Source organism: Polypterus senegalus, chromosome 13 (assembly GCF_016835505.1).
Source record: "Polypterus senegalus isolate Bchr_013 chromosome 13, ASM1683550v1, whole genome shotgun sequence".
NCBI lineage: Eukaryota > Metazoa > Chordata > Cladistia > Polypteriformes > Polypteridae > Polypterus > Polypterus senegalus.
Genome location: NC_053166.1, coordinates 81,127,371 through 81,271,549, shown reverse-complemented (window position 1 = coordinate 81,271,549; position 144,179 = coordinate 81,127,371). Strand labels below are relative to the sequence as shown.

The 144,179-nt window shown below is 39.6% G+C and overlaps 1 protein-coding gene across 1 annotated transcript; it reads left to right on the top strand.

The window, feature by feature from the left end:
- The first annotated feature begins 103,956 nt into the window (after positions 1-103,956).
- Positions 103,957-143,493, top strand: si:dkey-8e10.3 (serine/threonine-protein kinase SBK1). The gene is made up of 5 exons (XM_039775173.1): positions 103,957-104,126; positions 127,200-127,298; positions 128,382-128,584; positions 130,815-131,017; positions 140,281-143,493. Exons 3-5 carry the CDS (start codon positions 128,422-128,424, stop codon positions 140,863-140,865), a joined length of 951 nt encoding a protein of 316 aa, XP_039631107.1. The 5' UTR covers positions 103,957-104,126; positions 127,200-127,298; positions 128,382-128,421; the 3' UTR covers positions 140,866-143,493.
- The last annotated feature ends 686 nt before the right edge of the window (positions 143,494-144,179 follow it).

Below are 144,179 nucleotides of genomic sequence, written 5' to 3'. Positions count from 1 at the left end.
GATGATCAAAAACATTTTGTGTGACAAACATGCAAAAGAATAAGAAAACAGGAAGGGGGCAAATAGTTTTTCACACCACTGTATATATGTATATATATATATATATATATATATATATATATATATATATATACTAGGGGGCTCTGCCCCCTGCTCGCTTCGATTACCCACCCCCAGGGTTTGGTTATCCGGATATACAATTTAAAGATTTACAATTGGACCTACAAGGTTTTCAATTCCACTTGGCTGATTATTATTTTCCTTATTTTCAGAATTTGCACATAGCTTCCTCTCCAAGTCGTTGACGTGCTATCTAGAATGTATAAAATTTTCAAGAGCTGGGAGCACATGAAGTGTGTCTGCCAAAAGCATTCCACCAACTGGGAGTTTAGATGTCCGTGATCTTGTTTTAAATTGGTTGTAAGTAGGGTGTGACGTGCAAAAGTGATCGTCTCATTGGTCTTGCTTCCCAAGGTTGTAAAGTCTAGTCTCGCGGGACGTCAAAGTGACTTTCCGAGAAGATCAAGTCTCGACCCAAAACTTTTTTTATTATTTTATATATATATATATATATATATATATATATATATATATATATATATATATATATATATGTGTATATATATATATATACATATATATATGTGTATATATATATATATGTGTATATATATATATATATATATATATATATATATATATATATATACATACACATATATATATACACACACACTAGCTGTGTAGGCCCATCCTGTAAACAGCCAGTGCTCCTAGAAACCATGGATTCTTTCACTTCAATCAATCAATCGCATTGTTGTGCATTACCAGTTAAGCAAAGTTCTCTTTCCTCGGCAGTTTCGTTTTGCCGATGTGCTCGCCCTCCTTGTCTATCAGCAGCTAAGCGAGTTGTGTATTAATGGCTAAGCAAGTTTCTCTTTTCTCGGTGGTTTCACTTTGGTGACAGGGTCACTTTCTTTGAGCTTCATGCTGTAGCCTCTTACTTCTGGGCCGGACAGACACACACACACACACACACACTTCCACACATAGACGTTATATATATAAGATTATATATATATATATATATATATATATATATATATATATATATATATTTGTATTCAGTTATTTAGCAAGTTTTGTGGTCCAGAGACATTCAAACCAGTCATATATGTGATCTGCAAACCTTCAAGTTCTGGTAGTCACTGATTTCCTACTTTCCATCATCCAAGTTGGTCTTCTGTCCACTCTTTTGGCTCTAGCTGTGATTCCTTTGTCTCATCTCTGAGCTCTTCTGCACTCATTAATGATGATCATCTTATTTTGTCACACCAGATGACTGCACACATCAAAACACCCTTTTATTCTTATTATAAGTAGTAGAGAATAAACATAGCATGGAAGGCTCTAAACAGGAAAAGACATCCTAATAGTTAAGGGGATATTAAAGAAGATGGAAAAAAAACCAACAAAAGACCAGAAGAAGAGTTCACAACAGGAGTTTTCAATTCAATGACACAGCCTTTGTCAGTGGTGTCTCTTAAATGGCCATTCTTGTTGTCTAGCACCATTGGCCACCTGTATTTTGTGTTGTGTGCAGTCACACAATTACAGGGTTTAAAAGGTTAATTTCTAGAAAATTATATTTAAGAAGATACATATGTTTATATTTTCAGGCAACATGGTGGCACAGTCCTTTTTAAAAAGTGGAATAGTATTTTTTGTGATCAGTCCCAAGTTTTCCTTATGTTTTCTTGGGCTTTTATTTTCCCTTCCTACTCACAATCCAAAGGCATGCTGTTAAGAGGAGACACAAGACTGGCCAAATGTGTCGTGTGGGTGATCACAACCCTGCACTGTCTAGTCTGGAGTTGCTTCAATCTTCGTGCCCAGTTCAACTCTTAGGCTGCTCATGTCCTATTATTGTACTAAAAAATGAATCACTGTATAGTTCTGAGTTAGTAGCAGAAAAACCTTCCTTGTACTTTTTAATGAGTGCTTGGAAATCCAAAGTTTGCTCTCTTCTACTGATACAATAATGCTGAAAGCAAAAACTAAACTTTAAGAAAACATTTTAACAGAAATTGGGGTGACTAACACTTTTCACAGTACTGCAAGAAAATGCCAAAACGTTACTGTTTCAGTACCACCACCTCATTAGCAAGAAACTGAGAAGGGAAGTCAACACAAATGGGTTCATTACTGAAATTTCATATTTGCAAGACATCTAGGCACATGTCAGAATTTATTCTAATATACAGAGAAACAGCTAGAAGTCTACAAAATGAAAAAAAAAGTTATAAAACTTGAAAATCAGCCAGAAACCTGGACATTAGTTACTTTGCTACTCACGACAAAATAAAAGGAATCAGAATCAAGTCCATCCTTCCCTTTCCTTCCTGTAAATTACAGATAAGCCAAGTCCCGAGACTTTTTTATTGAAAGTGGACAAGCTGTTGTAAATAAAAAAAAGGCATTGCTATCCTTAGGCAAGATACCACGGTGAGAGGAAGTGAATGGAGGTCACCATCTGGTGACTCATTTTGCTCTTGTTTCAGTGCCCTCTAGACTACAGTCCAGTGGACAGGCAATGCTGCTAAGGTATGGACGTTAAGATGCTGTATTAGTGATTATACAATTCCAAAGAGAAAACAAAGTGTTTAACTAAAAATAAATCTAGAATACATCCATCTATCTTTTATCCAACCTGCTATATCCTAACTACAGGGTCACAGGGGTCTGCTGGAGCCAATCCCAGCCAACACAGGGTGCAAGGCAGGAAACAAACCCCGGGCAGGGCATCAGCCCGCCTCAGGGCACACACACACTCACATAACAAGCACACACTAGGGACAATTTTTTTAGAATAGCCAATGCACCTAACCTGCATGTCTTTGGACTGTGGAAAGGATTAAAGTGGCAAATACTCTATAAATACATTGTTAATTTAAAAGGCTTAGCTAGAATTTAAAATATACTGTAACAGGAGTCAAGTTTTATCAACTGAAACTACTGAATACCTTCTTTTATAAGTCTACAGGTACTTGTGCTTTCCTTGGGAACACTGAAGCCTTCAGAATGAACACTGGTTATTAAACGTGAAAGTCTTGAAGAGAAAATTGTTTAACTCAGCGGCTCATCATTGGACACTACTCGAATAAGGAATCGAGAATGCCGTCACTGGTGTTAACCCTTTCCCTTTCAGCTTTGTTTGTGCCTTCTTTGGCCTACCCTCGGTGTGAAAATTTTCAGTGTTCATCAACTATATGGTCACCATTAACATTACTGAGGACTACTGGACAGCATTACTACCACTGCAGTGTATTCTACAGTTAAAGCAGTCAACAGCTAAGATGCCAGGGCTGTTTTCCACCCTGTGCCCAATGCTGTAGGGGTAGGCTCCAGCCCCCATTAGCCCAACCTGGATAATGCAGGTTTGAGTATAGATGTATAATTTGCATCTCCATTACTCGAAGTGCCCCTCAGACTGTCTCAGTTTTAAGGCGTTTTTGAGATGGTAGCAGTAACTACACTGTATAGCATTTCCAAACCTGAGGCTAAAGTGCCCTACTGCAGTAACTCACTCAGCAGCACATCTGTTATGAAAGGCTTGAACTGATTTACAGGCAGCAATGATTACAATGTAAAAGAATAAAACACAAATCCATACCTGCCTCACTTAATGACATCTGCTGTTTGTGACCCGTGGTATATTTAGCCACAAGCCAGTAATTTATTGTATTTCCAATACTAAGAATGACTTGATTTTACATATCACTAATGACATCTACTTAAAAAAATAACTGGTGAAAAAGAAAACACAAATTTGTTTTCATTTTTTAACACTATGTTGTGTTACTGCTTTATTGTTATTTAGGTGTTGTCATTATGTATTTTATTCATGGATGCTGCCATTTCCTGTTCCTAGATTTAACGGGCAATGCCATTCTGTGTGTCTCATCGCTATGATGCACATGCAGTGTTGACCCTTGACATTGTGGCCACCATGATAGATATACACTGAGCAGCCACAACATTAAAACCACTGAATAACATTGATGATCTTGTTACAGTGCTGTCAGGAGGTGGGATATATCAGGCAACAAGTGAACAGTCAGTTCTTGAAGATCACAAAAAATGGGCAAGCATAAGGATCTAAGCGACTCAAACAAGGGCCAAATTCTAATGGCTATCTAGCTGGGGCAGATCATCTCCAAAATGGCGGGTCTTGTGGGGTGTTCCTGGTATGCAGTGGTTAATACTTGCAAAAAGTGGTCAAAGGAAGAACAATCAGTGAACTGGTAACAGGGTCTTGGGAACCCAAGGCTCATTGATGCACATGGAGAGCCAAGGCTAGTTCGTCTGGTCCAATCTTGCAGGAAAGCTACAGTAGCACAAATTGCTGAAAACCTTAATTCTGACCACTAGATAAAGGTTGCTGTGTATGGGGTTGCACAGCCACAGGCCAGTCAAGAGTGCCCATGCCAATCGCTGTCCACCACTGAATGAACCTACAATGGGCATGCGAGCATAAAAACTGGACCATAAAGCAATGGAAGGAGGAAACCTGGTCTGATGAATCACATTTTCTTTTAGAACATGTGAACAGTCGGTTGCATGTGTGTCTTTTATCTGTGGAAGAGATGACAACAGGGTGCACTATGGGAAGAAGGTAAGCTGGCAGAGCCAGTGTGATCCTCTGGGCAATGTTCTGCTGGAAAAACTTGGGTCCTGGCATTCTTTTGGATGGTACTTTGACTCGTACTACCTACCTAAAGACTGTTGCATTCCACGTATATTCCATCTTGGCAATGGTATTCTCTGATGGCAGTGACCTCTTTCAGTAGGATAATCAAGTGGTTACATACTTTCAGGATGGTCCATAAGGTTACCTCATTTGAAACATTTAAGTCACTGACATTTACGCCAGTGCCACCTGTTCAAAAAGTAACTTTCTAGTAGCTGCTTCCATTTCTTCAATGGTTAAATCTCTGGAGTGGACTTTGCAGTTTCTTTACTAAGGTATAGCCTTAGTACTTTGTACTTTTTTGGATGTTTGCTTTCCTAGCTTCCACTGCTGAATTTTTTGCACTCTTCTTTCTACTTTTACTGTTTTTATGTTATTCTTTCCAGTCTGACATTGCATTCTAATTATGCATTCAATATAAAGGTTCTTCAGAAGATGTTGTTCATTGTGCTATAATCAAGCAGGCATTTTGCTGACTTTTATCAAGTATTGTAACCTTCGAAGATGAGGATCTAAAAATAAATTACAGTTATGTGCCACATAATGACCATCTGCACATATGTCTGCTCTTTAATTAAGGTTATAACAGAGTTCAGAAATTCTCAATTAGAGAACGGCGCATAGTGGATATAACCAGATGTAGTGAATACAACAGTTTCCTGCACACAATTCATGTATCTCATATCTCTCAAAGTGAATTTCCCCATAAGAAATAATGGAAACTGAGATGATTCGTTCCACAACCCAAAACTATTCATATAAAAATGATTAATTCAAAATATAAAGTAAAAATACATAAAACAAATTAACCTGCACATAATCATGGCTGGTGTGAGTTTCTAAACTCTTGTGGGATTCCACCCAATGGGACGACACGCGGAAGAGTGTCCCAAAGCAATCGCAGTCTCCCAGTGCTGTAGCAGTTCGCCGTACAAGGACATCCAAAAAGATCGCAGACATGCTATAAGCACCTGCCGTCGATGGGTGATACAAGGAACATTATAAAGATCCCGCTACAATAAATAACAGCGCTGTTTCTGTTTCAAGCTGAATAAAGCTGGTGGTGTTAAAGTACTGAGACTCCGCTTCGTGTTTTGGGGCGCAAGATGGGGACTCGCACTTCACAGCACACACGTGCACGCGCACACACACACACACAGTCACAATCCTGTAGTAAACAGTATACGCTCGTACGGATGTTGACTATATGAGTGAGGCACACAGACTCAGACGGAGAATAGGAGACGATTGCCTGAGAGAGAGAGAGACACGTGAGAGAGAGAGAGAGAGATAAGGAGAGAGAGATGCGAGCGAGCGAGAGAGATAAGGAGAGAGACACCAGCGAGAGAGATAAGGGGAGAGAGAGAGAGAGACAGACAGACAGACAGACAGACAGACAGACATGCGCGAGAGAAAAAAGAACCATCAGCTCAGTTGTGATCACATGACACTCAGCAGACAAAGTATATCCATACTTCTCGTATTGCAAGACATCGCTCGTTTATCAAGTCAATGTCTTGCAAAACACTCATAAACAAAGTTACTCATAAACTGAGGTTCCACTGTATATTATATATTATATATATATAATATATATCTATACTAATAAAAGGCAAAGCCCTCACTCATTCACTCACTCACTAACTCACTCATCACTAATTCTCCAACTTCCTGTGTAGGTAGAAGGCTGAAATTTAGCAGGCTTATTCCTTACAGCTTACTTACAAAAGTTAAGCAGGTTTCATTTCGACATTCTACACATAACGGTCATAACGGTTGATAACGGTCGACAACGTCCGCCATGTTGAACTTTCTTATTTATTGCCCCATCTTCATGAAATTTGGTAGGCTTCCCTCGCTAACCAAAACTGATGTAATGTACTTATTTCGATGGTATGACGCCACTGTCGGCCGCCATATTGAACTTTCCAACGTCACAAATTTTCCAACTTCCCGTGTAGGTAGAAGGCTGAAATTTGGCAGGCTCATTCCTTACAGCTTACTTACAAAAGTTAAGCAGGTTTCATTTCGAAATTCTACGCATAACGGTCATAACGGTCCACAACGTCCGCCATTTTGAACTTTCTTATTTATGGCCCCATCTTCACGAAATTTGGTAGGCGGCCTCCCTGCACTAACTGAAACCAATTGTGAAAGTTGACCCGGACACAGACAGGCGGACATGTTGTTCTCAACCACCACACGTTTATTTACAATATTTACAGTATTTATAATGGTCACTAAGACCCCAAATTAGTGCACAAAAACCCCACAGTCACAGTCCTGGCCACAATGCCTTTCTTTGGGCCGCCTCCACAGCTCTCCTGAGCTTCGTCCTTCCTCCTCCCGACTCCAGCCTCGAATGAAGGAGACGGCCCCTTTTATATATGACCCGGATGAGCCCCAGGTGTTCCCGGCATTCTTCCTCTAGCCACGCCCCAGCGTGGCGGAAGTGCTGGCTGTGCCGGCTGTCCTCCCGGCAGCTCTCCGGGCGTCGTCCCTAATTCTTCCCAAGGTGACCACGGGCCCCTACAGGGTGGAGCTTGCATGCCCTGTACCCGTGGCCCCCAAGCAACCAGGAAGGTGACCCCCACGTGATCCAGGGTGGGCGCAGACCCACATCCGGTCCCTCATGGCGTCCCGGCCGGGTCATGGCCCCTGGCATCCCTGACACAATGTACGTACTTATTTGGTGGTATGACGCCACTGTCAGCCACCATACTGAACTTTCCAATGTCACTAATTCTCCAACTTCCCATGTAAGTAGAAGGCTGAAATTTGGCAGGCTCATTCCTTACAGCTTACTTACAAAAGTTAAGCAGGTTTCATTTTGAAATTCTACACGAAACGGTCATAACGGTTGACAATGTCCGCCATGTTGAACATTCTTATTTATGGCTCCATCTTCACGAAATTTGGTAGGTGGCTTCCCAGCGCTAACCAAAACCGATGTACGTACTTATTTACTTATTAACGTACTTACTTATTATTCTTATTTCCGGCGCCGCATCCGAGTGGCAGCCTTTCCAGCAGCTCCGTATATGACTTTATCTTTTTACCTTTTTATCTCTATTTTTCTCTGTTTCCCTGATCACTTCTACCACTTTCTTTTATGTGGAATTGCTCCCTGGACACTTTTTACTTTTTTACTATTTGACATGGATTTTTACACTCCAAGAATCGCCTATTCAAGTAGTCAGCTTAAAGCACTGAGAAGAAATGCTTATGGCGGTGTGGTTCCTTATTTACCTGGCGAGGTAAGAAGACGATATCGGGCAGCGAGCCGGCGCAAAGATAAAAGATAAGATTAAATCAAGACAACTTGAGAGAAAATGGCGTTATAAACCGTCGGTGCCTTCTGTGATCCTGGGAAATGTAAACTCACTACCAAATAAGATCGACGAACTGGCTGTGCTGGTGATAAATGTCAGAACCTACAGAGAATGCAGCTTGCTGTGTTTTAGTGAAACGTGGCTAACGTCTATCATCCCAGATGCTACGTGGAGCTACCCGGGTTTAGCACAGTTAGAGCGGACAGAGACGCAAGTACCTGTGGAAAGAAGAAAGGAGGAGGACTCACTCTCTATGTCAATACAAAGTGGTGCAACTCAGGACATGTAAACGTTAAAATTTCCACTTGCTGCAAGGACATCGAACTGTTGGCCGTAAGTCTGCATCCCTATTACTTGCCCAGAGAGTTTGGACACGTGATTGCTGTTATTGTTTACATCCCCCCTCAAGCGAACGCGGAGATGGCGAGTGACATCATCCATTCCGCAGTTGCTAAGTTACAAACACAGCACCCTGAGGCTCTTGTGCAAGAAGAGGCTGTTGAATGCACAACTGATTACATCAACTTCTGTATGGACATTGTACTTCCAGTAAGAACAGTATGCTGCTATGCTAACAACAAGCCATGGGTTACAAGTGACATCAAGGGCCTTTTGAACCAGAAGAAAAGGGCTTATAAAGGTGGTAAGCATGAGCTCAAGTGCGTGCAGAAGGAACTCCGAGTCCAGCTCAGGGCGGCGGAAGAGCAGTACAGGAGAAAGCTGGAGCAGAAGTTGCAGAACAACAGCATGAAGGAAGTGTGGGATGGGATGAAGATTATCACTGGCTGCAGCTCGAAGCGGGTGCCGCCATCGAGACAGACGTGGAGAGAGCAAACCAAATGAACAACTTAATAGGTTTGATCACAGTAACCCACTCTCACCTCGGAGTACTGCATCCTCCAACCATCCTTCTGCTGATACCAGCATAGGTGAGACATCCCCGCCCACAATTACAGCAGCCCAGGTGAGCAGAGAGCTGAAAAGACTTTGTGCCAGCAAAGCAGCGGGTCCAGATGGTGTATCGCCACAATTGCTGAAGGCCTGTGCGTTGGAACTGGGGAGTCCTCTACAGCGCATCTTCAACCTGAGCCTGGAACAGGGGAGAGTCCCAAGGCTTTGGAAAACATCTTGTATCACTCCTGTCCCAAAGGTATCACGTCCTAGTGAGCTGAATGACTTCCGGCCTGTTGCTCTGACGTCACATCTGATGAAGACCATGGAGCGGCTGCTGCTTCACCACCTGAGGCCACAGGTCCGCCACGCCCTCGACCCTCTGCAGTTCGCATACCAGGAGAAGGTGGGAGCGGAGGATGCCATCATCTATATGCTTCATCGATCCCTCTTCCACCTGGACAGAGGCAGTGGTGCTGTAAGAATTATGTTTTGGACTTCTCTAGCACCTTCAACACCATCCAACCTCTGCTCCTTAGAGACAAGCTGACTGAGATGGGAGTAGACTCACACCTGGTGGCATGGATCGTGGACTATCTTACAGACAGACCTCAATATGTGCGTCTTGGGAACTGCAGGTCTGACATATTGTGCAGCAATACAGGGGTGCCGCAGGCGACTGTACTTTCTCCGGTCCTGTTCAATCTATGTACATCAGACTTCCAATATGACTCGGAGTCCTGCCACGTGCAAAAGTTCGCTGATGACACTGCTATTGTGGGCTGCATCAGGAGTGGGCAGGAGGAGGAGTACAGAAAGTTAATCAAAGACTTTGTTAAATGGTGCGACTCAAACCACTTACACCTTAACACCAGCAAGACCAAGGAGCTGGTGGTGGATTTTAGGAGGCCTAGGCCCCTCATGGACCCTGTGATCATCAGAGGTGACTGTGTGCAGAGGGTGCAGACCTTTAAATATCTGGGAGTGCAGCTGGATGACAAATTGGACTGGACTGCCAATACTGATGCTCTATGTAAGAAAGGTCAAAGCAGACTATACTTTCTGAGAAGGTTGGCATCCTTCAACATCTGCAGTAAGATGCTGCAGATGTTCTACCAGACGGTTGTGGCGAGTGCCCTCTTCGACGCTGTGGTGTGCTGGGGTGGCAGCATAAAGATGAAAGACGCCTCACTACTGGACAAACTTGTTAAGAAGGCAGGCTCCATTGTAGGATTAAAGTTGGACAGTTTAACATCTGTGGCAGAGCGGCGGGCACTAAGCAAATTCCTGTCAATCATGAAGAATCCACTGCATCCACTTAACAGTGTCATTTCCAGACAGAGGAGTAGCTTCAGTGACAGACTTTTGTCACTGTCCTGCTCCACTGACAGACTGAGGAGATCGTTCCTCCCCCACACTATGCGACTCTTCAATTCCACCCAGGGGAGTAAATGCTAACATTAATTTTATTTAAATTTTTTTTATTACTATTTAATTTAATATTGTTTCTTTGTATCAGTATACTGCTGCTGGATTATGTGAATTTCCCCTTGGGATTAATAAAGTATCTATCTATCTATTTCAGTGGTATGACGCCACTGTCAGCTGCCATATTGAACTTTCCAATGTCACTAATTCTCCACCTTCCCGTGTAGGTAGAAGGCTGAAATTTGGCAGGCTCATTCCTTACAGCTTACTTACAAAAGTTAAGCAGGTTTCATTTTGAAATTCTACGCGTAACGGTCAAAACGGTCAACAACGTCCGCCATGTTGAACTTTCTTATTTATGGCCCCATCTTCACGAAATTTGGTAGGCGGCTTCCCTGCACTAACCGAAACCGATGTACGTACTTATTTCAGTGGTATGACGCCATTGACGGTCGCCAAATTGAAAATTCCAACGGTCTTTGTTACTTATGGGCCCATCTTCAAGAAATTTGGTATGCGGATTCCCAACGCTAACTGAATACTACTTATGTACATATATACGTCCATAGCCTGCAGCTCGGTCGCAGTGTGAGGTGGCGTTGGGTCCCCCATCCCAACGCCTCCCACGTTGTTGGCTGCCTGCCTATATGAGGCCGTTGCTCCGATCTCTTCATTCCCTTCCTTGCTTTGCCACGGGATTCTAAAATGCTAAAAACTGCTGCCTTTTTATTTAATCCACGGCTTCCCTGCTGTTTTATTGTTCGTTTATTACGATTATAGTTATTGTGTTGTTATTTTAGACTTACTTTACATTGTTCAGGTACCCATTTCCTTTATCGTTCCAACCGTACCCCCATTAACATGTCTATCGAGGTGGTCACCATCGATCAAAGAACTGTCACTTACCAAGTGGTTTTCATGCCCAGAGATGCCGCCTGCCTTTTCCATTCTCTGTGTTACATATTGCACAGCCATATCAGGCTCACTCTTGATATCCGGAGGAACATTGTGTCTTATGCATTGAATGACTGGGACAGGTTCAAGGTGTGGACTGATGACGGTACAGGAGATAATTATACTACACAGGAGCAATGCTTAAGCCCTTCACCTATGGTTCTGAATGTCAGTTGATGGCTGCCGCCGAATTGTTCGGTTGTCGCTTTCAAGTGTACAGAAATGGCCAAATATTTTATACCTTTGGAGAACCGCCAATGCCTCCTAAACATCTTAGATTGACAGGTGATGATTTCAGTAGGGGACACTTTGATGTTTATGAATGTTTAAACTCTCAAAAGCTGGATGTGAAGTTATCGATGAAACCGGTTGTGTGCTTACAACGCTTGACAGATGCCGAATGTCACTTCAACACAAGTCCTGCAAATACTAACGTAATTGAAACGTAATTGAAACAAACCATGAAACTCAAACCGATTATGACAGCAGCAATCCAAGCTGTGAGATTTGAAACAAGATTACTCTTCACATGGCCAACTGTACGTTGAATGCTCAAGAGTAAGCTCAGTGCACAGCTTGGTCATATTACAACCAGAGGGCCAAACTGACAATGTGGTATACAAAGAGATCCTTAACCAATCATTATTGGTATATTTTCCCTCAGTTTAAAAAGGTTTAATTTTCTTTTTAATAAAAATTTTAAGGCAGTACTTCACCGCTGCGAAGCGCGGGTATTTTGCTAGTATTATATATATATAGTGCATCCGGAAAGTATTCACAGCGCATCACTTTTTCCACATTTTGTTATGTTACAGCCTTATTCCAAAATGGATTAAATTCATTTTTCTCCTCAGAATTCTACACACAACACCCCATAATGACAACATGAAAAAAGTTTACTGGAGGTTTTTGCAAATTTATTAAAAATTTATTAAAAATAAAAATACTGAAAAAAGGTAAAGGTTTGTGCAATAATCTTGTACAAACTGGAGGTGCACGATGGCAACCATTATACTGTTGCAACTAGAGGTGTCACCCATTGTTCATGTGTCTCAATATAAAAACAACCTCAAGCAAAAGATCACAGAATACTAGTGCCCATAAAAACCAAAAGTGAAAAAAAAAAAAAATAGCCAGTTGTCACACACATGCGCATGGGAGGCAGCTAAAGGGCTTGAGTAAGGGCCGTTCCGAAGCATGCCGGGATGTGGCAGAGCACACTGACTCTTTTTCTCCCTTTCCTGTAGACCATTCACAGGAGATCCCACCTGGCTCTTTTGACGTCACTTCCGGGACCGAGCCTATGGAAGAAGACCTTGCCGGCCCCGGCCCCTGTGATGTCACGTTCGGACTCGAACCAATGGCTGAAGACCATGAGCCCAATCCATATGATCTCACTTCCTGTCTTCCCCTTTAAAAACCTGCACCTTTTTCCTAGTCCCTCAGTTCTGTTTTGAACTCGGTTTTGTGCACATCAGTGCTGCATTTGCTGATCATTACTTTTGCAGACAGGATACCAGATTATATGGGTGGCTGCCCCAAACCTTTATATGACTCTTGTATTTATGACACAGTATTCAAATTAAAAGGAAAAAATTGAGACAGAATTGAATTTTCCACAAACTCAATCCCCTAAATGGCCACCATAACACGAATAATCAACCAAAGCAAAAAGCACAATACAATAAAAATGGGGTGTAATCATAAAAGAGCCTTTGCACGTGGTTAGTGCCCATCGAGGGTTGCTTTCTGCCTAGATGAGTTTTTACTCTTGTTATCTCTAATTGGGTAAAACAGACTCAAAAATGAATCTATTGAAAAACATAACTGCAGCAGTGAAATAAACAACTCAAACAGAAAGGTAATAAACACTTGTTATTTGCAGCTATTAAATACAGAATAAAAATCATCTTGTGTTATTTATTTCTGAAAATGGCATAACCAATACTTCTAGAACACACTGCCCAAAAGAATAATTTAAATTTAATATCTATTATAATAAAAAAAATCCTGGTATCTATTATAATAAAAAAAATCCTGGGACGAGACAAGATTTTTTAGCCTGGGATGAGACGTGACTTTTTCAGAAAGATACTTTCATGTCCCACGAGACACGACTTTGTGCCAAGAGATTTAAACATGCCAGATGTCGGAAATAAAAGACAAAGGAGTAGATGACTAGGTAGAACATTGTAAAGAATTCAAAAACATTGGCGCGATACACATGCAGAGCAGGTTATAGAAAATGAAAGTACCAAAATCCGAAAATCTCAAAAAAATGATAGTAAAGGTCACAAACAAATGGAAATTATTACTCGGTGAAATAACGAAACAGTGAAAGTGAAATCCACATATGTGAGCAGCAGAGACGCAAAATGGCTGGGGCATTGTGCAAGCCGGGGGGGTTGGCAAGCGAAGCGAGCATGGGGCAAAGCCCCCTAGTAACAATCAAAAAAATAAAAAGTAAAAATACTTTAATTATTTCAAAAAATGTGTTACAAAGTTAACCGTATGCAAAAGATCAAAACCCTAAATACCAAAGTTCAAGTCTAAATCAGAATAATCTCAAAAAGAAAAAGAGTGATGTGCAAATGCACTGAATCCCATTACAGTGGTCAAGTCAAGTTGGGGAGCATGCACTAGTACAGTGCGTTGCCGCACCCACTATATGACAGAACAACTCGGGATCCCGGTTGGCAATCCCCAAGGCAGACATGCGGTCCAGTCCCACCCTCCGGAAGCCAGGTGTTACATGGGCGACCCCTTGGCCTGTTCCAGCCACTCAGGTCCCCAACAATGAGGATCTTACGAGCCGGATCACCCTCTGGGAAACGCACCACATGGCCACAGTGCCGTAACTGATGCTCCCTCACAATGCAGGTAATGTGCCTCATTCAGGACTCCATGAGCAACCACTCATTCAACTCAAAGTCAACCCAATGGTACCCATGGATTTTCCGGAGAGACACAGTACCAAAGGAGTCCAGTCTTCGTCTCAGGTCACTGGATAGCGTCCATGTCTCGCAACCATGTAGCAAGACAGGAAGCACCAGGACTCCAAAGACTTGGACCTCTGTCCTTTTGCATAGATATTGGGAGTGCCACACACCCCTTTCCAGCGACCTCATGACCCCCATGCTCTCCCAATCCGTCTACTGACTTCATAGGAGAGTCACCAGAGACATGAATGTCACTGCCAAAGTAAGCCTCTCGACAAGGTCAACACTCTCTTTCCCTAACATGTATTGAGTCCCCTTACTTATGCAAACACTAACTTTTAAGTTTCTCTTCTTCAGTTAAATCTCTATAGAAAATAGTTTACTTTGACTTTGGAAGTGTATTGTTACAGCATAATAGTTCACATGAAAATACTGAATGGATAAATACGTGTACAAATCTTTTGGCGTTGTTACGGTGTATAAAATCTACAAATTATTCGCTATATTTTTATAATTATATTTTGCTCAGTCCCAATAAGATGAATTCAGATGTAGGACACTTGCATAGGCATTATAATAAAAACGGGATATCGGGCATATACTCTTTCCTTACACCTCACTTTTATAACAGTTTTTTCATAGCATAGTGCTAAAATGGTTTTACAGCCTGGGAAAGGAAGACTGAGCCGATACCTCAGGATATTGATTACTTTATGGATAGACATCTGGGACAACAATTTGGTTTACAGTCTGGGAAAAGACAGATTAAAGTGTTTAAGCAAAATTCATCCTTCATAATGACAGCCAGCCAATCAAGTACATGCAACAATCATGTATTGTGAAACCTCAGCATGACGCTTTATAACAAATATACCTCATTTGAGACCGACGTCAGAAGAAGAGGAAGAGCGACATCAGGGAAGAAAACTAAGACACGTATGACCAGTTTTCATCCGATCATCAGTTAACAGCATTTTCACGAACATCAATTGCTAAATCAAATGCCGCCCTGGGACATTCATCTTTGTCATCTCTACTTTTTTTGTAAGCTTTTTCTAAAGACTACTGTATATATATATCTCCAGACTTTTCTATCAGTCTTATTTTCTATTATTCTTTGTTCCTGTGGTATTATTATTGTTCCTGTAATAAATACCGTGCTGCTTTTAAATATCTATGCTTTGTCTTAATGTCCATAGAGTGACTGAAGTAATAAGTTAGATTTCTTTGCGCACCTGGTGCAGCTGGAGATTTGCCATTACCTCTTTGCTGCAAGGTTTATTAAGGCTGCGAGTTAGAGCTCCACTCAATAGTAAGGAACAGTACGTAAAGTAATGTATTCTTTGCTGATAAATGGCCTATAGTCAAGAGTGCTGAGCCTTTGTATGTTTCAATGTATTCTTGTAGACCAAAAGTAATATTTAGGTCAGAGATATCATTAAAACATCGCATGTTGTTTGTGCCGATAATAAGTAAGTCTCTTGAAGTGCTGAGTGACAGGCTGTGTTATTCCTAAAGCACTTGTGTGGTTTAAAGTGCTAAAGGTTAATCAGCGCGCGTGTGTCATTCATGGGGCACTGTTGTGGTTAGGGTCTGTGTGTATGCGTATAGCTATGTATGTGTGTGTTCATCTTAAAGCGCAACAGTTGACCGACCGGAAAACGAACTTGGTGAGAACACTTACCCTTGAGAAAACATGTTAAGGAAAAGAATAGGGAAATACTACAATAATACAATTGTGTAGTACGTTCTATAACCATTCAAGGAGATTGGATACTTTTGCATGCGACTGTAAAAGTCTAATAAATGCAAACTTGACGAAAAGGGAGCCGTTGTGGCACAACAGAGTGGATGTCAGCGGGTGTCTTTAAAAAGCCCTGTGGTTACTGTGGCCCTAATGACTGCTGCACCTTGTAAATTAAGTAGAGTCCATTTTTAGGTAATCAAAGAAAATGTCAAAGAAAGTAAGAAAAAAAAAACCTAAATAAAATCTGAAAGAAAAAAAGTGGGTAAAATGACAAACACAAAAAAACCATAAACCAGGCTGTTAAAATAAGAACTCTGAAACACAATTACAACTGAGTCTCTACTTCAGGCATCATGGTAGTGCCTGATTATGAATGCAGTACTTGGGAAGAAAAGCAATGGCACAAAAGACTAGCCTTTAACATGGTGGACACAAGATATCTAACTGTAATACTTTCATCTTGACAGACAGCAGTCAAATTCCAAATGATGTCTGAGTCATGCACTCCCTGTTGATGTCACTTTTCTACAAATAGTTTTCAAATATAAAAAAATAAGAACTTAGTTGTTATTTCTTGTGTTGGTCCAATGCACCAAATCTTTACCCCTGCCTTCAGTTCACTTCTGTTAGATGTAACACTTCGCATTTGGATCCACTGATGACAGATTTGGTTGAGCAAGCTGTTCTGCAGACACTCCACTGCCTTAAGGCTTATCAGAATGATGTAAAGACTCCTCTGTATTACTCGCCCAACAGATGGGGTTCGGCTTCAGACTGTATTGGCATGACTTGAGAGGTGTTAGTTTGTATTGAGACTTTTGCCAGTCTCACACTGAAGTATTTGCCAGTTCTGTTAAAACAAGAACCAAGACACAGAGTTCATTTTAAACAGAAAAAAAAAAACATTTTGCCTTCTCTGGCTTTGGTCATACATTTTCAGCATTATAGAAAAGCCATCTTACGCTGCAAGGCCGTGATTACAAAGTCATATGGTCAGCCTAATTATTTCAAGTGTGAAAGTTCTTGTTCAGTATCCAAGGAAACGTAATACTTGAGTCTATTTGTATTGGGTGTTTCAAGGGCCAGCTTAGCAATGATCATAGCTGATTTCACTCAGCAGCCAAGATTACTCAACTCAGATATTATTTATAGTCTACTGGAAAGTGGCATGCATAAAAAAAAGCATCATGCATGTGCAATAATAACATTCTTTTCATTTTAACATTTTGTGTAATGCTCTAACATAGAGTAAAAAGGAATCAAAGCTACATTACACTCAACTAGAAAATTTAGCATAGAATAAAAATAGACTCGGAATGTTATTTGTTTGTTTTTTTTATAATGTGTAGTACTGTGTTATCCATATTAAAACTAGTGAGAATCAACAATGCCGACTCTGAAATATCTATATATATATATATAATTCTCTAAGGCAAGACAACCATGGAAAGCACGCCGGAAGGGGCGTGGATTCACTAAGCCGACAAGTGAGACACCTATGGCGCACGCAGGAAGGAGCCACGCCCACCAACTCCAAGACCATTGGATACGACGACAACTCACAGAGCCACGCCCACCAACTTGGACGTGACGACACAGAAAAACCGGCGTCATTTATATTCGTCTATCGTAGAGGTCACATGCAGCTCCGACTCACATTGACTGTTAATAGAGGCATGTTTCTCGCGGAGGTGAATCACCATATGCGGCGTGTAAAACTGTTTGCGAGGGGTATCCCATGGGATCCTTAAAACGTACCTTTACAACTGAGGTTAAAACACAATGAAGTGAGCAGTCTTTAAAAAACAAGTTTTCGGTTACGCCTCGCACTCGTGCACTATAGCAAACTGTTTTACACGCTACATACAGCAATTCGCATCCGCAACAAACATGCGTCTTCTTAGATACTCCTGCACTTTGTACACACCCCCCTCCCACCGTGGTCGGGTGTCTTGGTGGATTATATATAGAAAGGCAGCCAAAACCGCACAGAGCAATGAAAAGTCTATGTGAGTCACAGGTGCATCTGGACTGTACAAAGACGACAACGACTCGAGTGTCGAGTTGGAGGTGGGCACATGAGCAGGCAGTGTATACTGAACGAGAAATCAGCAGACTAGCATGACGGAGGGAGCGGAGTGGATGTCCTTCTCCTCTCCTCCCGTTCCACCCTGAGCGCCGCACGGACGATTGTGTGTTGGTTCTTTCCGTGCATTGGTAAAAACCCAATGAAAGAAGCAGTCTTTAAAAACCAATAAGCCCTGTGCCTCTGTTTCATTACCGTCTCACCTGCTTCACCAATGCAGGCCCCGCAACAGGCGATCCGGCTGCGTCATTCCTATGACCTGCCGGGCAGCCAACCAGGTAACCAAAGTCTTTGGGTTCAGGGGGGAGTATGGTTACAAAGCTGAAACTTAAAACGGAAGGGCACCACCAGGTGTGGAGCCTTTCGCTTCATTTGATTCAACACAGGAAACCTCACCCGGCCCGTACATGGACAGGATTGACAGATTGATAGCTCTTTCTCGATTCTGTGGGTGGTGGTGCATGGCAGTTCTTAGTTGGTGGAGCGATTTGGCTGGTTATTTCCGAAAACGAACGAGACTCCCGCCTGCTAAATAATTACACGACCCAACAGCGGTCGGCGTCCAAATTCTTAGAGGGACAAGTGGCTTTCAGCCACGTGAGATTGAGCATTAACAGGTCTGTGATGTACTTGTATGTCCAGTACTGCACGCGCTACACTGAATGGATCAACGTGTCTACCTGGCGTGGGTAAGCCGTTGAACCCCATTCGTGATGGAGACCGTGGCTTCAATTGTTCCCTACGAACGAGAAATTCCCAGTACGTGCGGGTCATACGCTCACACTGATTACGTCCCTGCCCTTTGTAAGGGTGACTTGGTGGATTATATATAAAAAAAAGCAGCCGGAACCACAAAGAACAATGAAAAATCAACGTGGAAACCGACTGAGGTGGTGTTTGGAAAATTAACAGTCAACGTGACTCACAGGTGTGTGTGGACTGTACACAGACGAAAGCGACTCAGGTAGGGAGTTGGGGGCAGGCACATAAGCGGGCAGTGCGTACTGAACGAGCGCCGTTCAACCCCGTCCTTCCCTTTGGAAGGAGAAAGCGCGACGGCGCCCCTCCGGTTTTCAGTCACGGACAATTATATGTTGGTTCGTAGCGTGCATTGTTGCAATGTTACTTTTCTTGGTGGTTTATTAAATTACGGATTTTTCAAATGTTTATTTTTTCATCTGTGCTTAAAAATCATTTAAAAAGCGGCCTGATTATGCGCGGGTTGGCTAGTGAAGTGGTAAATTGTTAATGCTAACTAGTTTAATGTTTATTTTTCTTTAAATGGGGAGTTTATGTCAATAAGCGTTTTACAAAGATGTCATAATACAAGATACCTGTTCTCAGTATAATATGTAATTGGCCTGACACAGTCATATTAGGAAAAACAGATTTTGTCTATGAATACTAAGGGGCTCTGCCCCTGCTCACTTCGCTCGCCAACCCGGTGCGGACCCTATGTGCTAGTAATTTCCCGGATCTGCCACTTGCGATGACTTGTGCTGTGCTTTTGGATAAACACGAATATCAACTCTGTCTTTGATATCTCCGTCTTTCGAAACTATTATCTCTGACAATTCGTCACTTTTTTTTATTATATATGCAAGCGTGATATTTCGGATTCATATAGAAATCCAAGAAAACTTCTTTGTTCGTTTTTCAGATAAATTTCGTGTAAAGTAAAATACTTTTGGATATATGGATTTGTATCCATTATTGGCTGTAGAATTTCTAATACATCCGATCGTTTAACTCTTTCGATTCTATGTTGCATTGCTTCTCTGTGATCATAAATATACATTGACCGAATTGTGGTTTTTTGAAAATAAACTTGTAGTCGCTTTAAATGTTGCGAGACCACAGATTCTTATGGTCCTGAATCGTGTAAATCAATGTTTCGGGCACTGAATAATGTGAATGCTAACAGATTATTGTAGATTTGGATATTTTGCGTGTAGTGTTTGTGGATTTCACTTTCACCAAATAACAAATCTTTTATTTTTTGTGGATAACCCTCTTCATTGGGAAGAAACACTATGTTTCCCTTATGACAACATGAATTAGACGATCTACAAGTCTCCGACTTAAACTTTAAAGCCTAACAATATCTACATACTTCTGTCATATTACCTGTGTCCATATATTCAATATCTTTTCGCTGTTCTGTTATTTCACCGAGTAATAATTTTGTTTGTTATCGCTAATGCAATCTTTACTAAGTTTTCTGAAACTTTCAAATTTTAGTACTTTCATAACCTCTAACCTGCTCTGCATGTATATCGCGCCAACATTTTTGAACCTCTTTAAAACATTCTACTTTGTCTTCTACTCTTTGTCTTTTCTTCTTCTACTGTTTGTCTTTTATTTTCGCCCCCACTTGGACCTGTTTGGTTTTCAGTTCATCTCTTGGCACAAAGTCTCGTCTCGCTGGACTTGAAATTATCTCTCTGAAAAAGTTTTGCCTCGTCTCTCTGAAAAAGTCTTGTCTCATCCCAAGAATATTTTATATATTAGAGAGACACAAAACATACACTAAGATAATGCAGAATTTTGCACTTATGTGATGAGGTCTGACATCTGATGCAAACACAATTAACTTCTGTCTTGCCTTTCCTCCAGCACTGTACAACTTCAATGTGACTAAGAATCCCAAGAACAGAGACTTCTGTTTCAGTTGGGTGGATGCTTTTTGTTTTTATTATTTTTATATTCATCACCAAATTGTCTGTCTGTCCGTTAATGACAAACATGTTCCCTGATTTTTCAGGTTTGCAAGGCAGAAATTTCAAGGTAAGGTAGTTATTAGTGATGAACAAATCCAACTAGATTTGCTTGGTCTCAAGTTCATCAAAGTCACGAAAATGTTTTCAAACCTTGCCAAACTCAGTAAAATGCACTGAAGTTATTGAGGATGGGGGGACTGAACTACTTGTGAGTGGATTATAATGGTGCAACGGTCTTTAAAGTGTCGCTGATGGCTATGGAAAAGTCTGCCAACTATTGTGGTCAAATATATGATGTGAGCTGTGAGGTAACAGTGCTAACCGCTTTGTCACAGTGCCTCAAACTACAAAAGACGCAGATTAAATGAATACCACAAACAAAATGACAACAAAAATCCACAAACTAACAACAAGTAAATAAAATATAGATCATTGCACTCACAGAGTTTCAGTCTCGGGGCACACATTGGTCGTGGAAAGAAGTGCGTGTGTTGGACTTGATTGTTCCTTTGTTTGAAGTCGTGGCTCTGGGCACAGCGGGAACATCTTTTTTGCTTCCCATGTATCTGTGCAGATGCTTTGCATCTTCTTTTGCTATCAAGAAGAAAGAAACGCCTTGTAAATCGTAGTAAATCTTTTGTTAATACTATTTGAGGCTAAGGATCTACACTGCTATTTGGAAGGTTGGCCAGTTCAAATCCCATTACTGCAAGAAGAGATCCTACTTCTTTGTACCTTTTGAGCAAGGCCCATAACATGAAATGTGTTCCTGTGGCTCTGTTCAATGGCTGACCCTGCGCTCTAGTCATGCAAAAAGACAGTTTTCCCTCGGGATTAAAACAGTGTACCAAATACCAAAACAAAAAAATCAAAATATAAATTTCACAGCGTCTCCTGTGTTTTCTGACGAGTGGAGGGAGAGGGCCCCTTTAAGACTGTTTTTGCTGCTGAGTACATGGCAGATCTGAATGCATAATAAGCCATGTGGTGCTGCTGCCAGAGCACAAGGATCAGTGTTATATATCTGGTGGCCGTACACTTGTAACACTGCAAACTATTTAACTTTTTTTATGCATGCGGAATGGAAATCTGGTACTGCTTCAACCTTTGAGGCTCTGGGACCCATTAATAGCATTTAAATGTTCAATGAATGCAGCAATCGAAGAGTGCGGTTAAAGACAAGAGTTTGGGAGCATGCACTGATATGGCCGAGTGATGACTCTGAGGCTAGGGATCTGCGCCGGCAATCAGAATGTTGTCAGTTTGAATCCTGTAAATGCCAGAAGTGATTCCACTCGTTGGACTCTTGAGCAAGATTCTTAATCTGTAATTGCTCCATCCAGCGTATGACATGAACCTGCATCCAACCCTGCATGCAGGTCCTCCAACTTGTGGGGAAAACGTATGGGTTGGTGGCAGGATTGGCACTCCAGCTACCATAAAAAACCTCACACTGTTTGCCCCATTCCATTAGAACTAGTGTGGTGCTGAGGTGTCACCCGCTGCACGGCTGCGCTTGGGTCCTAATATGGGATGATGAGGTGGTTCGTCATGTGGTGGGTGTGGCAACGTGCTGTATAACAGACAAGAAAAAATTACTGAAATGACAAATCAATCTGGCACATATTTGCCCAAGTCTGATTCTGCTCAGGTCTATATGTAATAATTCTCTGAACTCCAGGTTATCGTCCTTCACTCCCAGCTTACTCTCAGCTGCAAACTTAACCAAGTTGCTAGTTATATTTATCTATCTCTCTCATACAAATTAAAAGGAACTGCAGCACCTTCACTGATTCCTACTTTTAGCTCACCTAACTTAGAACATATTTCCAGCAACATACCTAGTACAATGCAATCTGCTTCCCAGTAAACACAGAAATAGACAACAGGAGAACCAACACAAGTTACCAACACCTGAACTGGTGAATTTCAAAATGTTCTGAAAGACACTCTCAAGAATAGACATATGTGAAGTAAGGCACTTTAGTAACTGTGGGCATCTGGCAGACGATTATAGTATTAAAGAGTTTGACTATACAGAAGCATTAATCACAAGAAACAAATAGCTTTAAACCAAAAGATTCTTTTACAGATAGTCCAACTCCTGTAACTAAAAAGCACCAGATTAAAAAAATGAGCAGTTGATCAAACCTATCTGAAAGGAACGACACAGTGTGACAGTTATTTTAACAAAATTCAAAAGCAAACTGTAGGAATAATGGTTCTCATGAAGTTAAGTCATTTTGAGTAACTCAGCCAGTTTTACACACTCCTTTCCAGAGCGGGCTCCTGCCTTGCACTTGATGTTGCTGGAACAGCCTCCAGCTCCTGATGACCCTGTAATATAATAATAAAATAGACTTGTTCATAAAGTTTTCCAACACATGTTTGTGAAGTACCTTATATTTTCCACTGCTACCACAGTACAATAATATTGTGCTTTCCATATATGTTTGCCTTTTGGTAAAACCATTAACTACTTTTAGAGACGTGCCTATTTGTCTTTACAAATGCATTCACGTGTTAAAAAAGTTTTTTTCAGCAGACATGTCATGTATATTTATTTCTATATTGGTAGTCCTATTATTTACTTACATGTGGTACCTACAGATATATATACAAGTTTCCATGCTGATATGCATTTTATTGTGCATTTTCTTTTACAGGAGTTTTTAGACATCTGTAACTCTTTCTCATTGGGTCAGAGATTTTCTCACCAGATTTCTGGGCAACGTTTGTTGAATCTCTCACACCTGTCCAAAGTCTGGATGTGTATATTTAAGGCTACCCTTTAATAACATTTTGCTTTTCATTAAAGGTAAAATACAGTAAAAGACTAACTACAATGAGAATTGCATTGCCAAATAATTTGATGTCTTCAATTTATTCAATTTGTTTTAGCATACCATGCATTTTTAACCTACTGTATAAAATATGCTCGACATATACAAGAGGTTCTTGGAAACGTAATACATTTTTTTTTAAGCGAGTGGTATTTTGAATTAACTAATTATAACTGTGGTCTCCCTGCTTCTCAGCAAGCTTTTACCACTAGACTGGCAGCTGATGATTATCTTCAGAGAAAGGGTTTTTGGCTAAATGCAGAGACAATTATTCACCTCGTCCTTACCCATTATATGACCTGCAAATCTTGCTGAACGCCTAGCTGTACTGAGAATTTACAGTTCTGCTGCTGAGAATGATCTTGCTACTTGGCCAGCGCCGGACACCCATGGGTATTCTAAGCACTCTGCACCCATGTGACGATGTGGGTTCTGGCTCCACACTCCCTTTGCTGTTGGAAGCACATGAACCCAACACCGTCGATAATGTTGCCGAGTGAGCTAGTCAGTGAAGGCAAATAAACAATTGAGCAAGGGGTGGTGCAAAAAGTGCAATAGTGCTTTTATTAAAAGCAGTCAACAAATCAAAAACAGTGTTCCAATAAATAGTGCAGTTTCAAAGTTCTTCATTAAATAAATAATCCATAAAAAGAACGTGGAGGTTAAACCAATAAATAGAAAAAACACATCCTTAAAACGAGAGGTTAAAATGTTTCTTTGGGAGCAGTCTTTAAAACAACAAACAAATCCGGTGCATCGTTTATTAGCGTCTCACCTGCTTATCCCGTATGGGCCAAGCAGCAGGCAAGACGCTCTCTGCAGCTGCCCTCCTGAAACACACGCACGAGACTGGAGACCTCCCGATCCCTGGCTTCGGTATGGCACTCATCCCAGTCTCGGAGAACTTGGTTTCCCACAACGGCCAGGTCGCTCACGTTGGGATTCCCACCACCAAGTCTCCCGACTTCCGCTGCCTTTCAATGGCCTCACTGCGCCAGTCGCCTTCCTGGTCACTCCGCTACCTGATCGCTCAGCGGGAGCGACATCAACACAAACACGTGGGTGTCGGCCTAACACCCAGCTTCCACGCAGCTGTCCACGCGCGCTCATTCGCCGCCGTCCGCTCGCTCTTCGCGGCTCTCTCACCGACCTACTTCCTCTACTGCTCCCGATAACCTCCGTCCTCTCCTTTCCTTTCACTCTCCGATCGTTTCTCTTTCACCAAAACCGACTCGCTTCTTTTTAAAATGACGAGGGCCACAGCAGCTGCAGCATTAGCCACGGGACAATCATGAATGTGGGCAGTTCCTCACCTGTGCACTAGGTGAGAAACGCCCACCCTACGGATCGTCCGCTGCCCACAATGGCCCAACGTCCCTCGCTAAGCGCGAGCACATCGATTATTTATTAAAATGGCCTGTGCTCAGTGAGCTGTGGACCCTTAACACCACCACCCATCACACCTGTCTCACCATATTTCAACATTTCCATCCACTGGTAGTGAAATAAACTGTTAATCAAACACTAACTGCATATAGAGGTATGAATTTCAGATCTTTTACCAACTTCTGAGAACAAACACCACACGTCTCTGTTTTAATTTGGTGCAAATTGACAGGCGTACAGTTTTGTAAATGAAGCTGGAAGATTTCTCACACTAACAGCAGCATTAGCAGCAGCAGGGTTCCAAATTGTCAGGTTATAATTTTTGAAAACTTTCAGCAATTAACCTCACAAAAATGCCTTGGAGACACATTTTCTGAAGAACCCATATAAGCAAAACAAGTAAAGTATATTTCGTCCTTTACAAGAAAAAAAATATATTCCCTCCTTTAAAAAAAAACTGAATGAAATTCATAAAATAAATCCCTAATGTGGCTTATCTCTATCACTTAAAAATAAAGATGGATACTAAAAACAGGGGGCTTGCATGGTGGCACAGTGGTAGTGCTGCTGCTTCGCAGTAAGGAGACAACGGTTCACATCCCAGGTCCTCCCTTCATGGAGCTTGCATGTTCTCCGCGTGGTTTCGTCTGGGTGCTCGGGTTTTCCTCCCAAAATCCAGAGATTGGTGATCCTAAATTGGTCCTAGTGTGGGGTTAGGGTGGATGTCTCCCTACCTACCGACTCTTTCGATGCACTAACACAATGTCTTACTGGTATTTCTGAATGGATGAATAGTAATTTTCTCAAACTAAATAAAGAGAAAACTGAAATTTTAGTAATTGGCAATAATGGATTCAATGAGGTTATCAGAAATAAACTTGATGCACTAGGATTGAAAGTTAAGACGGAAGTAAAAAACTTAGGGGTAACCGTTGCCTGTAATCTGAATTTTAAATCGCATATTCATCAGACCACTAAGACAGCATTTTTCACTTAAGAAACATAGCTAAAGTTAGACCTCTTATATCATTGAAAGATGTGGAGAAATTAATTCACGCTTTTGTTTTCAGTCGACTAGATTAATGTAACGCACTCCTCTCAGGACGACCCAAAAAAGACATAAATCACTTGCAACGAGTGCAGAATGCAGCTGCTAGAATCCTAACTGGGAAAAGAAAATCCGAACACATTTCTCCAGTTTTGATGTCACTACACTGGTTGCCTGTGTCATTCAGGATTGACTTTAAAATACTGCTTATGGTTTATAAAGCCTTAAATAATCTCGCTCCATCTTATATATCGGAATGCCTGACGCGTTATATTCCAAATCGTAACCTTAGATCTTCAAATGAGTGTCTCCTTAGAATTCCAAAAGCTAAACTTAAAAGAAGTGGTGAGGCGGCCTTCTGCTGTTATGCACCCAAAATCTGGAATAGCCTGCCAATAGGAATTGCCAGGCAAATACAGTGAAGCACTTTAAAACACTGCTGAAAACACATTACTTTAACATGGCCTTTTTATAACTTCACTTTAACTTAATACTGATACTCTGTATGTTCAATTCTTCATAATAACTATTCACAGTGGCTCTAAAATCCGTACTGACCCCTACTCTCTCTTCTGTTTCTTTTTCCATTTTTTTGTGGTGGCCTGCGCCACCACCACCTACTCAAAGCATCATGATGCTCCAACATTGATGGACTGAAAGCCAGAAGTCTACGTGACCATCATCATCAGGTCCTTCCATGAAAACCCTAAATACAAAGAGGACTGTTTGACTTATGTTAGGTAGATTGCCCAGAGGGGACTGGGCGGTCTCTTGGTCTGGAACCCCTACAGATTTTATTTTTTCTCCAGCCTTGGAGTTTTTTTTTTTTCTGTCCACCCTGGCCATCGGACCTTACTCTTATTCTATGTTAATTAATGTTGACTTATGTTTATCTTTTATTGTGTCTTCTATTTTTCTATTCATTTTGTAAAGCACTTTGAGCTACATTTTTTTGTATGAATATGTGCTATATAAATAAATGTTGATTGATTGATGTGTGTGGGTTTGCCCTGTGAAGGACTGGCACTCTGTCCAAGGTTTGTTCCTTCCTTGTGCCCTATGCATGCTGGGACAGACTCCAACAGACCAAAACAACCCTGTTCAGAACTAAGAAAGTTAGAAATTGCGTGACTGATAGACTAAAAACAGGACTAGTCTGTTACATACACCAATGCTTATTGACCATTAAACACCAACTATACTAAATCAACCATTACACCCTCAGCAAATTCAATTCAGTGTATTGTAGTGTGACACTCCATCAATGGATACAAGAAATGAAAGAATTTGCCATTTCAGTAGTATAACAGCAAAAACTAAGCAGTTAAACAACATTTAAATACATACAATAAACATACAAGGAAAGGAGAAATTAATCTGGTAGATTAACTTAAACAAATCATGGCAAAACAAAGACCCATTAATATAATAAAATGACATATGGCCAGCTGGTGAAGAAAAAGAGGAACAGAAAAACTTAATAGCATTCCGGCAAAAAATAAATCTGTTTTACTCTAATCAGAAAAGTAGACATAAATGACCCGGAAAAAAACAAGACTTATTAATGTCAGTATTGTCACATGTACAGAATACAGTGCAACACTTATTTGTATGTCTGATCAACATGAAGAAGTTCTGAAATGTGGGGGGCCTGGTAAGAAGGAGACAGAAGTAGAGAGTTACATTATCTCACTAAAACAAATCCATACAGGCATCATAAACTCACTTAGACACCAAACACACACCTGACTTCCTGTATATGGGCATCAAAAATGTTCACTTACTGTGTATTAGGGCGCATTTTGCTGACCTGTTTGATCACGATGCACACACCGTTTTTCTTCTCCACACATACAGTACCTGCCAAAGATTAGCTGCCCAAATGCCATGGCATAAGCCACTGATATGGGGTTTACAAAGAATCACTACATGTTCATTGTTATTTATGTTCAGTGTCTTCCAAAATTATTTCTGCCCTTCAGTGCTTGTCCTGTTCTGTCACATTACAAACTGAAACTAAAATGGATTTTCAGTTGGATTTTATGTAACAGACTTAATGGCTCAAATTGTTTTAAGTGGAATAAAAATAAAATACCTTGTATATGTGTGTATATATATATATATAAAATTCTTTTCGCGTTTGAAACGGAAATTACGTATGACCACGCAGAATGGAAATTACATATGACCACAGAACATATTATAATACAGGAACTAATCACTTCGTTTGTGGATGACATTTTTATATCGTCTTTACGAATTGTTATTATTTGTGTGAGAGTTATTTTACTGATATTGAAAAGAAATAAATACAAACACGCCGATCTATCCCATAGAAGTGCATCACCCTCTCCCAGCCCTCCTATCTGGACTCCAGCACTGAGCCGTCTGCCACCAGGCACGCTTCTGACAGAGAAGTTTTATTTATTCGTCCACGTCACTGTCGCGGAAACTGCCACATAGTAACTTTTTTTTAATTGCCAGTACTTGATAGTAGAAGAGATGAGGAAAACAGCTTTGCGTCTTTCTACTTTTTAACTGCGCCGAGCTGTAAACAATGTGAAGACAAGACCGCCTTCAGCGGTGACGGGTCGTGAGAACAAAATGGACGCTGAAAGGTGTGGAATGTTGGGCTCCTCCACCGGGTCGAAAGCATCGCAGTTTCGGACGGCGTCCTCTCTTCGTGCCCCGTCGGCTCCTGGGAGAGTGGAAATCTTTGCGAATGAGTGTAATTGCCGCCATCGAAGCAAGACTCTCTTTGTAAATTGCGCTGCATGACTACTTACTGTCCCTTACACTTTATAATTATAGGCTCTGAAAAGGGTATCAAAGAGATCCATGTTTCTAGATTGTAGACGTTTTGCTGGAGATGTGTTTGTATTCTTTGCTAGGTGACTCTTTAATACTCTGTTCAGAGCTTGTAATTATGTAGTACAGTGTTTTAAGAAATAAGTATTTATTTATCTTCAGTTTCCAGTTATCCAGCACTGAAGAAGGGTAGATTCCCAAAATGGGTCAGCCTGATGGACAACAAGATAAATATTCATTGTTAGAAGCTTTAATTCTGGACACTATGGTTACTTCATACATTTGGACTGTTCCCTTTATAAATATGTGTGTTTGACCTGATCTGCTATATGTTTCTATAACATATCTAAAATGTTGGAAGCTGTGTGCTCAAATAAATTGTTGGAACGTTTGTGCTTGATTTTTAATGTTAAATAAAATATTTTTGAATGCTATAAACATTGATATGTAATACAGATTGGGTTAATTAAATATACTTATTTCATAATTGACCTTGCTGCTTCTTGATTGGTAGTCTGACTATAGAAGGCCAGGCATTAAATATTGCAGCTAGAAAGAGCTTAAGATGATTTACATACAAGTCTACAGTTAAGAAAATGATTGTAGATGCAACAAAACTGACAAATTACACTTCTGGAAGCAATTGAGGCCAAGAACATTTGGTGAAAATCTGTGAGAAACCATTTGAAATATTACATGCATGTTTAGTCAAAAAGATACAGCAGCTCTAGAAATTGTATACAGAGAAGTGCATCCACAGATTGAATGCCAGGTTCTGTTTCTGGGGAGAATTAAATCTGTTAATCTTGAAGATTTAAAGGTATGTTGGGACCAGATCTAGCCATTCAAAACTCTAATTGATAAAGAGGATCTTCATATATTGATAAAGAGAATTCTTTCATTTACATACTCAATCACGTACCCAAGAGATCAGCAGAAATTAAATTAAGACAAAAACCAGGAAGTACACAAAAAGAACTGAACAGAGCAAACTGCTGGATTTACAGTCACTTACTGCAAGTAAATCCCCTTCTAACTTTGGAGAAACTGTGAGGATAAGTTAAGCTATTACAGAAGTAAACAATCTTGATGGTCTAGTATGTAAAATTTGTCATGCCCTTAAGAAGAGTAAACTAAAAACAGAGCTCTTTCTGAACACGCAAGTAAAATACAGCCAGGTGACTTGAGCTTCAATTATACTTAGAATATGCCAGCTTGATGTCACTTATCACTGATGTCTACACAGCTCATGTATGTCTAGATGGTTACTTCTTAACTTTGGTGGAAAGCCATAAGCTGCTTACAGTCTAATTACTGTACAGTAGGTCCTTCAATTCAAGAACTTAAAGGTGTTACACACTCTGACCAGTCATATGGAGGACCAATCAACTGTGTATAGAACAAAGAATGTGCCTTGGGTATGCTGTCACTTCTGGAGTTGTCTTCTATAATCAATTATTGGCTATATTTTTTACTATGATATGTATGTTTATTCTTTTCATCACAGATGAGTGATGTGTTCTGAAAGATGACTGAATATGAATGACCTTAACATACTGGTTTCAGTTAATTGTATGGAGATGTTACTATTCTAGCATGTTCAGTATATACTACAGCCCTAAGTTTATATTATATATATGTGTGTGTGTCTTTACCAAAGGAAACCAACACAACAGTGAGTATCTCAACACCCCAATCCCTGAGATCCTATTTCTCTGTCCTTTTTTCTTTTCTATCTCTAACTCAGATCGGTCCTTAAGTCTAATGGCGTCCCATAATTCTCACCACTTCTCCCAAATGACTTTTCATGTTATCTACAAATGTAAAGCCAATAATAATACTAATTTCTGTTAATAGAACATGCAAAGAAGTCTGATCTTTGGCACCATATGTAATAGTCTACTAATGCAAAGTCTTTAAAAGGTGACCTATATCCATACATACATAAGTTTTTACCGAAGATTAACAATTCTTGTAAGACAACACTCTGGCTGCCTCAGTATTGGTATCTATATTGGGAATTTTGGCCCAAGTTTCACCCGGAATTGGACTAAAAAGAAAATCAGCAGTTATCGCCCATCCCTGCCTTATAGATCTGGGGTGAGGGTTGAATGGGTTAAGGAGTTAAGGCGTTGTGCAATGGTTTGTTACAACTTATTTTGGTGGTTAATATTTATCTTAACTTGTTTTTATAGAACTACAATAAGAAGTTGAATCATAAAATTCCTACGGTGGGCTGGCGCCCCGCCCGGGGTTTGTTTCCTGCCATGCGCCCCCTGTGTTGGCTGGGATATAGCGGGTCGGATAATGGATGGGTGGATTCGGAAAAGAATACACTGTGAAGAAACAAACATCTGTTTTATCCTTATTTCTGCAGTACAAAGAGAAATTAGCTGGGCTGAATGAGCAAAACAGAAAATACCAATCATGCTGTAAAATGAAAAACAAATTGGACTGTTTTATAAGTCTTAATCCTATCTATGTGATTATAAACACTGGGCTTTTCATTATACAGTATATCTGTTTAACAAAATGCCACATTATGGTTAAAGGAGCTTCCATAGCAACATGTTAAAAATGAAATTTCTATGCTAATGATCAGCAACCATAACTTCAGTTAATAATATCACAGTCATAATCATCATTTATTCCAACAGCTTTTGGTATCTGTGTGCTGTTGTCAGCAAGACATGCATGTACGCCACACAAACAGAACTGAATAAACCTCTAAACTGACTACTGCACAATATCCACTTCACTTAGAGATAATTAGCCTATGCATGCAGGGAAAGGGCACAAAATGCCTCTTACAGCAGCTCATTGAACAGAACTTGGCCACTCATGTCGGACGTTACAATCAGCTACTGTCTTGGCAAGCACAAATAACATCATTCAAAAATAAGCAAATGAATGCAGTTAGTATCTGAGGGGGAAAAAAATTAAAGATTAATCCCAAACCTCATAGCACAGTTTGCACGATCCACTGACAGTGCTTTCTAGCACCAGAGAAAAAAAAGAGCTGCATGCCTCTCCTTGTCCTAGTAGGTTGGCTTCAACAATCAATTTTAGCTGAAGTGATTTTCCTAAAATTGCATAAATAAAAACTCAGACCAACTGGCCAGTGCCTTATCTTCATAACGTGACTGCTGCCACTGTCCTGAGCCAGGCAGATTTACTCAAGGAAGCAGTCACGGTGGCACAGGGCACTATTGCCACCCAACTATACGTAACGTTGTTTGTATGCTGATTGGACCACTGGCTCTTGTGAAGTTTAAGCATTCTTCCTACTCTACTTCACGTTCTCCGCCCAAATCTGAAAGACTAATGAAGTTAATTATCGATTTAAAGTTGACCCCGTGTGTATGAACATACCCTGCAGTGGGCTGGAACCTTTAAACTTTATCTAGGTAGTTGCCTTGTACCAAAGTGCTGCTGGGAGAGGGTCTTAAACCCCTCCCCATCCTGGCCTTAAACTGGACTAAGTGGGTTTGATAAATGACCCACTTAGGGCTAATATTTATTTCATTCACACAGCTATATTGGTTTAAACCCAAATCAAGAAACAAATTGCTCAGATGAATGCCACTCAATGCCAAGTATTACCATTACTATGTTTTGAAACCACCGCTCCCATGGTATGATGGATGTGTTATGCAGAAATACTGCCAAAGTCTTTCTTCAGAGCAAGGCCAAGAGGATTTCCCAAATGAACGATCCACATGAAGATTCCAGAAAGAACCTTCATTTATTTAGATCTGTAACAGGCTCTGTGGTAAATAACCACGAATAGATGAACTTGTGAAATAACAGTGGGTACCTGATTTTTAAACACCTCTTACTACATACAATAACACGGGAAAGTCACATTTTCTTGATTTGTTAGTATCTTGCCAGGTTCCCTAATATACATAAAGATTTGTTTTCTTTTTTCATATATTATTAACCTTTTAAAATCCCAAAAACCCTTCTGAGCATGATAAGTTTCTTGGCAAAGAAATGGTTTTATGAGGAACCACATAACAAAGTGCCATAAAGAAATTATTTAAAAGACTGCAGGGTGGGCTATTTGTAGACAATGCCTGGAGTTTTCATAGTAAGGATCTTAGGTCTCATGGCATTGTTACATGAATCGCTGCCCCATTTTTAAAACACTGACAAACAATTCCTTGCAACTCATAAATATGTCTCGATGTAAGAAAATGATTGCAAAATTTTTAATTTTAAGAAAACTACACAAGAATTTGGTAGATTTGCTCAACAAGCTAAGTCTGATCAACGGTATTAATAGTTTTTCAGGTGGTGTTCTACTTCATAAGTGAGACTGGTACATTTCTAATATAACGTGTATCAATACCAGTCTGTAAATCATCAAATGGCAGGCCATAAGGATGCCACTGAAGTGTCAGGTCACGGTGTTACTCCCGACTCCATCGGTTGCACGTCCTGTACTTGTGGATTTTGGCTGAGGGGGGTCATCCATGCGGAGCCAACATGAAGCAGATCGGATTTGAAATGGGACTTTTATATCATAAAGCAACGATCCTACGAAAAGACAAACTCGACCCCGTTACTGACGGAAAAGGAACATTCGGATTCTCATCATTGAGCCGCAGTCACAATCCCAGAAGCTTGCATCCAAATAGTTTCCGGATATGTAGTTTTCTTTAATGTCAGCATGTGTAGTTTTCTTTAAAACAATGTGAAATCGTGTGCTTAGGATATGTAGTCCATCCTTCTTGATATCAGTGCCTAACAATACTGCTTGGTTGTAAATGAATGACAGACCTGGTGTGGTACAGCCGGGACAACAGAAACCAATCGGTATTCAGGTCCAGCCCATCTGTCATACAGTCCTCTAGACTAACCCCCCCTGACTGCCCCCATTTGTAACGATTTCCCTCTTGAGCCTTTGACATTAAATCGGTAGCGCGGGTCACCCATCATCTCTTGACAGCCGAGTGAGCTGAAGATCGGGACCTGCGGATACCTGACTACTTTGTGTAATCGCATTTAAAAAACGGAGAATTCCGTCAATATTGAGTTAGTTTGACGTGCAGTTGCGATTAGGACGTGTAATTTTAACTGTTTAACGGATATTGAAGGCTACATGGTTTCCCGTTTTATTTACACCACAGTGCAGCCTTTAGAATTTAACCGAAGGATAAGACGCCATTACGTATACTTAACTACAACTTTATACATTGTATAACTGCTGTTCTAGTTTCCTGCATCTTCCACATCTTCGTAAACTTATGCATGCACGTCGCTGTTTTTAACTGGTGCCTTTACAACGTCACCAAGTTAAAAGAAAGGGGCTGCGGTAGCATCATATTCCCCAAGGTCAATATCATTTGCTCGGAGTTCATGAAAATGAATGGAAGTTTAGCACCAAGAAAGGAGCTTACAAGAGCTCGCCTTTTTAAATTGCTTGGTTCCATTGCGAATGGAAAAAACAGCCTGATCTATAGAATCTCGTTAGCTCGAACATTACAGCACAAAATCCATGGTCTCAATTGAAGTCTTTTATCACAATGCACACAAACATAACCACAGAGCGAGTTAATAAACATTTCCCCCCCCCCTTGCCTTCTCATTGTTCGGTTCATCCACTACAGGGCAGCCCAATCTACTGATCGACTTTCTCCGTGCTACCTCCGCGGCGGCTCGCCGAGCGGCCCTCCTCCGTAGACTGGTGTGAAGAACGGTGCCAACGCCGTAGAGCAGTGCCCAGAACGCCCCCGCTGCCAGCCAGTATTCGGGGGGGACGTGATATTCCAACAACTTGGTCTCTTTGATTTTATACTTGTAAGTAATGTACGAGAAATATGACGAGGAACCCATTCTGAGCTTTAGGCTTACGGAGATGTAGGTCAGCTTAACGCTCTTCACTGCTTTATATTCTCCAGAGAACTATCTCGAGAGAAGCACCGAGACACGAGCCGTTCAACAAATCGCGTTTAATCACGGAAGTAGTGACGAGATCTTATTTCAGTGCATATTCCGTTATCAAGTTATTAATTCTACTGCATCGTCTTTAAAATCGTTGTCGGTGGTGGTGGTGGTGGTTTTAAAGCTCTGTCATCCCGGTCCTGGAGTGCTACTGTGGCAGCAGTTTTTCATTTGAACCTTTTTTAAATTACTGACAGTTTTAGCTGCTAATTAACTTCCTTTAACTTCCCTTTAATTGACTTCTTTTTTTAAAGATTCAGTCCTCTAAATTGATTCTGTTTTCATAAATGGCAGCCAAACTAACTAACTAAGCTAACTGGGGTTGGGGGGTTGGTGAAAACTCCAACCAATTTCACTCCAACCAGTTTCTTAATAAGAAGCTAAATTATCTTGTTAAATAACAGCATTATTTAATTCCCTGGCTCGTTGGTGTACACATTCTGCCACAGCATTTTTCTAAGATCAGTGTCAGCGGAGAAGGTGGGAGCGGAGGATGCCATCATCTATATGCTACACCGATCCCTCTCCCACCTGGACAGAGGCAGTGGTTCTGTTAGAATTATGTTTTTGGACTTCTCTAGCGCCCTTCAACACCATCCAACCTCTGCTCCTTAGGGACAAACTGACTGAGATGGGAGTAGATTCATACCTGGTGGCATGGATCGTGGACTATCTTACAGACAGACCTCAGTATGTGCATCTCGGGATGCAGGTCTGACATTGTGGTCAGCAAAACACAAGAGCACCGCAGGGGACTGAACTTTCTCCGGTCCTGTTCAGCCTATATACATCAGACTTCTAATACGACTCAGAGTCCTGCCACGTGCAAAAGTTCGCTGATGACACTGCTATTGTGGGCTGCATTAGGAGTGGCAGGAGGAGGAGTATAGGAATATAATCAAAGACTTTGTTAAATGGTGCGACTCAAACCACTTACACCTGAACACCAGCAAGACCAAGGAACTGGTAGTGGATTTTAGGAGGCCCAGGCCCCTCATGGCCCCCGTGATCATTAGAGGAGACTGTGTGCAGATGGTGCAGACCTATAAATATCTGGGAGTGCAGCTGGATGACAAATTGGACTGGACTGCCAATACTGATGCTCTGTGTAAGAAAGGTCAGAGCCGACTATACTTCCTTAGAAGGTTGGCGTCCTTCAACATCTGCAATAAGATGCTGCAGATGTTCTACCAGACGGTTGTGGCGAGTGCCCTCTTCTACGCGGTGGTGTGCTGGGGAGGCAGCATAAAGAAGAAGGACGCCTCACGCCTGGACAAACTGGTGAGGAAGGCAGGCTCTATTGTAGGAATGAAGCTGGTCAGTTTAACATCTGTGGCAGAGCGACGGGCGCTGAGCAAACTCCTGTCAATCATGAAGAATCCACTACATCCACTGAACAGTGTCATCTCCAGGCAGAGGAGCAGCTTCAGTGACAGACTGAGAAGATCGTTCCTCCCCACACTATGCGACTCTTCAATTCCACCCGGTTTAAACGCTAACATTATTCAAAGTTATTGTCTGTTTTTATATGCATTTTTATTACTCTTTAATCTAATATTTTTTTTTGCTGGATTATGTGAATTTCCCCTTGGGATTAATAAAGTATCTATCTATCTATCTATCTATCTATCTATCTATCTATCTATCTATCTATCTATCTATCTATCTATCTATCTATCTATCTATCTATCTATCTAAAATGTTTTATGGCCACAAGAAGATAAGCATCCCGAGACCTTCATCTTTCTTTTTTTTCAGTTATTATATGATGGACACAGATTGCTGGTCATGCGTTGGCTTGTTTTGTATCTCATTATTGTGTGGTTGCTAATTAAGAAAAAATAATTAAGGGGACTGAGTCAGTGGAAGAAAAATTAGACTTAGGCATCACATAGCCATTTATGGGTAATATAGCTCCTGCGCATAAAGTGTTTTGGTATACTTTCCATATTAAAAGGTAACAGTAACAGGGTGGTCTTAACATATGGACAGCTGTTTGTTATTCAAAGGAATGTTAACATAACTTTATGAATTTTCATGTAGATAGTTGTAAGGAAGCGCAAATAGAATTACAGGATGTCAGTAGTTAGACAGCAAACTCCACAAACAGTGTTTGTTAGTCCCATCGAAGAAAGGCCTGTAAATATTATTTTAGGTTAATTGGATAAATATATAGCAAGTTATATTGTTTATATTAAATGAGTAATTATTTGTAATTTGCTACTTTTCAGTTTCACTCTAACTTCATAAAATTGAAATAAAAGAATATATCTCCTGACCCTATGAACCTTTTGTGAAGTAGAGTTCGGCTGCTGTTTAGTTTCTGGTTCAAACACTTAAGGTGAGAACAGTACAGGCATGATGGACACTGGCTGGGGGGCCCACGAGGCTTCTGATGCCTATGTATGTTTCTGTTTTGCTATTAAAAGAGGGCCCCAGTGCACCACTTTGCACTTTGATGCTGTTAAAACAGCCCTGAACGGTAGTTAAATATTTTGGTTTGCAGTGCACACTGAAATATATAAGCATTTGTTTTAGAAATGTTATGAAGAGACCTCTGAGATGGTCAAGTAAACAAGTAGAATGTTCCAGAGGGATGGTTCTTGAAACTGGCTGATGTAACCTTCTTTCATTGACGTAGTAAGACTTACTATTCGGCATGTATATAGTTTTCATAATAGAATAAGAGCTTAATTGAGGGTATATTGATGAACAAGGATATAATGGAGAAAGGTTTATTTTAGGCCCCGTGACCCTGTTAGGATATAGTGGGTTGCATAATGGATGGAAGGATGGTCTTTTAGCCAAGTGTGATATGTAAGTATAATAATTCATTACATTTATAAAGCACTTTTATCACTACTCAAAGAACTACCACACAGGGAGGACCCATGGCAAGAGCCCTTTAATTCACCACTGTTAGGCAAATCCAGTTGTTTATAAAACAGACCTCTGCCCCTAATTTGATCATTTTGTAACAGACTGCTGTGATGAATGTTCCCTGCTGAAGTCAGAATTTAACACACAATGAACAACTTTTCTTCTGCCTGGCTTCTATCATACCCAGGATATATGCAGGACACAAAGAGGTTTTATCAAACTTGTCCTAGTAGAGGATACGTTTCTTTCTTTAATTAATACTAGGGGGCTATGCCCCCTGCTCACTTCACTCGCCAACCTCCCTGGCCTGCACTTTGCACCAGCCACTTCACGTCTCTGCCGCTCGCGTATGTGGATTTCACTTTCACCAAACAACAAATCTTTTAATTCTCGTGGATATGCCTCATCATTGGGAAGAAACACTACTTTTCCCTGATGACAACACAAATTAGACAATCTTCAAGTCTTTGACTTAAATTTTAAACCTGAACAATATATTCAATCTCTTTTCTCTTTTCTCTTTTAATATTTAATGTATTTTCTGTTGTGTTTGTAATTATGTACTGTCATTTTAATTGTGGTTCTATTCCTTGTTCTTTGTGGGTGGTGCCCCAGGAGGCGGGACTACACTGACATCACTACTTCTGTTTGGCCCTCCCTATGGCTTGATAAGTTGCCCAGAGGAGGGGAGTCAGCAGCAGACTTGGGGTAAATACTCTTCGAGAAAAGATGTCAGAACATACACAGAGTATCAAGTCTGAAGTTTTCTTTTGTTTTTAGTTTAATTTCTTTTTACTAATTTATGTTCAGACCACATTATGCACGTATACATATTGTAGCGGTCCGGTGCCACTAAGATTCACACTGTCAAGCTGACAGTGATTTATTTATTTTTTATAGAGGATCCCAGGGACGCCCCCAGTCTTGGTCCGCCAGCACATACTCACAAACAGAGACAAAATAAAGCATGCTGGGAACTAAGGACAATTAAAAATATAATGAAATTAAATAATGTAAATGAAAACAATAATACCAACCCTGTAATCCTACGGCGATATGACAATAAGCATATAAACACAAACACCACACAGCAAAGTCCATGGAATATCAAACCGGATGTAATGAGAAATGACAAGAGTAAGTCCCAAGATCTGTATGTTGAAAGGGAAGGAAAAAACAGTCCTAACCGGTAGACCCTGTAAGGGTGAAGACGGATGGATGGTTCAGGAGCGCTCCTTTTCTTGCGGGGAAGCCAATGAATCCAAAATCAGTCCTCAGCACACAGGTAGACAGACGATCCAGACCCCAACAATGAATACAATCCAGGACACAGCAATTAAATATGACTTAAGTAACAGAAGGCAGTCCGACAGGTAAACAAAACACAAAATACAACAAAAAACAGTTCTCTTTTCCCTTGGCCATCTGCCCTCCTTTTAAACTCGTCTGACCCCCTTTGACCCCAACAGTCCCTGCAGGGACTGCTGGGAGATGCAGTTCTAACGAATAGTAGCAATGCTACAATATATATGTATATATATAGCGAGAGAGAGAGAGGACTGGCTTTGCCACCAGCGAGGAATTTTGGTGTACATATATTGTGAAGACAGAAAAATACCAATGAGACACATGAAGGTTTGGGACCCAGTCCCATATACTGAAAGACGTGAGGATGCCATCTTGTAACAATTACAAAGACCTGCATGAGACATTTGTTTGTGTGATACAGAGGACTTTTATATGTGACGGACAGGAAACGGCAGAGATAAGTGACATTGACGTATAATTGATGAGCCAGAGGGGATAAAATGAGATTAAGGCAGAAGTGAGGTCATCTGCAGGGTGCCAGAAGTGAGATCATGAAATGGAGTCGTGTCTTCGGTACCCAGAAGAGGACTGTGGTTTGGAAGGATTTCGATGGGAGTTTCGTAAGGTACGTCTTCTAATTGTCGTTTTTCCTGCAGAACAAGAGAGAGAGAGAGAGGCATTAGCACTAGACATCAAATTCTCCTGATTGTTGTATTCACGCTGCATCGGGCCCGTTGGCTGCCCCTACACGTGCGTGTGTGACAATATATGTATATGTATGTATGTATGTATATACAAACCAAAATTCCTTGCTGATGACAAAGATCTATCTATCTATCTATCTATCTATCTATCTATCTATCTATCTATCTATCTATCTATCTATCTATCTATGCCAAGGATGCCAGGGCACGACCGGCGGGCGCCTTGAGGGACCGGAGGAGGGTCTACGCCCACCGTGGATCACGTGGGGGCGGTCTCACGGAAGGCGGTCTCATCTGTTACATCAACAGGAGGGACATGGAACCCATGGAGGGGGTGCCGAACAGGCAAGTGCCGGGGTGCCGGTCGGAGTGGGGAGCGCTGCCAGTGCATGGCACAAGGGGATGCCAGGGAAGGGTGTCCAGGCAGCGGCTCTGCCCCCGTCTTTCTGTTTGTTGCAGGACCGGACCCTGGACATGCAATAGGACCCTCTATGTTGGGAACCTGCCCTCATGCGACGGGCCGTCTGAAGAGAGGACTGTCCGCTGGCGAGGGGGTGCCGCCACGGCTGGCGGAGGCTGCAAAGGGGCGGGTGGCTCCGACCAAAGGGGCGCAAAAACCTCGGAGGGGGTGCCAAAGGAGTGGACCCTGGGGTGCTGGTAAGAGGGGGGAGTGCAACCTGTGCGAGGCACAGGAGGACACCAAGAGGTGGTGTCCAGGCGGCGTCTTCGCACCATCCGTGTTGGGAGAACAGGGCCTCCCAACAGGGAACGGGGGTAAGCTGCCCTTGCGGGATGTGTCACTCCTCCCGAGTGGTCTTCGCTGGCTGTGGGGCACTGTCAAGGATGCCAGGGACAACAACCCGGCCTGGATGCCTTGAGGGACCGGAGGAGGGTCTATGCCCACCATGGATCACGTGGGGGCCACCACCCTGGTTGCTTTAGGGGGCCACGGGTTGACGGCATGGATGCCCAACCCTCTAGGGGCCTGTGGTCACCGCCAGGGGGTGCCCCAGTGCCTTGGGAACCCTGGACCCCACTACTTCCGCCACACCAGGAAGTGCTGGGGGTAAGAGGAGCAAGAACACCCGGAGGACTTCCGGCTACACAGTTGGTGCTTCCACCACACAGGGGTGTGTCGGCGGAAGCTCCTCAGGAAGCACCTGGAGCCCATCCGGGCATGCATAAAAGGGGCCGCCTCCCTCCAGTCGATGGCAAGAATCAGGTGGAAGTGGATGGAGCTCGGAGGAAAGGAGTGAAGGCGGTCTGAGGACTGAGCAAGGCATCATTGTGCGGCCAGGACTTGAAGGGGTGATTGGTGCTGCGGCACTGGGTTTGTGCACTTGACTTTTGTAAAATAGTTGATAATAAACACGTGTGGTGAAACAACATGTCTGCCTGTCTGTGTCCGGGCTGTACCCCACACTATCTATCTATCTATCTATCTATCTATCTATCTATCTATCTATCTATCTATCTATCTATCTATCTATCTATCTATCTATCTATCTATCTATCTATCTATCTGTCTGTCTATCTATCTAATCTAATCTAGCATTTTAATCCTTTGCCTGAGCAGCTAATCATTATGATGTTACTACTTTTCTTTTCAGTGTGTCATATAGAGTGCAAAAATGTTGCACAAGAAACAAGAAAAGCCATCTGCAGCCTTGACTTTTACAACCCCAGAGAGTGTTTGCTTAATGCATGCATAAACAGAAAACAATGTAATAATATATGCCAGTTTATGTTTCAGTTGCATTTGAAAAGAGTTATAATTCTAAAGAAATGCACAAGAAAGCTGCTGTGCACCCTCATATTATTAGTTGTGCCTATTACAGGTTCATGAAAATTTTATTCTTATATACAATAGCAGCAGGCACCATATCTCAAGACAAAAGAAACAATTAGGAGGTTGACTGGCTGACATTTTGAAACCATTAGCAATATAAACTAATTGCTGAACACTTTTACTTAATTCCATTAATTAATTTTGCCGCTTACTAAAGTCTGTAGTGGAGTTGTGCTTTCTGCGTGAGATTGTTATTCTTTGGATATTACATACTGGTATATCAGAGAGCTAGAACCGTGTTCATGTGAAAATTTGTGATATTCATTCATCTTTCTTCCAGCTTAACGTCCATTTTCTGAGTTTAACCAGGATAATTATTCATGTATATCTGTTGTTATAAGCACAAATTATTAATAATACTAACATGCATGGTTAGCATCAATCAAAGGTGCAAAAATTTAATCTAAAAATCAAAGCTGCTAATCAACAGAAATCAAATTTATAGCACTTAAACAAACCAGGAAACTCCATTAATTGATTACTGTGTGATGATTCAGTTCTTAATGGGATTTAAGGGATTCCACAGCATGACACTCTCACATCTAAAAGATAAGGATGATCAACACTGGAACTTTCAAGAACTTCAATAATCCCTCAAAGCTGAAAGTTGTTAAGAAGCTACTTTATACTGGTTTCTGCCTATGTGTTGACTGGCCAGAAAAAAATCATTGCTTGTGTTGTTTCCTTGTACTCAGAAAGCATACGTTTAGGATGACTTCAGATTAGGAGACAAAAGAGAGCAGCATACTAATAATACTTCCTCTTTTTGTTTCTGCCTTATGGTTAACACAATTCTGACGATTTTCCTCTCTGCTGTTCAGTCCTAATACATCAGCTGCTTGAGGTTAGTCATTTATTATAAGACACATCCTGTGCAACAATCTTTTCAAAGTAATTAGCACATTCTCCACAAGACACAGGTTGGGAGGACTCTTGTAACTTGTCCAACCATCAATGAGGTCCTGGATAAAGGCAGTGCTAGCTGCATTCTTTCCACTCATTTGTGAGTTTATACATTTATATTACAGAATTTGATGTAAAAAATGGTCTCCATTTACATTGGTTGCTTATATTCTAATTTTGTATTGGAGACAGTAATACTTAATGCTTTTTCTTTTTAGCTTAACTTCATTCTTGAATCCGTGTTAAGTTCTGGTCTCAACTCTGTTATTTGGCTGTCTTCTGAATTTACCATACTATGAGGAAAGAGAATTATATGCACCTGGTGTGCTCCTGCGTTTTATGGAAATCTTTTTAGGACATAAAGAAGCAGTGTCCAGTAATTTTTTATACTTCAGTCTATTGTTAAAAAATATCCAATATATGATATGGCCTTGTACAAATGGTAGAATACTATATGCTTAATAATGAAATGAACGTTATCAGCATAACAACAAAATAATTGTCAGTCTGTGTATCCGTTCAACCAATAGTATTTTTTTTTCACTCAGTAAACCTGGACCAAGTCCACAAGGAAAACACGTGCAGCCCGAAATATAATCACAATCTGCCATTGGCTACATTTAAACACAGCTTCAGGCAAGCTAAAGTGGTTCTGTCCATCAGTGTGTATTGAGTCAAGACATGGAAGTCCCATTCTTTTATGTCTTTTATATAAATTATACTGTTATGTCTCAGCCAGGGTTCCTGCCTTGGCTGGGGTTCAAATTCATATTTTATATCTGTTTTGTTCATTTTTGACTCTTTTAATGTTTATTATTTGTATCTATCTTTGTTTTTTCTCTGCGTGTAATCCACCTTTGCTATGTTCCATGTGTTTTGTGAGTGGTCCCCCAAAAGGTAAAGCCACCTGCCTCTCACCACCAGGAACTGCCGTTCACCCAAGAAATCCCAAGGGTTTTCCACAGTTCCTGGAGGTTCATTGTGAATACACTAGGGAGTTGGTCTGTGTACTTGTGTTTACTGTGGTTTTTGTGAATTATTGGATCCCTCATTTTGTGACTTTCTGCTCCATTTTTTGACCTTGCTTTGGGAATCTGCATTAGGACTTGCCTTCGTGTTACAGGCAACTCCAATTTGCTTTTGTGGTCCATGGAGCTTTATTGTGATTGGAATTTTTTTTGTGAAGAATAGCATTTTTTATTTCTTAAAGTTTTGGTGTTTGCTCTGATTAAAGTTCAGGGGTCTGACAGTGATCTCTCTCTCAAGTGGGAAATAAGTGCTTTGGAACTCTATAGTGCTTGGGACTGCTAGCTCATGACAGATACTTCTGAAATTGCTGTTATTAACTCTTTGAGGGTTTCACTCAGAAATCAACATAAAATGTCTGTTGCTGCATGCTGTGGATGTCAGTTTGCCTAGAATGTGCGGCTTGCTTGCTGCCAGGCTGTCTTTGCTTGGCTGGGGCAGCAGCAGTGGTCACGGTCACAGTGCATTGCAATCTGCTTTCTAACTCTTATCATTGTTAAGTGTCAGTCTTCTCTGGCGAACATTGTCAGTACCACAGCTAGCTGGGGACCGATCAGCTGAAGCTGGAACCTCACATTCATTTTCGATCACTTGTATCAAAAACTAAGTCCGACAAGTCATAGTCCAGTTCAGAGATAATAGGCAAAACGTCGTCCACAGAGTATTTTGCTTTATGCATTTGCTTTGATCTCTCGAATTATATATATATATAGATGTTCAGTAGAAAGGGTGTAGCATCTTTTTCTAATAATCTGAGATAATGAACAAACATGGAAAATATTTTTTTTGGTTGAACCTGAAATTCAGGACAAAACCAGGAAACACTTCTTTACGCAAAGAGTTGTGAGAATTTGGAACAAAGTACCGAGACACGTAGAAAACTTTGACAACCTTTAAGGTTGAGATATTGGGATTGAGATATTGGATGAGATATTGGGAAAGCTTAGCTATGAGCTAAACAAACAAGCTTGATGGCCTCCTCTCAGGGCCTTTTGAACCTGAAGAAAAGGGCTTTTAAAGGCGGTGATCAGCATGAGCTCAAGCACGTGCAGAAGGAACTCCGAGTCCAGCTCAGGGCAGCAAAGGAGCAGTACAGGAGAAAGCTGGAGCAGAAGTTGCAGAATAACAGCATGTGGCAGAGAGACGGGCGCTGAGCAGGCTCCTGTCAATCTTGGAGAATCCACTGCATCCACTGAACAGGATCATCTCCAGACAGAGGAGCAGCTTCAGTGACAGACTGCTATCACTGTCCTGCTCAACTGACAGACTGAGGAGATCATTCCTCCACCACACTACGCGACTCTTTAGTTCCACCCAGGGGGGTGAACGTTAACATTATGCATTTCTAATCTTTTATGCCCAGGAGCAAGGTCATTCACATTGTTACATTTACTTAATTGGCTGATGCCTTTACTCATTTTCAATTAGAGCACAGACGGTCAAGTGACTTTGATTCTGGTCATGGAACAGTAGACCAATTATTTGTCCTTGTACAGATACAAACTTTTTGCATAGAATTTGTAAAGGGTTAATTTATATAGTTTGGAAAACATAAAATCCAACTACTAATCAGTTTTCTGCTTGTGTTGAAACATACCATACATGGCTGCAGCATTAAATGTTAATCCAGTTCTGGCATTTGATATTTCAGAATAAGTTTCATTTCATGAATGAATGTTTTGTTTTGAAAATAATTTCATATGCTGTGATCCTAAATATGTAAAGCATATAAAAGTTAAATCAATTATGTAAAAAACACACACGATTTTCCTCTTCTTAAAATGTTACAACAAAATCTTGTGTGTTTGTCAGTCTTACAACAGTAACACTGACAACTTCACAGACATTTTTTTTCTTGTATAAAACATTAAGCAATTCCGCACTTACAACAATATTATACTAAAATGTTCTGTTTTTAGAAAGAGTCATAGTAAAAACAATAATCTTGAATATATTTTGATATTAAATGTTAGAATATCTGGCAGAATCTAAGCAATCATTAATAACTGTTTCAACTGCACAATATAGTTACTGTATTTTCCAGAATTTTATTTTAAAAATTTAATTCTAATTAGACAAAATATATTTAGTTTGCAGAACTCATTAGTGAGTCTCTTGAGGATGAGTTTATAGGAAAGGTGATATATAAATAAACTGTATTATTATTATTATTATTATTATTATTATTATTATTATTATTATTATTATCCCATAACTAAAGTAACCTTTTTTACTTGAAAGTCAACTAACATGTATTTTGAATCAACAAATAAACAAATAAGATTTTCTTTTGAAGGTTTTTAATTACTTTTTCCTTTTGGTTATAAACACATTGTAAAGTAAGAATTTCCTTATGAGACACATTTAGATTTAATTTTTATCAAACACTTCTAGTATAGTAAATACAAATAAGTCACTTTGGTCTAGAAACAAAAGCTACTGCTAAGAAAGGGTCAGAATGGACTGGTGACACTCAAGGCCTAAATAACAAAGGTTATCAGCTGATCATTTGACCTTTTAATTAGACAATTTAGAAATGGTGCAGAGATGTCATGGAAAGGCTGAAAAATCAGTAACAGCTGATGTATATAAGGATGCTATGAAACAGAAATATACGCTTAGAAAGGATTTCACCTTAACAGTATTGTTTCACCCTATTAACGTTAGACAAAGGGTGGATCATCTGCTAACCTTGTTTGATTTTTTCCATGCTGTTACCAAAGTTGTATTAAAAAGATCTTTATATTTACTTGTGATGTTTATCCCAGAAATTTAGACTGTTTTGATAGAATGAACAAATAGATGTCCAATCTAGGATGGTGTGCTAGAGAGTTCACTGGAAAAGCACATTTTATCAAATTAATTTTGAGTCCAGATGCCTTTTTAAATTGTGCAAATACATTAGGACTAATTGTAAACATATTTATGGGTCATATATAAAGTACATTATCAGTGTATAGTGATTCTGTTCGATTGCCTCTCTGATAATCCACTTTATCTGTGATGTATGTTGAAAATGAATAGCTAATGGTTCAATGACTATTTCAAAAAGCACTGGTGATAGAGGGCACCCATGTTGAGTACCATTCTAGCTGAAAGTAATCTGAGTTTGTGTTGTTAATACAAACTGATGCTTCTGGCAGGTAGAAATTAATTGTATACATGCAGATATGCTTGAACCAAACCCAAATGTGTGTAATATGGTGTATAGATAGTCTGATTCGACACTGTCAAAGGCCTTTTCTGCATCTGAAGATAATGAGATCTCTGATGTGTTATATTTTGTGCATGACTATATTTTATTAATGAATCCAGTTTGGTCTTGTGATAATACAGAAGGAAGCACTTTCACATTCTTTCTGGCTAAAGCTTTGGGTAGTATCTTAACACCATTACTCAGAAATGAAATTGGTCTGCATGATGCACATTGTAGTAAGTCCTTATTTTTCTTTGAAGAAATGGTAATTAATGCTTGGAGAAATGTTTGAGGCACATTTTTGCTATATCTAACGTCTATAAATGTTGTCGATAATAATGGATCTAACTTACTTGAATTTTTTTTTAATTGCACTGGGTAGCTATCAGGTCGTGCTGCTTTTCCACTCTGGAATGAGTTTATAGCATCCAGTAGTTCTCAGAGTGTCAGAGGTTTTTCAAGTTCTTTAGCTCTAACAGTATTGAGCTGGGGCATTTGTCAGTCAGTCATTTTCCAACCCGCTTTGTCCTAAACAGGGTCATGGAGGGGATGCTGGGGCCTATCCCAGCTAGCATAGGATGCAAGGCAGGAACAAACCTTTGACTGGGTGCCAGTCCGTCACAGGGTGAACACACACACACTCACACACAAATACAGACACACACTCCAAACACACACTACGGCTAATTTAGTATAGCCAGTCCACCTAACTTGCATATCTTTGGACTATGGAAGGAAACCAGAATGCCCAAAGGAAGCCAATGAAGACACAAGGAGAACAGGGGAACTCCACAGAGGGAGGACAAGAGATGTCAGCCCTGGTCTCCTTACTGCGAGACAGCAACAGTACCACTGCACTACCATGATCCATGTTTTTATCTCCTGTTGGGTTGGCATTTTCTATTATTGCATTGTGAGCTTCCTGCTTCTGGTTTGTTCAGCTAAAATCTTATTAGCCTTCACTTTTTGTTCATGATAATGATGTTGTTCAGTTCTTTTTGCTGTCAAGTGATTAAACTCTAATTGTAGACGTTGCGTATTCATGATCAATTCTGGAAATCTCACTCCAATTTATTTTATGACAGAGATATGAAATAATCTGTTCTCCTAAAAAAATGCCATCAATGTTTCCAAAGTGTCTTGCACAAACCTCTGATGATCCTTTAGTCTGTAAAAAAAATAATCAATTTGCTTGAAGATGAGGCGAGGGTCTATACATTAAGTAGAAATTAGTTACTTTTTAAATTTTATATTGCATGCACGTAATCTTCTTTTATTGTAATTTATTTTCTATTTAATAAAATTAGATAAAAATAATTTGCCATGGATTCTTAAATTTTGCTTGCCTCAAAGGTTCATGTGGTGAAGAAGAGGTGTAAACCAAGGTGTATCGTTGAATAAAGCAGGGGTAGTGATGAGTAGGTAATAGAACAGCAGGCACTTCAGGGAAACAACTAAGTGCTTGTTCTGGAACTGTGGGGGAACCCTTAAGAGCCCTAAGGTCACCATTACATTCAGATCTCTCACCCCATTGCCTGGGAACCCACCATCCTCACTGTAGTTATCATTGCAATTAAATTCAGTATGATTTATAAAGTATACTTCCCTATAAAAAGCTAAGCATGCCATTATTCATAGTTACAATATATTTAAAATAAACATAATATTTATTATCTGTGGTGGGCTGGTGCCCTGCCCGGGATTTGTTTCCTGCCTTGCTCCCTGTGTTGGCTGGGATTGGCTCCAGCAGACCCCCGTGACCTTGTAGTTAGGATATAGCGGGTTGGATAATGGATGGATGGATGGATAAAATTTATTCTATAAATGTATTGCATAGTACCTTGGGAGAATATGCAGGAAAATACATATTCAGTGGCAGCAATCTAATAATTACAGGGAAGAAGCTACTTAGCTGGCACATGGATCTGACTTAATTGACTTGTGCACCATCTGTAAAGTTGTGAAGATTTACTGCTAATACAATTTTGAAAAGTAGAAAGGGACAAGGAGTGATATCTGATGAAGATGGACTGGTTGTCCACTTGGTGAGCTCTCAACAATCTGGTGCTAAACAATTTGAAAATTAAGAAAATGGCTGTGAATTTTAGGATTCTTCCCAGTCTTCCTACACTCCTCGTTATTAATGATTTCACCATCATATTATTAAATTATTGGGCTCTCCAATTACTGTACATACAGTAAGTGGAAAAAAACCCAAAACCATACTTAATAAAAAATGTTATATTTATAGTAAAAATCTGGCAGCTGTGGTTGCAAGAATTTTACTGAAAAAAATAAGGTAACAATATTTTTAAGTCTACAGTATAACTTTATAGTAAATAACTTTTTTTCTTTACAACACATTACAATAGAAGTGAACATTTAATCATAACCTGAGGTCATTAAACTATTATACTGCTGTCAGGATCAAATACTAGTACACAGTCTACATCAGTAAAGTAACAGCAAACCAATAACAAACATGTTGTTTCATTTAATTACCGTTTTTACTCATGTACCACGTACCCTTGTGTAAGGCGCGCACCCTAATTTTTACAAAGAAAATGTTTTGCTCCGTGTATGACGCACATTGATTGTATAGGAAGCGTTTGAAGAGAGAGAGAGCGCAAGCAAGAGAGAGCGCGAGAGCGTGAGCGAGAGAGAGAGTGCGAGCAAGCAAGAGAGAGAGCGAGCGAGCGAGCCCAAGCAGAAGAAGTAAACATTACAGAATTACATTTCCTCGTGTATGACGTGCACCTGATTTTTAATGCTAATTTTCAGTATATACATTGAAAAGAATTCAATGTTTAAGGAAGTTATGGCACATTATCTGGTGAAGAAGTAATGTTTGCTTTTGTGGTGTATGGTGTCCTACAGGTATGCCAGCTTATTGATTACAACCCTCCATAAATCAGCTTCCATAACCTCAAAAAACTTTCAACACAGAAAAATAAGTCTGATAACTTTGTTTAATTTTTTCCCTACTGTGCAAAGGTATGTGGTTCACCAATAACAATATGGTTAAAGGGGGCATTTCCTCATACAAATATCATAACTTCGGTGTTACTGAAACTGTTTTACATTTTACACTTCTTTACCTTTGCTATTTAACTGTTTTATCCTGTAAAATTAACAGCAATTTTTTTCAGTGTTTAGTAAAAAAAAACTCAAAAATGTATGTCATTTTATGGAATCAAAATTATAATCTATCTATGGATATCCAGGTTTTTAAGATGCTCATTAAACACACACTCCAGCTTGTTTGGATAGCAGAAAAAATTATTCTGGTATTACAGGACTTATACGATCTAGGATCAGTAAACCTGCTGTAGATGCCACGTGGGCTGGACGGGCATCCCTGCCAGGAGAGGGGATGGTTCCTTGCCCGGACTGGAGACAGATTAGGACAGATTAGCATCCCGGCCGGGGAGGGAAATGGAGCAGACCCGGAAGGGAGAGCTGGAAGGAATGGACGGACAGCCATCTACTCTGCATCCTGTATAACCAAAGACCACATTTATGATACTCTCTATAAGTTATTACCCTCAGAAAAAAATGTAATGTTACTATTAAAGCAAGAACCTTTTGGTTTGTCAATGGTCTCTTTCCTACTATCTGTTTCGTCAACCATAACTTTTGATTTGCCTCTCAGCCATTGTTAAGAAGTGCATAAAAAATGTTTCTCCTGTCACTCTCAGATCATTTTAGAAGCACCATGAACCACCAAGAAGGAACAAAACTGTTTCCATGACCTGTTCTGATAAATGAAGAAATGTTAGCAGTCCATGAGGCTTCAAATCTGCATTATATCTACAGTCACAAGCGGCTCACAGAGCTGCTCCTGCATGTGTAAGCCTCATAACATAAAGGTGATGTCACCCTCTCTCAGGTGACATCTTTCTTTTCAGCTTTTTGCTATGATGTGTGTTCCTTTATCCAGGTGTCCTACTCTTAGGAGTCTTCCTTGCCTATTATCGTGACACAAGCCATCACTTCTACTGTGTCTCTTTGTGATAAAAGCTGGGCTGCACTCCATCTAATTAAGGGTAGCTAGATAAATGATTACTAAGGACTGGATGCATCAACAATTAAAAATGTGAATTACTGAAATACAAATTAAACTAAACTAATTAAATAAATTGCAAAACCAAAAAAAATATTAATACTACTACTTGTGACTTTTACAGAAATGCTTCGTACACCTATTATGATGTCATGTGAGGAATTACAACGAATCTAGATAAGTGCTGGGGCACCAATTGGGCCGCCCCATTTAATCAAGCAAACCAAAAGAAACTTAAACAGCAGTCAATGGCGTAACGGATAATTTCAGCAATCTCACAACAACTTTCGGATCGGGATTGTAGCTCCGTCTCTGTCAAACACCAGTTCATAATGATACGCCACCTTCTGTGAACTTCTCAAATGTACAGGGTGGTCCAGATCGTCTGGATGACTTTGATTTATGCTGGGATGATTCCATTTCGGCGCAAAGACGATTCTTCATGTCATCAGTTCGCACACTTCTCAATGGTCCAGGATTTTTCGGGTGATTTTCTGTGTAATAAACTTAATAAGTTATAGTGTAATGAAAATTGCATAATTAGATCTGGACCACCCTATATAGTCCTCCAACCAGAAGGGTCTGGTCTGTTGTCCTCTTTGGGCATCTTCTCTGTGCTGTGGGGAGAGAAAGAGATGATACGATTAGCGACAGCACCCTCTCTTATCTTGGGGTGGTGTTGCTTACCAAGGATGAGAAGGGGAGGGTGATCCTCAGACATGCATGCATGCATCACAAATCCATCTACTGTGTTGCATCCATTAGTTTTCCTGTCCCCTACTGACTGACTGTGTGTTATTCTGCATCTGTTCCCCTTGATTTTCATACTAGATTCAGAGGATATTACTTGTTCACCGTATAGGGTACTGACTTTCTGTTCTGGTTAGCTTCAGTGTTTCCTTCTACAAAAGTGAAAAGTGATAGATAATGTGCTATAACGGTTGGTTTACAATGATCCATTTTCTCAGTCATAGAGTTATGACTTATCCACTGCATTGACACTTGTGTCAGCCATTTCTTAGTAGTTTCTGGCTTTGTTTCAAGCCATCCATTTTCTATTCTGCTTATACAACAAACTCAAAAGTTATGTTAAACCAGCCAGTGATGTTCCTGACTGTGTCAATGACAGCAGGTCTCTAAGATATAAAGATAAGCTATCTTTCTAGCAAGCATGTTTATGTACGTGAGAGTTTTGCAAGCACATGATGTAACAGGCAATTAAAAAAATGTGCTGATATACACACAATGTGCTCTGTGCAATGATGTGCACAGTGCAATGTCTAAAAAATTTACTTCATTGAATATTTTTATTTGCTTGAAAGATTTTTTTGTTCAGAATAAGTGAAGACATCCAAATTGGGCCTGATAAACAGGTTTGTCACAGTTATGTCTTGTCAGCCTATATGCATCAAATATTTAAAAATCCGAGCCATTTTGAAGACAATAAATGCTCCAGCCCAACAATATTCAGCAATCCGTTCCACATAATTTCAGAAATGTACCTTTGACAGGTTTACATTTGTGTCACTGTGTTCATAGTGAAGGGCTTCATTTAAAGTAAATGCTGGAAAACACTTGACTAACTCCTTTCATAATTTAAGCACTTCAATCATGTCCCCTCTTAATCTCTCTTTGCTGAAACCAAATAGGTTCTACTCCTTCAGTCTGTCCTTAGAGCTCATACCTCGCAGCCCTGAAATCAGCCTAGTCACTCTTCTCTAGCTCTGCTATGTCTTTATTATAACTTGGAGGCCAAAACCAGCACTCCAAACGAGGCCTCACTAGTGCATTATACCACTTCATTCCACCTTGTTTGTTATTATCTGCAGACTTAACTAGATTGTTATATTCATTCTTTATCAACATTGTTTATATATATATATATATATATATATATATATATATATATATATATATATATATATATATATATATATATATATATATATATATATATATATATATGTATTCATAGCATCCATAGTCTGAGTCTTGATCTGATTGTATGGGTGGTTACCTACCAGGTAACGCATGTGGTTGGTCTGCCAGTCGGCAAACATCCGCCACGGACCCTCTCAGTTGCAAAAAGCAGAGCATAGAATGTTACATAGTTTACTGTCATAGTTTACTGTTTACCTTATTTGGGCTCATCAGGCATACACACTCCATTGCACTCCTCACGGGGAGCAAACCTCATACATCAGTGTCAGAGACAAAGCCTCTTTATGCTGTGCCACGGCATGTGGTTTGTTTATTTGACAGCCTGGAGATCAGAGTAATTAAATTCATAGCATCTGTAGTCTTGATCTGATTGTATGGGTGGTTACCTACCAGATAATGCATGTGGCTGGTCTGCCAGTTGGCAAACATCCACCACGGGCCCTCTCAATTGCGAGAAGCAGATCATAGAATGTGACATCCTAGGTTTGATCCCTGCGAGGGGTGCAATGGAGTGATGAGCCCAAATAAGGGTGAAACACGTGTCGCGTACTCTTTGCATTATTTTACAGTAAACTATGTAATACATATAAAGATATATACTCAGCAAAAAAAGAAACTTCCTCTGATTTTCAACTGTTTTTACTTTTAGTAAACTTAATTTGTAAATATTTGTATGAACACTAAAAGAGTCAACACCATAAGACATAAACTAAAAATGTTTCACAATGTGTCCCTGAATGAAGGGAGGCTCAAATTCAAAAGTACCAGTCAGTATCTGGTGTGGCCACCAGCTGCTTGAAGTACTGCAGTGCATCTCCTCCTCATGGACTGGACCAGATTTGTCAGTTCTTGCTGTGAGATGTTACCCAACTCTTCCACCAAGGCACCTGCAAGTTCCTGGACATTTCTGGGGGGAATGGCTCTAGCCCTAACCCTGCGATCCAACAGGTCCCAGACGTGCTCAATGGGATTGAGATCCGGGCTCTTCCACTGTGAGGATGATCAGCTGTCCTTCCTGTCTCCCTGTAGCGCTGTCTTAGGCGTCTCACAGTGCGGACATGGCAATTTATTGCCCTAGCCACATCAGCAGTGCTCATTCCTCCCTGCAGCATGCCTAATGCACGTTCACGCAGATGAGCAGGGACCCTGGGCATCTTTCTTTGGGTGTTTTTCACAGTCGGTAGACAAGTCTCTTTAGTGTCCTGCGTTTTTAGAACTGTGACCTTAAATGCCTACTTTCTGTAAGCTGTTAAGATCTTAACGACCATTTCACAGGTGCATGTTAATTAATTGATTATGGTTAATTGAACATGCATGGAAAACGTTGTTTAAACCCTTTACAATGAAGATCTGTAAAGTTATTTGGATTTTTAAAACATTATTGTTGAAATACACAGTCCTGAAAAGGGACGTTTCTTGCTGAGTATATATATATATATATATATATATATATATATATATATATATATATATATATATATATATATATATATATATATGCTCAAAAAATAAAGGAACACTTTGAAAACACATCAGATCTCAATGGGAAAAAGAAATCCTGGATATCTATACTGATATAGACTAGGTAATGAGTGAAAAAATTATGTGGCAGGCTAGTCCATTTTGCCAAAATTTAATTGCAGCAACTCAAAATTGTACGCAGCGCTTTTTATGGCCCCTGTGTTCTTGTATAAATGCCTGACAACATCGGTGCATGCTTCTAATGAGATGACAGATGGTGTTGTGGGGATCTCCTCCCAGATCTGGACCAGGGCATCACTGAGCTCCTGGACAGTCTGAGGTGCAACCTGGTGGCATTGGATGGACCAAAACATAATGTCCCAGAGGTGTTCTATTAGATTTAGGTCAGGAAAGTGTGGTGGCCAGTCAATGGTATCAATTCCTTCATCCTCCAGGAACTGCCTGCATACTCTCACCACATGAGGCCAGGAATTGTCGTGCACCAGGAGCCACTGTACCAGCATAGGGTCTGACAATGGGTCCAAGGATTTCATCCTGATACCTAATGGCAGCCAAGGTGCCTTTGTCAAGCCTGTAGCGGTCTGTGTGACCCTCCATGGATATGCCTCCCCAGACAATCATTAACCCACCACCAAACTGCTCATGCTGAATGATGTTACAGGCAGCATAATGTTCTCCATGGCTTCTCCAGACCCTTTCACTTCTGTCACGTGCTCAGGGTGAACCTGCTCTCATCTGTAAAAGCACAGGGCACCAGTGGTGCATCTGCCAATTCTGGTATTCTATGGCGAATGCCAATCGAGCTGCATGCTGCTGGGCAGTGAGCTCAGGGCCCATTAGAGGACATGGGGCCCTTGGGTCACCCTCATGAAGTCTTTCTGGTTGTTTGGTCAGAGACATTTACACCAGTGGCCTGCTGGAGGTCATTTTGTAGGGCTTTGGCAGTGCTCATCCTGTTCCTCCTTGCCCAAAGGAGCAGATACTGGTCCTGCTGATGGGTTATGGACCTTCTATGGCCCTCTCCAGCTCTCCTAGAGTAACTGCTTGTCTCCTAGAATCTCCTCCATGCCCTTGAGACTGTGCAGGGAGACACAGCAAACCTTCTGGCAATGACACGTATTGATGTGCCATCCTGGAGAAGTTGGACTACCTGTGCAACCTCTGTAGGGTCCAGGTATCGCCTCATGCTACCAGTAGTGACACTGACTGTAGCCAAATGCAAAACTAGTGAAGAAACAGTCAGAAAAGATGAGGAGGGAAAAATGTCAGTGGCCTCCACCTGTTAAACCATTCCTGTTTTGGGGGTCATCTCATTGTTGCCCCTCTAGTGCATCTGTTGTTAATTTCATTAACACCACAGCAGCTGAAACTGATTAAGAACCCCCACTGCTACTTAACTGACCAGATTAATATCCCATAAGTTTCATTGACTTTATGCTATACTCTGATTAAAAAGTGCTCCTTTAATTCTTTTGAGCAGTATATATATATCCATCCATTTTCCAACCCGCTGAATCCGAACACAGGGTCACGGGGGTCTGTTGGAGCCAATCCCAGCCAACACAGGGCACAAGGCAGGAATCCAATCCCAGGCAGGGTGCCAACCCACCACAGTATGTATATATATATATATATATATATATATATATATACACTAGGGGGCTCTGCCCCCTGCTCGCTTCGCTTGCCAACCCCGGGCGGGTGCTATGCGCCAGCCACTTTGCGTCTCTGCTGCTTGCGTGTGTGTATTTCACTTTCACCAAACAACAAATCTTTTAATTCTTGCAGATACGCCTCTTCATTGAGAAGATACACTACTTTTTCCTGAGGGCAACACAAATTAGACGATCTACAAGTCTCTGACTTAAAGGTTAAAGCTGAACAATATACTTCTGTCACATCACCTATGTCCATATATTCAATCTCTTTTCACTGTTCCGTTATTTCATCGAGTAATAATTTCCATTTCATAGCACTAATACGATCTCTACTACTATCAATTTTTTGAGACTTTTAAAATTGTGTACTTTCATAATCTTCAACCTGCTCTGCAAAAACACCAACGTTTTTGAACCTCTTTACGATGTTCTACTTTGTCTTCTACTCTTTGTCTTTTATTTCCAACCTGCTTGGAGCTGAGAGCGCTGGAACTGTGTCTGACAATAGCATTGACATGAATGAGAAGTGAGTGGACTGTGGTCGTGGTTGTAAATGTTTGAGAGGAGGGCGGGGCCTGTCAAAATCTCTTGGCAAAAAGTCTCATCTCACGGGATATGAAATTATCTCTCGTGGCAGTTGAAATTATCCCTGAGAAAGTCTCGTCTCAGGATTTCCTTTTATAATATATATATATATATATATATATATATATATATATATATATATATATATATATATATATCTTCTATACTGATAAAAGGCAAAGCCCTCACTAACTCACTCACTCACTGACTCACTCACTCATCACTAATTCTCCAACTTCCCGTGTAGGTAGAAGGCTGAAATTTGGCAGGCTTATTCCTTACAGCTTACTTACAAAAGTTAAGCATTTCGAAATTCTACACGTAACGGTCGACAACATCCACCATGTTCAACATTTTTATTTATGGCCCCATCTTCACGAAATTTGGTAGGCAGCTTCCCTGCGCTAACCGAAACCAACGAACGTACTTATTTCGATGGTATGACACCACTGTCAGCCGCCATATTGAACTTTCCAACGTCATTAATTCTCCAACTTCCCGTGTAGGTAGAAGGCTGACCCCATCTTCACAAAATTTGTTAGATGGCTTCCCTGCACTAACCAAAACTGATGTGCGTACTTATTTCGGTGATATGACGCCACTGTCGGCCGCCATATTGAACTTTCCAACATCACTAATTCTCCAATTTCCCGTGTAGGTAGAAGGCTGAAATTTGGCAGGCTCATTCCTTACAGGTTACTTACAAAAGTTAAGCAGGTTTCATTTCGAAATTCTACGTGTAATGGTCATAATGGTCAACAACGTCCGCCATGTTGAACTTTCTTTTTTTTTTTTTTTATTTTTTTTAATTTTATTACAATCCATACAAAGCAATCAAGTTTTTACAAAGAGAAAAATTAAGTTAAGAACAGATCGATCCCCACCCCTGAGAGAGAGAGCAAGCCAAACGGTGCTAAATTTAAGGCTTGTAAATATACCTAAATTAATAAATTCTCTGTGCTTTCTGAACTTATTTTAAAATATTACTGATTAGATCCTGCCATGTTTTGAAAAACGTCTGTACGGATCCTCTAACTGAGTATTTGATTTTTTCCAACTTCAAATAATATAACACATCAGTTTCCCACTGACTTAAAGAGGAGAGTTTGGGTTCTTCCAGTTTATCAGAATAAGTCTGCGTGCCAAAGTGTAGTGAATGCAATCACAATTTGTTTGTCTTTCTCCACTTTAAACCCATCTGGAAGAACCCCAAACACAGCTGTTAATGGGTTAGGAGGGATTGTGAGTCCAAGGCTATCTGAAGGTAATTAAAAATGTTTGTCCAGAATAATGTTAATTTGGTGCAGGCCCAGAACATGTGACCCAGTGAGGCTGGGACTTGGTTGCAGCGTTCGCAGGTTGGATCATGCCCTGGAAACATTTTGGAGAGTTTTAGTCGAGACAGATGTGCTTGATATATAATTTTAAGTTGTATAATTGTATGCTTTGCATATGGAGCTCAGTGAATTCTCTGCATTGCTACTTTCCACTCCTTTTCTGATATATTAATTGAGAGATCTTTTTCCCAGTGTCCTCTTGGATCTTTGAAAGGGAGGGATTGTAAAATGATTTTATATATTGTAGAGATGGAGTCTAAGTCCTTGAGATTGAGCAATATTTTTTCCAGCATGGATGAGGGTGCAAGATGAGGAAAATCTGGAAGGTTCTGTTTAACAAAGTTCCTGATTTGAAGATAGTGAAAGAAATGTGTAGCTGGAATGTTAAATTTGGAATGTAATTGTTCATAGGATGCAAAGACGTTGTCTATATAAAGATCTCTAAGCAAGTTAATTCCAAATTTTTCCAGATATTAAAACTGCATATGTTTGTGAAGGTTGAAAGAGGTGGTTCTCTTGCAGAGGTGCCACAGATAGAAGCTTCTCCGTCTTAAAATGCTTTCTACATTGGTTCCAGATTCTAAGTGAGTGGAGCACAATTGGGTTATTAGTATATTGCCGATAGCGTGTGTTTATTGGAGCACAGAGCAAGGAATACAAAGAAGTACTGCAGGATTTTACTTCTATTGCGGACCAAGCCTGTGTATGTTCTTCTATTTGTGTCCAGGTTCTTATCGCCTGTATATTTGCTGCCCAGTAATAAAACTGGAAGTTAGGTAGAGCCATGCCGCCTTCTGCCTTTTGTCTTTGTAGGATCGCTCTTTTGATGCGTGGATGTTTTGAATTCCAAATAAATGAGGTTATTGTTGAATCTAATTGCCTAAAAAATGATTTATTAATGTATATTGGGATGTTTTGAAATAAAAAAGGAGTTTGGGAAGAATAATTATCTTAACAGTGTTAATTCTTCCAGCTAGAGTGAGACGAAGGGTTGACCATCTATGCAAGTCTTGTTTAATTTTTTCCATGCAGACGGAGAAATTTTGTTGATATAGAGCTTTATGTTTACTTGTGATGTTTACCCCTGAACTTTCTTATTTATGGCCCCATCTTCACGAAATTTGATAGGTGGCATCCCTGCGCTAACCAAAACCGATGTACATACTTATTTCAGTGGTATGATGCCACTGTCAGCCGCCATATTGAACTTTTCAACGGTCTTTGTTACTTATGGGCCCATCTTCAAGAAATTTGAGCACGGGGTTCCCAACACTAGCTGAATCCTACTTACGTACATATATACGTCCATAGCCTGCAGCTCGGTCACCGTGTGAGGCGCCGTTGGGTCCCCCATCCCAACGCCTACCACGTTGTTGGCTGCCTGCCTATATAAGACCGTCCTTCGCTCCAGTCTCTACATTCCCTTCCTTGCTTCGCCACGGGATTCATGTCTCCCTGCTAATAACTACAGCCTTTTTATTTAATCCACGGCTTCTCCGCTGTTTTATTGTTCATTTATTACGATTATAGTTATTGTGTAGGTATTTTAGACTTAGTTTACATTGTTCAGGTACACCATTTCCTTTATCATTTCAACCGTACCCCCATTAACATATCTATCGAGGTGATCACCATCGATCAAAGAACTGTCACTTACCGAGTGGTTTCCATGCCCGGAGATGGCACCTACTTTTTCCATTCTCTTTGTTATATATTGCATGGCCATATCAGGCTCACTCTTGATATCCGGAGGAACATCGTGTCTTATGTATTGAATGACTGGGACAGGTTCAAGGTGGTCGACTGATGATGGTACAGGAGATAATTATACTACACAGGAGCACTATAAGAGTGAAATGCTTAAGCCCTTCACCTATGGATCTGCATGTCAGTTGATGGCTGCCGCTGAATTGTTCGGTTGTCGCTTTCAAGTGTACTGAAATGGCCAAATATTTTACACCTTTCAACAACCGCCAATGCCTCTTAAACATCTTAGATTGACAGGTGACGATTTCAGTAGTGGACACTTTGATGTTTATGAATGTTTAAACTCTCAAAAGCTGGATGTGAAGTTATCAATGAAACCGGTTATATACTTACAACGCTTGACAGATGCCTAATGTCTCTTCAACACAAGTCCTACAAATACTGTCGTAATTGAAACAAACCATGAAACTCAAACCGATTATGACAGCATCAATCCAAGCTGTGGAATTTGAAACAAGATTGCTTTTCACATGGCCAACTGTACGTTGCATGCTCAAGAGTAAGCTCAGCGCACAGCTTGGTCATGTTACAACCGGAGGGCCGAACTCACAATGTGGTATACAAAGAGATCCTTAACAAATAATTATTGCCATATTTTCCCTCAGTTTAAAAAGGTTTAATTTTCTTCTTAATAAAAATTTTAAGGCAGTACTTCGCTGCTGCGAAGCGCAGGTATTTTGCTAGTATATATATACATTATTTATATATATATATATATATATATATATACTGTATATATATTTTATATAGTTTATATATACATTAAAAAGAGCAGCACCCTCAGCACTAATCCCTGAGGGGCACAAAATTTTAAGATCACCTATTTCTGGAAAAATTTGCCTTACCATAACCATGTTTAAGCCAATTTCCCGCATATCTACATACTGCATATTGAATTTTCACATCTTTTAACCTTTCATTTGGCACCTTATCAAAAGCTTTCTAAACATTAAGATAATTAATATATGTACCACTCTAATTGTATTGCTTCTTTTGTTTTTGTTGCTTGCAATAGAATTCCAGTGTATTAGTGAAATGCAATCTTCCCCCTCTTAATCCATGCTGTTTATTAATACACTTGTTCTTGCCATGCGATGCTCAATGTTTTCCTTAATGATTACTCACATCAATATAACCATGATGCATGTAAGGCTACTGGCCCATACTTATTCATTTATATAAAAAGACAATGTTTGCTAGCTTCTACTCATTAGGAATTTCTCCTGTGTTGAGTAATTTGCAACAAATAATACATCTGGGCTTATAAATGTACTTACTAGTTACTAAACTTGTTAGATTTCAGCCTATTTAATCTAAGCAGTACTTCTGTCTCTGTAATTTCCATATCACCTTGATAGTCCCGGCTACTGTTGGAAAATAAGCAATTTCTCATATGTATAAACTTCAGAAAAATACAAATTAAAAGCTTTCACTATTTCACTTTCTGTATATTTTAGATCACCCTTACTATTCTTAACGCATTTCACTTCCTCCTTGACCATTCTTTGCCACATCTATTTAAAATTTGCCAGACAAAGTTAAATCTTACGGTTTTAGTTTTTGAATATGCACTATGAATTCTATCCGGATTATTACGCAGTACTAAATCTTTGCATGCTTCCCCATTTGTTGGTGCTTTAACATACTGTGTTAGAAAAACAGTCAGTGACTATGACTAAAAACTCCTGCTCAGTTTTCCATTATTTGTAAGGTTAGCCCAGTTAATATATAAGTCCTCTATGACTATAAAATCCTCCTATAAGCCCATCCATCCATCCTCTTCCACTTATCCGAGATCAGGTCATGGGGGAAGCAGCTTGAGCAGAGATGCGCAGACTTCCCTCTCCTCTGCCACTTCTTCTAGCTCTTCCGGGGGGATTCCGAGGTGTTCCCAGGCCACCCAGGAGACATAGTCTCTCCAGCGTGTCCTGGGTCTTCCCCTTTCTTGCCCGGAACACCTCAACAGGGAGGCGTCCAGGAGGCATCCTGATCAGATGCCCGAGCCACCTCATCTGACTCCTCTGGATGCGGAGAAGCAGCGGATCTACTCCGAGCCCCTCCCGGATGACTGAGCTTCTCACCCTATCTTTAAGGGAAAGCCCAGACACCCTGTGGGAGGAAACTCATTTCAGCTGCTTGTATTCGCGATCTCGTTCTTTTGGTTACTACCCATAGCTCATGACCATAGATGAGGATAGGAACATAGATCGATTGGTAAATTGAGAGCTTTGCCTTACGGCTGAGCTCCTTTTTCACCATGACAGACCGATGCAGAGCTCACATCACTGCGAACACCGCACCGATCCGCCTGTCGATCTCACGCTCCATTCTTCCCTCACTCGTGAATAAGACCCCGAAATACTTGAACTGCCCCACTTGGGGCAGGATCTCGCCACCAACCCTAAGAAGGCACTCCAACCTTTTGTGGCTAAGGACCGTGGTCTCAGATTTGGAGGTGCTGATTCCCATCCCAGCCGCTTCACACTCAGCTGTGAACCAATCCAGAGAGAGCTGAAGATCACGGTCTGATGAAGCGAACAGGGCAACATAATCTGCAAAAAGCAGTGACCCAATCCTGAGTCCACCAAACTGGACCCCCTCAACACTCTGGCTGCGCCTAAAAATTCTGACCATAAAGGTTATGAACAGAATCGGTGACAAAGTGCAGCCCTGGTGGAGTCCAACTCCCACTGGAAACGGGTTCAACTTACTGCCGGCAATGCAGACCAAGCTCTGACACTGGTTGTACAGAGACCGAACAGCCCTTATCAGGGGGTCTGGTACCCCATACTCCCGGAGTACCCCCTACAGGATTCCCCGAGGGACACAGCTGAATGCCTTTTCCAAGTCAATTTAAACACATGTTAAATTGTTTGGTCAAACTCCCATGCACCCTCCAGGACCCTGTTAAGGGTGTAGAGCTGGTCCACTGTTCCACAACCAGGACGAAAACAACACTTCGACTATTCGAGGGACCCTCCTCTCCAGAAGACTGAGGAGTGTGATCCATCTGTAGTTGGAACACACCCTTCGGTCCCACCACTACCATCCCGGTCTGCCAATCCAGAGGCTCTGTTCCCAATGTCAATGCAATGTTGCAGAGGCGTGTCAACCAAGACAATCCTACAACATCCAGAGCCTTGAGGAACTCCGGGCGTATCTCATCCACCCCTGGGTCCCTGCCACCAAGGAGTTTTTTGACCACCTCGGTGACCTCAGGCCCAGAGATGGGGGAGCCCCCCTGTGAGTCCCCAGGCTCTGCTTCCTCATTGGAAGGCATGTTAGTGTGATTGAGGAGGTCATCGAAGTACTCCTCCCACCGACCCACAACGTCCCGATTCGAAGTCGGCAGTGCACCATCCCCACCATATACATTGTTGACACTGCACTGCTTCCCCCACCTGAGACACGGGATGGTGGACCAGAATCTCCTCGAAGCCATCCGAAAGTCGTTCTCCATGGGTTCCCCAAACTCCTCCCATGCCCAAGTTTTTGCCTCAGCAACCACCGAAGCCGCATTCTGCTTGGCCTGCCGGTACCTATTAGCTGCCTCCAGAGCCTCACAGGACAAAAGGGTCCTGTAGGACTCCTTCTTCAGCTTGACGGCATCCCTTACCACCGGTGTCCACCAATGGGTTCGGGGATTGCCGCCATGACAGGCACTGACCACCTTACGGTGACAGCTCCGGTCAGCCGCCTCAAAAATAGAGGCACGGAACATGGCCCATTCTGACTCAATGTCAACCACCTCCCTCGGGACGTAGTCGAAGTTCTGCTGGAGGTGGGAGTTGAAGCTACTTCTGACAGGGGACTCTGCCAGACGTTCCCAGCAGACCCTCACAATACGTTTGGGCCTACCAGGCATCACCACCAGGTGGTGATCAGTTGACAGCTCCACCCCTCTCTTCACCTGAGTGTCCAAGACATGTGGCCTCAAGTTCGACGACATGACCACAAAGTCAATCATCGAACTGAGGCCTAGGGTGTCCTGGTGCCAAGTGCACATATGAACACCCCTATGCTTGAGCATGATGTTTGTTATGGACAATCCATGATGAGCACAGAAGTCCAATAACAAAACACCACTCGGGTTCAGATCAGGAGGGCCATTCCTCCCAATCACGCCCTTCCAGGTCTCACTGTCATTGCCGACATGAGCATTGAATTCTCCCAGCAGAACGAGGGAGTCCCCAAAAGGTATGCCTTCCAGCACCCTCTCCAGAGACTCCAAAAAGGGTGGGTACTCCAGACTGCTGTTCAGCGCATATGCACAAACAACAGTTAGGACCCGTCCCCCCACCTGAAGGCAGAGGAAGGCTAACCTCTCGTCCACTGGGGTAAACCCCAATGAACAGGCTCCAAGCCAGGGGGCAATAAGTATGCCCACACCCACTCGGCACCTCTCACTGGGGGCAACTCAAGAGTGATAGAGAGTCCAGCCCCTCTCAAGGAGATTGGTTCCAGAGTCCAAGCTGTGTGCCAAAGTGAGCCCGACTATATCTATCCGGAACCTCTCGATCTCACGCACTAGCTCAGGCTCCTTCCCCTTCAGAGAGGTGACATTCCACGTCCCAAGAGCCAGCTTCTGTAGCCGAGGATCGGACCACCAAGGTCCCCGCCTTCGGCTACCACCCAACTGACACTGCACCTGACCTCCTTGGCCCCTCCCATAGGTGGTGAGTCCATGGGAAGGGGGACCCACGTTGCCTCTTCGGGCTGTGCTGGGCCAAGCCCCATGAGTGCAGGCCCGGCTACCAGGCGCTCGCCATCGAGCCCCACCTCCAGGCCTGGCTGCAGAGGCAGGCCCCGGTGACCCGCGTCCGGGAAAGGAAAACGCCGTCCAAAATTTTTATGGTTCATAGGAGGTTTAATGAATCGCTCATTGTCTCATCCCTCACCTAGGACCAGTTTGCCTTGGGTGACCCTACCAGGGGCATAAAGCCACGGACAACAGAGCTCCTAGGATCATTGGGACACGTAAACCCCACGACCGTGATAAGGTGGCGGTTCGAGGAGGGGCCTCCTCTAAGCTTGCTTGTTTAATATAACTAAAAAAATGCATTTTGACACCAATATTATTCTTCTGTTCCTAAATCCAAAAATTGATTGCCGATGAAGAAAAGTCTGTTTTGATTTTTTCTTATCCTTCCTAAATAATGCATATCTATTTATGTTGTACTTATTCCCATATCATGGATTTAGCCATGTTTCTGTTATCACTGTGATACTTTAACTATATGCAGCTACGTATAATTCCAACTTCTTTGTTTACATTTTGATACTCCTAGCATTAAGGAAAGCAATTTTAATATTGCTCATTTTATTTTGCCACTTTAACTCTGGGCTAGAGATTTCACAGCTACCTTATGTATTTCTATTCATACTACTACCTTATCATGATCAGGCTAATGGATTAAAATTTGTTTACAGTTGGCTTTTAAAAAGGCTTTAAGTATAAGCTGTGGTGTTTTGAAGATCAACGAATCAATTGATAATAATTGTTTTTTGTTCACAAGTATTAAATATGATTAATTTTCTGCCATCATTCTATTTTGTTTTCTTCACAGGCAATGTTATTCAGGGTTAGTTTTGTGACAGTTGCTATACTCTTGTTAGGCTTGACGACTGGGAGTAATGACGTCATGTGTCACTGTGTGACACGTGACATCATTACCACGATGGCACAGATGTGGTTGTTGATCATTTAAATTCATTAAAACAAAATCTTTACCATCTTTCTTATTGCTAGTTTCTAAGTACAGGTTACAAAAACATGTGGTTTCAGTACAAATTCTATGTTTTGTTTGTTTTTTGGCTCATGTTACTTTTTTTTATTTTATTTAAATATTACACTTTTTGTTTCCAACCCTTGCTTGAATTCTGACCTGTCAATGGCATATCCTGATAGTACTGTCTCTCTCTCTAACTACAGTTGTCTTGTGCAAGAAGTACGTATCTATCCCTTTACATGCAATTATAAATCTGGCCTCTCCTCTATTAATTATTATATTAATATTTCTTGAGTAACCTACTCATAAGCCTCACCAATGCATCAGTGACCCTCAGGTTCAAATGGAACTAGTCATGGCAGAATACATCCCATCTGTTGGAAGAAGCCCAAGTATCCCATAAACCTATGCCCTTCTGTTCTACACTAGAATTTGAGTCATGACCTAAATCTTCTTATACAGTATATTCAGTCCTGCCTGGGCTGGCATTTTACACAGGTGGAGGTTCTGATCACTGTAAGAATTATTACAAGAACAAGAAAATATGAACACATAACTCCAGTTCTTAAATCCTTACACTGGCTCCCGGTTAAGTTTAGGGCAGATTTCAAAATCCTTCTTTTAACATATAAAGCATTAAATGGCCGAGGTCCGGCTTACTTGTCTGAACCTAGCATGACTTACAAACCTGAGCGTACATTAAGATCTCAAGATGCCAGTCTGCTTATGATTCCAAGGATTAATAAAATAACAGTGGGAGGTCGAGCTTTTAGTTACAGGGCCCCTAAACTGTGGAATGGTCTTCCTGCTTCCATAAGAGATGCCTCTTCAGTCTCAGCCTTTAAATCCCGGCCGAAGACTCACTACTTCAGTTTAGCATATCCTGACTAGAGCTGCTGATTAACTGTACAGACTGCATCTCTGTTGTTAGTCATTAGCACTAAAAAATAAGTAACATGATTGTTATAATTTGTTACTATCCCTCACCTATTCTGTTTCTGTTCTCGGTACTCAAATGTGGCAATTGGTGCCACGGCCCGTCTGACAAGTTGTTTGCCTGCCTGTAGTAAAGTCATCCCTGATGGAGGATCACAGGAATCATGGGAAAAAGGGGTCCTTTCAACATTTCAGCCGTGGAATGGCCAAATGGGGAGGCAGCTTGATGGATGAGGTCTCCAGGACTCTAAAAATATCCAAATCTTATTATGTGATATCATCTACTGTTAAATTCAGCTCCGTACTCCTAAATCTTTATTATTATGCTGTATTAAGGATTTTTTCTGTTCTGTGTATTGTATTGTATTGACCCCCTTCTTTTGACACCCACTGCACGCCCAACCTACCTGGAAAGGGTTCTCTCTTTGAACTGCCTTTCCCGAGGTTTCTTCCATTTTTCCCTACAAGGTTTTTTTTTTGGGAGTTTTTCCTTGTCTTCTTAGAGAGTCAAGGCTGGGGGGCTGTCAAGAGGCAGGGCCTGTTAAAGCCCATTGCGGCACTTCCTGTGTGATTTTGGGCTATAAAAAAATAAACTGTATTGTAAACTGTATTGTACTTTATCAGTTTTGCTCAAAAGCTTAATAGTTAACCCATTAACGGACAACATGGAAATTTGCTAGCCTGACATAAATAAATAGATTTGAGGAGAAAAAGATTAACAATAACAGCATGAAAACACTCTCATCTGGCTGGCCTGGGGAACCTCATCTTTTTCATGGTATGCAGAGAAAACTATGTGGGAATTTAATTCACGCTTGAAAATTCCATAAAGTATAAGATATCTTGTTAGAATTGTTTCAGCAAAATAATGAAAAAACCTGTACTAAACAGTGGTGTTAAAAATCAGATGAGGAAATGCTTCTGTATCAGTTTAAGACATGATATATAATTCAATCAAACAGCCATTAAGGCAATCCACACTTTAAATGAATCAAGAAGTTATCAGTCACCCAGAGACCCTGGCTTTTGTTCACAAAAGGGTTTTCTGGAGAAGTGTTTCTTATACGTTTTGGGACTGCAGAGCCATATACAAAAACATTTAAACTGCGGAACTCCTTTGAAAATGGAAAAAAAGAAATGACAAAATAATTGGTAATGTAAATATTTTTTAAAAGACTAGGGGGCGGGCGACATGGTGGAGCAGTGGGTAGCACTGCTGCCTCGCAGTTAGGAGACCCAGGTTCGCTTCCCAGGTCCTCCCTGCATGGAGTTTGCATGTTCTCCCCATGTCTGCGTGGGTTTCCTCTGAATGCTCCGGTTTCCTACCACAGTCCGAAGACATGCAGGTTAGGTGGATTGGCGATTCTAAATTGTCCCTAGTGTGTGCTTGGTATGTGGCTGTGTGTGTGCCCTGTGGTGGGCTGGTGCCCTGCCCAGGGTTTGTTTTCTGCCTTACGCCCTGTGTTGGCTGGGATTGGCTCCAGCAGACCCCCGTGATCCTGTAGTTAGGATATAGTGGGTTGGATAATGGATGGACTAGGGGGCTTTGCTCGCCAACCCCTGGGCGCTGCACCATGTGCTAGCCTCTTTGCAGTTCTGCCACTCACGTATGGGGATGTGGATGTACAATTTAAAAAGATTTTTATTTTCATGGTAATTGTTACATATGCATCAACGCCACGTATAACTGCACATGATTGAATTTTGTTTCTTTCTCTCTATTAAATAAATTGATTTTTTCGATTGTTTGGCTCTGAGATTTGTTAATTGTCTTAACAAATTGTCCTGCTATTCTAACGGGAAACTGTTAATGTTTTAATGCGAATAGCATATCAAGATCTCCTATGTTGTCTAATGTTATCCCCTGAAGATGTATAACATTACCTTTCTTGGATACATCCTTCTTTCTACAATAATTTCGTGCGGTGGAAGACCAGACGGTGTTGACGGTTGTAGATATTCTATGGGATATTGTAAGTTGATGTTTTCATCTTCCACACGATCACCACCAACTGTTTCATCATAGTCTATTGATACACATTTAACCAATTTGCTGTATAACCGATCAACATTTTTGGCATTAATTCATTTGACTTCCTCGTTTCTCGGTGCTAGAATTGCCGTTGTACTCATTTTTTCTGTTGATAACCCTTCGTGATGAAATTCTTTAATAAGATTTGGACATAATACGTCTTCTTTAATTGGGAACTTAAAGTGAGGAAAACGTTAAAATTTCTAAGAGCTGAGAGCACAGGATGTGTGTCTGACAAAAGCATTCACACGAATGAGAGGTGAGAAGACCGTGTTCTTGTCTGAAAATGTTTGAGAAGAGGGCGTGACTTGAAAAAATCTCAAGGCAAAAGTCTCGTCTCGTGGGACTTGAAAAAAATCTCTCTTCCAAAAAGTCATGTCTCGAAAAAGTCTGAAGGATTTTTTTATATAATAGGGAGACAATATTTATGTTATTAATATTTATTAATATATGCAAATACAATATGTAGCTATAAAAAATAAAAACTTTTCCTGGCATTAAGTGTAACTGTAAATGAAAAGAATGTGCTGGCATTATATGACAAAAATCTTCAAAATAAGGTATAAAGTTTGTTAATGATAGCCTTAATGTACGTATCATACAGTATTTCACCTGTTTAGATATTTTGTTTTGTTTCACTGACAGAAGAAAATGTACTTTCACATAGGAATGTAAAAGCAAACTGGAGATAGGATCCTAAATGTTTGTTGACTCAAAGTCCACATTCATTATGATTTTATTATTATTATTATGATTCAAGAAGTAAACTAGTCTTAGTTTTATTAACATAACATCAGAGGGAAAAACTTCCAACATATCTTCTTCATTTGCTGATAGATAATTCCTTACTTATTTATTAAAATTAAATGGATCCAGAATGCACAAAAAAAAAAAAAAAATCTCTCTTGAGTCTTGACTTTCAGGAAAATATTTTTTAAATTTAAAAAATGCCATTCTGTAAATGAGTGTTTAACTGCTTAGTTAAACACTTGTTTACAGAATGACATTTTTAAAATTTGATTTAAGTGTTATGTGAACTGTTACTTAGTTAAAGCAGTAATCTTCGTTTCTCTTTTCTGCTTCATTCATTTAGACAGTGTCAGAGATGGCTGAGGTGGCGAACCGGCCGGGATGCCCAGGAGGACCGGAGGAAGGCTTGCGCCTTCCCCATACCATGTTGGGGCGACTACCCTGGTACCTTTGGGGGCCACGGGTACAGAGCTTTGAAGCTCCACCCTGTAGGGGCCCGTGGTCACCACCAGGGGGTGCCCCAATGCCTTGGAAACCCTGGACCTCAGCACTTCCGCCATACCCGGAAGTGCTGGGGGGGAAGATGAGCAGGGACACCCGGAGTGCTTCCAGGGATGCAGCCGGCACTTCCGCCACACTGGGGTGTGTCGGTGAGAGATTGCCGGAACACACCTGCAGCACATCCGGGTGCTTATAAAAGAGGCCGCCTCCCTTCAGACAATGGCAAGAGTCGGGAGTGGAGTAGGACGGAGCTCTGGAGGAGAGAAGGAGGCGGCCTGAAGAGAAATGCTTTGAGTTGTGGCCAGGACTTTGGGGACTTGTGGGGTTTGTGTGGCACTTGTGGACTTGTAAATAATGTATAATAAACGTGTTGTGGGTGACGTGAACGTGTCCGCCTGTCTGTGTCTGGGCCAGCCTCCACAACAGTTAAGTTTTGAAACTATCTAAAAATGTTTTCAATTTTTTGTATCCAAAGTTTAATTTTCTTCTTTGGGCCTTCTGTTTTATTAGAACTGTCAAATATTGTTTTATGTGTTTCCAGAAGTGATTAGATAAACTTTTTCAAAACCCGAAGTACCTGCAGGGTAACATAACTTCATGTTATAAACTCTATTTTTAAAGAACTGCAGAAGGTCACAGTTTTTCTTTGATAGAAATATAATTATTTTTGCTCTCAGAATGCCACAGACTCTTTTCAAAAATTTGATCCTTGTGAAAACCTAGTTAGCATCTGTATTTAGTAACAATTAAAAACCATTAACTTGAGTTTTTAACTCATATTGGTAAAAATAAATAAATAAATCAATAAAAAAATAACCATAGTAATATTAATATCTTTTTAGGTAATGTGCACTAAATGCATCAAACAACAAAGACCTACTACATACTATCATGACAGACAGCAGGACCTCTGCTTTCTGTTTTGGGTGAGCTCAGATCAGCGTTGCACCAAGTTCTGCAAATTCATTGATCTCCACAGACTTGTTCAGTAGCTACTGCTGATACAAGGCATTATGACTGGTGGCTCACAGAACTGCTGGAGGACTCACTTGGATATCAAAGGCATTCAAACTTTGTTCTAAAAGCCTTGAGATGTGTTGTTAAGATTATGACTGGACCACAATTATTTCATTTTATTTTTGCATGAGTTGATTTTAATGGTACCTACTGTATTATATCATTAATTTATATCACATTATGTCATCCATTTTTGTTAAATCTGCATCACTATTTTGCACTTTTTTCATGGGTGCCACCACATTATAGCAACACCACCCTTTGATAAATAGGTGACAAGTAAAGTTAATCATGCTGCTTCTGTAAAACATGGTGCCACCCAGAAGGAAGTCTCTGACTAATCCTGAGTCGTATGACCGAGAGTAGTGTAGGCTGTCCAGTTTTGTCTTGGTTTGTGTTATTTTAGCAATCTTCTTATTGTGTTTTAATTGTGACTTACTTTCTGACAACTTCCTTAGTCACCCTTTTTTGAAAGGCTTTCATTTTTGTTAATATTTGCTTCTGCCCATATGGACTTTTCAATCTTCCAAACAACGAGTAGTAACACATGCCTCCATTTGCTAGCATGCGTTACGTGAAAAAAATACTGAAATCCTAAAGTAAGTACTGCTGTAATTCCATTCGAGTTTTTAAAGCCTTGTTAAAGCCTTAAAGTGTGATTTCACCATAGGGCTGGTCAGGTCAGGTTGGGGAGCATGCACTGGTACAACATGTTGTCACACCCATCACATGACGAAACAGCTCTGGATCATGGTTGGCAACCCCTTGAGGAAGACACACAGTCCAGTCCCACCCCCCTGGAAATGACCCTCGATCTGCCATAGCCAGGTGTAACGTGGGCATCCCCTTGGCCTGGTTCAGCCACTTGGGTCCTCAGCAGTGAGGATTCTGCAAGCCGGATCACCCTCAGGGAATCATGCCTCGTAGCTGTAGTGCCATAACTGACACTCCCTCAAAATCCAGGTAATGTGCCTCATTCGGGAGGCACCATTTCACCAGTGTATATAAAAATTAATTAAATCCCCTTTGGAATTTAACCCATTACATTAAACTTTTTCAAATTTATTTGTGATTATTCTGCGATTACCCCAGCAAGTTCTGGAGGAAACTGTTGGTACTTCACACTTTCCTTGATTCATTTCCTTATTATGTGTTAATCATTTGCAATATGATCTAAAGACAAAAGGTGGGGCATCTATAAGCACCCTCCGTGGGGGGAACACTAGGTCAATTTCGAAAAGCAACCAAGTACAGTGGAACCTCGGTTCACGAACATCTCGGTACACGTACAACTCGGTTTACGACTAAAAAGTTTGCAAAGCTTTGCCTCGCTTCACGACCACACACTCGGTATACGAGCAAGCCAGTTTCCCTTTAGGTTTGTACATGTTCATTCTCTCCCTGTGCATTTCCTGTGCAGCGAGCGAGCAAGAGAGAGCGCGACACACACACACACAGGCGCGCGAGAGAGAGCACACACACACACACACACACGCACACAGAGGCACACGAGAGACACACACACACAGGCACGCGAGACAGAGGCACACACAGGCGCTCCACACGAAAGAGAGAGAGAGAGAGCGAGCGAGCGAGAGAGGGAAGGCTTGACGCATAAGGTAGAAAAGGCTTGTTTTTGTTTTCAGTTCTGTTTCCAGCAATCGGTTCATAGCGTGCATTGTGGCAATGTTACTTTTCGTGGTGGTTTATTAAATTACGGATTTTTCAAATGTTCATTTTTTTTCCCTGTGCTTAAAACTCATTAAAAAAAAAAAGTGTTTTTAGCGAGCGGTTCCTAGCACTATAGCGCCTATCGCAATGTTAGTTTTCTCTGTTGTTCAAGGTTTTCTCAGTGTTATTCAATGTTTTTACATTTAGTTTACTGTTATGCTGTGCATTCTATGGTATAATTAACTATATTTGTGCTTAAAAACTAAAAAAATATATATTTACATACAGTTTGTATGGTCTGGAATGGATTAATTGTATTCACATACAATCCTATGGTGGAAATTGCTTCGGTTCACGACCATAATTTCTTCCAAATCTCAGAATCTCATGTTCTATATCCCTGCGATCTTTCGTGTCGTGAGTCTTTTATTTGTCTTCTGTCATCTTAACGTGAAGATCACGTATCATCTCCTAGTCATTCCCTCCCACAGGATTTTTTTTTATAATAGAGAGATATATAAATATGTCCTGCGATTTATCAGGTAAACAAGGCAGATTTTTCAAGGTTAGGTAGTTGTTTCAGCTAATGCAGACAAGACGGTTTGAGATTTTATTGTGTGACTGCTCACTAATCCTGGTGCCAGAAAGCAGCAACGTGTTGTGTGTTGATTAGCATATGTACTCTGTATAAGTAACAATAATGACACTATAAACCTATAAATAAACTATAAACATATATTCTCAACACTGCACTTCATTGCACCCACCCCAGGCCATTCTCCAAGCTAAGATCCCCCTCAAGTCCTTAGTAGGTCTATTCTTTAAGGGCAATGCCATGTAATAGCAGGATCACCCTCCTCCAGATGATTACGCAAATGACTTGTTTGAAGAGCTTTCACTGATTATCGGCTAAGAAAGAAATAAAACCAAGATGGCGGCCTGGGATAATCTGTGGCAGTCTCTGATCTGATCAAAAGACCACAGTGCTAAATGTCAAGTGGTCGTACTCTGTCACCGGCCGTCTGAAAGTAAGCTGTTGAGAAGGACTCAAGTCAGAAGAGGAAAACAAGTCTGTTGTTTAATTTTCAGACAAATTCTTAGCAGGCCAGAATTTGTCACTATTTACTTTCAATATGTGTAACCACAAGCTATTTTATGCACATGTCTTATACTGCTTTCACTATCAAGATCTTCTTTCACAAGCAGCAGGTGGAAAAATACTGTCAATTTTTTTTGCAGTCTAATCTTTCTAGCCATACTCTACCTCAAATGCATTGAGTAGGATCTAAATTTTAAGCACTTCTAAATGTCTGGAGCTGTCTTCTTTACCTAAGTTCATTAGGTTGCAGATTAAGTTAAATCCTACAGAATGAATGGCTGATGGTGCCTGTGTTGGGGTTTTTGGTTCCTGTTATGCTGTAAGATTTAGTAGACTGCTAAGTGGCTTACTTTTACTTTCAATTGTTATGTGTTTATAGGCCTAGAGTTAGTTTGGCAAGTGTGATTGAGTTCTGAGTCATTATTTTGCTGAGATTTTAAGCGAATGCTTCCACAAAGCAATTTAATACAGAAATAAGTATTTGTTTTTTTAATTCTAGAGATTCATTAAAGAGATGACCTGTAACAAGATTTATTTAAATCTGCAGGCTGTGTGCACATCCGATTGCAAAATGGGAGTGACTTCTGCTCCGGGCATCTGCAGATTAATGATAAAGGAAACTGGCAAACTGTCTGCAGAGAAAACTGGGACTTGCGTGATGCTCATGTGGCCTGCAGACAACTGGGCTGCAGCAGTGCTAACACAACTGGAAGCAAGAACCTTTTTGGAGAAGGCTCTGGAAGAGTATGTGTATACAATTACAGCTGCACTGGACAGGAGCTCCTTCTCTCAGGATGCCGGCTTGAAACATTGGAAGAGAACTGTCCATGCACAGATAGCTTTGGAGTCATTTGTACAGGTTCAAAATGATTTTAACGTAGCAAATATTCACTCTAAAATAATTTTAACGCAAAGATAAGTGACTATGTGTCTGTCTGTGTGTCCGTCTGCTTGCTGTGCCTCTGTCATTCAAAAAAATGGCACATCACAAACTTTTTTCGTAATTAAGTGCATTGCATTTGTCTTTCCAACAGATGGTGCATCACAAACATTAGCACTGCTTTTACAAATCCCACACCAAATGGCATATGACAGAGACATTCGAATTGCATGGTGCACAGCAAACGTTAATGCTGATGTCTATGTTGATTACTTGGATTTTTAACCCTTCTTAGACGGGCTGCACATCTAGTTCCCAAAATAATACAATAACAGCATATTTTTCACAGGAAACAGCTGTGGATCAATTAACAGTCAAACTGTCTTTAAACAGTTAAATGGTTGTATATTTACATCTTAGTGTTTTACCTGCCAATATCAATTAATCATTTTAATGCAGAGGTCCTCAATCACAGTCCTTGAGGGCCGCAGTGGCTTCAGGTTTTTTGTTCTAACCCAGTTACTTAATTAGAAAGCAATTTTTGCCAATAATTTCATTTCATGGCTTGTTAGTGCTTTAACTCTGCTATACCAGGTAATACTCATATCCTGGATTTTCTTCCCCATTCTAAGGATACCATCCAGATGATTTGAAGGCTAATATGGAGGAGTAATTCTCAGTCCTTCACTTTTTTCTCTTTACTTTCCTTCCAAGGTAAATGGAGAAATGCTGCACTCTTTTGTTATTTGCATGTTATTGCTAATTAGGAGCATTTAAAAATCCAGAATACAGCTGTTTAAGACTAAAATAAGCAATAAGGGTTCAAAATATGGGTGGCACGGTGGCACAGTGGTAGTGCTGCTGCCTTGCAGTTAGGAAACCCAGGATCGCTTGCCGGGTCCTCCCTGCGTGGAGTTTGCATGTTCTCCACGTGTCTGCGTGGGTTTCCTCCCACAATCCAAAGACATGCAAGTTAGGTGGATTGGTGATTCTAAATTGTGCTTGGTGTGTGTTTGTGTGTGTCTTGTGGTGGGTTGGCACCCTGCCGAGGATTGGTTCCTGCCTTGTGCCCTGGGATTGGCTCCAGCAGACCCCTATGTTTGGATTCAACGGGTTGGAAAATGGATGGATGGGTTCAAAATCTTAATGAGCGATTAACTAAAGTAAAGCAGAAGTGTCACTTGAGCAATACATGCTTCATATTAGGCAATTGGGTTAGAGCAAAAACCTGCAGCCACTGCGACTCCCAGGATCGTGATTGAGGACCATGATTGTGTACGTTAGAGAGAATTGTTGCTTGAGCATGAGAAAGGCGCTATCTAAATACAATGTATTCTTATTATTATTACCCTGGAATCACAATGAAGATGTATTAAAACAGTACAATAACATGCTTAAGAATATGGCTTTTAACAATACACTCAAAAAAATGAGCTGAAGGAATTGTGTTCTTTATACAGCTACAGTGTGTCATATTAATTTCACCCAAAATCTTCACATTTTCTGGTTTAACATAGCCATTTCTAACCATGTTGACATAAATCTCTTGAATGTCCCATTGATACGATTAATTTATGTTAAAATAAAGCCAAAAGATCTTATTAATTTAAGCAAATGCATAATTAGTGTTAGGGACTACTGCTTTAATCCACTGACCTTTAAATTCATCCATCCATCCATCCATTATCAAACCCGCTATATCCTAACTACAGGGTCACGGGGATCTGCTGGAGCCAATCCCAGCCAACACAGGACGCAAGGCAGGAACAAACCCTGGGCAGGGCGCCAGCCCAATGCAGGGCACACACCTCCACACTCCAAGCACACACTAGGGACAATTTAGGATTGCCAATGCACCTGATTGCAAATGACTGGCAGGTAATTTTTCTATTAAATTGTGGTAAATAGGAAATATTATAGTATATATCATATAGAGTTTGATATAAATGCATTAGGACAGTGTGAAACTTAGCTTGATACTAACTCTTTTGTGGAGTCAGTGATCAGAACTGTGACTGTCATCATAACTGTAAAAATTTATATTATTTATATTGTGCTGCACTCTTTAGTGAAAATGCACTTAGAATCAACTGAAAATGTACCACTTGAATTATACTGTAATCCGTTTAGCTTCTGATTGAGAAACACTGTGTCAGCCAAGCTGTGTGTCTTCTATCATTTACACTGATTGATAATGTGGTGTAGCAAATGGCTTAATTGTTTTTGTGATAAACATAAGGCTTTCCTTGCTAGAGCCATTCTGAAAAGCACATTTTAAATAAGCTCTAACAATGTAGATGTCTGCCTTTATTTTCCTTTTAGATTCCACATATAGTCCCAAAGTCATAGTCAGCTACCCTGATTCAGGAACAAAGTCAGATATCCTGAATATGACTTGTGTTTTGGATTGGAGGGAGTTTCAATAACACGTTTAAATTCTTCAAAAACCAAGAAACTGTGATGGTGCAGGAGAATGAAAAATTGCACATTCCCATGAAAAGAAATAGTAGTGGAAACTATTCTTGCCAGTTGGTTAGAGATGGACAAACGTCTAAAAACAGTTCTGCTGTCTCTCTCTCCATAACAGGTAAGATAAAATGCAGTTTTTAGACTTTTCAAGTGCAATTTAATAAAATGTGGTGGGGTTGTCTTCTGGGAAATGTGGAAATTAAACCATAGCTGTATATTGTAAAATTTTCAAAAATGTTTAAATTATGATTTTAAGGAAAGAAAAATATGCATGATCTTCCCAATGTATAAATGGCAAGTTTCCAGCTGCCAGGCAGGGTTAAGGTTGTTCCTTTTAGCTTATAATTTATCCAATAATAAAAGTTATTTTATATCCATAATCAATAATCAGCTTTAGAGTTGTGGTTGACTGGAGCTTGTCCTGGCAGCAAAAGGCTCAGCCAGTTCTGAGAAGGAGTGTCAGTCCATCACAGGCACACTCACTCTTGTGGGACCACCTCAGAGTCCCTGATTAATCTAATGGGATGTGGTAGGAGTACTGGAGCTCTGAGAAAAAAACAAAATTAGAATGTGCAGACTCCACACTAAAAGTGTCCATACTGAGATTTTAACTGAGGAGTCTGAAGCTGTGACAGCTCTTACTATCTTTATTTATAACATTTACTCAGGAGGACTTATCAGTAAAGATGAGCACTCAGGGTAGGCCAGACCCTTTTTTTCAATCCCACATACTTAATCCAATTCAAAGTCATGAAGACCAGAAACATACATACATATTATGACAAACAAATATACTTCAAAATTAATAAAAATAAAGAACACTTCTCACTTGGTTAAAGATAAAAAAACGTGCAGTCACGGTCACAGTGAGGCATTATAAAGATGTAGACCAGGGTGTGGTGTAGCGGGTCCACAGCTCACGTAAAGAGCCGCTTTTTAAATAAATAATCACCGCACTCGCGCCTTAGAGAGGGGGCGTGGTAGTGTGGTCGAAGCGGTTCTCGGGGCGATTTGCGGTGTGGGAGTTTCTCACCTAAGCGCACAGGTGAGGGACTGTCCACATCGTAGTTGTTCCCAGGAACTGCTAATTGCCACAGCTGCCACGTCCATTATAAAGAAAAGCCCGAGACGGTAAAGGGGAGAAAAGAAAAAAGGTAGAACAAGGAAAAAGAAAGAGGATGAAAAGACGGAGGTGGCTGGAGAAAGTAGGACAGCTGCAGAGAGAACGTCTCGCCTGCTGCAGGGCCCAAACGGGAGAAGCCGGTGAGATGCTAATGTAAAAGAAGTACCAGGCTTGTCATTGTTTTAAAGGACAGCTTCCAGCAACATTTTAACTTCGGTTTTAAAGGATTGTTTTTGGAATTATTTTTAAACCTCCACATTTCTTTTACGGATTATTTATTTATTGGAACTTTGAATGACTGCACTATTTATTTGAACACTCTTTTGTTTGATTGTTTTTAAATAAAAGCACCTCTGCACATTTGTACATCATCCCCTTGCTATGTTCTTGCCTCACTGTCTAGCTCATCGGTAACATTATCAAGGGCTCCCGAACAGCAGATGGGAGCATGGAGCCGAACCCACATCGTCACACAGGTTTGGGCAGCATCGGTCCTGGAGGACCGCAGTGACTGCAAGTTTTTGTTCCAACCCAGTATATTAATGCGAACTCAATTACTGCTGACGAAGCACTTATTGCTCAAGTTAAAGCTTTACTTTAATGGTCTCGCTTTTTAAGGTTCCCCACCCTTAATTGCTTATTTCAGTCTTAAACAGTCACATTCAATATTTTTACAGGTTCCTTATCTCTCTCTATATATAATCCAACGTCTGTCTGTCTGTGTGTCTGTCCGCTTTTCAAGAGAGAACTATTTAACAGGTTTTTTTATGTAATTTGCTTGAACATTCCAGTTGATTTTGTGACCTCTCTCATCGCGCTAAGTATCATAGTTTGCTTGCGGTACCGATTTATTTGTGCAAATCCGAGAGAGAGACTGCGGGCCAAGGGGAGGAGGGTGGAGCCCTCCTCACTTATTCGCCAGCCTCGAGGCATATCTTACATCCACTTAGCTAGCAAACGAGAGAACTACTTAATGAATTGAGATCGTTTTTTTTCTAGAATTTCCTTGAACATTGATTTTGCGACTTCTCTATCACGTTAAGGATCATAGTTTACTTGCAGGAGTGATATATTCATGCTAATCCGAGACAGAGGCTATGGGCCGAGGGAAGGGGGAAGCGTGACGTCAGGAGTTGGGAGTCAGTCTACCTCTGTGTTTTGGAGTGTAACTTGCCTCCGTTTAGCTAGCTTAGATACCTTTTGTTTATTGGTTTTTAAAGTTTGTCCTGTTTCACTACTACACGGGCAGAGCTGCTGGGAACAGCTAGTTAGCAATAAGATGCCAAAGTCAAAGGAGCCAGCAGTTCTCCATTCAACTTGTTCCCATTTGCACCTGTGTCTGATTTAATAAAGCACCTAAAAGAAAAATGTAACAGACTGAAAATGATCCATTTTAGGCTTCAAATCACTTGGATAATATCCTTGGAAAGGAAACCATCTACGATATAAGAACCTAACATTGCATACTAAAAACCCATAAAATTAAATACGGTCTAAGATTGACAAGGATTGGTTTCTAATTAAACAACTTGGTTGGAACAAAAACCTGCAGCCACTGCAGTCCTCCATGACCGATGTTGTCCACCCCTGGTGTAGACATATTTAATATTTCCATAACCTCTGTACAGTTACCCAATAAGTGTGACATATGCAATACATTTGATATTTCCCACTTTGTACAATAAGGACAAAGAAGTAAGAAACTCATGAAACTTGACAAGACTGATATTTGTCATTTAAGCCTGATGTTTTCCATAAAAGCTAAAAGTTTGCCACATAATTCTTTGCTGTTTGAAATTTTACATTTTGCAAAGCAAGGAAACACTAACAAATGAAAAAGAGGACATTTTTACAGTTTACACTACAATAAAAGAGTGTACTGTTTTACGAAAGGCACTCCACATGTATCAATCTTTTCTCTGTTTATTGTTTTCGTGAGTGTGTTCTTTACATGTTGGCAAGACCCTGTTTTTATGTTTTAATTGTCATTTATCAGAGGGTAGAACTATACCAATCTGGTAGGGTAAAGTCCACTCCAGCAAGTTCATAAAGAAGTTGCGTTTGAGGCTTATGTATATTTTTGCTCCCCTAGTCCAATATGACCTTAAAGATAGAATTGTTTTAGAAGTGCAGTGGCATGAAACTAATGCTAAGTGTTAAATAAATAAACAGATAAGAATTACACAGCTCCGAGAACCTGGGTGTGCTTCCCAGCCTAGTCTCAGTCCATAAGGCCCACTTGGTATTCTCCACGTACTCACATTTGTTCACAAGAAGTGCATATTAGACTAATCACTAGCGTGTGGGTGCATAAATGTGCCATGTGATCAACTAGTGTTTTACCAGAGATGAGTTCTGATGGGTTCTGTTCTGATGTATTGAAGCAGACCCCAGTTAACTGCAATCTTAAAGTGAAAAAATGGTTTAGGAAAATGATGGATGAATGGATATGCCATTCCTTTGTAACAGGTCATCAAAATGTAGATGTATGGGATAACCTGAACAAACATTAGGTGAGTTTAGCACATAGACTTATCTTGCTCAACTGGAAGAATCCTACCACACCACTTTCAAGTCAGTGGGTAACTGATGTTCTATTCTTCCATCCATTATCCAACCCGCTATATCCTAACTACAGGGTCACGGGGGAAACAAACCCACCGCAGCTGATGTTCTATATGATTTGAAATTGAAAAAAATCTAATTCTCACTTAGAGGATATGTTCAAAACTTTTTAAAAAATATGGCAGGATCTAATCAATAACATTTTAGAAGCTTCCATTTCAGGGAAAAGGATACTCTTCCTTTCTTGCTGCTTTCAAAAAGTAGCGTTGATTGTTGGCTCTTCTCTCTTTCTCTTGGGTGGGGGTTGAATTTGCTTTGTTAAATTTGACTTGATTGTATGGAATGTTATCTGCTTCTAATTCAAATTAATAAAAAAAGAAAAGAAAAGCAAAGAAAGTGATCAGTTGTTGTAATGGGAGATCACCTTTCTGATGGTGTGGAGCTCCTAGGATATATTATGTGTGTGCATTAAAACTCTCCTTCCATCCACAGGCCCTCCAGTTCTGTCTGTGACCCCAAACAAGACAGTGTTCAGTGCCGGAGACGAGATCAGCCTGACCTGCACCTTTAATTCATCAGCCAGAGGCAGCAGTGTTTCAACTCTTTATTCGGACAGTCTTTTGATAATCAGTAGTCCTGTACCCAGTGGAGAAAGAAGCAACACATTTAAATTTATGACAATAAACTGGACACACTGTGGCACATACTGCTGTGAATTCAATGACTTTTCAAGTCATTCATGGCTGTTTACAGAGCCCTCTGCTCCTCTGCACATATATGTTTTTGGTAAACTGCTTTTCCAGTTAACTGTCTGTACTGTTTTCCAGTTTGTAAACGTGTTATAAAATGCGAAAGAATCACGTCATGATCATCACATATTTCAGTATCAGCAGCACTTAATGAATGCAGGGCAATGACTTAGAGAAGCAGGCTTCTATGGACACAATGCCATTAGTAGAAGAACAAAATTAGCACCACTAACACAGTAGTACAAAGCTGTGTATCATGAAATTCATTTTCCATCTTCAGAAAAATGTTAATAAGCACCAATCATTATGGTTCTTCATTTTACAAACCTGCTTATTCCGATAAAGTGTCACAGGAAAAATAATACAATGAACTATCTATTCATTTTCTTAAGTGGATTAGATAACAAAGAACACAATGACATTAAAACTTTCAATTCACTTATGAATTCAAATATTCAAACTTTAGTCTCATATACAAATACTAGCTGTATAAGCCCTGCTGTAAAAAGCCCGGGCTCCTAGAAACCATTGAATCTGGCACTTCAATCAGTCAATCACTTAGCGGTTCCTCGTCAGTTTCATTTTGCGGACGTGCTCAGCTCCGTTGTCTATCAGTGACTAAGCGAGCTTTTCTCTCCTCGGAGATTTCATTTTGCCGATGTGCTTGCCTCACTTGTGTATTAGCGGCAGCAGATTCACTTTGGCGATAAGAGTTGCTTTCTTTGCGCTTTACACTGTAGCCCCGCACTTCTGTGCTTCTGGGATGCCTCGCGCTTCCAGGCCGGACAGACAGACAGACACACACACTTCCACGCGTAGACGTTTATATATAAGATGTGCATCGATCCTTGCATACTCTTAAAGATGCTTTGAAATTCAAAGCAAATTTCTTTATAGTTATTATGTGGCAGAATTTGCTCACCATGCTGTTTTATATTTAGCCAACAGTTTCAATGTTTGGTTTCGGGGCATATTGTGATTTCTTTTTGCGTTTTCTTATATAACAATATTACTCCACTATCAAATTTTTGAAATGCTGCCAGAAAACATGTTATATATAGCAGGACACCCAACCTTCTTTGAGTGATGGGCTACCTTCTTCTTTTGTAAGCTCAGGATTAGGGTGTCCCCATTCCATCTGAACAGTGACATGACTGAAATTGTGCTTTGACGCAGCTGTGGAAGGGAGGTTATTCTAATTATAAAAAGAACAGGGCTTTCAAACTGCTCATGAGTCAGGATTTTTTTTACAGGTTATATGTTTTGCATTCCCGATTTATAATTAAGAGATACCACTATCTTATACAGTATTTAACAATATGCTATACTTGCTGGCCCAGTCCACTATAAAACATAAACTGCTGGTCTAGTGCTTAAATCTAACTGCAGAAGTGTTCATTTAACAGAGTGCAGTCCACAACACCTACAACGTCACTCACAACACGTTCATTTAAGGCCTTTGTTGTCAGCATGCCTGCTTCAAGGCATTTGTCATGCGTACCAATAGATGGCTTTGCATTGTTCATTCCCACAGATGGTGTACTGTATACAATCAACTTATTAACCTATTAAAAAAATATAGAGAATAAAAAAACCTGATGGAGGAAGTACTGATCTCATTGGAGGCAATTGATTGTCAGATTAAGGTAGCTGATAGTGCAGCCATAGAGGTCTTAAACTCAGGTTCTGGAAGGCCATTGATTTATAGCCATTGATAGAATTTCTTGTTTGTTTTCTTACACAATTTATTCCATTTCTCATATTGCTACATTAATAAAGGCAGAGAATCAGAATGTTTAATGATTTTTAATGAGATTACTACCTCTTCTATTCTTCTTTTTTATTTCCTATATTTTTTCTTTTTAAATTTTCTTTTATTAAGTTATAGTATTTATTTGTTTCCTCAGTTCCCTCATTTACTATTCAATTCTCAATAGCACTGCTAGTGTTTCCAATTTCATCTGTTGAAATGAAAAATGTAATGCAATCTTTTACTACATCCACCCATCCATTATCCAACCCGCTATATCCTAACTACAGGGTCACGGGGGTCTGCTAGAGCCAATCCCAGCCAACACAGGACACAAGGCATGAAACAAACCCTGGGCAGGATGCCAACCCAGCGCAAGGCACACACACCAAGGACAATTTAGATTCGCCAATGCACCTAACCTGTATGCCTTTGGACTGTGGGAGGAAACCCACGCAGACACGGGGAGAACATGCAAACTCCACACAGGGAGGACCTGGGAAGCGAACCCGGGTCTCTTTACTGCAAGGCAGCAGCGCTATCCACTGTGCCACCGTGCCACCGTGCCCCCCTCTTTTACTACATGCATTATAAAATACTTTCCAATAGATGGCATATTAATGCTGAATATGTCCAACAGAGCTCACTTCTGGACAGATAGAAAATGGCTTTTTTGAATATATATTGTAAAATAGGACACAAACAACGAAAAGAGTTGGGGCACCACTTTGGTGGCCCTGTATGATTGAAAGACTTAAAAAAGAAAAACTGGCAACAATTGTGGGAAAGTCTTCACAGATGTGAGTTCATATCAGAATGGACTCAAGATGACCAATTTCAAGGTTATGAGTTCAAGTGGCAGGGAGGGGAGGGTCCAGGTGGACGGACAGACACAGAAGTAATGTCATTGAGGGAATGGCTGTTTAGAACACCGTGCCAACCCCTGGTCCGGTGGGTAATTATATGTCTCCCATGTGCACACGTTTGACTATATAAATACAGTGTGTATATATATATATATATAATATATACATAATATATATTTACTGTATATGTATGACAGAGTGAGCAATATTTATCGCCATTTGAAAGGTGGTGCCGTTTTTGATGAACATTGTATAAAATATAAAAAAGGCCACAACTCCAGCATCCAATTCTTAATGAAAATGTGTATCACTGAATATTGAGGGGGTGTTTCTAGACTGAATCTTACATTGTCATTGTTGGGGTATGGAGATTATTAAGCCTTTTGAGAATATTACCAACTGCTGTTAAGTCTCAAGCTTCTTTATATCTTAAATACTAAAATAAGTGCTCAATATATTAATGAACTGTATATTATGTATTGTGTTTGAAAACTTGGCATCATCTTGTTGTAGTGTATTTTTTGACTTGTATGCCTATAAATTACTACCGAATTCAGATGTATATCAGTTGTAACTGCAGGGGGTGCTCCAGCTGCCCAACCCTGACACAGACAGACACCAGGCACGAGTTTAGCACCAAAGACACGCATTTATTCACAAGGGGAATGCTTTTGATTCATTCCCCTTAGTTGCACAGTGTACAGCACCACAAAGCAACACAATATTTTCTCCTTTTCATTCTCTCTCTCTCTTTCTGTCTCTTCGCCTACACTCCTCCTCCAGCAAGCTTTGTCCACCTCCTCCCAACTCTGGCTCCCTTGAGTAGTGGCAGTTGGCTCCCTTTATTCAGGTACCAGGAATACTTCCAGTGCCCCAACAGAAAGTGGCCTAGGACCATTTTCATCTAAGGTGGAAACCTGACCAAGTAGGGCTCCGCAGCCCCTGCAGCACCCCCTGGCAGTACCCCTGGAACCCAACAGGTCTGTCCCGAACTCCAACTCCCATGAAGCCCTGCAGGAATCTGAGGTGCTGTACCAACCCAGGACAGCTGCCACCTAGTGATCCAGGGGAGATAAATGCCCTGCGCACGCTCTTTCCCCCAGTCCTTCTACTATAAGTGCACTCTGGCCAGGTAGGGGTCCTGGCCATCTGTGACACAGTATAGCATTGAGCTCACTGTATTACATAAAAGTCAAAGCAAATCATTGACATTGCATGGGGTGGTGTTCTATTTCACTTTTTTTTTTTTCAAATACATCCCTGTTAACCTTTCTGCATTGCAAAGCATATCACATTATATAACTTTACACTGATTTTCTATTTTGTTCTGAATGCAGATGTGCCATCTCTTACATTTATTTTTCAAAATGAAAATATCTGGGCATCTTGCTTTGCACCACCAATCAAAAACAGGCGAATCTTCTACTTGCATATCGAACAGGATCACCTCATCTCAGAGCAGAATGTGTCGGCAACAGAAACCAATATCACATTCAGTGGTGTGAACTTGATGGTGGGAGTTTACTACACTTGTCGATACAGCATTGAATTGGAGGGTGCAAAGCACTATTCCTTATTCAGTGTAGCACAAAGAAGAGAAAGCCCAGGTAATGGACGAAACATCCAGGTACAGTCTAGGTATTTCAATAAATACTTAAATAGCAAGCTTCATAGGTACCATGTACTGTACAAAGAAAGGCTAATTTGACTAAAAACAGCAGCAATGTACTTTCATAAGAACTTGCATTAAGATGCTTGATATTTAAATAGAATGTCTTCAAGCCTTATTCCTTTATCACGTTTAATCATTTATTTAAATAAATATTTGTATTACAAAGTAATTATTTTAATCAGAATAACTAAAGGCAAATGTTACCAATCTATACAGTACAATATGGTGTGAACACAGCAAAGCCAGAGCATGTGTGATCAAACTTTCCTTCAATAAAGCATAATAGGAAACATTAGAATGTTATTTGCAAACATTATATAACAACATCATTATTTTACCTATCTCTGTTAATCTATTTATATATACTGTAGTATATTTACTATGTTAATCTATTTTCAGGCTTTCGGGTATGGGCTATAGTTTTGGCCAGCTTAACAACAGCATTCATTATTCTTTTGTGGGGTGCAGCTCTGTGGATCTGGCAAAAACGAAAAAGTAAGTGTTGACAGCACTGTGCGATTCAGACATTGTTGCCTTGCCAAGTTTTTGAGATGCTATGTATACTTATCTTCCCGCTGAGAACAGTCTAAATGGAGCTCTGCCCATCCTGCTTATTGTGATAACACCACTGCCCTTTTTGTATTATAAATGATCCAAGGCAGGCTGACCTTGCTATCAGAAACTTACTAAGACAACATTATATTTAAAGTTTTGATTTTTAAATTCAAAACCATTTTTTTCTCGTGTGTTGGCCTCTAGACCTTCACCCAAGCTCTGTTCTTTACACACATTATGCCTCTGATAAAGCACAAACCATACATCAAATCTTTTTAGCTAAATGGTTGGCACCATCTGTCCTAAATCTTGAAAGAATGATCATTGAGTAGTAACATATTTCATCTTCTGCCAAAGATCTCATCTTTTACCAAAAATATACACAACGTTTTTATAAAATCCATCAATGACTGGAGAGATTTTACAGTATAAAAAGCTAAAACTTTAATGAGAAAATTATGAAAGCTCTTTGATTATAAAAGATAAATACCTTACCCTTTGCTCAGTGCCGAAAAGGTCATTCTTCTAGCATATCAGCCGGAAATGAGACATGTTTAGATTGCAGATAATATTTTTTGGACATCAAAGTGAGTTGTGTTATGATCGGTGGACTCCTACGCTGTATTCTTCTGTAGTATCAATGAACCACAAGATCTTTTCACAAAGTTCAGAAACATTAAAATATGCTTTAATTTCTTTGCTTGATGGAAAATGTGCATCTTATTCCACTAACCTCAAAATATAGTCAACTTGTCAACCGCTGCTAAAAGTGAGACAAAACAATTGCTAACCACACTGCAGACCCTCAGAAAAAATGCATTAAGTAAAAGAAGCCACATTCCGATACACCAGTATGACTGTTACAGTTGGCCATTCATAACACTTGTTGATAAACCAATGAGACATACAGACATTAGCACCCCAGTTGCCTTTCTCTGGCGAAGAAGAACACACCTCAGAAAACACACAGACCTCAGTGACCATGCAGTGAATCCAGTCCGCTGTTATGTGACACTGTTTGCACTATTTGCATTATTTTTAATGGAACCATGGCTTGAGGGACCTGGATTACGCCAGCCTGGTCATTCTCAATGCAACGTTTGCACATTCTGCTCATTTCTAGACGGGTTTTCTCTTGCTACTCTGCCTACATGTTTGTGCTCTGCAGTGTAATTGCGTTCTGTTTAAGGTCAATTCCTGGATTGTGCCCGATTTCCTTAGAACAGGGTCCACATCACCCTGATGGCTGATTCATTTTATCCATTTTTTTGAATGGTATCACTAGAGAAAGTCTGGTACATCAAAACAATTGTAATTATTTATGGACACACACTTATTTACTTTAACTGGTTGAAATCATTCATAAAATGTAAAATTTCTAGATTCAGCTTCATTTTATCAAACTCTGTTAGCTACTCATCCTTAAGTAGTGCTTACCCAGCAATGGTTACAAATATTTTTTTTCTTTTTTTAACAAAGTTATGTCCCCTAAAAATGCAAGGATTCATATGAAATGAGCAAATGACAGCAGATTTTCACCACTCTGACTGACTGTCATTGTTTGTACGTTTTGGACCTTTCAGGATTAAATTTCATGCATATTTTTTATTTTGAACTTTGCTTTACTGTTTTCAGAATATGTTTTCATTTCTTTTATGACGTTTTCATGCTTCTTTTTAGTTTTTTGTTCAGGATCACCATTGCTGCCATTTTGTGCTTCTCAATGTCAAGTGATCATTTGTCGTTAGTGATGGTGTGCAGTTGCTACCACATGGTCAGCAGAGGCAACATCAGGTGGTATTTATGATGATGATACACTGCATACTTTTTTCAAGTTTCTGAATGCAAAAAGAACTCTTAGAAGTGTGAATTATGAATGGCTTAAATTTTCAAGGGAGCTGAATGGTTTGCCTGTTATTTTAACTTTGAGTTTTGGTTTGTGTTTCAGTTTTGTTCTGATCTTTGGCTTTTGCCCCTGAGCATACTATAAATGCTGAGATTTTTGGCTTCATTTCCAGTTGCTTGTCTGCTTGCCTTATCTACCTCAAGAAAAATGGTGAATGGTATAAGGGTACTCTACATGACTTTTCTGAAATACTGTTGGTGTATGAGACCGATAAGGATAAGGCTCCAATAATGGACATCTGTAGAGCAAAGTTCAACAAAGGAATTATAATGTCACATTTACAGAAACTGCATTAAAAGACTGAGAAATAAGTGCACTTCTTGGCTGCTAAGGAGATTCTTATTTACAATGTATTGTGCCAAGGAAGCTCATGATCATTTGATGATACATTTTTAGGATGATAGATAGATAGATAGATAGATAGATAGATAGATAGATAGATAGATAGATAGATAGATAGATAGATAGATAGATAGATAGATAGATAGATAGATAGATAGATACTTTATTAATCCCCAAGGGGAAATTCACATACTCCAGCAGCAGCAGCATACTGATAAAAATAATATTAATTAAAGAGCAATAAAAGTGCAGTGCAAGTTAAAAAATGCAAGGTGGAGCACATGTGAACATATACTGTATCATCTCCACAGATGTTTATTTGATCCGGTCAGTCTACTTGCTGTTTAAGTTATGAATTTGTTCTGCTTTGAGCTTTCATGTTTCCAAAAATGTAGATCAGATCAAATGACTGGACACTTTGAAATACAGACACATAGAACACATATAGAAAGCAACAGCTGTCGCCGTAGTTATTAAGTTTGTATAAAAACATCAGGAACTGATAAGGCTTCTTTTTTATTGAATTTATTTAATGCATGTAATATTCCAAACAATCAACTCAAACTTAACAAAACTAAATTCAATTGATCCTCCACCTATGAGAAAGAGAGAAAGGCAAACAGCCAGAGTAAAACTTTTGAGAGTATTATAGAGGGAAAAGAGTCTTGCTCCCCAGCATCTTCTGAGAGAGAATTAGATTTTTTCCAATTTCAAATAGTATAAAACATCAATTACCCAATGCCTTCAAAAAGGAGAATTAGGATTCTTGCAGTTGAACAAGATAAGTCTACGTGCCAATAGTGAAGTAAAGCCAGTTACAGTTTGTTTGTCCTTCTCCACTTTAAGTCCATCTGGGAGTACACCACACACAGCTGTTAATGGGAGGGATTGTGACACCAAGACTGTGTGAAAGGCATTTTACATTTTACACCTTAACACCAGCAAGACCAAGGAGCTGGTGGTGGATTTTAGGAGGCCTAGGTGCCTCATGGACCCTGTGATCATCAGAGGTGACTGTGTGCAGAGGGTGCAGACCTTTAAATATCTGGGAGTGCAGCTGGATGATAAATTGGACTGGACTGCCAATACTGATGCTCTATGTAAGAAAGGTCAGAGCAGACTATACTTTCTGAGAAGGTTGGCATCCTTCAACATCTGCAGTAAGATGCTGCAGATGTTCTACCAGACGGTTGTGGCGAGTGCCCTCTTCTACGCGGTGGTGTGCTGGGGTGGCAGCATAAAGATGAAAGACGCCTCACGCCTGGACAAACTTGTTAAGAAGGCAGGCTCTATTGTAGGATTAAAGTTGGACAGTTTAACATCTGTGGCAGAGCGACGGGCATTAAGCAAATTCCTGTCAATCATGAATAATCCACTGCATCCACTTAACAGTGTCATCTCCAGGCAGAGGAGTAGCTTCAGTGACAGACTTTTGTCACTGTCCTGCTCCACTGACAGACTGAGGAGATCGTTCCTCCCCCACACTATGCGACTCTTCAATTCCACCCGGGGGAGTAAATGCTAACAATAATTTTATTTTAATTTTTTTTCATTTTTATTACTATTTAATTTAATATTGTTTCTTTGTATCAGTATACTGCTGCTGGATTATGTGAATTTCCCCTTGGGATTAATAAAGTATCTATCTATCTATCTATCTATCTATCTATCTATCTATCTATCTATCTATCTATCTATCTATCTATCTAAAGATTCTGGTCCAAAATGATGTTCATTTCATACACGCCTAAAACATATGGCCTAGTGAAGCTGCAGCTCGATTGCAACGCTTGTAGGTTGAGTTTTGCCCTGGAAGCATGTTGGACAATTTTAAACAAGATAAATGTGTTCAGTAAAAAATTGTAAGTTGAATAATTGAATCCTTTGCGCATCTGGAGCTAGAGTGAATTCTGTTAAAGCTTCTTAACCCAAGCTAAATTACCATCTAAAATCATTGATAACTGGTTAAAAGTTATCAAAACACTATTTCAAAAATAGATTTCTCACATTTACCGTAACATATTCCTAAGATGAAGTATACTTTTTTTTAAAAATTCACAAGAAGGAAATCACCAATATATTTTTAAAAACTAGGGGGCTTCGCTCACCAACCCCCGTTTTTGTTTGTCTGGATACACACTTTTAAGATTTATTTTTTCTTTGAATTGTTGCTATTTCATTAGTTTCACTTTTATTTTAGAACTTCTGTAAAAACAATATTTGAATTCTTTCGAGTCCCAACATCCTGAATCTTTTTAATGAGGCCAGTCAGACATGTGTTTAATGACTTTGTGCTACAATTCAGGATAGGTTTCTCTGTTTGGAATTTCAGCACAGACAAAACAATCTTCATCATCAGCAGTTAATCATTTTTTTGCAAAGTAACCAATAAATGCATGTGAGGTAATTTTGTTTTTGAAATTCTCTTGACTTAAATTTCCAAGCCTTACAATATTAACATACTTCTGACATATCACCTATGTCCATATATTCAATCACTATTCGCCTTATTTCATTATTTAATAATTTCTTTGCGCTAATGCGATGTTTACTTTCATGTGTTTCGTGCCTATGTTTTTTTTGAGTGTTTTGAATTCCAGTTTCCATTATCTCTGACCTGCTCTGCATGTGTTTGACCCCCTTGTTTTTTAACCTTTTTATGATGTTTTACTTTGTTTTCTACTCTGTTTTTTATTTCTGACCTTGCTTTTTCCTGCTTTTGTTTCAATGACACCTGGTCCGTGGTGATTATTTTCCCTTTTTTGAGTAATAATTTCCGTTTGTTTGCGCTACTGCAATCTTTGCTTTCTTTTTTTTTTTATACTTTCTAATTTTCCTACTTTCATATTCTTTAACTTTCTCCACATGTGTATCGTGGCAACATTTATTTTTTTTTGAGCCTTTCGAATTCCAGTGCTTTCATAATCTCTAACCTGCTCTGTATGTGTATAGCGCCAACGTCCGGATTGGACGTGCTTTTTTTTCAATTCCACTTGTTCCGGGCTGATAATTACTTTCCTTATTTTCTGAATTTGCACCTAGATTATTCTTTTTCTTTTTTGTCTCTCCAACGCTTTTGAGTCTCGTTTCTCCGCGTTGCTTTCTTCTTCGCTTAGTCGTCTATGTTTCATTTATAACGTATTGTCCTTATACACTTTATATGCGCTGAGAGCCCTGGATCTGTGTGTGCTCAAAGCCAAAATACATCTGTGTTTGCTGACTGCCCTTACTCTTATTTATTTGTAAGTAGGGAGTGTCTTGCAAGAATCTCATGTTCTACGTCATCACAAGACGTTCCTGGGTCAATCTCTTGACACAAAGTCTAATGTTTAAGGTCCCCGCGAGACACTCTGTGGCCAATCTCTTTAGTCTCGCGGGTCTTTTAAGTGTCTTCCGTGATCTTAACGTAAAGCCCTACTGTTTCTCTCGAGGATTTTTTTTTTTATAATAGAGAGATGTGTATGACAAAAATTAAGTTTGCCTTTTAATCAAGAAGTTATGTATTTTGCATAGATTGATGAAGAATGTGTAATATGAGTAAATTAATTCAACTCCTTACCTGAGATATTAATAGAAAGATATTTCTCAGTATTGCCTAAGATTGTTCACACCTGGACATTCATTGATAAAGTCTAGAAGTTTGGTAGTTTAGGTACAGTAAATATGCATCTTTTCCACATTTACTCGTATGCAACCAGACCTTAACAAAGTCTTCCTTTGGTGTTAATGACATTTACAAAACATCGATGAAGAGCAATGTGGACTAGTAACATAACTTCACTTTAGAACTTGAGATCTGTGATTCCTTCATATTCATAAGTCATTTCTCCAGTCTGTCAAAGGCTCTTAACATGCTACTCGGCACAGACGTGAATAGCGTATTCACTGATGCTTTATAAGGGTACCAAAAGAAGCCTTTCTTAAAGTCTTATCACGTAAGAATAAACAAATAATACAGGCATTTTTGCAGTACCTAAACTGTTTCCAGAAATTCTACTAATGTTCTCTTTATTCCTTGCTAAAATATATTCAATGTTTTTATCATTAATGAAAATCGTAGCTAAAATTACCATTAAATCATTTTCTTAAATCAAATGTAAGTAAAACTAAAAGCTGAGTAAAAAATGAAACCTACACTGAATTTAAAACCCACATACTCAAAAACTAACTGATATAAAATGGGTGGTAATTAAAATTTGATGGTTCTAATTTTTTTTAATAAATCAATTGCCGGTTGCCTTATGTCGACCAGTGCAGACCAGTACACCGTGCACAATGTTTTATAAAGGTGGGCTGGCACAATGGTCCTTCTCTTGAAAATCAGTTATTAAATTTAGCATGGAAATCCCGTCGGCAATTCATTTGAAAACTGTCATTAAACTGTTATTTAGTTTTATTCCCAAACATCTTGAATGTTATTCATGCACAGTTTGACGGTTATTTATTTTGTGGTCTCTATGGTTTGTGAAACATGGAGACGCAAAGCTTAATGCTCCTAAAAACACACTTGATGTGCTTCATAAAGATGCCTTTAAAAGGCTGAGAATCACAGCATGCTGAAAACACAAACCTGTCAAAGAAGGTAAAATGGCAGGCTGTGCCGGTCAGCTGACTTTTAACTTTGTCCCTGCGTCACCTCACTCGATCAAACAGAAAAACAGAGAAAGGATGCAGCCACAGCTGTTTATGGAGTGCCTAGGGGGTTGTGTGAATTTCCTGCCTTTTTAAGGTACTGTAATGTAATTATTGATCTGAAGTTTTAAACGCCCAGTGCTGCCAAAGTAAACAGCCCTGCCCCTTCAACAGATGGACAGTACAGCAACACAAATGACAAAATGTTCTGTTTCTGAATAAGCGACTGGTTTAAAAAGAACGTTTCCTTAAGGGCAGGACCACATGGTTTCACAACCCATTTGCTATGATAATCCAATGTATTTCTTAATATAAATTAAACAACCATTTTTAAGCTAAAATTAAAGCTTAACTGATATGATTCTCTTATAATCAAAACTAATCAAAGGTAAGTCACTTACAATAACATAGAAATGGTCAAAAGTTCAGAAAACTAAATTAAAACCAAACTAATAAAGAAATGATGAAAAAGTATAGAAATAAGAAGTGAGTTTTAAATATAAAATCAGAACAAAACTAAAATCACTTTTCTTCAAGCATGGATGCTAACGGAAGATTAAGGGAGTTTGGCAGGTTCCTTTTAATAAAGTTGTGTTGAAGGAATCCCAAATTAAAGATAGATTTGATCATAAAGAGCAAACACATTGTCAATATAAAGATATTTAAAGGTAGAGATATTTTTAATGAGTTAAGTATTGTGTCAATTAAAGAGGCCTGAAATCTAAACCTAACTTGTGATGGAGTTGCGTAGGGTTTGTACTTTAGTTCTGTTCTCATTGCTAATAAATTAATAATAATAATTGATGACTGGGGTATTTTTGGCATGAAAATTGTGGTGGGACCATATGGACGTGGCACAGAGGGAATTAGAGAGATAAGATTAGAGATGTTGGCAGAAGGGGCAGAGCCATCCTGAAAAGACATTCAGTGTGTGTTTGTCTTGTATCAGCCAGGGTTCCACCCATGTCTTGGGTTCAAATTCATGTTTTTTGCCTCTTTTGTTCATTTTTGATTTTTTCATTTATGTTGTTTCTGATAATGTTACCTTTTTTGATTATGTGCAGTATTCTCTATTGTTGATTTTGTTTGTATACGTAAGCTGTCTGTGTTATGTTTCATGTGTTTTGTGGGTGGTCCCTAAGTTCCTGGCGGTTCATTTCGAATGCACTGAGGAGTGGTAAGTTCTTGTGTTTTTTGTTAGTTTTGTAGAATTTGTGATTCTTTGGATTTTTGAATTCTTCGTTGTGTTTTTGACTATTCTTTGGATATCTGTATTTGGATTTTGTTTTGCCTTATTGATTCAGGCAATTTCCTTTGTATTTTGTACTTCACATAGTTTCATTGTGTTTGGAATACTTTTTGTTAAGAATAAATCTTTTATTTTATAACAATTCAGTGATTGCCCTTATTACTACCCAGGGTTTGAAGGTGATATCCCTCTCTAGTTGGCATTATTAAAAGTGTTTGGGACTATGTGCTTTGGAACTCTTTAGTGCTTGGGACTTTCAGTACATGACAGTGTTAAAGTGTGTGACCCGACATTTGGTAGGAGCTGGTGGTGGATTTTAAGAGGCCCAGGCCCCTCATGGACCCCGTGATCATCAGAGGTGACTGTGTACAGAGGGTGCAGACCTATAAATATCTGGGAGTGCAGCTGGATGACAAATTGGACTGGACTGCCAATACTGATGCTCTATGATGAAAAAGGTCAGAGCAGACTATACTTTCTGAGAAGGTTGGCATCCTTCAACATCTGCAGTAAGATGCTGTAGATGTTCTATCAGACAGTTGTGGCGAGCGCCCTCTTCTACGTGGTGGTGTGTGGGGAGGCAGCATAAAGGACAGTTTGACATCACGGGCGCTGAGCAGGCTCCTGTCAATCATGGAGAATCCACTGCATCCACTGAACAGTATCATCTCCAGACAGAGGAGCAGCTTCAGCGTTAGACTGCTGTCACTGTCCTGCTCCACTGACAGACTGAGGAGATCGTTCCTCCCCAACAATATGCGACTGTTCAATTCCACCCTATGGTAAACGCTAACATTATACAAAGTTATTGTCTGTTTTACCTGCATTTTCATCACTCTTTAATTTAATATTGTTTTTTTATCAGTATGCTGCTGCTGGAATATATAAATTTCCCTTTGGGATTAATAAAGTATCTATCTATCTATCTATCTATCTATTTATCTATCTATGAATGCTGTGTTGATAATAAAATATTTATATTTTCCCAAGATGCAGGTCACTTAGGTGACCTTACTTGTACAGCTCAAAATGTATCACTGATTTTATTCCTTTGTTTTAATTCAGATACCAAGACACAAGAGAATGTAACAGAGGTAAGTAAAGTTGTGTGTTTTTTGTCTTCAAAAGATATATATTTTTTTACTAGTAAATATTGGCACAAACAAAAACAAAGAGTAGATAATGGTCACACAGACTTGCTACCCCATCTGGTGGTCTTTAAGAGAGAATGCAGAAGAGCACCACAGTTCTCCAACAGCTGTAAAGAGGGAATCACCACTCCCAAATCATTTTAAATTTTACTTGCATCCAAGGTCCATCACAAAGCCTGCTCATTCAGCACTCACTTTCACACCCTCCGAGAGAATTTATGATGATCAACCATGCTATCTATACACCTTTGAAATGTAGGAAGAAGATTTCACACAGAGACTTGAACAGAGACCTCTTTGGTGACCAGATGGCAGCAGTAAACATTCCACCACTGTGCCACCTAGGTAGATCGATTGATCGATCTTTATTTGTAAATTTGGCTTTTTGCAGAATCTCTTTAAATAAATAAATAAATACCTAAATAATATACGTTCTCCTTTTTAATTTCAGTCTAGTTTCTTTTCATTTCCATAAGCAGGGATCCCCTTTTCCCAGTGCGTTTGTTTTCATTTTATATGTTGGTGTGAGTACACATGTAGGCTTCTTAACTTTGAAGTAAATTACTTAATTTTATGTGATGAACAAAGGATTCTGGACATCAAGGATTGTATTTTTGTTTAGCTTGTAAGTTAGTTATAAATCCTGTTGCCACATACTGTAAACTAGAGAATATGAAAATGCTGAATTATAGCAGGCAATCAGAGGGCTTTCAGGCCAGGGCACAGCTCCACACAGGTGGACAGACATGACTCTCAGCCTCTGATGTCTTTCATCTAAAATTGGCAGGGCCTCGCTTCCCCTTGTTGGCTTCACACATTTGCTGGAGCTCCTTCCTGATATTCGAGTACCAGGCTTTCTGAGAAGGCAGCAGCGTGGGAGTTTAGGGGGTGGCTGTTCTCTGTGTTATTGCCAAGTGTTTTGACGAGTTGTTCATGGGACTTAAACCCTCAGAGTGCAGCTTTTCTCTTATATTACCTCTGCAAGCTGCCACCTCTTTGGTTTGTCCCAAAAAGTAAAGTGTTTTTTCTCTGTTCCTTTCAAGTACACACTACATAAAATACAGCATTAATTGCCTGTCCTGCTGGGATGTCACTTGTATGCTAGTACTATATGAAATAAATGCATATGTGTTGTCTTGATATTTTATTGATTGTGATGCAGGAAACCAAACCATCGGAAGAGGAAGAGGACTCAGTTGTTTATTCCACACTTGATGTCATGGCTATGGAAAAGAGGAAAGGTGCCACAAAGTCCTGGGATGAAGAGACATGTCTATATGCAGCTGTCAGAGTGAAGACTGAGCCTGCTACCCCCACTACATAATTTTCTTCAGTCCATCAGACTAGACTTCTGCCATTTCCGAAGTCAAGGTCACTCTTGAAGTTTTTCAGGCCATGCTGATTCATACAGAGAATGAGCTGAAGCTTGTCCAATAGAAAAGAGCCCCATCTAGTGGTGAAACCATTTAACCACCGGGCCTTATCAAAGGAAATACTGTACTGTCAGAGTTGTGTCAAAGAGCAGCGAAACCTACTACCCAAGGAGGTATAAAAAGACTTGGAAAGATGTGATGTTCATAAACTATGATTTAACTAAAGCAAGCAAAGATGGTATGGCATCACCATTGTGTCAGGCTGAAAATAATTTTACTTTGTAGTTTGTCCATCCTTTGAGGCTGGAAATTGTCAAACTCGTAAATGATTGTTAAAATTTGAATGCACAAAGGATCAACTCTAAAGAATGACAATAAATGAAAAAGAGATTCTTGTGCAGTAACCATTAATGTCACAAAAGTTTGTAGTGTATTAACTATGAAGAAGGACAACAGCAAGAGGCCAGTTAATTATAGGAGTTTAATTGCAGATTGGGACCATTCATCACAACAGTTAACAATGGGAAGACACTGGTGAAAATGACAATGGTGATGAGGAGCAACTACAATGGTGACAGTTTCACTTCATGTTATTATTAGTAAGAAAAGGCTTAAAATAAGAAACACATTCCAAAGAAATAAACGGGGAAAACCACAGCAAGCAGAACCAGACAAGTTAACCACTCTTATTCAATCCCTCTGATAAAAAGCAAATTAAGTTCTTTGGGAATTTTGGTTTTAACACAGTATAATGGTAGATACTGGCAAATAGCGATGCGTTTTATTGAGATCTGTGTTTCATTAAGAGCTGGAATTGGCTGGAAAGAAAATTGAGCACATCTGTTGTAGACCTAAAGGTTATACCATAATTACACCTCTAAAATTATTAATTATTCTTTTAATACTTTTTCCTTTTTTGTCTGTAGTTAATATTCTCTTGCTGCCTATAAATCCAACAAAATAGTATTACTTTCAAAGTACCATACCATACACAGTTTCATGCAGCAAACAATGCAAAAAATAATAAAATGGAAAATTAAATAAATCATACTGTTACAGTACAGATTAAGCATAATAAAGGCACTTTGGTTAACCTTAGAAATGTCCTTACCTGGGTACCTTTTAGTCTTTTTGGTGCCCCAAGTTTTGTATTTATTTTTGGGTCCTCGACCCTGTTCTTCCCTCTTTTCCTTTTTATGTGATACAAAAGCAAACACTGCAGGAGAGAACGTAAGCCATTCTGATAGGAATTACAATACGATGTCACGCATGCATGTGAGTGGATCACTTTCCAGACTCATCTGAGGTATGCACTACCACCCCACGTCAAGAGGAGGCCCTGGTGTTAACAATGTGCTCTTCCATTCCCTCCATAATCCCAAGAAGATACCCAGTGAGGACATTTGATTCCGACCCTTCTGGTCCCCCAGTATCACTCTTTAAAAAGAGCACACTGCAGGATGGAGCTCCTACCTGGTGACTGAAAATGAGGCATTTCAAGACTAACAGCAGCTTTTCAGTTCTGGAAACTTTTTTTGCTCCATTTTGCGCCACAGAGCACATATTTTAAATTTTTTTTTTCCTTTTGATTAAATAGGGATTGGCACCCCAACATTTCTCCTTTGGACTTGCAATTCCTTATTCAACCACAAAGGTAAAGCTCCATGCTTGGTGCCCACACTATAACACAACTCTGCCAAAACCAACTTGAGAACATCCATCCATCCATTTTCCAACCCACTGAATCTGAATACAGGGTCACAGGGGTCTGCTGGAGCCAATCCCAGCCAACACAGGGCAGGAACCAATCCTGGGCAGGGTGCCAACCCACCGCAGGACACACACAAACACACCAAGCACACACTAGGGCCAATTTAGAATCGCCAATCCACCTAACCTGCATGTCTTTGGATTGTGGGAGGAAACCAGAGCACCCGGAGGAAACCCACGCAGAAACGGGGAGAACATGCAAACTCCACACAAGGAGGACCTGGGAAGCGAACCCGGGTCTCCGAACTGCGAGGCAGCAGCACTACCACTGCGCCACCGTGCCGCTCAACTTGAGAACAACAACAAAAAATAAAGGAGGTGATAAAGACCAGCAAGTGAGGAGACAGCACAGCACTAATGAAAGAAAAGCTAAAAATAAGGTTGTGGCAAGAACCTGTGTGCATCTGTGATGTGCCATCGCCATCCATTTATTAATATAACAGCCAGTGATCTTCACTGTTGACAAGTCCAAAAAGATCAGAGTATGAAAGGAAGACATCCAGAAAAAAAGAGAAAAAAAATCAGAAGATTTCCAGTGAGAGGCAATGGCAATTTTAGCAGTGATTATCCCTAACGCAAATAGCCTCTGCTGGATAACAGATACATGAAGTGCAAAAGTACAAAAATATGGGAAAACAGAGGGATACAAAAAGAGTAGGGAGGCAAGAAAAATCAGACACCCTAAACCAAAAAACAAAACACAGAATATATGCATGAATGTGCCTGGGATGTTGACAGAGCAAAAGTGACAATTTGGGTCAGATGACAATCCCTAAGCATATCGTTTACAGAGAGTAACGTTAAATTGGTGGACAACTTTAAAATGAGTTTGTTGGTGAGGCATTTGTTTCCATGAAACTGAAGGAGTGGGTGAAAAATCTCAGCGGCACATTGACTTAATTGATAGTGGTCAATATAATGCCTTACAGAGCATTGCATATTATTTAGACAGTGTTGTGTGACGAGGGAATGGAGTAAGTGAGAAATTATACAAAGGACGGAAAGAAAGCCCAGAAGAGATTAGAACCCCTCAAGCTTTAAAGACAAATGCTAAGTTAAAAGTAAAAGAGAAGTAAGTAAGATGACAGGATAGAAAAGAAAGATTTTAGAGACTGGAATGTGTGAAGGCCTCACCCATCAAATATATCATCCAGTGTGTGAATACCTATACTAGACCAGGGCTGGAACATAATGGGGCCACCTCCAATGTGGAGGGCTTCATCCCTCTGTGTGAGTTGGAGGGCATAACTAGTAATGTTGCTTAACTGACTCATACCAGAAGACAACCTGATCATAACAAGTAGTTAGATTTCAGCAAAGCAATAGCCTGTTTTCTACAATGAGGAAATTTCTATCAATGAGGAAAGATCCATACGTACATATATACATAAATAAATAAATCACAATTATGCAGACTTTTTAAGAAGAAGAAGGTTTACTTGTTCACGGCACTACCAGAAATATGAGAGACTAAATTGGTTCCAAAATACGTTGAATTATTAATCTTCATGTGGTTTCAGATTTAACTCAATCATTTTCTATTAAAAGGAAAATGGAAGCACAGGTTTATGTATTTTTTCAATGGTAACCCTGTTGTTATTGCTAGCTGTCCCATCCATCACCCATACTACATCTCGATCAATGTCTCTGCTCTCGTGAGTTGAAAAGCTGCTCTTTTTGAGTTTGACTTGATTCCAAAATTGTGATAATTCCTTCCTGGGCTGTAACCATAAATGTTGTCATGTCTGACTTGTCCTCTTAATTCGAGGTGTGTCAGTTTGTCTAGGGCTTACACACGGTGCAGTCAGCAAAACAGCATTTGTTAGAAAAAAAATGTAAAAAAGCATATAAAATGCAAGGTGTGGCAAAAGAAACAAAAATAGGTATTGCTTGAAAGCAAAGAAGTCCAAATAAATCACAATCCAGAAAACAGTATCTTAAAGCAGATGCAAGGTCAAAAACTAGTAAATCCAAACCTTAAGCACAGATTAAAAAACTGAAATTGAAAACACAGTAACACTTTAGTTTAGGTTCTGCAAAAATGCATCTATTACTCACTTATTCTTATGTAATAAGACCTTAACAAAGGCTTCCTTTGGTCTTCATAACACTTATCGATCATCAATAGACAGGTTATTCATCTCTGTGTAGTGTGCCTATTGACATGATAGTAAAATTACTTGTTAATAAGGAGGATTCACAGGTCTTATACTAAATATGTAAAATCACGAGAAATGTTATCTCAGTTAAACCATCTCAGACCAAAGTGTAGTTTTGCTAGTAGGTCACATTACAGCGATAAATAAACACTTTGCTGATGCCTTTAAGTATTGTGAAGACACGAAAAAGTAACTATTAAGGTCTTGTTGTGGAAGAGTAAATAAGTAATGGATGCATTTTTGCAGTACCCAAACTAAAGTGTTACCAAGAAAACAATTCCATGGCCAACATGAAAAGCTTTATGTTTTATTCAGCTGGCACAGTTCCCCAGCTGCATCATCAAGTGGCCCCACCTCCTTGGATTCCACATAAAGGAGCCAGGGCAGATAACAATACGCCTTTCAAATATTATTAATATAACACACGACAGCAAAAAAATCAATAAACATAATGTCAAAGAAAAGCATAATATTACAAAAGCAAAACAGGAAACCAAAAACAAAACTCATAACACAATATTTAAAAATAAAGATAAAAAAAAACATAAGCTGGGGAAACAACTCTTCCTGAGACATAACACACTTATGAATAGATCATGCTGTGCACTGTGGCCTACATCTGGGGCCCTTGCCCAGCTGGTACCCCTCTCTCTTGTTTGGACCAGGGAAGCAAGCCTGGTTAGGACAGTACCTTCACCCGGAGTGCTAGATGGCTGCCCCAGTGTTGCAGCGATGCCTAGGACTCCTGCATGGCTTCATGGAAGTTGGAGTTTGGTGCAGCATTGTTGGGATCTGTGGGCGCCACCAGGGGGGCTGTAGCTGCTGCTCAGCCCTACAGAGCAGTTCATTCCGCCACACCCGGAAGTGCCGCTGGAAATAAGTCATAAAGCACCTGGAGCACTTCCGCGTGGATTTTAAAACGAGCCAGAGTTGGGAGGAGGAGGAGAACGATGACGAAGAAGCATGCAGGGGGCAGAGTGGAGGAGAAAGAAAGAGAAAAGAGAAGGAAAAGTATTGTATTGTGCTGGGGACTGTGTGTTTTATTAGTGGGGAACAGGGAAGGCATTTCCCACAAGAGAAAAAAAAAAACAAAATCCGCTCGTGTGTTTTGAACCTATGTCTGTCTGTGTCAGGGCTGGTCTTTACAACACATTGTTTTAATTTAAAAAAGTATTTATTGATGGGGGTGGCACAGTGGGTAGCGCTACTGCCTCACACTTAGGAGACCTGGGTTCTCTTCCTGGGTCCTTCCTGCATGGAGTTTGCATGGGTTTCCTCCCACAGTCCAAAGACATGCAGGCTAGGTGTATTGGCGATCTTAAATTGTGCTTGGTGTGTGCCCTGCGGTGGGCTGGCACCCCGCCCGAGGTTTCTTTCCTGCCTTGTGCCCTGTGTTGGCTGGGAGTGACTCCAGCAGACCCCCGTGACCCTGTAGTTAGGATATAACGGGTTGGATAATGGATAGATGGATGGATTTATTGATGAATTGTTCCAAATCATATATCTTAAAATAGAGAAACGTTCGGTGCAACCTCAGTTATTGACTTACATACTCATTTGAATTTACCTTGAAGAAAGTTATTTCAACTCGTTTATTTTGTATTATTATTATTGTTACTCCTCTTTTAAATTTTGATTTATTATATTTTAAGAAAACAGCATCACATACAATCAAGTCGAACTTATAACAACAATAAATAATTTCATAGTCAAACTAGAAAAACAAAATCAGAAAGTTCAAAAAGAAAGCAGGAACAAAAAAAAGACAAAACAGAATGCAACTCCCACCCAAGAAAAAAAGAGGTGAGCCAAGAACATGAGTAAAAACAGTTAGAATAAACAAAGAAAGAGAAAATGTCCAATTATCAGAGCAAAAATCGTTTCAAATACAAGGTCCTGAAAGACCATTACCAGAGTCAAATGTTCAGGTGGGACGTCACCTTCACATCATGAAACTCTGCAACACCAACTCACTTCTCCTACTGCTTGAAGTTCTACCAGGTAAGATAAATAGATATTGTAACTATAAAAGTAAAAGTGCAAGCACAGCAAAAAAGTCACTCATCTAGAAATGAGTGGAAGAGGAAAAACTACCAAAGTGTTGCTGGGCATACTTAGTATTTATCTTACAATAAAAACAACCTCATGGGGTGCTGAGGTGTCACCTGCTGCAAGTCTGCACTCGGGTCCTAATTTGGGATCCCAAGGTGGTTTGTTGCGTGGTGGGTGAGGCAATGCACTGTATCAGTGTGTGCTCCCAACCTCCTCCTCATGGCTGTATAAGCTGCAGATTATTATGATTCAATATGTCTCTGATGTTATAATATATTATCAAAGCACCACAGTGGCCTACTATCCATGATGGTCTAAAACCAAACATTTTAACTTGAGATTTCAACATAGATTTTAATTCTCCAAGGGGTACTTTGTTCAAAAATATAATGTTTAAGAAATATGGATAGATAGATAGATAGATAGATAGATAGATAGATAGATAGATAGATAGATAGAAAGTAAAGGCACTATTAGATAGATAGATAGATAGATAGATAGATAGATAGATAGATAGATAGATAGATAGATAGATAGATATGAAGTGTAATTAGCCATACACCATCCACAACTAACATCACTTTATCAATTGATGCCATTTTCACATCACTTGAGTTATCGTGTGGTTGCTATAAAAGGTATTTCAACCATCACTTGCCTCTTTGTGTTTAACTACATGATATTGTAACATTGCACTAGGAATATATTTTATGTACTCCCCTAATATACAGTATGCAATACAGTTCTATTATCAGTGATATTTTTGAATATGACTCACTTTAAAAATGTTTTATAAACAAAACTTGTTGTCTTTCTTAACTGCATGATATTGTAAAATTGAATTAGGAATATATTTTCTGTACTCCACTAATACATGTAATACAATTCTGTTATCAGTGATATTTTTGAATATGACTCACTATAAAAATGTTTAATAAACAAAATGTTTTCTTTTCTCTTTGATGAAGTACGTCAACAAAAAACAAAAATGCCTAAGCTCTCTATGCAACAGTTAAACATGTATTTTCTAACTTTTTAATAACTTCAGCAACCATGGCCCTCATTCTGGGGTTGAGAACAGCTCAAGAGATCCACCATCCTTTACAGTCTGTACAACAGGCCTTCACTGACCTTGATCTGTTTCATAAAACAAGAAGCCCAAAGTGCAAACAGAAAGTGGTCTTTGGCAAGAAACAGAATTTTCACACCTTGCTTAAAATAACTTCGAATAACGATATCCCATCTAGATTGCACTTTGTCCTTTGAGACAGATGTTAGTAGTTTACTTCCATACATTCCATTTTATTAACCAACCTATCTGAACACACATTTTTTGGAGCTTTTCTTGATAACCTCAGAATTCAAACCCAGATAAGATGCCTGTTCCACACATACAGGGCACACTCACTCATACCAGGCTGAGAGAAAGGAAAACAGAGCACCACTAAATAATTATAACTTTTAGATTCAAAATTAAATGTGCAATATGCTTTAATCAGAAGAAAGACTTTCTTACTCATTTATACCCTGTTCAAGATGAGCCTTGAGGTAAGCTGAGTTTTATTTATTCCATCATTATTTTCAGTATTATTTAATGCATTGTGATGTGCAGGCATTCACTTGCTGACCTTCGTCTGAGGGAATGAGGGGGCTGAGAGGAGAGGTTTCTGATCGTAGGGCATGAGTGATAGGGGTAAGGCATAAGAGGGGGTAGAAGTATGGGGTGAAGTTGATAAGGAGTGAGGAGACTAAAGGTGATGGATGGTGGTGACAACTGAAGTGTGGTAGCTGAAGCTGATATAGGAAAGCTAACAGGACTTTGAGAAGTGGCTGGTGCTTTGGAGCTGTGCTTTGAAACCCAAAATATCAGAAATACGGGGTGATACACCAAAATAAGTGGACTGGGCTTGGGGCTTTCCTGAAAAACAATCTCGGGGGTTGCTGAACGTGAATCATAGAACTGTATCCCTGACCAGGCTAGGTATATCACGTGAATAGCCCAGTCAGTATTTGCACAGCAGTCGCTACATCAGTTACCGCAATAATGTCAGGTGAAAAAAATCAAACAGCGAATCAACATCAAATTTCTTGCGAATTTTGTCTTTTCCCATAAAGCAGTTTTCCATCCATCCATCCATTATCCAACCCGCTATATCCTAACTACAGGGTCACGGGGGTCTGCTGGAGCCAATCCCAGCCAACACAGGGCACAAGGCAGGAAACAAACCCGGCAGGGCAGCCAGCGCACACACACACACATCCACACACCAAGCACACACTAGGGACAATTTAGAATTGCCAATGCACCTAACCTGTAGGAGGAAACCGGAGTACCCGGAGGAAACCAAAGCAAAAACGGGGAGAACATGCAAACTCCAGACAGGGTAAAGCATTTTTTGACTGACAGAAGCATTCCTGTCCTCGATCCTCCTCCCTATTCACCCAGTTTATCTCCCTGTGATTTTTACTTGTTTCTGAAAATCAAAAGTGACCTGAAGGGAACACATTTTTCTTCAGTGGATGAAGTGAAGACAAAAACGGCAAGCCTGTTGAAGAGCCTCAAGCAAGAAGACGTCCAGCACTGTTTCAATCAATGGAAAAAATGTATGGAGCGGTGCAGAGATCGGGAGGGGGAGTATATAGAAGGTGACAATGTTTAGAATGCTGTACTTCATTAAGACATTTTTTTTTTTTTAACAATCCGGTTATTTTTGTGTCTCACCTCAAATGTACAGAACTTAATAGAGCAATAAACATGGAGACGTCCTGACAGCTGTGAGTCTTCCTATTTTTTATTAAATAAATAGAAAAACATTAAGAGGTTTTTCTTTACCCAGAAAACCATAGCCACTTGGAATAAGCTACTAAGTATTGTGCTAGATAGCAGAACTTTAATAACTTTCAGAACTTGACATGATGTTATTTTGGAAGAATTAAGTGGAGAGGACTGGTGAGCTTTGTTGGGCTGAATGGCCTCTTCTCGTCTAGATTGTTCTAATGTTCTAATGATTGGGTTGCTAAAATATATTATAAAACAAAGGTACTGGTTTCCTAAAGCACACTGTCCACTTTTGATTTCCAGCATCCATCCATTATCCATCCCGCTATATCCTAACTACAGGGTGACGGGGGTCTGCTGGAGCCAATCCCAGCCAATACAGGGTGCAAGGCATGAAACAAACACCGGGCAGGGCACACACACCCACACACCAAGCACACACTAGGGATAATTTAGGACTGCAGTCACCTAACCTGCATGTCTTTGGACTGTGGGAGGAAACTGGAGCTCCCGGAGGAAACCCACACAGACACGGGGAGAACATGCAAACTCCACGCAGGGATGATCCAGAAGCAAACCCAGGTCTGCCCTACCACTGCGCCACCGTGCCGCCCTTATCTCAGCATGCTTATTCCAGTTCAGGGCTGTGGAGAGCTGGAGCCAGTGTTGGCAGCATTACTCTTGAAAGATCAGTTCCCTGTGACCGGATGTGTTTATTTTACAAACATAATTTTATCTTGTAGTGTCCTGCTCTCTGTTGTCTAAAGGCATGACTGCAGACTTGAAGACTGACAAAAGAGGAAGATTTGGCTAAGTGGGCTTGCTGATTATATTAATTTTAAATTGATAATAATTGTAAATTAATCAAAAAAAATATCAATTTTAGGAAAGCACACAAACGTATAAAACACTTCATTTTTTTTTACTTAAAGAAACCATACACTGTTAGGTAACCGTGAGAGCAGAAATCATCCATCTAATTATAACAATAGTCTAATAAAATTAATTGAGTGTTTACAAACCACAGAGGTAATATGGAGTCAGAATAAAGTCCTGCTGCACAGTAAATTGAGAATAACGCAGTTGATGAGGCAGTGGCACATAAAGCAGGACACAAAGTGAACATGGGAGGTACAGAGCAAAGGAAGAAACAGTAGACCCTGTTTGTGTGAAATCTGATATTAAAATTTCTAAGCTCCGTCTCTTTTTGTGATACGGTTGGCAAAGCAAAAGACATTAATGAATCTGAGTATGAGCCACTGTCTGTCTGTTTAATAAACAGTAAGACACTCTGGAAAGGCGGAACAAAAGCTTCCCGGCTTGAGCTATAATTCATCTTCCGAAAGCAAGATGGTGTCTTGGAATGCATTAATTACATTATTACGGCTACAGGACACCGCTGATGCTCTCCACTGGCATTGCAAACTGGCAGTTCTTCTTCTTTTTACATGAATATTGTGCTGGCAGGAGGCCATTCCAATGTAGAAAGTGTTTCGTTTTTGTTTTTTTTTTTTATTTCAGCCATAGAATCCATTGTCTAATCCTATTTAGTCTTTGTAAAATATTGCATGTGGCCAAAATATTGGAATAGGTTCGATAGCTGACTGGGGTCAATGTTTGTTTGGACCATAGTAATAAGAAGTTGTTATGACGACCAGAGTCTCACTGTATTTATTTTTGGTGTTCCAATCCCAAAAGAAAAAAAAAAAGCCTGCTGTAGAGTGCATTCGGTGCCAGAAATACAGCATGGCCTCCTAATTACAGGGTTACATGGGCTCTGTAGAATTCTTGGCAATGTTGTGCTGTGCTGTTGTTAATAAAGCTTGCTCTGAGGCCGGTCCCTGCATGATTATGTACATGATTGAGTGGGCTAACACGTTCCACTAATGCTTCTTCAAAGCACAATATTCCACACCCCGATGAGCACTGTATGATATCCTGCACATTCTTAATTGCAGGAGGCTATTTAAAGCAGGACACAACCTTCTATACACGCTCATTGCAGTGAGACACTAAATGAAGTTTATAAGCAACCCCCACTCATCTCGACTTTGTGGTCAGTGCCCTCTCCGTGGCTGCTTTCTGTCCAGCAAGGAGCATTTATCACCATAACGAGCACCATGAGCGATGCCAATTTGTATTCAAAATGGCTTTCTATGCAAGCGCCCCTGCCTTTTCCAGCCAGAGCACGTCTGTGAAGCCTGTGTGACATTCTCTGCATATCCAGAGGAACTGTTTCAGCAGAGGCTTTCAGTACTTTATCTGCTTGGTCATTAACATGCAGTAGACCTAGATGTGGTGGCTGTGTGCAAGCATGCAAGAAGAACTTCATACATAATTAATTATTATTATTTCAAAAATGAATGAACATTTAAATATTGAATATCTCATTCAGGGTAAAATGTATGCACATCACAGATTAGCTCCTAAGTGTGACAATTTGTTAGATACATTTATGACAAATTCTAGAAACTGATAATTGTTGGGGGAACAATTGTAATGGACTCACCACAATTTAAACTTTAAGCAGATTTTCATTTTAATTGGCACAGTTTAAATGTACAGAGAGCTTTCATTATTTTTTATGATGTTCTCGGTCATAGATAAGGTGCTGCCCCTATTAAAAGGGTGGCGCACAGCCAGTATGAGGCAAGGTTCCTTACCAGCCCTTAAGAGGCACGAGAAAGAAGATACAATCTCCTGCAGGAGATGCCAGGTCAGAAGTGGCTACAGTGGCGTCCCAACAAGGTTGAACCAAGGAACAATAGTACAGCCTGGGAAGCCAGTGTGATAGAAGGACAGGGGGTGACAACTACATGTTCCCTCAACATGGTGATGCCAAGTGTACAGGCATGATGGGAACTGTAGTCCAATTAGGTAGCCTTGTCGGGTTCCAGGGCAGCTGGCTGGAGGCGCTGCAGGGATCCATGATCCCTAATTTGTTGAGCTTCCACTTGACCCAGAAATACTTCTAACAGGTTATGACCTGACATCGGAAGTACTCCCGGGTTTAAAATAAAGAAAGTCATTTGACTTCATCCAGACAAGTTGGAGTTGGGTGGAAGTGGACAAAGCTCACCTGGGAGGAGTGGATGAATAAGAGAGAGAGAAAAAGAGAAAGAGAAAAGAATAATTGTGTTTATGTAACAACTAAGAAACCTTTGTAAGGTATTGCTGTCAATAAAACTTGCATGTGAACCTGGGACTTGTGTCTGTGTGGTTGTGTCTGAGGATTGGGATGCTGCTGCGCCCCCTACTGGTCAATGGGTCTAATGTTAATTGCAGTGGAATATGTTATATTTGTGTCCACAATTTGTACATTAACATATACTTTTAAAACTGTTATCATTTTTGTCACCAACTATAAAAACATGCTTACTGAGCTTTACTGCGTTTTCAGATGCAAAATACCTCAAAAAATAACTCCTATTGCAGTAGTCTCCTGAGCTGCATTCCAGTGGCACATGTACCTTTGTTTTGAAATCATGGCATTATATTACATTACTTAACTTCCTTAGAAGGCTGGAGTCCTTCAAGATCTGCAATAAGATGCTGCAGATGTTCTATCAGATGGTTGTGGCGCCCTCTTCTACACGGTGGTGTGCTGGGGAGGCAGCATAAAGAAGAGGGACGCCTCACGCCTGGACAAACTGGTGAGGAATGCAGGCTTTATTGTAGGCACGGAGCAGACAGTTTGACATCTGTGGCAGAGCGACGGGCACTGAGCAGGCTCCTGTCAATCATGGAGAATCCACTGCATCGACTGAACAGGATCATCTGCTGTCACCGCCCTGCTCCACTGACAGACTGAGGAAATCATTCCTCCACCACACTATGCAACTTTTCAATTCCACCCTCCTCTTAAATGTTAATATTATACAAAGTTATTGTCCGATATACCTGCATTTTTATCAATCTTTAATGTAATATTGTTCTTTATCAGTATGCTGCTGCTGGAGTATGTGAATTTCCCCTTGGGATTAATAAAGTATCTATCTATCTATCTATCTATCTATCTATCTATCTATCTATCTATCTATCTATCTATCTACAAGAACCTTTTTCACAGACAAGGTGGAGAAGAATGTTACAAGTAAAGTGCTTGCACTTCCTTTAAATAGGAGAGAATGGATTTTTAAACATTCATAATGTAGATAAAATGACATCTTTAGACTTAGTTTGGAGATGAGGGAGGCATATACTGTATGTGCCAAACCCACAGAAAAGCTGTTCTCAAAAGTTGTTTTCCACTTCAAACAAATTTTAATTCTTAAAGGAATATTCCATACCCCATGCAGTTTGTAGTGGCGGCTGTGAAATAAATGTTTTCATGGCGAAACTAAATAATGAGGATTCATGTTGAATGGGACCCAAGGGTGACCAGTGCTGGATAGCAAAAAATATCCATAGAAAGAAGAAAAAAAAATCTCTCCTAATCCACATGTTCGTTGTCCACTCGTGTGCTCAGAACATTCAAAATACATGTATTTTATTGCTAAAATATTATTAATACTTACTTCTGGAAATATTAGCATAAAACATAAGTAGGAAATTCACATTTGAAGATACAATTTTTGAACTATGAATGGGGGAGAGTGGCAGATCTTCAATTGAAATGCACAGAATTACGAGTTTTCCAAAAGTAAGAATTAACAGTATTTTGGCAAAAAAAATGCATTAATTTTGAACCTTCTGGGTATACAAATGGATAAATGAATTATGCAACACAAGTTACGTGAGATTTTTTTTTATTCCATAGATGTTGCTCATACCGTTTGCTGTTGTTCAGAGTTGGTCACCATTGGGTCCCATTCATTGTGAGTCTTTGATGTACTGTATATTTTCATGTTTTTGATACATTTGGTGTTGTCCAGCATTGGTCACTGTAATATCAGAAACTTTGTTATCTCCATTCTGCATTAAACCTGAGATTAAAAATTTTCTCAGCCATCACTACAAAGTACATGATGTAAGTGGCATATAAAAAAATATAATTTTTAGGTAGAGTATTCCTTTAAGAAGTCATTGATAAAGTAGATCTAGCAACATTATTTTGGCTTAAAGGTGAATTACGTGTACTTCAGTTGAAATTAAGGAAAAGTGCATTTAGGAATGAAGCCAAAAAGCACTTCTTTACGCAAAGAGTTGTGGGACTCTGGGACAAACTACCAAATTGTTAGTTTCCGTTTCATGTTTTATGTAATTGAAGAAGAAACCTTGACAACCTTTAAGATGAATCTGGATGAGATATGGGAACAGCTTAGCTATCAGCTAAACAAACAGGCTTCATGGACTGAATGGTCTCCTCTCGTTTGTCAAATTTCTTATGTTCTTATGAGTTGTTATGTTCTAAGAATCTAAGAATAGAGATTGTGCTAGTGCTAAAGTTTGCACTCGTCTTCTCGCTTTAAATATTAATGAAAATTAATAGACTGAAATTCCAGCGGAGAACTCCATACAGTGTATCTCTTCCAGAACTTTATAAAACACCTGCAAAGAGACCTGGATTAACTGCATATTATTTCCAGATCTCTTGAGGTGGATAATGTGGAAAAAAGCATTTAAAATAATGAGTCTCTAATGCATGAATTTAGCATCTGAGAATTAATAAAGCAAATCATTGAATGAGCTGAGAGTTAAAGGGGCAGTCAGCACTCCTTGTAGGGTGTCCTGCTCTGAGGTTAAATTAGACATGTTAATGTAATGAGATGCACACGGCTAATTATATATAATTTTGATTATTATAAAAACTTCAATCACCACTCTCTGAACTGATAAATGTTATGATAAAAAAACAGTATCTAAGATAAATGGTCTGTGATCTCATTGTGGAGATAGCTATTGGGACTTTGGTTTATGGTTTAAGCAATGGCTTAATAGCTTGCCCCAACTAGATAATCAATCAGTTGATGATAATTGCTGTCTTGCTGAGCCTGGTAAAGTCGTTCAGAAATCTTGCTGTGGTAGATAATGAATGTCATTATGTATTGAGTGTTTGATGTGATTGAAGGAAAGAATCTACTGATCGCTGAAGTAGCTTTGAATACGCAAGAAATTATGGGATCAAATGGTGAAGGAAATCAGTCTTTCAAAAAAAAGTCTCTTCTAGTGGATTTGTCAAATTGCTGAAAATTTACCAAAAGCAATGAGCTCTGTAGGAAGGATTATGGCCAGGCCTCGTGTTTCGGTGATGTCTCCTATTAAACTAAAATCATCATCAATTTATCAAGCAGTCATGAGACCAAATTTCTCCCTAATTCTTTGCTGGCTGCACACTGAAAAAAGTATAACATTGATGTTGTTCATTCAATGTAAATTTTCTTTTTCAAGCAACTTAAGATTAGTCATTTAGTGTTGTAGCTTGAAATATTTGGCTTCAGATCTCAATCAAAGTAAAACAAATTGTTTGCACCAAAGTAAGTTATGGTGGAGGGAATAAACATAAAAAGTCCTATTTCAGTTAACCTAATATTTTAGGTTGTTCGTGTGCTGTGTGGGAGAGACTGTTTGTATATTCTTCCAGTTGAACTTTCCAGCGTGCTGGCTTTCAGCGTGAACACTTTCCCGAGTGGAGTGGGCTATACAGGTCTGGTCATTTTCAGCAACAGACTTTTATAACAGAGGATTTCTGGTAAGTAACCCTGTTTCTCAACTGTTCATTTTAAGTATAAGAACTCGTAATACAACATACTTTCAAGAAAGCTGTAGAAACGTTTAATAATTTTTTGTTGTATATTTAAGATTTACACTGCAAAATGCTTCTGTATTTGCACTAGATTTTTAAATAAATGTAAAAAGTACAGCATTGGAATGTGTTATGTTCATAATATTTCTAATAGCATAAAAACAGGTTACAACCAAAAAAACATTTTACATTGTAACAACTTAAAAAATAGATTTACTTCAGTATAAAACAAGTGAATTACACCCAATCACTCTAAATGATTTGCCTCAACTTAAAAATTGTGGGTTCAACAAGATAAAAAGAATTATATTGGTTCAGACTGAAAATATTAAGTGTGAATCATTACCTTAATTATTTTAAATTGAATGGAGATTATACTTTTTTCAGTGCACTTGGAGTACAGACACAGACATTCTATTATGGTAATTCACATTACACTGCCAGCGAGTCAATTTGTGTTACTCAACTGGAAAAGTCAAAAAGTTTACTATTAAAAATGTGAAAAAAGACAAGAAACCAATTTTTGCTAATCTGACAGGCTATTATCAATGCCATACTTAATTAATTTGAGTATCCTGAAACACTGCTAACCCCTAGTGTCCGTACCTGTAAATTATTATTTCCTATGAACTCTTTCCCAGTTCTCTTGGTGTTGCATTTGAATGGAGTATTACAATTGTAACACCATAGATTTACCAACCTATAATCAGTGCAATGTAATTCAACTTAGAATGCAAAACATAAAATGAAAAGATAAAAAAAATATAACTGCCCAGCTTTGAATTGCACTGTGGGTCTTTGCTACAAGTGTAAATCAACTATAGAGACAGAATCGGATGTTTCATGTGACAGATTTTGTGAAATTTGTTACATCTTAGTCTTTTGGACATACCTCAGGATGCAATGATACCAGATCTGAGGTTATAAAGTTCTGTGAAACGTTAAGCATTTTAACTAAAATCTTTGGTAAATGACAATATGACAGCGTCTTGTTCACATTATATGTATGAGTATCATCTCTTGAAGCTTAGGTTTGCTTAGGAGGAATCCAGAAAAGCAAAGCTGGCAAACAATGAGGCAAAGTCTCTTTTGAGAAATGTGTTTTATATTTGAATATCTATGCAGAGGATTTTTTTAAATTTATTTTGAATAATTTCTGGTTTTGGGCCATGCTGACCACATGTCAATTCATCCTGTTGCATGATTTATGTCTAATTTGATTTGTTTATTTAAAACAAGTGTTTAACAAATTCTTTTAAAAAATAAATTACAACCTCTTCAGTCAGTCATATAAGTATATTCCAAGTGAGTAAGTCTAAACCGTCTTCACATGATAAAATGCAGTAACTTTTTGGATGACAAAGATTGAAAATGATTTAAAATAAACCTTATTACCATGCAGAAGTATTAGTTGGTTGATATTATTATACTGTTCCCTGTAGTGGACTAGCTTCCAATCCACAGTTGGTTCCTGCCTTGCACACAGTAACTGATTCTATCTATAGCATTTTTGACATGACAATTCTCAGGGCCAGATCCAAATTTTCCTTTATGTTATACAGTAAACGTTAATTTACCTCACTAAAAAGGTCTCTATTTTGTTCATGCGTCTTTTGTATGCAATAAAAACAATCAGACAATGGGATGCTGATTCCTGGCCTGTATTGATTTGCAGCAGATCTTTGTGCTGCACCATCATCATCTAACAAAGTATAGCCATATACAATATGTTTAAATGCTAAGTAAAATCAGTCTTACAGCCACTCTGGCTGCTCAGGAAGATCGATTGGCTATAAACTAACTAAATAGAAACAGAAACATGTCAAATTTAGAATCAAATGGCTTTGAAATTAAAAAAGGATAATCCACAAGTGCATGTAAAGAATATCAGACTACACACACTGCACAGCTTCAATGGCACACTGCATTTCCAGTAGCAGCGCCTAACTACATTACAGCCAGGTGTCTGCTGTTCAGCCCGTGGCCAGCAAGCAATTGAAAAATGATTTCCTGCAAATATACCTGTTCTCTTCACTCTAGGATTGTGCACTTGTTTGAAACAGGACCCTCATCCTGCTGGCTCCTTTCCCACACTTCAATCACTTGGCCTCCTTGGCAAGTTTTCCAAATTTAGCAGGAGATGAAAATTAAGATGCAGTGTAATGTCCCGCTATCTGCTGATTTCTTTTTTCACATTACTGTTTCTACAAGTAACTGAGCAAATGGTACGGAACCTTTCTTATGTCTTCATTGAGGGGTACTGCAGGGCAATAACTGGAAAAGCTTGAACCAAAAATATAATTGCGCAATTTAAAAAAACAAAAAACTACAGGATGTCCTCATGTTCATCTTTGTGAGAACCTTCAGACTCCATCTTTAAACTCTAAAGTTCAGATTGGCAAACAGAACGGTATACAGAGCACTGTAGGGCTAAGTGGCCCAGCCCCTCAGGGACAAATACTGTAGACTTTCAGCACCAGACATTAAGACAATTTCACAACTACAAGAAGCGATATTTCACTCTTGTCTTACATATAAACTTCTTCACGTGGAAGTGTGTGTGTGTCTGTCTGTCCGGCCAGGAACTGTGATGTTACAGCATGAAGCTTAAAGAAAATGACTCTGTCACTACAGTGAAACCGCTGAGGAAAGAGAACCTAGCTTAGCCGCTAATGCACAGCCGATGCGATTCATTGATTGAAGTGTCAGAGTGCATGGTTTCTAGGAGCCCAGGCTTTTTATATATAGCATGGGCTTACACAGCTAGTAGATAAATAATTGCACTGAGAAAAACATAGTATTCTGGAAAAAAACTGATTAAGAAGAGTTGTTTTAAACAGATAGATAGATAGATAGATATATGGATAGACTAAATTGTCTGAACACACACCAGAATGACTAAAAAGAAAGAAAACTTCTGACTTGACAGTCACAGCAACTGTCAAGCATTATACAGAATCATTGCTGTTGGTATAAAGGTCCCATAGCGATTCCTGACATATTTCTGCTGAATAACTTTTTGGCTGAAACTCCTCAGTATTAGTGTGTAATGAAGAATGTGTACAGTATTGTTCATCATAGCACTCAGTTTTCCTTAATTATCTCCTTTGCTACAACTTCCAGAGGTCCACAGTACACACCAGAATTGAGGCTGCCCTAATCAGCTTGTTGATTCGGTGGGCTTCTTTTGAAGTGATGTTACCAGCAAGGTACAACTCATCATAGAAAACTGTACTGGCCATCATAGACTTGCAGAAGATGTGAATGATGTCGCTACACATATTAAAGGAATGCAGTCTCCCAAGAAAAAAGAGCCTGCTCTGACCTTTCTGGTACACTTCCTCTGTGTTTCGAGACCAGTCTAGCCTGTCATTGATAGAAAACCCCAAGTACAGGGTGAGTTAAAATTTGAATGGTGGAAGAAATTTATTCACAAAACATGCTTCATATGTGCAAAATGATTTACAGGAATGTCTTAACCTGTTCGTCATCATGTTCAACACACAAAAACCAACAAGCAACAGTACCATTTAAAGGCCGGACCCACATTTCGCAGGGAATAGATGATACCACAGTCCGTATTCTGCCCTTTAGGTCATTGATATCATGAAATTTCCTGCTATACACGTGCTCATTCACCATACCCCCATAACCAGAAATCACAGGGTGTCAAATCAGGGGAGTGGTAATAGTCCACCTATCTGGAAAGGTGTGGTCGAGATAAAAATAATCCATAAGTGTTAACATAATTTTGACTCACCCTGTACTTGATGGAGTGAACCACCTTTACATTCACTCACTGAATAGTGACTGGACATGGAGGCTTTTTGGTGCCATGAAAGTCAATAAGCAGTGCCTTAGTTTTGCTGATGTTAAGATGTGGACAGGTTTTTTCTCAACCAACAAACAAGTTTCTCCACCTCCATACAACTCATAAGTGCTGAATCATCTGAGAACTTCTGTAAGTGACATGATCTGGTGTTATATTTGTAGTTGGAAGTGTACTGAGTGAAGAGAAAAGGAGACAGAACTGTTGTTTATGCCAGTGTTGCTCATATCCATATCAGAATCACAGTCCTCAAGTTTCACAAAATGTGTTCTGCCTGATAGATAGTCCATTATCCAGGACCCCATAGGCTCATCTACCTGCATATCTCCGAGTTTACCATTTATCAAGGATGGCTGGATGGTACTGAAGTCACTGGAGAAATCGAAAAACAGAATCCTCACAGTGCTGCCAGCTTTGTCCAGGTGAGAATAAGCCTTGCGGAGCAGACAGATAATTGCATCCTCAACTTCATTAGCCTAATTAGTGAGGAAAATGTATTACTTATTTTGCACAACGACTAGTCGGGCTGTGCCCCACTGGCTCTTGAAGCAGAAACATTACCCGATCTAAGGGCTACCCAACTACTCCGAAGAACAGTAGATTTATACTGTGATAGATGGCAGGGACGGGCTGGGTTCCCAGCTGGCACTGTGCCTAATCCCCTTACATGGCCAGGTACTGAATGGCCAAAAAGAATGGCAAAGTATTTCGTGTCTCAGCCAGAAGATTGGCAGATACCATCTTGGAAGCTGGTACACTAGCATCCTGGCAAGGATGAAAATTTTTACTCCGCAAGGACAACAGTGTAATGGGGGGACAGTGGGACCATTTTAGACCATTGGATACATGTAAAAAATAAACCAAACCAACATAAAAAAAATTGTCCAAACAAAAGACACTTAGCTGCACTAACAATGGTTACACAAAACAGTGCCAAGATGTTAGAAAAAAAGTAATCAATAATAATTCATTCAAAACCCGACCATGACAATTAACTGAATTAATAAGAAACAATTAAGCAATTAAGGGCATAAAATTGGACTAACTAGGAATGAAGTTTTAAGCAAAATTGACAATTAAGTTAAAAAGTAACTACTAAAATAATTGGCTGTGGATACTTTAAAAATAAAACAGATAATTAAAGGCTGTTAGTAAAACAAAAAGAGAAAACCAGAACAGTAACCAGAAATGAAAAAAAAACAGATCCATAAAAATTAATCTTCATAACATCTGCTAAACTTGTTTAAAAAAAGGCAATGCCAAGACTATACGGTCAACTCAAAAATGTGAACCAAAAATCACAGCTAATTTCAAAAATCCAAACAAACAGTCTCAAAAAGGGATAAATACTTAACAAATACCAAATCAAATTTCAAAAAAGAGGCAAAAAACTCAGTAACATGGCTGTAGCAACTGATGTCTTTTATTTCATTTTCTTGTGGTTGCTGCACCAGAAAAGATCAGTTCTTCTGCCTTTAGTAGTAAAGGTATAAATATTTTCAAAAAACATAACACTAAACTGAGCAAACATTCACAACAAAAAATCAGTCTTAGCTTTTACCAAAGATAATCAGAAAACAAAAGCTGTAGTCAAGAAAATTAGAGCAAGACTTCTGCATTTCAAAAATGAGCATACACCAAAACACACAAAATATAAAAGTATTTTCATCAAGTCTTGGATGTCAGGAAGTGCATGACTGCAGATGTTAATACCCTTTATTCAGTTGCATCACAGATCATGACCTCCCATATAGCAATGTGCTAGTAACTGTACACAAGCTAAACCCAAAATGGCAGCGCTCACAAGAAACAAAAGGATGCCACAATTAGACATTAAATAAGCAAACGCCTTTAAATATGCAGCAGAATCAGATTCAGCACATCTCAAAACCTTTAAGAAAACCAAATCATAACAATTATACAATAAGGAATGATGGATTAGGATATATTGGAATTATAATATTGCAAAAATAAATGACTGATTCAAATGAAATTACAGATGCAAAACAGTAGTAAAGGAGTTAGAAAAGTGAAAAATACATGAAAAATGCAAACAGGGCAGAGACACTGCTGCATTTTGTGTGAAAAAATACAGGCATGGGTTCAAGAGTTGTGTTACCTCCTGTCTGTTTTTAAAGTTTAAAATAAAAGTTAGAAAAAACATAAACAACAATTCAAGTTGCCTTATGTATGGTAGAAATTGGTTCATCTCTGTGCTCTGGTCATCAAGTGATAGCCACTGACTCCATGTGATCAGAATATATGGCCGCTCACCTGGAAGGGACGGGGCTATCAGAGCAAGGCAGAAGTCAGTCTGTTTGTCGTCTGAGTTGGACCTCTAGTTGGACTATAGAGAAAAAAAGAAGAACATATTAGCAACAATATCCCTCTCTCCATGAGGTGAAATTGCACTTCTTGACTGAGCCCTGAGGGTATTCATTAAATATGCATGAAAAATGCTAACAATGTATATTAAATAACAATACACCAAATTCTTAAGTGGGGTATAAAAGGTAGAAATTATTTTGCTTGAAAGAAAAGTAAGAATCACTCCCATGGCTGGAATTGGGGATTTTGTTCCGAGTCTGTTACCTTTCTAGCTTACGGTCCAGAAGTCACATCTGTTATATTTTTTGGCCAAGTGAGTTTGAATATTGCAAAAATAAAAAAAAACATTGTGTTCAAGGAGCTATAAGACTGAATTTCAGAGTTATAAATAAAAGCATTCTATCATCCCTCTATGAAAATTAAAGACATTAGGCTAAATGTAAACAGGAGAGAGTCGGGTGTTAAACTGTTTTTAAATTGTTATCATTCTTGGATGTATTGTCTAAGATTGTAAGTACTTTCTCAGATCTTTTTGCTCTATTACAAATTCTAGTATAAACTTTTATGCTCCGATTTTTGACTTTAGCTGTTTTTTTTTGTGATTTGGCTTTGACACGCGATGGTTTGATGTTTCGGTAATGTAACCTGCTGTGTTTTTGGCATTGTTTCCATCTCTTGGTTCTTTGTGCTCTACTAGTTTGTGCCCAAATGTCATCTTTTGATAGTACAGAAGGAGACAGATATTCAGGTTATTTTTATCCCGTTTTAGACCTGCAGCAAATATACTTTTGTATAAAATTACAGCAATAAATATCCACATTGGCAGAGTCCTAGCCTTTCTGCTCTTTACTTGAGACAAAACATCTCTTTTTTAATTAAATAAAAATAAGTTATACAAAATGTAAATTAATATATATATATATATATATATATATATATATATATATATATATATATATATATATATATATATAAACATGTCTACTTCATTTCTCTTTGATACCCCAAGAGACCAATTTAAAGGCTGATCACATATGAATACTATTATCGGTGAATTAACAATTGGCTATGCATGCCGACATTGTGATTTCACATTTAGAGAAACATTTCCATTGTTTGTGTCAGTCTGACTAAGCAGCTGTTTGACTTAGTAGTTAAGGCGCTGGACTTTAAACCCCAAAACTGCTGGTTGAGTAAAAAGCATTTGGTCAATGTGTGATCTTTCTGTAAAAATATACAGCATCTAATAAACTGTAGTATGGTGAGGTTCTTGTAAAGCACCTTGCAGACATGTTCATTACAGAAGTAAGGTTGCATATTATTCATATGGGGTACATGATGGTCCAGTGGATAGCACTGCTGCATCACAGCTCCAGGGGACTAAAGTAGAATCCCAGCCTATCCACTGACTCAAGTTTCTCCATATGTGCGTGTTTCACTCCAAAGATATATAATGTTAAACCTAATGTGCCAAGGTGGGTTTGCTTGCATCATGTGATTGACTAGCACCCTGTGTGAGGGTTTCCACCCATTTTGTACCATTGTCGCTGAAACCAAGTCAAGTCAAGTCAAGTTGCCACACCTACTACACAACGAAACAACTCGAGAACCCGGTTGGCAACCCCCCAGCAGTCCCACCCTCCAGAAATTGCCCTCTATCTGCTGCAGCCAGGTGTTACGTGGGCGATCCCTTGGCCTGGTCCAGCCACTCGGGTCCCCAACAATGAGGATCTTACGAGCTGGATCACCCTCGGGGAAATGCACCACATAGCCATAGTGCCATAACTGAAACTCCTTCACAATGCAAGTAATGTGCCTCATTCAGGACTCCATGAGCAACCGTTCATTCGAAACAAAGTTAAACCAATTTTCCGGAGAGACACAGTACCAAAGGAGTCCAGTCTTCTTCTCAGGTCACTGGAGAGCAACCATATGGCAAGACAGGAAGCACGAGGACTCTAAAGACTTGGATCTTCGTCCTTTTGCATAGATATTGGAAGCGCCACACACCCCTTTCCAGTGACCTCATGACCCCCCATGCTCTCCCAGTCCGCCTACTGACATCATAGGAAGAGTCACCAGAGACATGAATGTCACTGCCAAGGTAAGTAAACCTTTCAACAAGGTCAACACTCTCTACACAGACACACACACTGCTGATCGCTGAAACCCTTGACTGGAAAAGTGAAAATACACTAGATGGATGTATTTCTATATATTATTCTTGGTAGTCGATGGAGTGTTAATCTCTGATTTATTTCTGTTTTACTCAGAACTATCTGATATTGTATCATATCCATGTTCACTCCTCTATGTCATTCATTATGAATGAGATTGTGTTTGTTCCATTTATGTGAAGCCTCTAATGGTGCTGCTGGCAAAGCAAATTTCCCTGTAGGACAGAGAAATTCTACTGGATTATTTATCATCATAAATTAAAAATTGCTTATGAATGTGACAATTGTTCAGATTTTTTCCATATCTCATCTACTAAAATGTGGGAAAAGTGCAAAGGACTTCAAATGCAGATCCATCTATTCGTTCATCTTCATTTCTGTCTCACAAGATTGTGGGGAGCCATGCCTATCCTGGCAGCATCTGGCACAACACTGGAACCAACTCCATATGAAATTTCATCTTAAAAGTAAATATTCCTTCTAATCCATCCATCCTCCATCTATCCAATTATAGGTCTTATAACCATCAAGCACAAGAGTAGAACCAACCCTGGATAGCCTACTTTCATTCTAATACAATACAATTATAATTATTTGCTAACAAATGTACACGCTAGATTGAAATTTCTTTGTAATTTGTAGAAATCTTGGTGCTTCCCACTTTCAGGGTGCCATTGCTGTCCCTGCTGCCTTAAAATATGTGAAAGTCAAAAGTAATGATTGTTTGTCAGAAAAATTCTCAGATTTCTTTTCTTTTTCTTACTAGTTGTGGGATGGGTATTTTGTTGAATGCAGTTACTTCATGAAGTGATTTGGTTTCTTGTGTCAATACACAGCCATTGCGAGTGCCTGTGCATGCACGTGTATGTGAGTGGACGCAGTCCCATCGTGGCTTCAATTCAGTCTCAATCCTGTCACTGCTGACATAGGCTGCAGCTCCCTGTGGCCTTTTACTGGAATACTAGGTTCAGCAAAAGGGTGAAGGGATTTCATTCTTACAGTGCAACTCATCAGGGAGCCCTAGGGGTGTAATTTCATAATCTATTTGAAAACAGGCTACATTTCCACACCACATATCATTCCCTTTGGTCCTCTCTGTACCATCTGTGCCTCACTGTAATCCAGTTCTTGTGTATTTATGGGTGTAAGTCATCCTGTCATTTCATTTTATTGGGTCTGTTTGCATTTCAATGTGCTTAACGCAGGCTTTCCTACTATTACATTGTAATTACTGACACTGTTAGTTCTGCTCGCAAATTAAGTTGACCTTCTTGTCTGCACGTTTGGCTTTATAGGCCAGTTTCATAGCTATAAATGTTTATGAGTGTGCCCCGTGATGAACTGATGCCCAGTCCAGTGCTGACTCCTGAATTGTGCCAAATGCTACTCTGGCACCTCCCTGTCTCTAAACTGTATTAAGCAGCCTAGGCAATAAATGAGATGTTTAAGGTGGGATTTAAATACAGAAATGTGTTATCCATAACCTCACAACCCAGTGGGACTAACCCAAAGGGAATGCAGGTAAGGCTAACAGAAGAGGCCTCCTCTGAGGTTTCACTTCTTTTCAATTCTGAAGTTATCAGCCTCAAAGAATCCCCATGAGTTTTAACTGACTCTGCCCACCTCTCCGCTATCTGACACTTCCTCCTCTGGATTCTTTAAAATGATCATTACAGCAGTTACTTCCCATCTTATTAAGGCCCACATGAAGAGATACCTCATTTCTCTACTATTGTGGATAAAGGCAACCCTGGCAATGTCATTATGCTCCTTGCTTATGCCTACCTACACCATTTTGTGCATTCTGGGACACCATACCTTTTCAGTTATCTTCTTGATTCCTATTTTTACAGCATTGAGGTTGGCTGCTTATAGACAACAAAGAAAAAAACATGATCTGCCGCAATGAAATGATGAACTGCCAGAGCAGTCATTGTTGTGGAGGTCCAGACTGATCAAAGCCTTGCTGAAATTCCTCCAAAAGCATCAGGAATCGAGCCACTTAAAAGACACTGATTAAATGAACTTTACATCTCTGCAGGCTGTTTGCTGCATGAGGGTCAATTTATATCTTGTTATTTTGGCTTGACATGTGGTGTTGAATAATTCATATTTACACATTTTGCCAAAAATATGCAGATTTATTTGTTTTAGTATGCTGATTCAAAGCAAAAAATATAAAAATAGCCTAAAATAGTACATAACCTGCTCTTGAATATCTTTTTAAAAATAACCAATGAACTTAAAATGCTTGTCTCTAGTATATGGTAGGATGATACAAGCAAACTCCACACAGAGAGCAGAAATTAGACTTGGGCATCTGGAGCTGTGAGGCAGGAGCACCCACCACTGTGCCACCAAGGCCACCTGCACTATTCCAATGGCTGTCAGTGTCAGGCTTGGGGCCAAAAGGGCTTCTTTCAATTGGACTCCTACCTTAATTAAACAAGCTAATAACTGTATGAATCCAGAAATTACAAACTGGTTATGCTATATTTTTTACTGAGCTAAGCGACAATTCATACGTGTTAGATGGCTAAGAAGTAATTATTGTTATTGAATACTTTTTCTTTTGTAGTTTCCTGGTTATTTCTGCAATCGATTACTAATAAACATACAAGTGGGTAACACTGAAACACAATAGCTACCCTGTATTTATGAATGCTAGCACTGAATGATGTTGTTTGCTCAAGAGTCTGTTCAACCATCATTAATTTTTCTGCAGTCCAACAACACAGAAAAAGTAAATCAAAAAGAAAATAACATGATAGATCTATGTATTTAAAGGTAAGACAAAAAATATATATTTTTCTTGTAAGTGTAAATCTCACACTACTACACTTGTCTGAATACAAAATAAGAGAAGGAAAAAAGACCAGCTAATTAAACAAGGAGATCAATTATAGGTGAAAACTGAAACAAAAAGTCTGCAGCCAGACAGTGGCCGAGGGCTGAACTTGATAACCACCGCTCTGCAGCACTTGTGTCATTTCCTTTAAATTAATTTTAGTTGAAGGTCTCTTATTGTTTTACTACCCATGCTGCTTTTAAGGATTTCATGCATGGAGAGTGTGGCTACTACATTGTTTGTGAGATTCTTGACTGGTTCCTGCATGGTTTACATGCTTTTCCAATGTTTCTTCTTACAGTTCGGTTAGTTTATTGGTAATTCTAAACTCCAACACCCTGCAGGTATGCGTGGGCCATCGTCTCATTAAAGCTGGTCCTTTCTTGGTACTAGGACATCGCTGACATTAGCTGGACACTTAATTTTCCCCTCTTCTTTTACCAATTGAATTTACAATAACACTGCCATATTACATGTCTTATAGGAATACTAAAGCCAAAAATTCTATTTTTTACATGTTACTTACCCCATGTAGCTTGTAGTGTTGGGCAAGAATACATTTTAATCTCATGTTTTTATGCAGAATGGAGATAACATGGTGATCAACATTAGACAACAGCAAATAACTTCAAACATTTCTATGAAAAAATCCACAGAAACCACATGCCACATCATCCAGACTTATGTTCACAATGTTCCGAACGCATGTATTTTTACTTAAATACTGTTAAATATAACCACTTCCGGTAAACATTCTTGTGAATGAAAATAGAACATGCTCACATCTTTGCCTAATTCTTTGGTCAGGAGTCCAGCCCAGTAACAGCCTATTCATCTTTTTATGTAATACGCTACCATGGCTGTCCGTTCGTCTGTCCAGGATTTGAAATCAACTGTAGCTCACAAACCATTTGAACTATTGACCTGAAATTTGGTACAATTATACTACATAATCTCTACTGTCCGCTTACGGGGTGATGATTGACCTCCAAAGTTATTCCTCTCTTTATTTTTATTTTATTGTAGAATCAACTCTCAGCAGTGACCGGCAGGACGGCCATGTGGAGCCGTTCTCATTCCCTACCATCTTCGCCATCACTTCCCCTACATCTTCATATCTTAAATCATTCTTGAGGCAGATTGAAGACTTAAGTGCCTGCTTAAGTGAAAAATTAAGGAAAACGTACTAAGTAATTGCAACATAAACTCTGACTTAATCAGTTTTAACGTGAAAAGATGCTGACGAAAGTAGAGAAGAAGCAGCAGCTAGGGTGGAGAAAAGAAGAACTGCTCAGGAAGCAGCAAGCATATCAATCTCTGAGCAAACGAATGCTAAACGTACAGAGAAAGAGCCTGAAAACCATGAATGCTTAAGTCAAGTGTGTTCAGTGCACGTTATCGTACACGTCACATGATATCAACAAAAAGTGTGCACTGAGAGAAATGTAAACCAAAGACAAAAACATTATCAGGAATAGAATATGCCTCATACTTGTGTATTTCCGAGATGCAGACGAGCAGAAAGTCAATTCACCCATGCAGCTTCACAGACTGTAACTAAATAAGACTGAAGTACTCCTGTTGTGGCTCACCTCTATCAATATAAATATAATGAAAGGAGGGGGACTTCAATTCAAATGCTCGTTTGTGTTTGAGTGCGTTCCATTTTCATTCATAAGAACATTTACAGGAGGTGATTTATTTTAATATTTTAGTTAAAATACATATGTTTGGGATGTTGTAACCAATGTCTGGATGATGTGACATGTGGATTAGGTAGCACGAGTAATCTGAGATTTTTTCATTGATGTTTTTGATAGCGTTTGTAGTTTGTAGTACAACGTTGGTCACCATAGACACTTGTTGTACCAGAAACCTTGTTATCTCACTCTGCATGAAAACATGAGATTAAAAATTGTTCTCACTCTACAAACAGCATGATATAACATATACAAAAATATCATTTTAGGTGGAGTATTCCTTTAAGAGACTTGTTCAATGCCACTATGGTGTTTGTTCATTATCACTGTGCTTGCACAGCTTTTTTTAAAATATGTCCTTCACATGCCAAAGTATAGAGTTTAATATAATTAGCCTTGTTTGTTTGTAACAGTCAGATAATTTACGCTCTGTAAAATCCTGCTCTGCATTATGGGTAACTGCTAAGGCAGGTCAGTGTTTGTGTCTGTAAAAAGGCCTTGTGATAGATTGGTACAGTATCTCAACCATGATGCTTCCCATCTTATGCTGCTAGAATAGGCTCTAAATTCCTCCATTAAGTAGCTAAAGAAAATAGCTGAACAGATGAAATGAACTGAAATGAGGCAGCACACTGGTGCAGTACTTAAGGGGTTTGTCTCCTAATTCAATAACCCTCTAATAATAATATGAGCAATGGCCCAGTATGAGTGAGTGTGAGGATGTGCATGAGTGTATCTCACAATGAACCCCATCAAGGGTTGGGCCCTGCCTTGTTCACGATGCACAAGAAACTCTGGTTCCTAAGTCCTTGTATTGAAAATAAAAATTTAGAGTATGGATGGATGCATGAAATGGGAAAAAATTTAATTCTCAGTTAGAAGATCTGTGCAGAACTTTTTCAAAACCTGGCAGGATCTAATCAATAATATTTTAGAATAAGCTCTTAAAGCACTGAGGAAATAGATTCTCTTCCCATTTTTTTTTTTATTTTTTTACCCGCCTATTAAATTCATCAATTTATATATTTTGACCTTCTTTAAGTTTTACTCTGTTGGTCATGCTCTCTTTCTCAGGGGTGGGGGTTGGGTTGATTTGTATTCAATCCTATTTTTTGTAAAAAATGATCTCTCTGTATGGAATGAATACAATAAAATCAATAAAGTTAAAAAAAAGAATATGGATGGATGAATGGAATTCAAATAAATGTGTAGCACTTGTAATTGAGACCGGGAAAACAGACTGAGGGAAAAAAAACAGGAAAGGTTGGGGTACCAGCCTGGTAACCCCTTTTAATAAAAGGAACTGAAAAGAGAGCCATGAAAAACAACTCAAAATGAAAAAGCAACATTCTGTTCTCTCTCGATAGGAATGCAAGAAAGTACTAGGAGCTCTGTTGTTGTCAAGGGCCTGTCGAGCATCTGACGTCACATTCCAGGAGTGGGATGACTTTATAGGGTTGTTATCAGAAGAGGCAGAGCCATTTTTGGGTGCTGAGGCTGAGTTAGGCATTGTTGTTGGGCATCCTGGGAGCAAGAAGAAGACAACATTAGCGTTAGCGGCTCATTTCATTCTGGGAGAGCCAGGAAGGTGGTCTTCAGGTATGCATGTGTGACACACTGTTAGGCAGTACTGTCACATCACTGCTCTCATGTCCTGAGGCTTTTTAGAACTGGGGAAGCATCTGTGTGAATTTTATGGGGTTTTTTTTTTCTGCATACTCTTGCGGATGTTTGGTTTTATCTTAAATTTTATTGAGATGTTAGCTGTATTTAGGCAGTCTGAGTTGAGCAAGAGGGAGTGTGATTGTGTAGGCCAAGTGATAGTTTACTCATTTAGTTCCTTTTGTTTCTTTTTCTTGAGAGCAAGCTTGTAACCCTTGAATTTCTCTTTCATTTTGTCTGTTTTTTCAATTTTTTTTTTTTTTTTTTGACATGATTTAAAATTGTGCCGAAATAATCCATACTATTGGATGCATCCTTTTTAATCACTGTGTGCATTGTTCTGTGTAGCGGCCCTTGAAGAGCGAAAGGTGCCATATCAATAAGGACATGAATGCTACGTCTTATGTTGGACTCGTCCCTAGATGGAGGTTGTTTGTGCACGCTGCTGTACCCATTTTTGCTGAAATTATTCACACCCACTTGTGTGCCGCCTGTTTGTATCTGTGTTTCCATGCGCTCCTAACTGTTTTGGTTTTGTGCACTATGTCTAATCTATCCCCGATGAGCTAAGGTGCTTCTTCCTTATAAAGAGTTCTGCTTGCCCTTTGCACAGCGTGCCCTGCCTCACCAGCTGTTGAGGACGGTCTTCCAGACGAGCCCCCTGCACTTCTAACCAGGTCTGGACGTCCAGTTGAGCTGAGTCGAGCGCAAGGTAAGTGATTTTGAACTTTGTCGGGCTTTCTTGCTGCTTGTTTGAATTCTGTGCAAGTTGTTAATGCGACTATCAATATGAAAAGTAAGAGCAGGTGTTTCATGTTTCCCATCTACTCTTTTGTATGACCCGTGACAATAATCTGCCGTCACACCTCTTCAGTTGGGTTTGTAAAATTCAGCGAAAAGCTGCAATGCGACTTTCACATTAGGAGGACATTGTAGGAGTGAATCATTTCAATTCATTTTTTCAAAACAAATCCTGTTATGGCTGCCACCATAATCCTGAGGTAGCATGGGGGGATAAAGAAAAATATTCTTGCTAGTTGTGAATGATGAGGCTGCCTTTTTGTTTTGGTGTACTTCACCCATTCATGTTTTTTTTTTTTTTGGTTCTAGCTGCCTTTATGTTAATATTACTTTGCCTTAAGCAGGTCCCTTGCTAGACAGCGCTTTTAACTTCTGGAATAAACTGCATGACGTCTGCTTGTTTAAGGGAAAGAAAAAGACGATGCTCTTTACTAGTTTCGCTCGCTGTGTGGAACGGCATTGTGCACAGTTACAGATTTAGTATTTGCAGCTGCATACATCCATCCATTTTCTCACGTGCTTATACGGCTCAGTATCACAGAGAGCTGGTGCCTATCCCAGCAGCACTGGGTGTAACATTTAAATTAATCTGGAAAAGTTGCCTGTCCATTGATATGCACAGTCATTCAGGCACTGAGAAAGACTAATACTCACTAATAGCTTGAACATGAAAATCTTTTGGAAGTGACAGGAAAAAACAGACTGCACAAAAAAAGCCACACAGATATGGAGGAGTGAGTACGCAAACTCCTCACTGAAAGTGTTTGAACCCAGGTCTCTAGAGCTTTGAGGCATCATCACTAACCACTACACCATCTTACATCAGTTCATCTACTTCACGTATTTGTAAAACCAGTCCCTTGCGTTTCTCGAACACAATTCTATGTGCTGGACTAAATAAGTCCACTTTTTAAATTAACCTCCAAACACCTCTGCACTTTTCATTGCTAAAAAAGAACTAACAGACTTGTCTTTGTGTTTCTGGCTATCGTAGTCCATTAGCTCCTGTTACTAGCAGATACCCTGGTGCACTCATGAGCCAACTTGACACTGCCAGTGGAGACCTCATCGAGGAGCTGATGCAGCTCACGGCACAGAGCCTCAGCCACCGGGAGATCAGAGAGCACTTCAACGTGATCAAGGAAATCGGCCGAGGGAAGTACGGCAAGGTTCTTCTGGTCATCCACAAGTTCAGAGGTACGTTTAAAACTGGTGTTTCTGCCTAATTCCTTGGAAAGAGCAAAAATCTTTTTTTTTTTTCATTTAGCACTTTATCATAATCACTTCATACTTGCATTGGCTGTGGACCCCGTGACTATGTATGAGTTAATCAGGTTCAATAATAAAAGTATAAATTGACTTTATCAGAGTGAAAGCTGCCAGGTTTTTGCTTCTTCTTAATAAAGGACAACCCTTGGACTGTGTACCAGAATGAAATACCCCATGAAAAGATGGGGTTTGGCTCCAAGGTAATTAGGTGACAACTGCAAAGTGAGTGACAGGGTCCTACCACCCAGATAAATGGAGTAATCTCTCACTCCATAGCTATTGTTGATCCAGACTTTGAAAGGACTTCAATTCCAGTAGCTGAGCCTCTACACCAAAGGCAAATCTCTTGTAAACTGTTGTGATGTTCTTGTGCACTTCTTTTTGCAGAGTAAAGCCTGATAATGTAGGATGTACATTTAGCTTCTACTGTTTCATGGAGGCTTGAAACAACAATGATATGATAATGGGTAGAATCTGAGTGGGAAACATGTCCAGAAAAGTGCAGGCATCTCACTTCTTCCTTGAGTGAAATAGTGCCCTGATGCCTCCCTCTTACTTCTTCATTTAAGTGGCTGCAGTGAAGTCACTAGTTGAATGATGATGTCTAGGTAAAACAAGTCTAAGATCCAAACAGCAACATTAGTAGTAAAAGGATCTTTATGTTGAGCTTCTTCCACGATTTCCATTTGACGGGTCTCCTCTACAATTTATTTATGAGGAGTAGCTTGGCATCACTTCATTTTGGTGAAGAACCTCTATTTATGTAGTTGTTTGGTAGTCTTATTCCTCTGTACTTATTCCAGATCGATGATAAATGAGTAGTATTGACTTTAAGTTTGAATGACTGTGAAAGGCACAGGAAGTTAGAAATCAGAAAACTCCTTGTGTCAGTAATGAGATGTGATAAAAGGTCATTCTAATAACTTTCATTCATTCAACAGCATGGCTTTGTAGTTGACTGAAATCTTTTACGCTAAACACAAAAATAGCTGCTCTACAAAGTAGAGAATCACTGACATCTCACCCGCATTGACTTTATCTGTAGAGAAGAAGGGGAAGAATGGAATATATGCAATGACCAGAGCTAGAACATAACATTCTGTCTGGATCATGATTTACAATAAACGGTTCATTCATTCATTTCCTAAAACTGCACACGGGTGTTTGAGTCTGTCTCAAGAATACTGGGACAAGTTGGGAAGCAATGCTGGATGGAGAACCAGTCTGTCACATGGCATACAACTACAGCCTCCCTGGCTATTAAACATTACCTGTGAGTTTGTGGGAAGTGGGGAGAAAACCAGAGAAGTCAGAGAAAAACCCAAATGGTCAGAGGGAGAACATCAGAGCTGAGCACAAAATCCAGGAGTACAGAGTGGTGGATGCCACTAGGCCACCTGCATAACTTTGGTGGCAAGACTTATTTTTTTTATTGTACTACAAGCCATATATGTATGAACTGAATATATGCAGATTTGAATTTTATGTGGGCGGCACGGTGGCGCAGTAGTAGCGCTGCTGCCTCGCAGTTAGGAGACCCAGGTTCGCTTCCCGGGTCCTCCCTGCGTGGAGTTTGCATGTTCTCCCCGTGTCTGCGTGGGTTTCCTCCGGGCGCTCCGGTTTCCTCCCACAATCCAAAGACATGCAGGTTAGGTGGATTGGCGATTCTACGTTGGCCCTGGTGTGTGGGTGTGTTTGTGTGTGTCCTGCGGTGGGTTGGCACCCTGCCCAGGATTGGTTCCTGCCTTGTGCCCTGTGTTGGCTGGGATTGGCTCCAGCAGACCCCCGTGACCCTGTATTCGGATTCAGCGGGTTAGAAAATGGATGGATGGATGGAATTTTATGTATTAATGTGTGCCAGAATAGAAATATAAATTGTTTAGTATTTCTTCTTCTTCTTCTTCCAAAGCTATTCTCAATATTATATGCAGTTGCTATTTTTTGACTAGACTTCTCCAATAGATGTTTTTTAATTAACAATATTTCAAATCTTGAATCACTGTTAAGAATTTATTAGAATGGTATTGGTAAAGTGTACTTAAGGAAAACTGAATGTGTTGCAACAGCAACCTTAAAGCAAATAGCAATAGGCAGTTAGAAATAACTGTCAAACAATTTACTGTACACTCTCCTGAATTCCAAATGTACTGCTCTGCAGGTACCCCAATGGCCCTCAAGGTGATGCCAAAGACCTCTACCAAGCTACAGGGGTTTTTGCGTGAATACTGCATTTCTTTGCATGTCTCTTGCCACCCCTGCATCGTCGGGCTGTTTGGCATTGCATTCCAGTCAGAAGAGCACTATGTCTTTGCACAAGAGCTTGTCATTGGGAAGGACCTCTTTTCTGTTATTCAGCCAAAGGTATGACATCTGTGCTTAAATTTTGCTTTTGATGTGTGTTTTTTTACTGACCATTTTAACTGAGACTGACCTCCATTTAATGTTTCTGACATGGAGTTATTGGATAACTTGATTTCTGCTTCTCCTCTTAGCCTTCTCTGAGTCAGTGTAACAGATAATGAAGGAGAAGTGGTGACAAGTTTCCTTAAGGCTCTTAAAGTGCAGGATCTTAGTGAAACTACACGATAATGCAGACTGATATTACTCAGGGAAAATTAATAAAATAGCAAAAATCCATCTGTCCATCCATACTCACTACCCAATTTGTCTAATTCAGGGTCATAGTTGCAAAGGGATGGAATGAAGACAGCAAATATAAATTCTAAAATTGTTTTATAATTTTTCATCCATTGTTTTCCTCAGCTGCTTAGCCCATGTCAGTTTTGCAGCAGCTTATAACTGTCCCAGATTGAGCAAGAGGCTACATGTGGTTCAGGTGTGGACAGGTGTCCATCTTTGTGTGCCACTAAGATAAGGCATAATTCAGTATACTGCAGTGGGCTGGTGCCCTGCCTGGGGTTTGTTTCCTGCCTTGCACCCTGGGTTGGCTGGGATTGCCTCCAGCAGACCCCCGTGACCCTGTGGTTAGGATATAGCGGGTTGGATAATGGATGGATGGATAATTCAGTCTAAAAAATATAAATGCATGATATTTTTAGAGTACAGTCTGAAAAAGCTCCTTTTTAGGTGCAGAGTCTCCAAATATATACATTAGGATTTTCCTCCATGTGTATTCATTGTAGCAGATATCAGAGTCACTTTGCTGACATTTATGCAGGCATCACAGCAAAATTACCAGTGCTACATTAAATTTTATAGAGTCAAAGTAATCCTTAAAGTGAATATGTGGAAACAGTGGACCCAAAATTACACTTGAAGTGTTAAATCACACTAGGAATTTTGATGTGCACAATCCTGTGGGGTTAACAACAGAGCCAAAGGCAGTAAAAAAAAAATGTAGCATGGCTTGCATGCCCCCAAACACTATGTGTTGCTAAAGTAATCATGGTCCTACTGATATTTGTTCACTGTATTAAAATATTTATACATTTCTAAAATGTAATAGTAAAAAATTAACAAAACAGATCTTGTCATTGAATTTGAGATTTCTAAACATTGGGATATAGAAATTTAAGATTTCTTTACTTACCTAAAACTTTATCCAATATAATGTAGAAAGCTACAATTCTGCAATATTTTCCATATTTTTGACTTGGAGCACATCCGTAATAATGTATTTAATTTGTAAAGTGCCTTCTCCTTGCTCAAGTTTTTTTTCAAGATTAAGTGAACTAATGTAAAAGTTGGAGCATTTCACATTTTTTATGTACTTCGTTCAAGAGTCAGTTATTATTCTGTTATTATTTATTAAATAGTTTTTTAACAATGAATTACATTCAAAAGTAATAACGATAATAGAATGCAGTTCCAACTGTTAGCAAACTACATAACATCTGTATACAGTATATTAAAAAATATATTTTTTTAATGAACGTATTTTGCACTTTATAATGGAGTTGCAAAAGGAGCACAAAGAGGTTTTCATGCGAGTTTAATTCAAGTGACATGAAAATGGCATCGACTGATGTGTGCAGATGCTGGAGTGTCTGTAACTAATTGTTATTCAGCTTTCTTAAACATGACATTTTTAAAAACATACCAAATAGTCCAATAATTAGCAATTGAAGAATAATTATTAGTACAACATGAACAATACTGGCATTAAATCAGTATAAATACTACTCAATGGAAGGAGAAAATAAATTGATAAATTTCCCCTTTAAGTAATATTACTTAAAACACAGTAATTCATTAAATTATATAAATAAGTAAGAACTTAAAGGAACTGATTTATTGTATAATGGGAATGCAAATAGTATACCATGGGCAGAAAATCGGTGGCTGGCCGTGATTGTTCATGTATATCTGGAACTGAAAGATCAGGGGCTTGCAGGCAAAGAGTGGCGTTTGGGGGTGGCAAGTGGGGAGACGGCCCCAGGCCATGCGCCTAAGTGGGCCCCGCTTTTAAGGATCGCGTGTCCCGTCCCAGCAGATTTGTCAAGTTAAATAAATTTAGCTGAATACTGTAATGATAAAATCTGGTGTATGTTAACATTATTTTTATTAAATTCATGCGCAAGTTTATACAGCCCACACATACCAGTAACAGCATTTTACGTAACTGGCCCCACGTGGGGTTGGTCAGCCCTAGGACCCGCACAACCCTAAGGCCGCCTCTGCTTGCAGGGATTGTTCGTATATATCTAGGACTGAAAAATCAGGGGCTGGGCGCCAGAAAACAGGAATTTAAGCCACTGAATCCCCCCACCGCTCTTCACCAATGTCCATTTTTGAACCCGTCCTATGTTTATATCAGTTAGGACAGCTGCACCTTTCCCTTTTTATTAATTAATTCAGCTGTAGACTGATAATGTAGGTTCTTCGCAGTAATAATCTTCAGATGATATTGTTCAATCAGTTCAACACCATATGTGATTATACAGTATAACTGCTTTCCCCTTCCATTTATTTCCAGACTTTTTTGTACTCTATTACTTAAATTACCTAAAGCAGCAGGAGAAGGGCACTGCTGTGTGAACAGTTTGTGTGTGTGCCTGCTCTGCCCAGCACTTGAATGACTTGTATTGGGCATCTAAGTGGCTGCTAGACAAGTAAAACAGAAAAATATACAAAATATACAAGTTCAAGCAAACAAGTCAAGGTAAATTGAAACAGTAATTCCTAGTTGAAGTTGCATAGGACGTTTCTCCGTTTTAAGATGGACAAGTTCACAAATTTGTTAGCTCTTTTCGACTCAACAGGAGATTTTAAAGTTTTAAGATCTGCTCAAGATAACTGAATGAAGATTGAACTGTCTCAACAAAACACCTCAACAAAATTGGTCCAAGGGGATCTGAATAGTTTCTTGCAGACAGACAAACATGGACTTTCACAATAGGCGCTTTGTGTATTATAGGTGAATACTCCTGAACAACAATACAAAAAGACTTGCTACTCTGAAGCTATTGTGGGCATCCTCACTGAATGCATCACTGCCCGATATGGTAGAAGCACTATCCAGGTGTGGAAATCTCTGCAGAGGGTTGTGTGCCTAGCTGAGTGCCCATTGGGACTCAAAGTCCCACTCTGCATGATATCTTCATGAGGTGGCACTTGGTCAAGCCTCTTAGGACATCCAGGGACTCCAGCACTACAAGAAACAAACTGTTTAGGTGCTGAAATTCAAGCATATGACTCTGCAGCCTAAAAATCTGTGTTGAAATATTTTGTAGGAGCTTCAATCCGTATACCATTTGATTGTTAAGTAAACACTATTATTACATTTTTTTTTCTGTTGCTGCTATTGTTATATTGTATTTTTCTGCTATTGCTATGTTGTATTTGTGGGATCTGCTAAAAAATTTCACTGCAACTTTTACTCTTGTATGATTTTGCAGGGGTGGTGCAGTGGTAGCACTGCTGCCTCGCAGTTAGGAGACCCAGTTTCACTTCCCGGGTCCTCCCTGCGTGGAGTTTGCATGTTCTCCCCGTGTCTGCATGGGTTTCCTCCGGGTACTCTGGTTTCCTCCCACAGTCCAAAGACATGCAGGTTAGATGCATTGGCAATCCTAAATTGTCCTTGGTGTGTGTGCGTGCCTGCGCACCCTGTGGTGGGCTGGCACCCTGCCCAGGGTTTGTTTCCTTCATTGCACCCTGTGTTGGCTGAGATTGGCTCCAGCCGACCCCCGTGACCCTGTAGTTAGGATATAGCGGGTTGGATGATGGATGGATGGATGATTTTGCAGGGATGGCACGGTGGTGCAGTGGTAGCGCTGCTGCCTCGCAGTTAGGAGACCCAGGTTGCTTCCCAGGTCGTCCCTGCGTGGAGTTTGCATGTTCTCCCCGTGTCTGTGTGGGTTTCCTCCCACAGTCCAAAGACATGCAGGTTAGGTACATTGGTGATCCTAAATTGTCCCTAGTGTGCGCTTGGTGTATGTGTGTGTGTGCCCTGCAGTGGGATGGTGCCCTGCCCAGGGTTTGTTTCCTGCCTTGCATGCTGGGACTGGCTCCAGCAGACTTCTGTGACCCTGTAGTTAGGATATAGTGGGTTGGATAATGAAGGGATGGATGATTTTGCATGTGACAAATAAACTCTTAAAAACTAAAATCTAAAGAAAGAGAGCAAGACAATGTCCACTAAAATATTATTATAGAGTCAAAAATAAAGGAAGTATTGACTAATTAATCACCCAAATAACATGGTTCTTAAATTACTCTTTAATGGAGAAGGGTCCATGCCAGGATTGCTACCTACTTCAAAAAGAGGGAGTTGGCTCAGAAAATGAAAGGATGGGTTAATTTTTAAATTCATTAATTAATAAATACAAGTAAAGTTCTGAGTCTAAAATAAGATCAATACACAAAAATAAACCTAATAAATACTAAATATAACGAAAGAACTAGTTGGTGGGGGGCCTGAATATGCATCCATGCTGATAATAGTTTAGCATCTTAGTCAGGCTTTCATCCAAAAAGTTGAAAGATACAGTAGTCTATGGACTCACACTTAAACTTTATATGAATGAAGTAGCTCCTGATTAGTTTATTATCACTCCTTTTGTACAAATAATATCAGAGTTCATTTATCGCATGTAATTACAAGTCTTGTGCACAATAAATTTGAAATTAATGGTAATGTGCATATTCTGAAGGATTATTTAATTAATTTGTAAGGGTAAATTAAGTAAATTTAAGATACTAGCCGAAGCCCACCGTAGCACACGGCGGTGTAAGAATAGGAACGAAAAACGGTGAGAAAGGAATTCAGTATAACAAAGGTTTAGGAAACCACCGTCGCAGTATAATGAAAATAGCAAGGGGCGAAACTAATGCCAATGGTCGAGAGAGTACCTTCCTGTAGCAGGCTTCGGAAAACATAGACATATATAGATAGACACCGCATTCATTGCGTTGCCCAGTCGACACGATAAGTAAGTGCATCTGCCCTATTGCGAGTGGTAAAAGTGCCATTTAAACTAATACAGGTAGACGTGGAAAAAACAATAACGTTTTAAACAGTATCATTTACATACAACAGATTTTGGAGAATCGTTTACATGCAATTATTTATATCCATTTATACACTAATAATGGCAATTATTAAATAATAATAATAATTAAATAATTCCTCCCATATAAGTAACATTTCTTGGATTGCTTTCTTCCATCTTCGAAACATTTCTAGACTTCGTCCTGTTCTTACGCAACACAGTACTAAAGTATTGGCTAATGTCCGAGTCACCTCACGTATACATTATTGTAAAGCTATTCTATCTGTTATCCCACAAAAATGTATCCATTGCTTACAATTGATTCAAAATTCTGCTGCCAGGATAATAACTTGCTGTTCTAAATCCACTGAACATACTACACCTATTCTCTCTCTACTTCACTGGATTCCTGTTAACTACAGAATACAATACTAAATACCTCTCTTAACATTTAAAGCTCTCCACAACCTCACTGATCTCCTACAGACTGACACTCGTCTTGCTCACTCTGATTCTCATCTGTAGCTGTACTTTCTGTACCACACATCAAACTCTGTGCTATGGGAGCACGAGCATCTCTCATAGTGCTCCTCAACTCGGGAATTCTCTTCTCTCTCATATACATCAGCTTGATTCAATAACACATTTTAAAACTACCCTCAAAACTTATCTTTTCAAACTGGCATACCAATTGTGAATTTTGCACAGTTACTGCCAGTTATCTTTGTTTGTTTTCCAATTATTGCTGTTTGATCGAGAGCGACAGTGGATGCGGAAGTAGGATTAGAGATGTCAGGCGGGGCTCTGTCGTGCGTATCCCATGACTTGGTGGGCGTGGCTCTCTGTCTTGCTTGCCCTTAGTTAGAGTTGGCGGGCGGGGCTCAGTCGAGTGTATCTCATGGTCTTAGAGTTGGCGGGCGGGGCTCTGTAAGTTGGAGGGTGTGGCTCTCTGCCATGCGTGCTCTCTCTGTCTTGCTTACGCTCACTGTCTTGCGTGCCCTTAGTGAATTATATATATAGATAATTTACATAAATTCAGCAAATAAATTGCACAGCTTACAGTTTTCCAGAAACAATGTTATTTAACATTTGTGGCTAAGATGTGTACTGGGGTTGGGTCTATGCTGTGTTCTTTGACCTCTTGTAGGGTACTGGAGTTCAAAGCATATGTCAATCATTGCATGCTATTCAGCAACACTTAACCTACCTGCATTTCAATAAAAGTATAAGTGAAACTATTGTAATGTATTCTGAGTTTGTTGGGCAAAGGCATCTGCAAATGAAGTGTAACACCGGACCTCCTAGAAAACCACACAGGTAGCGGCTGAGGAAGGGAGTGGAGCTATTACTGATGAGTGTCATAAAACGGGACCAGGGCAGTTGCCTGACAGACACCACTTGAGAGCATCTGCTAAGGAGAGACAGCATGATTGGGACTGCACTGTTGGATAGCACCTGTCGCTCAAAGCCTCTTTCATCTCTGGTGGTGGCATACAATAAATGGGTTGTTACAAGATATTATCTAGTCAAGCCCTTTACATGCTTAAAGTGTGCTAAGTCTAGAGTCATATATTGTAGAAGCATCAGTTAATTCCAATGGTTTACCTAAGGCAGCTTATTCCCGAGTTTATTAGTGGTGTGATTAGTACTGACTATTGACTGTCTGTTATGATCTGTGATCATTGCTTGCAGCACACAAGTTGATTGGATGTAAATAATTTTTCTTTGTTGTTGTTCACTTCTGTGTATGTACATGTATAAAGCATTCACTTATACCAAGTCCATTTTACATCAATACATACATTGAGTCCTGATGCAAGATGCATCGTCAATCATGCACACCAAGGAGTAGCAAACTAGCATGAAGAGCTTACTGTATGTAGAATATGATTGATCTGAAGGTACCGGACATACAAAGTACATATCACCCCAGTGTAAAGGAAGACATTTTTCTTTTTCAGTTATAGGGACAATAACCAATTATGAACATAACAGAAAATGCATACAAATATTAAAAATAATAATTCAAAAATGACCATAAAACAATAACCACACATAACTACAGACCATTACATAACAGGACTGATATTTCTGGTTCCAGATTATTTGGTCTGTGTTCTTGGGTTTAGAATTTTGGCTTGTGTATTGGGACTTGTTTGATCTGGTTGCCTTTTAAGGTAAAACCTTTTTGTCTAATTTCTACCCTTTCTTCCATTTTTGTTCATTGAGACTTTCAAATAAATATGTTTTATTTTTATCTTTCTAAACCAGTTTTTTTATGGTTCCTCTCCCTTAAATTGCCTTTTTAATACATTTTTATATTTTGGAACATTTAAATCATTTTGGACTTTAAAAGCCATTTTCCCTATTTTGAGCCTAGTTAGGCTGAAGCCTGCTTGTGGAGGTGGGAGGTCAAACTGCCTTAAGTTGAGCCTCTTCTATTTGGGCCAATAAACTCCTTTTTGTTATTTTCATGTCTCCTAATCACAGCAGCCTAACAGGAATCCTTTCAGTTTGGGCTAATAGCATCCTCTTGAAATCACAACTGTTGTACATAATATTCGATGGATATGGAGGTTCCGGACATACTTAATCACCTATTTAGTAAGACTTTTGTGTAAAGAAACAGATAATGTTTAATTATATGTGAGTAATAATCAAAATCTCTGTGCCTTAGTTAATACTTGAGTATACACTTATTCAATCTAAATGAATATTTTGATCAATTATTAAGTCCCTGATAATGAATCCCACAAATCTGCTAGTAGGCTCACTATGTTCCAACTAGCCCATTCAGATTACATTAGCAAGACTGAATAAGTCCCATTCTGTCAATTAAAGTAAAAAATGCAAAAACACATTTTCAAAAAGTAATACTTATAAACTTCCAAATGTAATGCTTTGACAAAAAAGTCTCACTTATCAATGGCAGTGCTACTGCATAATCTTTGGTGTGCTACAGGATAAATGTTTTTCTACAGCTTGAAGTGTGTTTATATCTTTATATAATTATAAAACAGGGCGGCACGGTGGCTCAGTGGTAGCACTGCTGCCTCACAGTTAGGAGACCCGGGTTCACTTCCCGGGTCCTCCCTGCGTGGAGTTTGCATGTTCTCCCCGTGTCTGCGTGGGTTTCCTCCGGGCACTCCGGTTTCCTCCCACAATCCAAAGACATGCAGGTTAGGTGGATTGGCGATTCTACATTGGCCCTAGTGTGTGTTTGTGTGTGTGTCCTGCAGTGGGTTGGCACCCTGCCCAGGATTGGTTCCTGCCTTGTGCCCTGTGTTGGCTGGGATTGGCTCCAGCAGACCCCCGTGACCCTGTATTCGGATTCAGCGGGTTGGAAAATGGATGGATGGAATGGATAATTATAAAACGCACAAAATACTGTAGGAATACCTCGACAATATTCCACTATAGTATCGTGTATGTTTATATGAGCACTCTTCATCATATGTAGAAAAGAAAGTTGTTATTTACAAGAGGCAGTTTTAAATGAAGGGCAATAGACTGTTCAGTGAGTGTATTTTAGTATCTAAAAATTAGAAAGATTATAAGAGAAAGCTTGTTTACTTTACTCCAATAATAGGAAGGCGGCACGTCGATTGTATCTGTAAACTTAAGCCCACTAAGCTGCTCATACCTCAGTTGCTTCACTACATTAATTCTTGAACATCACACAACCTGCCCCCACAAGACACAAACATGTACATGTATTAATATTTATTGTTGGTTCTCCAGAACCCTTACCAGATTTTGAACTGCCAGCTGTGAAAGGTCATGGACATCAAGCTGACAGATGGTTAATCCTTTTAAGTGCAGCATCACAGCTGCCCTCCATTATCATAACAAGTTTTATCCATCTGATCCCTCTTATAAAGCAAAGGTGATTTAAAAACTGAACAATACCAAAACTGTATTTAACAGGACACGCATTACAAGATATGACTAGAAAACACAATACCGTGTTCTCTGTCATCTTGCAGGTCACCACAAATGCTCAGTTAATGATGATTCACTGTCAAGTGTGGTTCCAATCTTAAGTCTGCCACATATGGACTATTTTATATAATAAATTAAATTGTTCCTCAAGGATCTACTTTTGTTTTGCTTCAATTATCTTTGACAACATACTTGAATTACACTCTGTTTGTTTCACTTGTTTTTTTGCAGGTAGGCATCCCAGAGAAGGCAGTCAAGCGCTGTGCTGTGCAGATTGCTGAAGCACTCCAGTTCATCCACAGCAAGGGCTTGGTCCACAGAGACATAAAACCTGAAAATATCCTACTACTAGATCAGGAATGCTGCCGGGTGAAGCTGGCAGATTTTGGACTGGCCCAGAAGAGAGGTACACTGATCCAGATGGTCTCAGGAACTGTGCCTTATATGGCTCCAGAGTTGTGTGCTGTCAATAGTAAAGGTCTGTGTGTGGAACCCAGCTTGGATACCTGGGCCTTTGCTGTCCTTCTTTTTTGCATCTTAACAGGATACTTCCCCTGGGAAAGCTGTACCCCAAGTGACGATTTTTTTCAGGAGTTTGCAGAGTGGAGCAATGGCATCCCTGATGCAGAAATACCCTCGCAATGGAAGCGTTTTACTGACAGTGCCCTTGCTATGTTTAAGAAGCTTTTGGCCGTAAATCCTGATGATCGCTATTGTGTAATCGAAGTCCTTGAGTACATAGACAAGGAATGGGTAAAAAGAGAGGACTCAGATTCACTGGTTGCAAAATGCAGTGAAGATCAAATTACTGCATAGCAGCTCACTGGCAACTCAAATCTAAGCATCAACAGGACAGCCAGTAGTGTCCTGCGAGATGGCTGTAAATAATTAATTTAGACAGAAAATTGTAATGTAAATTTAACTAGATGCATATGTTTAACTTGAGTTTCATCTGTAAATAAGAAAATACTGCTTAAAAACAAAACAATCATTTCACTGGTCAGTGTGGCCCCATCAAAGTGACTAAAGCATTTCAAATCCTGATCCAGCCAGAACACTATACCTTCAATAATTTTTCCTCTGTCCTTATTATAGAACAATGCCCTTTAATTACAGTTTTTCAATATTCGTTAATTGTTTAAACATAGATTAGATATGATCTTTCAGCACCCATCAATAGTCTCAGTTAAATTAATGACATTACGACACACATTGAAGAGAAACGTGGAGTTCCTGCATTATTCCCAGATCAAGGTCTGCCATTTCAAGGAAGCAAGGCTAAGGCTATGTCCACACTACTATATTTTCATTTAAAAATGAAAACAATTTACATACAAATAGCATTTTCACATCATTTACAAAACTATTTTTGTCCATACTAAAATGACCCGAAAACGCTGATGATGTAATACACTGTGTGGAACGATTTTAAGCCCAATTTTCTAGTCGCTAACTGATTTTCTGTGTGAGCCTGAATTTCAGCTTCATTTGCTGTTGCTTCACATGCAGTATGAGAATGGTTGTGATGCTTGATTGCATCTTACGACTGGAATGTCGCACAATCTGACAAATTTCTATCAAGTCAGAAATTTCTGTTGGCTGTCTTGTAGTGTGAGTAGTCTCACGAGCCAATTTTCAGATGTCACCGTCAAATTTTCCAAGTCATGGCATGTCAGTCGGACCAAACATGCTTGTGCAGAGCATGGCAACTGTATCATGCAGCGTGACTTATCACTTGACCATGATTTCAAACCATCACACCAAATGCAATTTAAAATGCATACAGGTTAGCAACAGACCAAGCGTCATAGAAAATAACTCTTCTATGGCTGCTTTGTTAGATCAGAATATGTTCTTCTTCAGTGAATGGTGACAAGCCATGAAATCAAATCTAATCAGGGAAGAGCCACGTAATAAGTACAAACAAATCCAGACCACAATGGAGTCTGCATTTTCAGAAATCTTTGACTTCGCCCATGCACAGTGAAACAAAACACTTTTAAAACTATTTTGGTCTAGAATGCATTATTAGAAGTGTTAATTTTTGTAGGTTGAAAACACCAGTGTAGAGACGATGAAAGGTGAAAGTGAAGCCAAATGTCTGTCTTTTTAACTGTAAATGTAGTAATGTGGATGGGACTTTAATTTTATTAAACAAGTGCAGTTGAAATTATGACAATCCAAATCTCTTATAGAGTATGCACTCATAAACATTATCCCAATGTTGTCATGTTCAGTGCATTGACCACTCTGAAGACTTTTTAATAGAATAAATGTTTCAACACATTCCAAGGTGGTCACTGGGTGTTTGAAGGGCTCGAGCTTTTTGGAAAAGGTGAAGCAAGGTGGGGCATCCCATGTTTTATTGAATTCACCTTGTTATCCATAAACTGTATTATTCAGAGTCCTTGTGTGTTTCATCTCCTTCTCCTCCAATCCACAAGTGATATTCTATACTAAAAAAGAAGAGGGTGATATGTTATATTGTAATCAGAAGCAAAACCAATGTGCAATAGCTTGTTTACTGATGTAATATGCTTTACGAGAAATGTTCAAAAAATAGAAGTCAAATAACACTTGCTATACCATTGACCTCACTTCATGCGTTCTAAGTATCCCCGTATGGTCAAGCAGTAGATACTTGACTAAGGCTAAGAAATGGATTCTTAATTGCAACTTCATTTCATTTTGTATGTTGTTATCACCTCTTGCTTGTTGCTTTGCATTATAAGCTTATCTTCTCTGAAAAGCACCTCACAGTTGTGTTCAGTTTGCTCTGATACAAAGTTGGATTAATTTATTCATACTTTAAATTTCAAAACGTAGTTCATTAGCAAACGTATCTTCCATGCACCCTTCATTTACCCCTTCATGTACTCCATGTATAAGTGTAAGCATTAAAACAAAATCAACCAAGTTTTAGGAGGTCACCAATTTTTGTAGCAGCACTACGTTAGTCAAATGTACATTTTCAATCCAAGTTATACTTTTAAGGTCCAAAAATGTGTGTGCCTTACCCATAAAGGTAGCAGGTATAAAATGTGTTCTGCTGTGTGAAACTCATAAAAGTATGATATAAAGAATGCATTTTGGATTTGAATTGCTGTACTTTTTTTCTTGTACTCCACATGATCTAGATTGTCATCTAAAATGAAAAAGGTCCATGCAATGTGTGTGCTAAACTACTCTCATTGATATACAAGGAAGAAACTGGGCCTAGACATGTCATCAGCAGACTTGAACTGATTTAAAGTCATAAATCAGTATAAGAGCTTCTTTTAAGCTGAGTGGAGAAATTGAATGTATGGTTCCTCAGACATTTAGAATAATCAATCAGAAACTCATATGGATTAAAAAGGGATTAGAAATTATCCATCTATCCATCCATCCATCCATTATCCAACCCGCTATATCCTAACTACAGGGTCACGGGGGTCTGCTGGAGCCATTTCCAGCCAACACAGGGCACAAGGCAGCAATCAAACCCCGGGCAAGGCGCCAGCCCACAGCAGATGATCCATCTAGATTCTTTTATTTTATACAAATCAAATTTGTGGAATACCAGGGAATTATATCCTACATTGTACAGTATATTACATTTCGTGATTGACACCATTCCAAAAGGCGTTACACACACCACAGTTCTTTACATGGATTATCCATGTATTTCCGACATCTGGAACTGAGAAATCCTTTTCTCATAAATTTATTCTTAGGATTTTGTCAGGTACAACAATAGTGTGTCTCAGAAGTATTGGATAAAGGGCAGGAGATAACAGTTAAATATATGCTACGTTCTTTTAGCCTTTATATCCCCTATCATGTGCTGCATCTGTTAGACTATATGGTCTGCTGTCACTTCTAGTGAAAAAATGCACTGTGAACACCAAAGGGTTGAGAGAGGAGTGCTCTACTAACTAAATACTTGTGATCATAGATGTTATTTTAACATAATTGTGCACAAATATGGAATTTTTTAAACACATTAATCACTTGGGTTGAGTTAGTACTTATTGTAATGAAAAGACTGTTAATCAAGACATTAAACTAAATCACAAAGCAGAAATTGCAACTAGCTTCCTGAATTTGAAGGAGGATCCCATGAGACTTGTTGTGTAACCAGAAACATT

Coding starts and splice junctions, on each gene's coding strand:
- si:dkey-8e10.3 (XM_039775173.1), top strand. CDS start 128,422: ATGAGCCAACTTGACACTGCCAGTGGAGACCTCATCGAGGAGCTGATG. Junction 128,585..130,814: donor GGTCATCCACAAGTTCAGAG/GTACGTTTAAAA, acceptor ACTGCTCTGCAG/GTACCCCAATGGCCCTCAAG. Junction 131,018..140,280: donor TTTCTGTTATTCAGCCAAAG/GTATGACATCTG, acceptor GTTTTTTTGCAG/GTAGGCATCCCAGAGAAGGC.